The 144,179-nt window shown below is 33.9% G+C and overlaps 2 protein-coding genes and 2 long non-coding RNA genes across 6 annotated transcripts; 3 read left to right on the plus strand and 1 right to left on the minus strand.

The window, feature by feature from the left end:
• Window positions 1–51,744: 51,744 nt before the first annotated feature.
• Window positions 51,745–52,397, plus strand: LOC139904579 (uncharacterized). The gene is made up of 4 exons (XR_011778891.1): window positions 51,745–51,853; window positions 51,952–52,093; window positions 52,207–52,228; window positions 52,331–52,397. It is a non-coding gene; the product is annotated as an uncharacterized lncRNA (long non-coding RNA).
• A 212-nt stretch (window positions 52,398–52,609) lies between these two features.
• LOC139844486 (uncharacterized) lies at window positions 52,610–85,795 on the plus strand. Of its 3 annotated transcripts, none has more exons than XR_011757980.1 (6): window positions 52,610–52,716; window positions 53,140–53,384; window positions 53,462–53,569; window positions 84,118–84,269; window positions 84,960–85,453; window positions 85,549–85,795. It is a non-coding gene; the product is annotated as an uncharacterized lncRNA (long non-coding RNA). The 3 variants fall into 3 exon arrangements; XR_011757981.1 differs by having other exon boundaries at window positions 52,637–52,716; window positions 53,043–53,384; XR_011757979.1 differs by lacking the exon at window positions 52,610–52,716 and having other exon boundaries at window positions 52,730–53,384.
• A 3,403-nt stretch (window positions 85,796–89,198) lies between these two features.
• LOC139844487 (uncharacterized) lies at window positions 89,199–95,622 on the plus strand. Its single transcript, XM_071834710.1, has 17 exons — window positions 89,199–89,386; window positions 90,350–90,544; window positions 90,756–90,830; window positions 90,906–91,073; window positions 91,228–91,391; window positions 91,594–91,806; window positions 92,081–92,207; window positions 92,437–92,625; window positions 92,981–93,067; window positions 93,251–93,405; window positions 93,616–93,735; window positions 93,989–94,214; window positions 94,373–94,432; window positions 94,520–94,693; window positions 94,772–94,881; window positions 94,971–95,086; window positions 95,176–95,622. Exons 1-17 carry the CDS (start codon window positions 89,237–89,239, stop codon window positions 95,226–95,228), a joined length of 2,382 nt encoding a protein of 793 aa, XP_071690811.1. The 5' UTR covers window positions 89,199–89,236; the 3' UTR covers window positions 95,229–95,622.
• Window positions 95,623–103,021: 7,399 nt separating this feature from the next.
• On the minus strand, window positions 103,022–103,576 carry LOC139842261 (uncharacterized). The gene has a single exon (XM_071832426.1). The coding sequence runs from the start codon at window positions 103,574–103,576 to the stop codon at window positions 103,022–103,024; it is 555 nt and encodes a 184-aa protein (XP_071688527.1).
• Between the last annotated feature and the right edge of the window lie 40,603 nt (window positions 103,577–144,179).

A 144,179-nucleotide genomic window follows, 5' to 3' on the forward strand; every position in this document is an offset into this window, starting at 1 on the left:
CGGAAAGAATCCAAGAAGACATAAGTTCACACGAGCCCGCCTCCATACAACAGGCATGTAGAATGGCTCACAAACTAGTGAACCAGATTGAAGAAAGAATTAAAGAACAGACTGCTGAAGAGACCAATGTGAAGCAAGTCAAAAGAAAGTGGGAGGAAAACGGTGATAAGAATCACCAATACAACAACAACAGCAATTACAATAATAATCGCAACAATTATCCTAACAATCGCAACATCAATCGCAACTACAACAAACGACCCAACAACAACAACAACAATAACAACATCAACTACAACAATCATCCCAACAACAATAACAACCGCAACAACAACAACAATCAGAAGTAGCTATGCCAAAGGTGTGAAAAGTATCACTCGGGGTTCTGCACCAAATTTTGCAACAAGTGTAAAAGAAATGGTCATAGCGCGGTGAAGTGTGAGGTCTACGGACCAGGGGTTAATAGAACGAAAGGAACAAATGGTGTCGGAACGAGTAATGGCGGAGCAAGTAGTGTCGGAGCAAGTTATGCCAATGTAGTTTGTTATAAATGTGGAAAACCGGGCCACATTATTAGAAATTGCCCGAAAACCAGGAGAACACGAATCGACAAGGCCGCGGAAGAGTTTTCAATATTAATGGGGCAGAGGCACAGGAAGACCCGGAGCTTGTTACGGGTACGTTTCTTATTGACAATAAATCTGCTTACGTTTTATTTGATTCGGGTGCGGATAGAAGCTATATGAGTAGAGATTTTTGTGCTAAATTAAGTTGTCCATTGACGCCTTTGGATAGTAAATTTTTACTCGAATTAGCAAATGGTAAATTAATTTCAGCAGATAATATATGTCGGAATCGAGAAATTAAACTGGTTAGTGAAACATTTAAGATTGATTTGATACCCGTAGAGTTAGGGAGTTTTGATGTGATAATCGGTATGGACTGGTTGAAAGAAGTGAAAGCAGAGATCGTCTGTTACAAAAATGCAATTCGCATTATACGAGAAAAAGGAAAACCCTTAATGGTGTACGGAGAAAAGGGCAACACGAAGCTACATCTTATTAGTAATTTGAAGGCACAAAAACTAATAAGAAAAGGTTGCTATGCTGTTCTAGCACACGTCGAGAAAGTACAAACTGAAGAAAAGAGCATCAATGATGTTCCCATTGCAAAAGAATTTCCCGATGTATTTCCGAAAGAATTACCGGGATTACCCCCACATCGATCCGTTGAATTTCAAATAGATCTTGTACCAGGAGCTTCACCAATAGCTCGTGCTCCATACAGACTCGCACCCAGCGAGATGAAAGAACTGCAAAGCCAATTACAAGAACTTTTAGAGCGTGTTTTCATTCGACCAAGCACCTCACCGTGGGGAGCTCCTGTTTTGTTTGTCAAGAAGAAAGATGGTACATTCAGGTTGTGTATCGACTATCGAGAGTTGAACAAACTTACCATCAAGAACCGCTACCCACTACCGAGAATCGACGACTTATTTGATCAACTACAAGGCTCGTCTGTTTATTCAAAGATTGACTTACGTTCCGGGTATCATCAAATGCGGGTGAAAGAAGATGATATTCCAAAGACTGCTTTCAGAACACGTTACGGTCATTACGAGTTTATGGTCATGCCGTTTGGTTTAACTAATGCACCAGCTGTGTTCATGGACCTTATGAACCGAGTGTGTGGACCATACCTTGACAAGTTTGTCATTGTTTTCATTGATGACATACTTATTTACTCAAAGAATGACCAAGAACATGGTGAACATTTGAGAAAGGTGTTAGAAGTATTGAGGAAGGAAAAATTGTACGCTAAGTTTTCAAAGTGTGCATTTTGGTTGGAAGAAGTTCAATTCCTCGGTCACATAGTGAACAAAGAAGGTATTAAGGTGGATCCGGCAAAGATAGAAACTGTTGAAAAGTGGGAAACCCCGAAAACTCCGAAACACATACGCCAGTTTTTAGGACTAGCTGGTTACTACAGAAGGTTCATCCATGACTTTTCCAGAATAGCAAAACCCTTGACTGCATTAACGCATAAAGGGAAGAAATTTGAATGGAAGGATGAACAAGAGAAAGCGTTTCAGTTATTGAAGAAAAAGCTAACTATGGCACCTATATTGTCATTGCCTGAAGGGAATGATGAATTTGTGATTTATTGTGATGCATCAAAGCAAGGTCTCGGTTGTGTATTAATGCAACGAACGAAGGTGATTGCTTATGCCTCTAGACAATTGAAGATTCACGAGCAAAATTATACGACGCATGATTTGGAATTAGGCGCGGTTGTTTTTGCATTAAAGACTTGGAGGCACTACTTATATGGGGTCAAAAGTATTATATATACCGACCACAAAAGTCTTCAACACATATTTAATCAGAAACAACTGAATATGAGGCAGCGTAGGTGGATTGAATTGTTGAATGATTACGACTTTGAGATTCGTTACCACCCGGGGAAGGCAAATGTGGTAGCCAATGCCTTGAGCAGGAAGGACAGAGAACCCATTCGAGTAAAATCTATGAATATAATGATTCATAATAACCTTACTACTCAAATAAAGGAGGCGCAACAAGGAGTTCTAAAAGAGGGAAATTTAAAGGATGAAATACCCAAAGGATCGGAGAAGCATCTTAATATTCGGGAAGACGGAACCCGGTATAGGGCTGAAAGGATTTGGGTACCAAAATTTGGAGATATGAGAGAAATGGTACTTAGAGAAGCTCATAAAACCAGATACTCAATACATCCTGGAACGGGGAAGATGTACAAGGATCTCAAGAAACATTTTTGGTGGCAGGGTATGAAAGCCGATGTTGCTAAATACGTAGGAGAATGTTTGACGTGTTCTAAGGTCAAAGCTGAGCATCAGAAACCATCAGGTCTACTTCAACAACCTGAAATCCCAGAATGGAAATGGGAAAACATTACCATGGATTTCATCACTAAATTGCCAAGGACTGCAAGTGGTTTTGATACTATTTGGGTAATAGTTGATCGTCTCACCAAATCAGCACACTTCCTGCCAATAAGAGAAGATGACAAGATGGAGAAGTTAGCACGACTGTATTTGAAGGAAGTCGTTTCCAGACATGGAATACCAATCTCTATTATCTCTGATAGGGATGGCAGATTTATTTCAAGATTCTGGCAGACATTACAGCAAGCATTAGGAACTCGTCTAGACACGAGTACTGCCTATCATCCGCAAACTGATGGGCAGAGCGAAAGGACGATACAAACGCTTGAAGACATGCTACGAGCATGTGTTATTGATTTCGGAAACAGTTGGGATCGACATCTACCGTTAGCAGAATTTTCCTACAACAACAGCTACCATTCAAGCATTGAGATGGCGCCGTTTGAAGCACTTTATGGTAGAAAGTGCAGGTCTCCGATTTGTTGGAGTGAAGTGGGGGATAGACAGATTACGGGTCCGGAGATTATACAAGAAACTACCGAGAAGATCATCCAAATTCAACAACGGTTGAAAACCGCCCAAAGTCGACAAAAGAGCTACGCTGACATTAAAAGAAAAGATATAGAATTTGAAATTGGAGAGATGGTCATGCTTAAAGTTTCACCTTGGAAAGGCGTTGTTCGATTTGGTAAACGAGGGAAATTAAATCCAAGGTATATTGGACCATTCAAGATTATTGATCGTGTCGGACCAGTAGCTTACCGACTTGAGTTACCTCAACAACTCGCGGCTGTACATAACACTTTCCACGTCTCTAATTTGAAGAAATGTTTTGCTAAAGAAGATCTCACTATTCCGTTAGATGAAATCCAAATCAACGAAAAACTCCAATTCATCGAAGAACCCGTCGAAATAATGGATCGTGAGGTTAAAAGACTTAAGCAAAACAAGATACCAATTGTTAAGGTTCGATGGAATGCTCGTAGAGGACCCGAGTTCACCTGGGAGCGTGAAGATCAGATGAAGAAGAAATACCCGCATCTATTTCCAGAAGATTCGTCAACACCTTCAACAGCTTAAAATTTCGGGACGAAATTTATTTAACGGGTAGGTACTGTAGTGACCCGAACTTTTCCATGTTTATATATATTAATTGAGATTGATGTTTACATGATTAAATGTTTCCAACATGTTAAGCAATCAAACTTGTTAAGACTTGATTAATTGAAATAGGTTTCATATAGACAATTGACCACCCAAGTTGACCGGTGATTCACGAACGTTAAAACTTGTAAAAAAACTATATGATGACATATATATGGTTATATATATAGTTAACATGATATTATGATAAGTAAACATATCATTAATTATATTAACAATGAACTACATATGTAAAAACAAGACTACTAACTTAATGATTTTGAAACGAGACATATATGTAACGTTTATCGTTGTAACGACATTTAATGTATATATATCATATTAAGAGATATTCGTACATCATAATATCATGATAATATAATAATTTAAAATCTCTTTTGTTATTATAAACATTGGGTTAACAACATTTAACAAGATCGTTAACCTAAAGGTTTCAAAACAACACTTACATGTAACGACTAACGATGACTTAACGACTCAGTTAAAATGTATATACATGTAGTGTTTTAATATGTATTTATACACTTTTGAAAGACTTCAATACACTTATCAAAATACTTCTACTTAACAAAAATGCTTACAATTACATTCTCGTTCAGTTTCATCAACAATTCTACTCGTATGCACCCGTATTCGTACTCGTACAATACACAGCTTTTAGATGTATGTACTATTGGTATATACACTCCAATGATCAGCTCTTAGCAGCCCATGTGAGTCACCTAACACATGTGGGAACCATCATTTGGCAACTAGCATGAAATATCTCATAAGATTACAAAAATATGAGTAATCATTCATGACTTATTTACATGAAAACAAAATTACATATCCTTTATATCTAATCCATACACCAACGACCAAAAACACCTACAAACACTTTCATTCTTCAATTTTCTTCATCTAATTGAACTCTCTCAAGTTCTATCTTCAAGTTCTAAGTGTTCTTCATAAATTCCAAAAGTTCTAGTTTCATAAAATCAAGAATACTTTCAAGTTTGCTAGCTCACTTCCAATCTTGTAAGGTGATCATCCAACCTCAAGAAATCTTTGTTTCTTACAGTAGGTTATCATTCTAATACAAGGTAATAATCATATTCAAACTTTGGTTCAATTTCTATAACTATAACAATCTTATTTCAAGTGATGATCTTACTTGAACTTGTTTTCGTGTCATGATTTTGCTTCAAGAACTTTGAGCCATCCAAGGATCCATTGAAGCTAGATCCATTTTTCTCTTTTCCAGTAGGTTCATCCAAGGAACTTAAGGTAGTAATGATGTTCATAACATCATTCGATTCATACATATAAAGCTATCTTATTCGAAGGTTTAAACTTGTAATCACTAGAACATAGTTTAGTTAATTCTAAACTTGTTCGCAAACAAAAGTTAATCCTTCTAACTTGACTTTTAAAATCAACTAAACACATGTTCTATATCTATATGATATGCTAACTTAATGATTTAAAACCTGGAAACACGAAAAACACCGTAAAACCGGATTTACGCCGTCGTAGTAACACCGCGGGCTGTTTTGGGTTAGTTAATTAAAAACTATGATAAACTTTGATTTAAAAGTTGTTATTCTGAGAAAATGATTTTTATTATGAACATGAAACTATATCCAAAAATTATGGTTAAACTCAAAGTGGAAGTATGTTTTCTAAAATGGTCATCTAGACGTCGTTCTTTCGACTGAAATGACTACCTTTACAAAAACGACTTGTAACTTATTTTTCCGACTAGAAACCTATACTTTTTTGTTTGGATTCATAAAATAGAGTTCAATATGAAACCATAGCAATTTGATTCACTTAAAACGGATTTAAAATGAAGAAGTTATGGGTAAAACAAGATTGGATAATTTTTCTCATTTTAGCTACGTGAAAATTGGTAACAAATCTATTCCAACCATAACTTAATCAACTTGTAATATATATTATGTAATCTTGAGATACCATAGACACGTATACAATGTTTCGACCTATCATGTCGACACATCTATATATATTTCGGAACAACCATAGACACTCTATATGTGAATGTTGGAGTTAGCTATACAGGGTTGAGGTTGATTCCAAAATATATATAGTTTGAGTTGTGATCAATACTGAGATACGTATACACTGGGTCGTGGATTGATTCAAGATAATATTTATCGATTTATTTCTGTACATCTAACTGTGGACAACTAGTTGTAGGTTACTAACGAGGACAGCTGACTTAATAAACTTAAAACATCAAAATATATTAAAAGTGTTGTAAATATATTTTGAACATACTTTGATATATATGTATATATTGTTATAGGTTCGTGAATCAACCAGTGGCCAAGTCTTACTTCCCGACGAAGTAAAAATCTGTGAAAGTGAGTTATAGTCCCACTTTTAAAATCTAATATTTTTGGGATGAGAATACATGCAGGTTTTATAAATGATTTACAAAATAGACACAAGTACGTGAAACTACATTCTATGGTTGAATTATCAAAATCGAATATGCCCCTTTTTATTAAGTCTGGTAATCTAAGAATTAGGGAACAGACACCCTAATTGACGCGAATCCTAAAGATAGATCTATTGGGCCTAACAAACCCCATCCAAAGTACCGGATGCTTTAGTACTTCGAAATTTATATCATATCCGAAGGGTGTCCCGGAATGATGGGGATATTCTTATATATGCATCTTGTTAATGTCGGTTACCAGGTGTTCACCATATGAATGATTTTTATCTCTATGTATGGGATGTGTATTGAAATATGAAATCTTGTGGTCTATTATTATGATTTGATATATATAGGTTAAACCTATAACTCACCAACATTTTTGTTGACGTTTTAAGCATGTTTATTCTCAGGTGATTATTAAGAGCTTCCGCTGTAGCATACTTAAATAAGGACGAGATTTGGAGTCCATGCTTGTATGATATTGTGTAAAAACTGCATTCAAGAAACTTATTTTGTTGTAACATATTTGTATTGTAAACCATTATGTAATGGTCGTGTGTAAACAGGATATTTTAGATTATCATTATTTGATAATCTACGTAAAGCTTTTTAAAACCTTTATCTATGAAATAAAGGTTATGGTTTGTTTTAAAAATGAATGCAGTCTTTGAAAAACGTCTCATATAGAGGTCAAAACCTCGCAACGAAATCAATTAATATGGAACGTTTTTAATCAATAAGAACGGGACATTTCAATATGCCGTTTTGAAGGTAATGAAACATACATTACAACTAAACACTTACTAATAACATTTCATGGCATTCAAATCATCAAAAGTTCATTTTCAGACTATCAAACCCTAACCAAGAATCACAAAATCAATAATCATGTTAGTGATATTTTTCAAATCAACCTACACATCAAATTGAAGCTAATGATGCTAGTAACACTTTTAATACATGAACTTTAACATTTAAACAACATTAACTCATCCAAAATCAAAGATTAAGCATACCCATTTCATGTTCATGCTAGTTACTTCAAAAACAACAAATCGAGCAAACAAAACATATATTCATGTTATACTTGAGCCATAGACACTAATTAACACTATTTCAAGTATATAAAACGAATTTAGAGAAAACTAGTGTTTTTAGAAAGTTACCCAAACTTGATGAAATTGGTACCAAAATGTAGAGGATGAAGAGAGGATCACGAAAATGTAATTTGTTTTGATGTTTGCTTCTTGATTCGGATTTGGATGATGATTTAGTGAAATGGGTGTTTGAGTTCAAAAATGAAAGAGAGAAAAGAGAGAAGAGATGAGGAGGTTGAATGAGTGGTGGGGATGAATGGTTGACTAGTTGACCTAGTCAACTAGTTTGTCCCCTAGCTAATTTTGGTCCCTCAAGTTTCAAAGCGGGTGCGGTAATTAACCAAACGAATATTTTTAAAGAAAAAATGCTCGAGTAAACGAGTGATGTTATAATTAAATAATTGGAATATTATGAACGTTAGTCAACGGAAACTACGAATTTAAATAACGAAAGATATTATTTTTAAAAAAAGACAATGTTAAAAATAAATTTAACGGAAAAATGCGGGATGTTACATTACCCACTCCTTAAAAGAAATTTCGTCCCGAAATTTAGTTGGAAGTAGTAGTCGTTGTTTCTTCTTCGAAACCTCGCGTTGCAAATTCTACAAATAAGTGAAGGTACTTCCTTGGGCATTTCAATAAACTTCAAAAATCGGGGTTTTACTTTGTTTCAAAAATTTGGTTTCGCGATTCATAGTTTCAACCGGTTCTCCCAGAAAGTGAAGTTTGTCATCGATAGTAAGCTCATCGAAGGGAATAACAAGTTCTTGTTCAGAAAGACACTTCTTCAAGTTTGATAATCGGAATGTAGGATGAACGGAGCTCAATTGAGTCGGAAGATCAAAACGGTAAGCAACGGGTCCAATACGCCCCAAGATTTTCAAAGGATCAAAATATCACGGATTTAGCTTCCTACGTTTCCCGAAACGGATTACACCTCCTCAAGGTGTGACTTTTAACGTTACATGGTTTCCCACTTGGAATTCGAGAGGTTTACGTCTAACATTTGCAAGGCTCTTTTGGCGTCTACGGATCGTCTTGGGCCTCTCTTGGAATTGAACAATCTTAATGGTTATTTCATGAATGAGTGCTCCGGTGATTTTATTATCATTTACTTGGTTCTACAAAAGGAGAATGACGTCTCCGGTCATATAAGATTTCAAAAGGTGTGACGTTAAGACTTGAATGATAACCATCGTTGTAAGAGAATTTGGCTAAAGGCAAAGACTCTTCTCAAGAAATTTTGAAGTTGATAACACGAACTCGTATTATGGTTTCCAAGGTTTGAATCGTATGTTTGTTTGGTCCTTTGAGATGTGGTTGATGTGTCGTACTCGTGTTTAAACGTGGTCCGGAGGCTTTTTGTAAAACACCCCAAAATTTAGAAGTGAACGAGGATCTCGATCCGAAACGAGGTACAGTTCTTTTAAGATACATTTGAACAAGCTTGCTAGGATCTGAAAACGTTTGTTGGAACAAGTTTCTGTTTGTCAAGAATTTCGCGCCGCGGAAGATTTATCGGTTTTCGAAAACTTTTGTTAGGACTATTCTCCCTCGTGGTGAATACTAGTATAATGTGAAGAGTCTCTCTCTCCATTGAGAATTTAGATAAAAAATTTCCTTATACGGAAGTACGAGTGTAATGCGAGAGAAGTTTCCGCCTCGATGTGAGCATATCAAGCATGTTGTAGTTCGTCGATAAAACTGTGCGAAAACGAGATAGTATACACGTGTAACGTACGTCTGATGTTGAAAGAATTTTCCATTCATTTGGAAGCATAAATATGGTTCGACAATAATCGAAGATGTGTCCCGGGTATGGTTGTTATCAGTATTCTCGGAGTTTTCGGATGTTCAAACAAGAAGAATGAAGTCATGTACATGGCACATGGTGGTGATTAGGTTGATCGAGTCCAATCACCATCACGAGTCATTAGAACTTTGGTATAACTTACCGTAATATAACCACGTTGATCGAGTGTCGTTATATTACGCTAACTCATACCTTCATTCCCACATCACTCCATAGGTTCAAGTTCTTGAAATCGTGAAGTTTTAAAATGAACAAAGTGTAACGACGTCTCTAACGTGACTCGTATTGAATCGAAAGAATTAGTGCAACTCTAAAGAAGCGTTCCCCGAGGGAGGTGTATAAATGATTGTTCACGTCAAAGCGGTTCAAGTCAAACAATAGTGTATTTCGGTACGAGAAGTGTAACGAATCATGATAACGAATAGTACGCAACCGTAGTGATAAATAGTGATGACGATACTCACCTAGAGTAGTGATGGTAGTAAAAATAAGTGGTAGATAGTAAGGAACACCGGTGTGACACCGATAGTAAGTTGAAACGGTGGCGAATAACAGTATGGGAGACAAAGTTCCCGAACAAGTAGATAGTAAGGAACACCGGTGTGACACCGATATCACTTGTAAATAGAAAAATTGCAACTAAAAGCTTGTCTTTCTTGAGGGGATAATGCTATGAAATATATGTTCGTTTTTAGCATTATCAAATATTCCCACACTTGAGCGTTGCTTGTCCTCAAGCAATATAGTCTTGAAATAAAAATACTAGAATCACTTCTTTATTCTTCACACTTTGTACATCAGTGATTTCTATACGACGGTATGAACAATGATAGTAACGTTGTGGTTTACAGTCCCACATGACTATAAAAATTTAGATCCTTTAGAAAATTGGATCTTTATAAAAATATTTGATCTTTTGAAAATTTAATCTAGCTTTTACCCTAGATAAGTTTTCCGGAATAACCCTTCACCGGTGTTTGCAAATTGTTTTTGTGGGTTTGGTGGGTTTCAGATTTGAAAATTTTAGCTCAAAATTTTCGGTTTTGTGTCACCCACTTGCTAACCTTGTATTGGAAAAGCAACACGTCCAGTTTACTTCTCCGTATATTATCTTTCGGTAAACTACCTTCCGGTTGTAAAGGAAAGCGTTGAACAAGCAACTGTTAAGGTAATGTCCCGTGACATGCTTTTGATTATAGTCTATATCGTGTCAGATGCAATTACTATCCTTTGTAGGAGCAATAGTAAAGATCACCCTATAGTTTATTTTTCGGTCTGGCACAAGGTCCTGCCTTCGACCATGCTATGAAACCACCGTTCTTACGGTTGACACCCAATTTGGTTCAGGTGACCTAATGAATTCCAGGTGAATTCCTAGGATTTTACATTCAATGGTAATGAACGCATTGAAAATAGAGTTTTCAGAAAACAAATCGGTTTGTAATTTGATTAAAATATTTTCTCGTTCAAGCTCGAGTTTAGATATCATTGAATTCCATGAGTTTGAATTCTCAATCTTTAAGGTCAATCTCAAGGATTGAGTAATATCAGTCTTAAAAGCTGATTTTGATCTTTAAGGAGATTATCCTTTCTGGGGATCTGATTCATTAGTCTTATAAGCTAATTTGCATGGTGCCCCCCCCATTGTACGAGACAGATCCTCTCATGGTTAGGATAAGTCTGACCACTTGGTGACCCTGTTTGATGCTGAGGTCCGTGGATTTCCAGCTGATTTTTGAGAAAACTTTTCAAGGTTTTTCGTAGACTCTACAACTGGTCTGGACGATAACTTTCTGACCTAAATCAAGAAGCGCGTGTCTTTTTTGGAAGACTTTACTTCCTTTTAATGATGGAATTGATTCATCGTGTAGATCCATCTTTCTTTCAAATATATTACAATTTTTCGGGTAAAACAGTTAATTTTATCCAAAACAAAAGTATCTTCAATTATTTGTACAAAAATATGTGACATATGTTCTAAATCACTTGGTAAATTTTTCCCACACTTGGCTTTTATTTTCATTTCTTTGCCTTTTTATTTTCCTCTATTCCATTTTAAATGAATTCTAACATTTTAGGTTGTTTCTCAATTTATGTCCTTTCCGTGGTAACAATAATTTCGGTGTTAACACCTAGTTTTATCGTTCATAAATATGTATAAACATGATTTTGAGTTCATTTAGTTGAAAATTTTGAAAATTTTTACTAGAATTGGGTAGTCAGTATATAAGACTAGGGCTGTTCTTTATTATCAGAGAGCACTAGATTCTAATACAACTACTGCGTTACTAGTATTTTTAATGGTAACCAAGTGTATAAGTTAAAATTTTTAAAAATCCAAAAGAATTTAACCGAAAGAATTTAACCCCTTCCCACACTTAAGATCTTGCAATGCCCTCATTTGCAAGAAATCGGTAACAATTTAAATTATTGAGGGAGATTAGTGTAGAAAAATGATTAAATTTTACCAAAGTTTCCAAACATATTGGCGTTTGTTTGTTGAATGATAAATGGTGCACATCATTTGTTCATTCCTGCAGTTGTTATTTCACATATATTTTGTACCTTGTCGTCAAAATTAGTTGCTTTTGCTGAACTTAATGTCAGTCTTTAAAAATGCGCTGTTTTACCCTGTTTTGTACATGAGATAAACTACAAACATATATATACATATTTTTGAAGTTGGGTATATCACCACACATTCAAAAATTATTAAAAATCTAATAATAAAAGTTAGAAAATTATAAAAAAAATATTATAGTATTAAAAGAAATATTAAAAGTATAAAATTACAAGTTACCAAATAAATAAAAATAAGCATAAAAGAAAATTAGGGTTGATGAGGATGGTTCCAGTAGGGATCCCATGCATAGCCGTATGTACTGTAGAATGCTTGAGCTGGGTCATATGTAGCGTACGGTGGTCGGGTCTGTATAGTCCAGGGAGGAAATACGGGCAATGAAGTAGGAGTATAGTTTGTATTTATGTGTGCACAATAACTTATGATTTGGTTTTGATGATACTGCCAATCTTGAAATGCTCGTTGTCTAGCCATTTCATACTCATGTGTAGCCATAAAAATTTGCATTTCTGTCATCTGATTCCCCCCTCCCGCATTACCTTGCTGCTGATCTCTTTTTACCTGTGGATGAGGGCCATCATATGGTGCTGCAGCGTTATGTCGTTTCTTTAAAACCTTAGCATCATGATATACTTTCAAACCAATTGTATCACGGGGTTCTGGTGCTGCAATTATTAATCCCCCCGATTTCTATTGACACCGAGATACTCAGCAATTAAAGTAACAAAGATACCACCTCCTATTATACCATTAGGCCGTATACTCGTAACTATAGCTGATAAATAATAACCCACACAATAAGGTATACTCACAGCGCTCTGTGAGTCTCGAATACACATGAGATAAAATAAATCATTCTCATTTACTTTCTCTTTGTACTTACCTCACTGTGTAATCGAGTTTGCTAAGAACCTATAGATTACTCTTAGCTCAGCTCTATCAATATCGGTATAAGAGTTATTCCCACCACGAAATCAGTTATGCCTAGTCATTCTACTCCATATTCCATTCATATCAAAATTTTCATCAACCCTCCTACCATTAACTATCAACCTTTGACAATCAGTAGATGCTAGTTCCTCAGGCGTATATATACACAAAGCCTGAGCCATGTCTAGTAGAGACATATGGCGCATCACACCTCCTAATAAAAATCTAATAAAACTACGATCGATTAAGGTAGCTACCCGATCATTTATTTCAACACTACATGAAACGACCCGACCCAATCCATAGGGACGAATACAATAACATATGATTACATCGCGAGGCATTTGACCTCTATATGATACGTTTTATAAACATTGCATTCTTTTGAAAAGATATACAATAAATGAATATTTAAAATTCAATATTTTCGACATCTGATGATTTCTACATATAGACAATCACCGTAAATAACAGTTTACAAGAATACTTCCGTTGACAATGCAGTCAAAATAAATACACGGTGATGATTTTGTGAATGTAATGCTTCCTCGAATAAAACATGTATGACTCCATGCACATGGTTTCTCTAACATATATTCAAACAGCGGAAGACTTCTAGGAACCTGAGAATAAACATGCTTTAAACGTCAACATAAAGTTGGTGAGATATAGGTTTAATGCTAGCAGCGTTATAAATATAGACCACAAGATTTCATATACATAAACGTTTTAATAAAAATATTCTAAGTTGTTGAGCACTTGATAACCATACTTAACATTTAATCAACGTCGCATATTCCCTTTATTATGAAATCTTACTACACCGTACCAAGTGTAGTCACCGAAACGAAGTACTGTGCAACCGTTGAATACTGGTCGTCCAGTCCGGTTGGGGTTGTCAGGCCCGATAGATCTATCAACAGGATTCGCGTTTACAATACCTCATGTAAATAGTAGTTACCAAGTTACAGGGAAGTATGCCAGTGGTACAACTCAACGTAGAATATATATTTTTAATCACTTGTGTCCATAACGTAAATCATAAAATGCATGTATTCTCATCCCGAAATATTTAGAGTTTAAAAGTGGGACTATATACTCACCTAACCATATATATATATAATATATCAACATATTTTCTTTTCAAGTAATCGTTACATATATATATATATATATATATATATATATATATATATATATATATATATATATATATATATATATATATATATATATATATATACTTTTAATACTTTTAATATTTTCTTAGTCCGTAGTTAGCAGTCCGATGTTAGTGGTCCACAATTAGTTGCTCAATAAAATAAATAAAGACCCCATCGTATTCCAATTGATCAGAATTAATCTCGACCCATGGTACCATGTTGTCAAATGACGTGTTGCGTACATAAAGTACCGTGTTGTCAAATGACGTGTTGCGTACAATCATGAGGTCTTATGATTAATCTTCTCGTGTTGTTTACGGGTGGTCCTGAAATATATAAAATCAAATCATAAGTAATTATATATAAAATATCATATTAATTAGAAAAGATATGATTAATTTACTTTATCTCCAAATATTTTCGTAGCTAAACTAGCTTCGGATACCCAATCTTGTTTTAGTTGTAGTTTCTTCATTACAACTCCGTTTTTGTTGGTTCAACTTGCCACTTCCTTGGATCGAGTCAAATTTTAAGAATATGAACTGAAATTACCTTAGTTTGTATTCGAAATCACAGGTTATAGGTCAAACTTTGGTAAAACTTATGAAAGTGATCATTTTCCATCATAAAAACAATATTTAATGATCATTTTTCTAAAAATACTTACACTTTGAGTTAAACCATGAAATTTTTATGTGTTAACACATTTATAAGAAATATAATTTTTCCAGAACATGAACTTCCAATTCAAAGTTCAAGATGGTTTTTAATTATCCAACCCAAAACAGCCCCCGGTTGCACTTCGACGACGTAGATTCAGTTTTTAAGGTGTTCTTTGTAAAACCAAGTTATATCTTGTTAAGTTAGCATATCATTATGATATATTACAGGTCTTGAAGTGTTTTAAAAGTTAAGTTAGAAGGATCTATTTAGTTTGCAAACAAGTTTGAAATCATTCAAACTATGTTCTTGTTGTTAAAATTTTACAACATAAAATAAGGTAGCTATATAATTATGAATCGAACAAGATTATGAACAAGGTTACTACCTCAAGTTACTTGGACAAAGTTACTTTAAGAGATAATAAAAAATCTTGGAATCAAAGATTGGTGGAGTTAGATCAAAAGGTTGGAAGTATACTTCTTCAAATGGGTGGTTATTTTGATATGTTCTTGAAAGAGTTTTCTTATGGTGTTTAAGGCTTGTAATTGAAGCTAAATGATGAGGAAAATGCTTGGAGATGATCAAGTATGAAGTTAGGAGTATTTTGAGAGAGAAATGAGGGTGTAGGTATGAGAAAATGGAGTGAAGAAATGGTGTTCATTCATAAAAACGTTTTTAGTTTATAAAGAAAGAAAAGGATTCCTAATTTTGTTTTCTTACTAATAATTCATGCTACTTGACAAATCCTAGTTACCTCATATCTAGGGCAGTAATAATGTTGTTTAGGATGTTGATTTGATGTGTATATACCAATAGTAAATACATATAGAAGCTGGGTATGATACGGGTACATATACCCTAGATATACGTGTAGAAATCTTGAGGAAACGGAATGAGAATTCAAATATAGCTATCTTTTGTGAATATACTTATATTGTTTTATGTATTTAAGTCCTTAAAAAGTGATTAGATACATTATATATACGATACATGTATAAGCATTATAGGTTATAAGTATATATATCAAAGAATGTTACGTATAGTTATCGTTTTGAAATCTTAAGTAAGTAGTTTCAAAATATACTTATAACTCATTGTCATTAGTACACAATGAGATGTTAAACCATCCTTAGATCATGTTAAATATATATAAATACATATATATACACAAACGTATAATTATCGTATGTTATATAGTTCGTGATATCATCGGTCAAATTGGACGGTTAAACGTTGTGTAAAACTCTTTTCAAAAACACAAGTCTCAATAATTTGGATTGCTTATCATGTTGGTAAGGTTTAATTTATGTAAATATTAATCTCATAAGTATAAAACGATTGGAAAAATCCGGGTCGTTACAGTACCTACCCGTTAAATAAATTTCGTCCCGAAATTTGAATGGGATGGTCATGGCTGACAATAAGTATGTTTTCATGACGTATACGAGTTGGAAATTAGAGTTTTATTATCATCAAGTAATATTGATAAAGCAATTTGATTTTTGTGAAGAGTACGAGTGAGGCTATCACCAAAGGGTGAAATGAGTAGGTATAGATTCGTCATATCTTTTGACGTAGATAGGATTGATTTCCAAGTTCAAGAGATTTGGAGTAAAATCTTCATAATGAGATTTGATTCTTCGATAATCAAGGAAATTAGAATCCGCTTTAAATGCGATCATCTATTTTGATTACTCTATCGGATCTTTTACTATAAATCCACCTCCCTTCATTTCCTTACAACTCATACCTTCTATTCTTCCTCCCTCAATTCATACTTTAAAACATTTATCAGTATGCTTCATCCAGTACTGATCCTGGATATACTCTTAACTTTCATCTCTGTCATTCTTCTTTTTCATCTACCTCCGGAGGATTTTATTTATTTCTACTATTACCTTGGGGTTATAGTATTGTTAATTCTCCCGTGCCTTTACATTGCAATACGTATTGATATACACAGTTTGTAATTTATTTGTTGTTGTCGAGCTTTATATTTTCTTTTATATTCAACAGTTCCATACTTCTGTTTCCTCTTCCCGACTTCGAGTCAAGTGAATAATGGTCCGGAATTCGTAGGTATGGATTTTGAAATAAACATAGTTAATGTTATAAGAAGAAAATAGTAATTGCACGATCTTGATTTGGTAAGTTACCAGAATGTCCGAAAAGATAGAATTATCAAGGAGATATGTTCTTAATATGTTTGGAGATTGGGTAGAATGTAAGAGTTGTGTAACATGGCACATGATGACGTTATGATCTGTGAATCATTATGTTCCATTTAGAAACTCAGCATGAATTACTGTAATATAATCACGTTGATCAAGTGTCATTATATTATACTAATTTATGCTTCAGTTTCCAACACTACTTCAAAACATTCATATTTTAAACTCGAATTTTTCAGAATTTAGAAACTAACACAGTTTCTTTTATGTTGTAACGCAAATATTGTGAAGAGATAAATGATTTTTGATGAGGATAGTTGGGAATATATCTTCAAGAATATCGGAGATATTTATAATGAAAAATACGATGATATCTTAGAATATCTAAGATCAGGGAATGACGCAGAAAATCTGTCTGTGAAGGTTTAGAATAAGGAGTAAGGTTCTTACTAACGGTTTCAGCAGACACTGAATTATTTGAATCCTTTGAAGGTAGATTTCGTCATTATGATTTGTCCATGACCTCCTTTATACTTTGCTCAATCCGTTTTCCAGTACCAAATTTTTCGTTCGAACTTTTCCAATCTATTATTCTTTATTGTCAAACTTCTGACCGTAATTGTTGTCTACTGTCTTTACCACTTTATCAGTCTTTTCCAAAACTTCATAGCACTAATTCGTAGACTGAAGCATTTTTCAGAAACTTCACATTTGAAATATGTAATTCTTGGGGATAGACGTTGTATATATATATATATATATATATATATATATATATATATATATATATATATATATATATATATATATATATATATATAACTGCTGAAATAGAAACGCTGCGAGATTTCAAAATACCCATTGTTGATTCCGCCAAAGGGGTAACGACTTGCTGGTACATCTGCTGATAATGTCATGGAATATAAAAGGTTCCCTGGTAATAAAAGGGTAATCGTATGTATTACAGGTTATAATAAGGATACTTCGAATGGAAAGTCGAGGTTGACTTGCTGAAACTGTGACAAAATTGGCTATTTTAAAAAGGAATCGCAAAGTTATTTTTGCTAATAAATGCTAAAAGATTTAACGCGGATACGTGTTAAATTATGTCCTTGGTTTCGAGAGCTTTTCAGGTGCAAGACTGCGGGTAATGTGTGGTTGGATCATCATCTCGATTGTCCATTATTTGAAGTGTCTTCAGGAATTTCGAAGGGTTTGATCATAGATTGTAATTGTTAATATACATATGATGTTTTAGGACTTTGAATGATACAAATACTTTTCTGGGTTCCAAGAATCGAATGATGTTCTAGCATAGTTTTGAAGTCAAAGTATAGTTTTGAAAGATGTAAGAGTCCTAAGAGTGATGTCTTCTATTAAGTCTTGACTTGGATTTCGTTTTGTCGTAATCAAATTTGGATGAAAATGGTTGTTTTGATTTCTATGAAAGAATGTATATTATTGTGAAGGTAGTGAGTATAGTTGATGATTGTTGAATCAGAGTCGAAGAATATAATCATATTAATCGTGAATTTATATATCTCTCGGGTATTACCTACCCGTTAAATTTTTTTTCCCAAGTAATGTTTTGTACCAGAGAATTTTATTACAATCTTTATGAAAATATATGTACATATATATCTTCTTCAGATGTAATCATGAATTTAATAAGTCAATATAATATTAGACTCATTTGATTTTCGATTTGAGCTAGAATAAGTAATCTCTAAAACGATTAGGAACCACATATTCTTCACAGAATATTAATGAAGTTATGGATCAATACTTCATTATTTATTCTTATATATATTTCCTTAGTGAATCATGCTGATATTCATTGAACTCTTGCTAACTTCGCAAGATATGAATGTTGTTTCCCAGTAAGCTTCGAGTACATTGAAGATGAAAGTGTAAAATCAAACATATTATTGAATAATACACTTGGTTTATTATAAAACGAAATTCATTGAATTGAAACAGGGATTGTAGTTAACGGTGATTAAGTTGCTGAGTACATCATTGCATATTTGTAGTATGAATTTAAACGAGTAGTATCTACCCTTTTTCAATTCATACTTAATAGCTTAGTACGAAAAGATTTATTTTGATTTCCGAATTCATATATATAAAATATTTATATAAATTCTTCAGAAGAATGAGTTAATACTTCATAACTCGTTGATGCAATATACACGTTATTGATGATGTCCACGGTGATTCTTGAACTGGTGGAGCTTGTGATGTTAAAGTTGCTGACGATTCTAACGATGTTGACAACACTGACTGTGTTGGTGAGGCTAAGGGTACTGCTGATGCTGTTGGTAAAACAAGTCTAGCTTGTACCTTACGCATCATTCTTGTCAGGGTTTCTACTCTTTCTTTTATCATTTCTGTCCACTCATCTGATTTATGGTTAAGGCAGAAATAGGTAATCTCTATGTCTTTAGAGATTACATAATCACCATAGAATGTTTCTCCGATGAAGTTATGAATCAATACTTCATCGTTTATTGTTGTTGGTACTTCTTGGTATCTATGGTGCGTGTGACGTTGATATCTGAGGTACGGATGGTGATATTGAGGCGTGTGATGCGGATGTGATTGTTGGTGGTGGTAGTGATCCTGTTGATGTTGATGATGGTGATAACGTTGATGCTGGTGATGCTGCTGGTGCTTAGGGTATTGAGGCTTGCGATGTTGATGTTATTGACGGTACTGGTTATGCTGCTGATGCTGCTGATGGTGTTTGTAACCTTCGTACCGTATTCTCCAAAGCCACTACCCGAGTGCGAAGCTCGTTGACTTCTTCTATTACACCGGGGTGATTGTCGGTTCGGACGAGTGGATAAATAAAATCTAGAATTTGATGTAGTATATAATCGTGACGAGATACTCTGGAAATGAGAGAGAAAATGGTTTCTCGAACAGGTTCTCCGGTAAGTGCTTCAGGTTCATCGTCAAGAGGGCAATTTGGTGGATGGAAGGGATCACCTTCTTCTTGTCTCCAATGATTGAGGAGGCTACGAACCCATCCCCAATCCATCCAAAATAGATGATGACTGATTGGTTGATCCATTCCGGTCACACTGCTTTCGGAGCTTGAGTGGTATTCCATATCGGAATCCGAGGGACTTCAACTAGTGACGAGTTCCATTTCGTATGATTGAATAAAGGATTTTTCGATATGAAATGATTTTCCAGCTATCGGGTGGTATTCTAATTATATAGAATATCCACATATATAGAACAAAAGATCTCGTAGATTACGGAGGGATTTACGGAATATGTCAGACAAAGTTTACAGTAACAGATATGCGTAGATATGAATTAGCAAATAAGCTAAGATATGAATTTTGTCTATACACCATTCATTCAATGAATGCAGTAAGACGCGTTTAGACTTAAGATGATAAGCAGGTAATTTCCTACGGATGATAAGTAGATGATTTTCGACACAAAATGATAAGCAAAATTTTGACATGCAGACACGGTCGAAGTCCAGACTCACTAATGCAACCTAACAACTTATCAGTTAGACACACTAATGCAGACCTGGTTCGCTAAGACCATCGCTCTGATACCACATGAAACGACCCGACCCAATCCATAGGGACGAATACAATAACATATGATTACATCGCGAGGCATTTGACCTCTATATGATACGTTTTATAAACATTGCATTCTTTTGAAAAGATATACCATAAATGAATATTTAAAATTCAATGTTTTCGACATCTGATGATTTCTACATATAGACAATCACCGTAAATAACAGTTTATAAGAATACTTCCGTTGACAATGCAATCAAAATAAATACACGGTGATGATTTTGTGAATGCAATGCTTCCTCGAATAAAACATGTATGACTCCATGCACATGGTTTCTCTAACATATATTCAAACAGTGGAAGACTTCTAGGAACCTGAGAATAAACATGCTTTAAACGTCAACATAAAGTTGGTGAGATATAGGTTTAATGCTAGCAGCGTTATAAATATAGACCATAAGATTTCATATACATAAACGTTTTAATAAAAATATTCTAAGTTGTTGAGCACTTGATAACCATACTTAACATTTAATCAACGTCGCATATTCCCTTTATTATGAAATCTTACTACACCGTACCAAGTGTAGTCACCGAAACGAAGTACTATGCAACCGTTGAATACTGGTCGTCCAGTCCGGTTGGGGTTGTCAGGCCCGATAGATCTATCAACAGGATTCGCGTTTACAATACCTCATGTAAATAGTAGTTACCAAGTTACAAGGAAGTATGCCAGTGGTACAACTCAACGTAGAATATATATTTTTAATCACTTGTGTCCATAACGTAAATCATAAAATGCATGTATTCTCATCCCGAAATATTTAGAGTTTAAAAGTGGGACTATATACTCACCTAACCATATATATATATATAATATATCAACATATTTTCTTTTCAAGTAATCGTTACATATATATATATATATATATATATATATATATATATATATATATATATATATATATATATATATATATATATATATATATATATATATATATATATACTTATAATACTTTTAATATTTTCTTAGTCCGTAGTTAGCAGTCCGATGTTAGTGGTCCACAATTAGTTGCTCAATAAAATAAATAAAGACCCCATCGTATTCCAATTGATCAGAATTAATCTCGACCCATGGTACCATGTTGTCAAATGACGTGTTGCGTACATAAAGTACCATGTTGTCAAATGACGTGTTGCGTACAATCATGAGGTCTTATGATTAATCTTCTCGTGTTGTTTACGGGTGGTCCTGAAATATATAAAATCAAATCATAAGTAATTATATATAAAATATCATATTAATTAGAAAAGATATGATTAATTTACTTTATCTCCAAATATTTTCGTAGCTAAACTAGCTTCGGATACCCAATCTTGTTTTAGTCGTAGTTTCTTCATTACAACTCCGTTTTTGTTGGTTCAACTTGCCACTTCCTTGGATCGAGTCAAATTTTAAGAATATGAACTGAAATTACCTTAGTTTGTATTCAAAATCACAGGTTATAGGTCAAACTTTGGTAAAACTTATGAAAGTGATCATTTTCCATCATAAAAACAATATTTAATGATCATTTTTCTAAAAATACTTACACTTTGAGTTAAACCATGAAATTTTTATGTGTTAACATATTCATAAGAAATATAATTTTTCCAGAACATGAACTTCCAATTCAAAGTTCAAGATGGTTTTTAATTATCCAACCCAAAACAGCCCCCGGTTGCACTCCGACGACGTAGATTCAGTTTTTAAGGTGTTCTTTGTAAAACCAAGTTATATCTTGTTAAGTTGGCATATCATTATGATATATTACAGGTCTTGAAGTGTTTTAAAAGTTAAATTAGAAGGATCTATTTAGTTTGCAAACAAGTTTGAAATCATTCAAACTATGTTCTTGTTGTTAAAATTTTACAACATAAAATAAGATAGCTATATAATTATGAATCGAACAAGATTATGAACAAGGTTACTACCTCAAGTTACTTGGACAAAGCTACTGTAAGAGATAATAAAAAATCTTGGAATCAAAGAGTGGTGGAGTTAGATCAAAAGGTTGGAAGTATACTTCTTCAAATGGGTGGTTATTTTGATATGTTCTTGAAAGAGTTTTCTTATGGTGTTTAAGGCTTGTAATTGAAGCTAAATGATGGGGAAAATGCTTGGAGATGATCAAGTATGAAGTTAGGAGTATTTTGAGAGAGAAATGAGGGTGTAGGTATGAGAAAATGGAGTGAAGAAATGGTGTTCATTCATAAAAACGTTTTTAGTTTATAAAGAAAGAAAAGGATTCCTAATTTTGTTTTCTTACTAATAATTCATGCTACTTGACAAATCCTAGTTACCTCATATCTAGGGCAGTAATAATGTTGTTTAGGATGTTGATTTGATGTGTATATACCAATAGTAAATACATATAGAAGCTGGGTATGATACGGGTACATATACCCTAGATATACGTGTAGAAATCTTGAGGAAACGGAATGAGAATTCAAATATAGCTATCTTTTGTGAATATACTTATATTGTTTTATGTATTTAAGTCCTTAAAAAGTGATTAGATACATTATATATACGATACATGTATAAGCATTATAGGTTATAAGTATATATATCAAAGAATGTTACGTATAGTTATCGTTTTGAAAACTTAAGTTAGTAGTTTCAAAATATACTTATAACTCATTGTCATTAGTACACAATGAGATGTTAAACCATCCTTAGATCATGTTAAATATATATAAATACATATATATACACAAACGTATAATTATCGTATGTTATATAGTTCGTGATATCATCGGTCAAATTGGACGGTCAAACGTTGTGTAAAACTCTTTTCAAAAACACAAGTCTCAATAATTTGGATTGCTTATCATGTTGGTAAGGTTTAATTTATGTAAATATTAATCTCATAAGTATAAAACGATTGGAAAAATCCGGGTCGTTACACTACATAATAATTCCACACACCATTCTATATATACACGCCTAAGTATATTAAACAAACGTTCCTAATCATTAAAAGTAGAATTACCATACCTTTGTGTAAGTAATTCTCTGATTGGACCGGCCAATCCTACTGTTTCTAACGGTTCCCAATCTATTACTCTGGGTACTTCAACAACATTAGACTGAAGGGTATGCAAGTTCCTCTGGTATTTTGGATAATCTATCCAATGTCGGTCAAACCTTAAATTAGGATGTAAATCTACCAATTCTATATTTGAATATGAAATGAATTGATGCGGTAGATTTTGTCTATATTGGTCGTTAATCTCCTGTTCTTCTGCATTCTCAGGAGGAGCATTGTGAGCCTGAGATGCTGATGAAGATTCACCCCTTTCAGTCTGCAAAACACATTAAACACAATTTTGTGCATCCAAATATGCATTAGTGTTAGCAAAATCATAAATCAAAACAATTATAATGACATGTTTAATCCATTTTAAACTTTATATGCATTTTCACAATATTAACAATTCTACACTTTTACAAATAAACATATATGAAAATGTATACAATGTTCTTTAGCTTTTATCTCAAATAACATGTCAAAATAATCAGTACTAGCAATTAAACAAGTTCCAAATGGCATTCATATCAATTAAATTGAGTTCATGCATTTTTGACTCAAAAAGTCTACTTTAATACTTGAAAATCATGTTTAAGATCAAAGTTTTGATCATTTAGCAACCTAAACATGTTACACTACTCAATTTAGTATAAACTAACAACAAAATTCGGCCATAACCCATTTATATCAAAAGCCCCAATTTTGCTCAAGAACACAAACCCTAGATTACTCAAAATTTGAAGTTTAAGGCTTCTAATCATGTTAAATAGCATCAATCTAGGTTATACAAGCATAATACACAAACAATTTGAGCATAATTAAACTAGAAATTATCAAAATAAAATTAGGTATAAATTTATTCAAGAACACTAAAAATCCGAATTAAAGGGTGTTTAGATGTAGAAATTACTGATCTTCTTGAGAAACTTTTTGGTAGCATCCTTCTCAACATAATTTTAGCAAAAAAATTTGATGTTTATCGGTGAAAAATTTTGATTTTGAGAGCGTTTTTGTGGGTTTTTTCGCAGAAAAATAAGTGTGTGGTGTGTTGGGGACTGGTCTGTTCGACCAGTTAACCCATCTGTATTTTGATACCTCCGCGAGTGCAGATGTGGGCCCCTTTCAAGTACCGCGAGTGCGGGGTTTTTTATTTATTTATAAAAAACCTTTAACTAATAAAACATAAATTAATAAATTTTTAAAAATTTGTTTCTTTTAAGAATGAGGGCGTTTCGGATCAGTGTCCTAGTCCGTCTCTCAATAAAGTTTTAAAATTTGTTACTTTTTATGCGTCGTTTTAAAAGCAAAATTTTTTGGATTTTTTTAATGTTTTTGGCATACTTTAATTCAATAAGATTAAAAATAATGATAATAAAAGTTCTCGTCCCGCCCTCGGGTAAAGCAATTTCGGTTCAACGACCTAGTTTTCAACTCACGACGAATTTTTAGTTATCAAATTCTTAACTTAATGAAATAAAGTAAATTTTTGTTTTTAAATTCACACCAAACTTAAATTTAAAATGCATAAAACTAAAAATTCATATTATTAAAATTAAAAATTCACACCAAATTTATATTATATTTTTGTTTTTATACATACAAACTTATATTAAAAATATTAATTTTTGAAAATATTTAAAAACTTAAATATATTGATTTAAAAAGATTTACAATAATAATTTAATATTTATATATTTAATTTTAAAAACAAGGTAAAAATTAAAATAAAAAATCTTTTTGGTCTTTTATCCCACTTTAATCAATCAAATATTATCAAAAATATACGCCAATCTTTTCGGTAAAGTAATTTCAGTTCCATAACCTAGTTTTACTCCTGACGAATTTTTGAAATATTTTGGATTGATTGATTAAAGATATTTATACCTTAAGAATAAACGGTAAATTTCGCAGTGATGTAATAAATTTTTGTATGATATCAATAATTTCAGTTACGCATACCTAATTTTATTGAATACCAATTTAATACTTTATAGCGAACGATTCAGCGTTTATTATCAAAAAGTTAAAAGCAATAAATAAAAACAAAAATAAAAACTGTACATACTTACCTGTGAGATAGAATTCTCAGAGACCTGCTTTAGCCGACTCATAGGAGAGTCGTGTGATTTGGTTCTCCATAGCGACGTAAGCATAACCTCGATTCTTCAATATCTTTTCTTCTAAACATATGAACGGTCATTCTCTGCATAGAGTAACAAATTAGGTATTTGAATATGTTTGATTATTTAAAAATTTACCTTCGTGTGACCATTTTCGGCATTTATGACATCTTTCAAGTTGTCGTGCTCTTCTTTTTGTTGCGGATTTTGATTTTCCTTTACCAAAATGTGTCTTATGATGATCTTTCCTGAGTTCTTTTCTCAGTTTGTCCATTTTTTCTCTTATGAATGATACCAGTTCACTCGGGAAGATGTTATTATTACGCTTAGTAATCATAGCATGTAGTAGTAGACCATGGTTCAGATCAAAGGAATTCTTCATCTCGTAAAACCTAAAAAAAATAAAAATTCAGAATGGAGGGAGAAGACTAGTTCTTTAGGGACTGCTAGGGAAAGACCATTCGGATTCCATTCTCGAGAACTACACAAAAACAGAATATCTAACTCTAACAGAAATTCATATAACCCCAAAAAGATTCGAATCTTCCCACACTTAGTTAGCCGTGGTATCGAAATTGTGATTAACTTCATCTTCAACTTCCATTGGACTATCTATGTAATGTTTAACTCTGTGATCATTAACTTTAAATTCAATCCCATTTAAATTTATTAACTCTACTGTTCCGTATGGGAAAACTCTTTTCACTATGAATGGTCCAGACCATCTTGATTTCAATTTTTTAGGAAATAGCTTGAATCGTGAATTGAAAAGAAGAACTCTGTCTCCTTCTTTAAATTCTTTTGAACTTCTGATTCTTTTATCATGCCATTTCTTCGTTCTTTCCTTATAGATTAACGAATTTTCATATGCTCCATGTCTTAATTCTTCTAATTCGTTTAGTTGACTTAACCGTAGACGTCCGGCTTCATGTAAATCAAGATTACATGTCTTCAAAGCCCAAAATGCTTTGTGCTCAATTTCTAATGGAAGGTGACATGCTTTTCCATAAACAAGTTTAAAATGTGTGGTGCCAATTGGAGTTTTGTAGGCTATTCTAAAAGCTCAGAGTGCATCCTCCAATTTCATGGACCATTCCTTCGGATTTGATCCTACGGTTTTCTCTAGAATACGTTTTAATGCTCGGTTGGTATTTTCAACTTGTCTACTTATTTGTAGATGATAAGCGGTTGAGATTTTATGAGTTACTCCATATCTTTTGAGAACATTCTCAAGTTGATTATTACAAAAATGAGTATCCCGATCACTTATTAAAGCTTTCGGTGTTCCAAACCTAGCAAAAAGATGTTTTAAAAAATTGACTACAACTCGTGCATCGTTAGTCGGGAGAGTTTGTGCTTCCGCCCATTTAGATACATAATCAATAGCAACGAGAATATAGAGATTATTATGAGATTTTGGAAATGGACCCATAAAGTCAATACTCCAAACGTCAAATACTTCACATACTTGAATGACATTTTGTGGCATTTCATCACGTTGACTTATTTTTCCGACCCTTTGACAAGCATCACAGGATTTACAAAGAAGGTGCGCGTCTTTGAAAATTGTAGGCCAATAGAATCCAGCATCGTAGACTTTTCTTGCTGTGAGTTGAGGCCCATAATGCCCTCCTGTTGGTCCTGTGTGACAATGGTTTAAGATTTGACTAGCTTCATCTCCGAATACACATCGGCGGATTATTCCATCGGGGCAACTTTTAAACAAATGTGGATCTTCCCAGAAATAGTGTTTTATATCACTAAAGAATTTCTTTCGTTTTTGGTACGACAACCCTTTTTCAAGGAATCCACATACTAAGTAGTTTGCATAGTCTGCAAACTATGGAATTTCATTATAATCGATCTTCAATAGATATTCATCAGGAAAGTTATCTTGTATGGCTGATTCATTTAGAACTTCTAATTCAGGATTTTCAAGACGAGAAAGATGATCAACTGCGAGATTTTCTGCTCCCTTTTTATCTCGGATTTCAATATCGAACTCTTGTAAGAGTAAGATCCAACGGATTAATCTTGGTTTGGCATCTTGTTTTGAAAATAGGTATCTAAGAGCAGAATGGTCGGTATAGACTACCGTTTTAGCTAGAACGAGATATGAACGAAATTTGTCAAAAGCAAAGACAATAGCAAGGAGTTCTTTTTCAGTAGTTATGTAATTCGTTTGTGCTCCTTGTAATGTCTTACTAGCGTAATAAATAGGTTGAAATCGTTTTTCAATCCTTTGTCCTAAAACGGCTCCCATTGCAAAATCACTTGCATCGCACATAAGTTCAAACGGTAGATTCCAATTTGGAGTTATCATGATCGGCGCATTAGTGAGTTTTTCTTTAAGAATATTAAAAGATTTGATGCATTCATCCGAAAAGATGAATGGAGCATCCTTTTCTAGGAGTTTATTCATAGGAGTGGCAATTTTAGAAAAATCTTTTATGAAACGTCGGTAAAAACCGGCATGCCCTAGAAAACTCCTAACTCCTCTAACATTGGTGGGATGTGGAAGTTTAGAAATTACATCTACTTTAGCTCTATCCACTTCAATTCCTTCCTTTAAAATTTTATGACCAAGAACGATGCCTTCTTTAACCATGACATGGCATTTCTCCCAATTAAGAACTAGATTTGATTGTTCGCATCAAATAAGCATTCGTTCAAGATTAACTAGACATGATTCAAAAGTATCACTGAAGACTGAAAAGTCATCCATGAAAACTTCCATGCATTCTTCTATCATGTCGTGAAAAATCGCCATCATGCACCTTTGAAAGGTTGCAGGGGCGTTGCAAAGTCTAAATGGCATGCGTTTGTAAGCAAAAGTACCATAAGGGCACGTAAATGTGGTTTTCTCTTGGTCCTCGGGTGCTATTGGAATTTGAAAATATCCGGAAAAACCGTCAAGAAAACAATAGTAACTATTTTCAGCTAACCTTTCCAACATTTGATCAATGAAAGATAAGGGAAAGTGATCTTTTCTGGTGGCGTCATTTAATTTTCTATAATCAATACAAACACGCCATCCTATTACAGTTCTAGTACGAATAAGCTCATTTTTTTCATTTATGATGACAGTCATGCCACCCTTCTTAGGTACACATTGAACTGAGCTTACTCATGGACTATCAGAGATTGGATAAATTAAACCTGCATCTAGTAGTTTAATAATTTCTTTCTTAACAACATCTTGCATATTAGGATTTAGTCTTCGTTGGTGTTGCACATATGTTTTATGACCTTCTTCCATAAGGATTTTATGTGTGCAATATGAAGGACTTATTCCTTTAATGTCATGAATCTTCCATGCAATAGCTGGTTTATGAGCTTTTAGTACATAAATGAGTCGAGATTTTTCATTTTTCGTAAGAGAAGACGATATTATTACAGGTAATTCAGATTCACCATGTAAATAAGCATATTCCAAATGGTTTGGAAGTGGCTTTAACTCTAATTTCGGTGGTTCTTCTATCGATGATTTGTATCGATATCTGTCTTCTTCTTTTAGCATTTGAATTTCTTCTGTTGTTGGTTCATAATCATTAGCCATAAGTGCGGCTAACATTTCAGCTTCATCAATTGGTTCAGTTCCTTCTCCTAAAGAACATTCTCCTGTTCTTTGTAATTCTGGAAATTCTTCTAACAATTCTGCATGTGAATCTATAGTTTGAATATAATAACATGTATCATCTGCAAATTGCGGTTGTTGCATGGCTCTATCAACAGAAAAGGTAACACTCTCGTCCTCTATACTTAGGGTCAGTTTCTTACCGAACACGTCTATTATTGCTTTAGCCGTGTTTAAGAATGGTCTTACTAATATGAGAGGAACTCGAGAATCTTCTTCTATGTCCAGAATAACAAAATCTACTGGAAATACTAAAGTACCAACTTTAACTAGCATGTTCTCCATTATCCCTCTAGGATATTTTACTGATCGATCGGCTAGTTATATGCTTATTCGTGTTAGTTTCAATTCTCCAAGGTCTAGTTTAACGTATAATGAATATGGCATTAAATTTATACTAGCACCTAAGTCTGCCAATGCTTCTATTGAACTAAGACTACCCAGAAAATATGGAATTGTAAAACATCCTGGATCTGATAATTTTTCTGGTATCTTATTCAACAGCACTGCAGAACAATTTGCATTCATAGTAACAGCCGAAAGTTCTTCCATTTTTTTTCTATTTGTGATTAGATCTTTCAAGAATTTAGCATATCTTGGCATTCCTGAAATTACATCAATGAAAGGAAGATTAACATTTATTTGTTTAAACATATCCAAGAATTTAGATTGCTCGGCTTCAAGTCTTTCTTATCTCATTTTACTCGGGTAAGGAAGTGGTGGTTGGTATGGTTTAACATAAGGTTTAGCCTTAACTATGTTATCTTCATTAACCTTTTCAACTACCGGTTATGTTTCCTTTTCTTGCTCAGACTGTGGTTCTTGTGTAGTAGGAATAGAGTCATCAGAAATTACAGGTATTTCAGGTAGTTTAAGTGTGATACCACTTCTTGTGGTAATAGCTTTAGTTGTTTCATTCCGGGGGTTAGCATTTGTATCGCTAGGTAGACTTCCCGGTTTTCTTTCACCTATTAACCTTGCTAGGTTGCTCACTTCATGTTCCAAATTTTGAATCGAAGCTTGTTGATTTCTAAATGCTTGAGCATTTTGTTCATTGGTTTGTTTATGAGATGTGAAAAACTGCGTTTGAGATTCAACTAGCTTTGACATCATATCTTCTAAATTTGGCTTTTTATCATCGGTTTGTGGTGGTTTGTTTTGAAAATTAGGTCTTTGCTGATTGTAAGTATTATTAGATACTTGTTGATTACTAGGACCTTGTTGGTTGTTGTATTGAACATTTCAGTTATAATTTTGGTTTTGATTGTAGATTGGTCTTGGCAGTTGATAATTATTCTGATAATTATTTTCAGGTCTTTGGTTAATGTATGAAACATTCTCTCTTTGTTCCATTGTTTGTTCAATACTGAGACAATCTTTTGTCAAATGTGGTCCTCTACACTGCTCACAACTAATTCGTATTGAGTGAATATCTTTAGTCAACTTTTCCATTCATCTCTTGACAGCATCTATTTTTGCGGACATGGAATCAAAGTCATGGCTAGAATCGGCTCTAGCTGCTTTAGATGATCTAACGATATCTTTTTCTTGATGCCACTCATGTGAGTGGGAAGCAGTGTTATCAATAATTTTGTAAGCTTCAGTTGCGGTTTTCTTCATAATGGAACCAACAGCTGCTATGTCGATGTCTTTTCGTGTAGTGATGTCGCATCCTTGGTAGAATATTTGTACTATTTGATAAGTGTCTAAACCATGTTGCGGATATCCTCTTAATAACTTTCCAAATCTTGTCCACGCCTCATATAGAGTTTCATTTGGCTTCTGCGTGAACGTAACTATTTCTCCTTGAAGTCTCACGGCTTTAGATGCAGGAAAGAATTGTTTAAGAAATTTTTCAACTAAAACATCCCATGTTTCAATCGCCCCTTCAGGTAACGATTCTAACCAATCTTTGGCTTCTCCTTTTAAAGTCCAGGGAAATAACATGAGATATATCTGTTCATCCTCCACTTCTCGGATTTTAAATAGAGTACATATCCTATTAAAAGTTCGAAGATGTTTGTTTGGATCTTCCTTCAGCGCACCACTAAATTGGCATTGATTAGTCACCATATGTAGGATTTGTCCTTTGATTTCATAATCTGGCGCATTAATGTCTGGTTGGGTAATTGCATGACCTTGGCCAGTGCGTTTAGCTCTCATTCGGTCTTCCATACTTAGGGGTTCCAGATTTTTCATGATTGAATTTGTTGAATCTAAATCACTAAGGGATTCTGATTTAATGGTTTCTTCCTCGACAATTTCTGGATGAGTGATTTGTGGTTCAGGAGGAATGATTAGTGGTTCAGGATCTCTGAATTGTCCCTAAATATACTCCGGATTCTCAATTGTGAGGTCGGATTCAAAAAATGGATTATCAGAAATTTGAATTAGAGTACTTGGTCGACTAGATGACGATTCTAAAGAAAAATTAACGACGACAATATTGGCTAGATATCTTGATCGAGTTACAGGTGGTGAACGTATAAAAGGTGGTGAACGTTTTGCTCGGTGCATTCACTGAATATCCTATTAGTTATAAAAAATAAAAATTATATAAGTTATCAAATTAATAAACTTTTCTGATTTTGCCCACGTTTCGAATAGCCAATAGATGCAGCAGGAAGCCAGGACCCTTTAAATCGGAAGCCCACAACTCGCCACTAACAAATCCAACTATTACTACGAACCAGAAAATTTTGGATTTCTATCAATTTAACCACTTAAAATAATTTTTCGTCGAATTTTAAAGAAATTTTAGAGAAGAAATAGAAAATTCTATGTCCTAAAACTAGAGCGTCGAGAAATAAGAAAGAAAAAGAGCGCGTCGAAAAACGTCGAAAAATAAAAGGTTGAAAAATAATAAAAATAAATTAGCGCGTCGAAACTTAAAAGTCTAAAAACTAAGAATTAAAAGTTGCGTCTAAAGGTATTAAAGCTTAGAGAAATTCTATATCCAAAACGGCAATAAAAGTACTAAAATCTTAAAACGGCGTCGCAAAATTCTAAAGCACCTATATCTTAGTCTAAAGAAAAAGCACTTAAGGGATTTTACGGCAAAGCCTAAAAATCTAGAAATAAAAATAACTACGGCAAAACGATAACTTAAAACTAGTTACGAACGAAAAATATAAATATTACGAATAAACGATTAAAAAGGTACGAAATTTTAAAAATAAAACTTAAATTATAAAAATACAATTTTTACAAAAATATTATTTTTATATTAAGTATTTTATAAAAATATTAGTTTTATATATTAATAAAACTAATTAAAGCTTAAAATTAATTAAAACTAACTTATACTAATTATATTAAATTAAAACCCTAATTTTAATTAATAATAATTAATTTTAACCCTAATTTCGTAATTAATGTTGTCCAATGTTTGACCTGTCAGAGACCTCCGCGAGTGCGGATCCCAGCTGGCAAAAAGTACCGCGAGTGCAGATTATGCAGACTCAGCTTAGGTGCAGGTCGAATTTGTGCAGGTTCAGTGGTTTTTTTTTTTACTTTTTTAATTTTTCTGTTTTTAATATATATAAAATATAAATATAACTTATTACCTTTTTTATAACTTTTTCACAATAAATAAAAAAAATATAAACTTTTTAATTTAACTAAACTTAAAAATATATAGATATATTTTTCTTTTTCTTGTATTTTTAATAATTAAAACGTATATTTTTACATAAATAGATTATGACTTAATAAAAATCTTTTTTTTATATAGCGTTTCGCTTCGGCGTTGAACTTTCCCCGGCAGCGACGCCAAAAATACTTGATGTGCGTAGAGGTGTATACGAAATAGTTTTATTTTTATTGCGAAATACTATTAAATACGATACAATTTTACACAAGTTATTTATTTATTTATAGAGTGAATATACCTAAACCTTGCTACAACACTTATAGGCAGTGTACCTAATCGTACAGTAGTGTAGTTTTTAGTAAGTCTGGTTCATCCACAGGGAACTAGCCAAGTTTAACGCTATATTTTTTTAAAACTATATTTGTATAAATATAAATATATGTATATAAGTAATATTATTATTATAAAAGGGGGTTTTTACCGTTTAATGACCGGTTTGTCGATTTTAAAACTTTAGTCGCAGTTAAAACCTAATGTAAAATATTAAAAGTAAATATAACTTAATTTAAAGCTTAAAGTAAATAACGATAAATTAATGTGCGATAAATAAAATTACGATAAATAAATTGACAGTAAATAAAAGTTGCGATAATTAAAACGTACGATAATAAAAAGTGCGATAAATAAAATGATAGTAAATAAAAGTGCGATGAAATATGAAATAAAGGAATTATGCTTATTTAAACTTCCATAATCATGATGTTTGATGTGTTGATTTTAGTTTATTACCATGGGTTAATTGTCCTTTGTCCTGCATTATTCGATATGTCCATCTGGTTTTTGTCCATAACAGTCCATCAGTCATAAATATAAAGTGCGAGTGTCCTCGTCAAATTATTCTTATATCCGAAGTCAAATATTCCAACTAATTGGGGACTTAAACTATAATTACACCAATTTTCCTTGTACGTAATTCACCCCTGTTTTAATAAGTCCATTAACTATTAATCCATTCCTGTGTCCGGTTAAATAAACGATTATTAGTACTTATAAATATCCCGCCCATCGTGTCCGATCGAGTGTATGTGGTTATTTATAGGTACGTCTAATTGTAATTTTTATATTAAATTAACAAACTATCATTCAATTAAACAAATATAAAGATCATTAATAGCCCATAGTCTAATTTCCACAAGTGTCGTTCTTTTGTCCAAACCCCAATTATGGTACAAAGCCCAATTACCCCGTCTTTAATATTTAGCCCAACATCCCGATTACTTTGGCTTAAATAAGCATAATAATAACTTAGCTACGAGACATTAATTTAAAAAGGTTGAGCATAACTTACAATGATTAATAATAGCATAGCGTTACACGGACAGAATTTCGACTTACACACTTACAACATTCTCTAACATACCCTTATTATTATTAAATTAAAATTAAAACTAAAATTAAAATTATAAATTATATATATATATATATATATATATATATATATATATATATATATATATATTACGTGAGAGATAGAGAGGATAGAAAAAGATGTGTTAAAATCGATCAGAATGCGCGACTTTTATAGGCCCACGTTATACTGTAGATCTCCGCGAGTGCTGAACTTTTATACTTTAAACCTCCGCGAGTGCGGAGGTCTGGAATCCAGCTCACCAATTGAATTAAACGTGGGCTGCTTTGATTAAAATAATATATAATATATATATATATAATTAATTATATATAATATTATATTCTTGTGCATAGTTGACTTGTAATTTTTGGTCCATTGCGTCGCACGCTGAAAGTTGGTTCATGTCTCGGTTACGGATTTTTGAACGCCTTTTCGTACAATTTAATATCTTGTACTTTGTGTTTCACGGCTTGTATTCTTGTAATTTTTAGACGTTTCTCATCAATAATTTGAACCACTTTGATTGTACTTTGTACTTTTTAGCTTTTTGGTCATTTGCGTCTTCAATTCGTCGAATCTGTCTTTTGTCTTCACCTTTTATTATTTAAACAAATATCACTTGTAAATAGAACAATTGCAACTAAAAGCTTGTCTTTCTTGAGGGATAATGCTATGAAATATATGTTCGTTTTTAGCATTATCGATAATGAATAGTACGCAACCGTAGTGATAAATAGTGATGACGATTCTCACCTAGAGTAGTGATGGTAGTAACAAGAAGTGGTAGATAGTAAGGAACACCGGTGTAACACCAATAGTAAGTTGAAACGGTGGCGAATAACAGTCTGGGAGACAGAGTTCCCGAACAAGTATGACTAATGAAGTCGTCGTCGTCCTTACGCGTATGAATCTTAAGTTTACGTGTGTTACCAGAAAGCGGTAGATTATAGATTCGTATGATGAAAACTTGGCACCATTAAGAAGTTTGCCTAAGAATGATTCAAGTATAATGCACAAGTAGTCAAGTAAGTGCTATCTATAGCAAATGTATGTCAGAATGCAATGGCTAAATATCCGGTTGTAGTCTAGATTCACTAATGCGTCCTAACGACTCTGTCAGACACACTAATGCACATCCTAGATCCCTACAACCAACGCTCTGATACCATCTGTAGCAACCCGACAAAATCGTCATTGACGGCGCCGCTAACTTAGGTCCCGTTACGTGGTCATAGTCCCTATATGAGACTCGTTTGACCAAAATTATGTCGCATTCATTTGAAAAGTACAAGACTTACAAAGTTTAGTTTACCAAACGGATCGACAACAAGTTTAAGTTTACAAAAGTATAATGTATAAATGAAATAAACCTGCGACATAATATAAGTTGAAAGTCACGGTTGCTATAAATAGCGTAAGCATGTAAACAATATGTTTGAATCCAAAGGTGCTATCACTAGCGTATGCATGTATGTATGCTTGACTCCAAACAAGAAATCGGAGTGTATGCATGTATGCTTGACCCCAAGCAAGTATGAGTGTACGCGGAAGCATGTATCAAATAGCCATGTATGAACCTGAGAAACATATAGAAAACTGTCAACGAAAAACGTTAGTGAAATCATAGGTGTTTGTAATAAACGTTGTTTTTGAACCACAAGATTTAGTATTCCCATAACGTTGATTATCAAAATCGTTTGCATTCCAAAAGTATTGTTCGCGAGCACCCAATTATCAAGATTTAACGTATCCTTCCATAGAACCCCATCACAATAGTGTTAGAACATACACTATTTCTCAAAAATATATTTCATCCGTAGACGGTAGCGAACTGTCCGAAATGAGGGTTTGTCAAACCCGTACGGCCACACAATATAAGTTCTCGCATACACCCTGCAAGTGTAACTAATGATAATCGAATTAAGGATTTTTGTTCTAACTCGCTGTGGAATGTTTGTTTCATCGTACTTGTGTTCAAAGTATAAAAGTAAGTAGTACAAAATGTAACAAAGTATATGTTTCTCAGCCCACAATTTAAAAGTATAAAAAGTTGTTGAAAAGGGTGGGACTATGATCTCACCTCGAGTGCACGAGTATAAAGGTACTTCACAAAGTAAACGTGTGCATGAAAGTTGTTTAGTCTTGACCTAAACAAGTAAGTTATATCAATTAACAAGTTACGACACAAGGTTGGGCGAAATGTGTTCAATTAGTCCTATGGCTCGTTACGACTCGATTAAGTATAGCATGCGAATCACGTTGTCAAGTTTCATGCAAGAATCAAGTATAAAAGAATATTAGAACAATTGCATAAGTGTTTGGTTAAGTTTTACTAAAAGTCAAACTCGGTCAAGTCGAAGTCAACGAAAAAGTCAACACATTCGAGTCGGGTTCCGAACTATTTTTCTGAGGTTTTTAATCATATATAAGCATGTTAGAACAAGTTACATGTAAATCGGAGGTGCGTAGCATAGTAAACATTTTTCGTTAAATTGAAAAGTTGATCAGTCCCCGGACAGGGTAAATGCCGCGCCGCGGTAATAGGGGTCGCGCCGTGCCAATTGGCGTGGCCTAGTGCCTGGTCTGTCTCAAATGTTTGAGTCTCAACCAAACTTCAATTTAACACAACTAACGAACCGTATACATCCAAATCAAGTATCTTATATCGTTGGAAAGGTATTTTGACAAGGAATACAACTAACCACATTTCATCAAACAAAAACATCATTTTCAATAACTGAGTTCCCGTCGAATGATCATTTAAAGCTCGTTATCAAAGTTTCAAGTTCATGAAACGCATTTTAAGATTCGGGAATCCAACTCACAAATAAGATATGCCGTTTTGAAGGTAATGAAACATACATTACAACTAAACACTTACTAATAATATTTCATGGCATTCAAAGCATCAAAAGTTCATTTTAAAGGCTATCAAACCCTAACCAAGAATCACAAAATCAATAATCATGTTAGTGATGTTTTCCAAATCAACCTACACATCAAATTGAAGCTAATGATGCTAGTAACACTTTTAATACATGAACTTTAACATTTAAACAACATTAACTCATCCAAAATCAAAGATTAAGCACACCCATTTCATGTTCATGCTAGTTACTCCAAAAACAACAAATCGAGCAAACAAAACATATATTCATGTTATACTTGAGCCATAGACACTAATTGACATCATTTCAAGTATATAAAACTAATTTAGAGAAAACTAGTGTTTTTAGAAAGTTACCCAAACTTGATGAAATTGGTACCAAAATGTAGAGGATGAAGAGAGGATCACGAAAATGTAATTTGTTTTGCTGTTTGCTTCTTGATTCGGATTTGGATGATGATTTAGTGAAATGGGTGTTTGAGTTCAAAAATGGAAGAGAGAAAAGAGAGAAGAGATGAGGAGGTTGAATGAGTGGTGGGGATGAATGGTTGACTAGTTGACCTAGTCAACTAGTTTGTCCCCTAGCCAATTTTGGTCCCTCAAGTTTTAAAGCTGGTGCGGGAATTAACCAAACGAATATTTTTAAAGAAAAAATGCTCGAGTAAACGAGTGATGTTATAATTAAATAACGGGAATATTATGAACGTTAGTCAACGGAAACTACGAATTTAAATAACGAAAGATATTATTTAAAAAAAACACAGTGTTAAAAATAAATTTAACGGAAAAATGCGGAATGTTACATATTCCTCATATAGAAATACCATAAATGCTACCCTAAATCCGTTCTTACCAAGGATAAGTAACGTAAAATATATTATATTCTAAGTAAAATATGAGTTACCAAATAGAAATCGTTACCCGATACGAAGAACTATCAATAAAATTCATATTAACCCAAACAGTATGTATCATTTCGTGAGTGATACTGATAAGTAAGTCCATGAGTACGATTATTACAATTCATATTCTTGTATTGTACTTTGACATATCATCTAGTGTTATTACTGACCAAAACGTTGTTGAAATAAGACTAAACAAACTTATGATTTGAGCTAAAAAGCGTAATCAACAATCTTATACATAATGAGATTACCCTTATCACTTGTTAGCAAGAGTTCCAAATGGCAATAGAAGCACGATGCAAACTATGAACACGAGAACAAATAATGGTATTATTAGTCGAGTGAGGAGTTGCTCAAAAGCAGTGGGTATTCGAGTAAAGCTACAAAATAATTTGATAAGTACGATGTGAACACTTGCTTAAATTTGTTGTGACTGTCACTATAGAAGGGTGAAAGGGGTCCTTACAAGTTACCACCCACCCCCTTCGAGGCTAAAGGAGGCATCCCTTAGGGGGGCCAGGCTGTTGAATTCCCTAATTGAAATCATAATCATTATTGAATTTATCATTAGACGATAGGGATGGCAAAAAATCCCGAACCCGACGGGAAAAACCAAAACCCGACATAATTGGGCCGGGTCTGGTCCGGGTCTACGGGTCTCGGGCCGGGTATGGGATTGATTTTCAAAAAATATCCGGGTTCGGGTTCGGGTCTGGGTTTAAATAAAGACCCGTCTACCCGGCCCGTTTACCCGGACCGTATACCCGCATAATATAAAAGAAAATACATGAACTATTCTAGTAATATATAATCAATACACTTACAACATAGAACCAAAAAAATGCAACATAATAATAATTTTGATGTGCAGCCATAAAGGTAATAATCAAAGTAGGCACTTTCAATTTTTTGAATGAAGAATAAACTAACGTTGTCTGTTAGTTATTTGAGAATTAGTATGGGACAGGGTGTTCATGACTACATTTTTGTTTTGAATAATTAATGCACTATCCATCACTTCACCTTCATATATTCATATATCAAACTTAAACACACAGCAAGACATATCTTCATGTATACTATTGACGGTAACAAAATGAAGTTCCATTTTGTCACCTGATTACACCACAAGTGTGTCTCATTAAGTACGGGATAAAACATGACTTCCATTGATGAGCTTTCATTAGTCTCTAGTATCAATACAGTGACTTTTTCTTTCATTTTATTATAGTAAACGGGTACCCGTTTACCCGCGGGTAAACCCGTTTACCCGCTAGTTAGTAAACCCGTTTACCCGTCGGGTATTTGGTCCGGGTTTGGGACTAGTTTTTCTTATCGGGTCCGGGTCTGGGATTACTCTAACCCGGCCCAAACCCGGCCCGATGCCATCCCTATTAGACGATAACCACAAAACTAAGACCCTTCACAAAACACTAGCCTACAACTACCTGTGCTACAATCAGATCTCCAACAAGAAGATATTCGTTTGGTTCAGCCCGGAAGATGAGACCGGAAAATAAGGATTCCGGTGAAAAAGCACAAGGCGATGAGCAAAAAGAAAACCTGCGGCCTAAGTTACCACCAAGAGCCACCACCACCCAATACAGAATATACGGAGGACTACCACCACAGGGAATAACCACCAAAAGCCGCTGCTAAAGTGAAAATCAGGTGGGAACAGGAAGCCATAAAACACCCAATCCTGCGAGAAACTGAGAAAGCGAACCACAATAACAACCTCACACACGAAACGACGGTGGAAAGAAGCATTTACAGTCGGAGAACCTCACAAATGCCAAAAAATTCGAAAGTAAAAGAACCCAGCGAGAAGCTTAGTAACCAAACCACTTTCACTAAAGCCACACACGAGCATGATGGTGGAGAAAGGAAACGTCAAAAAACGAAGAGAAAGTTGGACCACCAGCGAGATTCCGGTGGTTAGAGGAAGAGTACTCTCATTGGAGAACTACCAAACAAAAGAGAAAGTTAGTTGTTTGTTTTATGAATAGTCTCTTACGGTTGCTATGTTATTGCAATAGACCAGTTAAATGGAGCTTTAGGATGGAGAGTTGTAAAAGTGAGAAAGATACACGAAAATTAAGGGAGCATATGAGAGAGTGTAAGATTAATGTGCAAGGTACAACATATAACTATATGGCTAAATTCATTTGAGCCTTTGGGGTCACACATATACACACCTAGACGTCAAATAAAATATATATATGATGTATATATATTATCCGAGTAACAAAATAAATTTAAATACTTAAATTATAAATTAATTACTTCTTGCAATTAATTAGATAATTAATTAATATTAATTAATAATTAAATATAATAAAAGAAAAATGAATTTTGAATGGTGGTTGGAGAATGACTTTGAATGGTGGTTGGAGAATGTTAGATAGAATAAAAACTTCAAAAATAATTACTCCGTATTTTATAGCTAGACTTAGAGATATATAAAAGACAAAAAAAAAAGAGGAATAAAAAAGTCTATATATGTTAGTCACCAAAAACACAAGTCGATTGCTATTGTTATATGCTTTTCTCTGTTACACGAAAATCAAAACCATCATCATCTTCTTAAAACCTTTTTCGATAAAGAGTATTATTATTTATTTAGTGTTTATTTATATAATATATGATTATATTAATAATACGTTACTCAGATTTGGACTAGCATCCATTGGCATTGTCTGAAAGTGTAGTGGACTATCCAAAGAGAAGGTCATACCCTTTGATCGTAGGTTTCTCTCCGTTCATCATTTTCTTCAAGAAAGGTATACCGTTAACTCTTCTTGTGAATTTATATTTTGACAATTATTAGTGGTGTAACTGGATCTCATTGGAATAAATTAATCGTGTGCATGTTTCATTAAATATATGAATATTTAATTTTGTAAATGTTTTTATGAAATAATAAAAGATTATTATTTTAACTATCCGCTGCGTTAATCTGAATTGTTAAAAGTACACACGATTTTTCAATCGTGGTATCAGAGCCGCTTTTACACCATCTTAATTGTCGCATAATTTTCTTTAGATTTAGCTTTGTGGTGAATTAGTAAGAGTCAAAACCTTTATGGTTTTGAGAGTCAACTTTGTTGATTACCTCATGATGCACGAATAAGATCTGAAAAAAATCACTCTTATAAATTTTGAATTTAATTTTTATGGCTTGAATAATTGTTGTTTATTTCATTCCATGATTGTACACATGCATTGTAACCATGGACAAGCCATATGTAGGTTTTAATAATGTAGTTTTTAAAATTGTGATTGCACACATAGCTCATAATGCCCCGACCTATGTATGATTATTGTGATTGTTGATTACGGTAATATTAAGTCATATTATTTATTAGAAAGGCCATTTTGAAGCCAAAGTTGTATTATATTTATTTTTTAATTTTCATAGTATTGTATTTAAGTATATTCTAAATTGTAAAAGTACTAGATTAGTTGTATTTTTCAATTTTAAATATATGTAATAGGATGAAGATTAATGATAAAGATGCAACGTGGATTTTGACTTAGAAGATGGCGAACAGGTCAAGTTTACAACAATGGCGTTTGTCAAGTTTTCACTTGATTCCTGAATTAAGTGGGAGCTATGATATTACCCTTAGTTTGACCTCTTGATCCCATGTCGGCTCATGGGATCAAGCATAGGATTTTTGGGCTAGGCTATGTGTGTGTGATGCATGGTATGGTTGTGTTTTATTTTTACGCATTTATATTTAATTGTTAATTATAATGTATGCTAAATGTTTTTGATGAAAACATCAAATAAAACTTGTAACGAGTTTCAAAGGTTAAAATTGATGATTTTAAAAAGTTAAACTCTAACGAGTTTAAAGTTAAATATTTTTTTTTGAAACTCAAATAATATATATAGGCGACATCTTTTAAAAATATTTTAAAATGATACACAATGTGTATTTGTTATTTTTTTATATAAAATAAAATTACAAACTAGATGCATAAGCACGATCGACATATATATAATTGGTTAAAATGGTTTTTAACAAATAGTGCAGCGAATCTTGTGTGCATGCATTATTCGTTAACACAAACAATTTTAAAATACCCGTCAAATTTAAGTCATGCCATCCAATGAGATTGCAAACACTCCTCGTTATTTTTTGGTTACGGTGAGACCTAATTGAATTATAGCCACGAGGTGGTTTTTTAGTTACGAGTGAGACTAGGCTGAATTTCCACTGTTTTCAAATTGGACGACTTAATCGTATTCACGGTGAGATCTGAGTTCGAGGCAAGGATGGGACAAACATGCCAATAGATAATAGTGGTTTGTTAGACTACACATATCTCAAGGTCCCATAAAGATCTAAGAGTTGCACATGTGATGCAATTGGTACTCGCTACCTACCAATAGACTCCATAACTGCAAGCTGATCAACAGATGTGGCTATGGAACCTCTATGTGGATCTTAGGCTTTCGTAAATTAATTGTTTTTAAAAAATATTATAAAAACTTGGGTAGTTAATTTATTAAAGCTCAATATCGAAAATACTAAATTGAATCTTATATCTGTTGTAGATGTCAAATAATCAAAATGTAAACCAAAACACACTTCCTTCTTTGTTGAAGAAGGATAAACTCAATGTTCAAACTTCCTAGACTGGCACTGCAACATGAGAATTGTTCTCAAGCATAATTAGAAGTTGAATAAAGTTTAGAACCCATATCCTTTCTTCCTGTTGTGGTAGTTGCTGCTGCTCAGCAAAATGATTATCGATTGTTGTTCGATGATCAGGAAGAAATAGGATTGAAGGGTGAAAAAGAATAAGCCGAATACTTTGTGGAAGGAAAATGACAAATCATTTGCTAGGAAAAATATTCCACCTTCCAAGAAGGAAAGCCCAACAAAAGATGCCGAATATTTCCATTGTGGAAAGGTTGGCAATTGGAGAAGGAAGTTGTCCTATCTTCCAATCTGAGCTGAGAAAAGGCAACGCTGGTGAGACTATCAAATCAGGTATATTTCATATATAGTTATGTACTTCTTCTAGTGATTCCTAGATCTTTGTTAACTGGTTGTGGCCTTCACACCTGTAACAATATGAAGGGAATGAGAAGAAGTAATAGACTGAAGAAAGACACACTGGATTGCAAGTAGGAAAGGGGGATCAAGCTTTTGTTAAAGCTATTAGTACGTCTGAACTTACTTCTCTAAGTGGTCTTATTGTTTTGTTGAAACAATAGCATTATGCTCTCAATACTGCGAGCGACATAGTTTGAAAGATGTTAGTTTTGAACTTGCATTTACACACTTAGGTATTTCAGTTTCTAAGGATAATATATTTATCTTAATACCTATCCACGTGATGGTATTTTTGAAATTGATATGCATAGTGTAATTTCAAATGAGAATTCTGTGTATACCTACATCGCCAAAGTCTTCAAGCGAGAATTGAATAAGACCTATCTATGACATTGTCATATTGGTCATATAAACAAACAAAGCATTTCAAAACTCCAATCTAATAGACTTTTGGAATCAATTGACTCTGAGTCATTTGATGTATGCGAGTCATGTTTATGTAAAAAGATGACAAATGCTTCTTTCTCCGATTTAGGTAAAAGAGCTAAAGATCTTTTAGGACTAATACATACTGTTGTATGTAGCCCTTTAAGAACAATGTATAGATTTAGTTAATTTTACTTCATTACATTTACTGATGAGTACAGTAGCTATGATTATGTTCACTTGCTGAAACATAAACATAAAGCTATTTTAACATTCAAAAGTATTCCAAAATGAAGTAGATAATCAGCTTGGAAGGACTATTAAAGCACTTCGCTCTGATGGAGTAAGTAAGTTTACGAGTCAAGAGTTTTTTGGACCACCTAAAGAATTGTGGGATTGTCTCATAGTTCACTCTACCTTACACACCACAACACGATAGTGTGTCTGAGTAAGAGGAATCGAACTTTACTTGATATAGTTTGATTTATGATGAGTCTGATTTCTCTACTACCGTCTTTTAAGGATATGCATGAGAGTCTGCTGCAAGCATACTCACTGTGATTCCAACTATGAAGGTAGAAAAGACACCATATGAGTTATGGCATGGGAAGAATCCCAAGTTGTCTTATCTGAAAGTCTGGGGTTGTAAAGCATACGTGAAGCATGACACTTCAAACAAATTAGAACCCAGAACTATCTAATGTTACTTTATACGATACATAAAGGAAACAATGGGTTACTAATTTTACTACCAAGCTGAAGACAACGTGTTTTCTGCTCGGTCTGCTGAATTCCTGAAAAGAGATCTTCTCTTACAAGAAGTCAGTGGGAGTAAAGTAGATCTTGAGGAAATTTAAGAATCACAAAGTAACATACCTTCTGAAGGGACTAGCCAACTGCACATTGAAGCTGAACACACTGTTGGTAAGTCAGAACGTGTTGCACCTATACTTCGTAGATCTAGTAGAATTTCTCACCAACCTGAGAGGTTAAATCTTCTGATTAATTCAGATGAACCTCATCTAGGGGATTATGATGAACCCTCTAGCTACGGTGAAGCCATGTCAGATCAAGAATCTTATAAATGGTAGGATGCTATGAAGGCAGAGATGCAGTCCATGAAAGATAATCAAGTATGGGACTTGATTGATCTTCCACCCAATTGCAAGACAGTGGGGAGTAAATAGGTCTTCAAAAAGAAGGCTGACATGGACGGTAATGTAAATACTTTTAAGGCTCGGTTGGTGGCAAAAGGTTATGCTCAAACTCAAGGAATTGATTATGATGAAACTTTTTCACCAGTCGCTAGCATTAAATCAATTAGGATACTTATTCCCATAGCTCATTTCATGATTATGAAATATGGCAAATGGATGTCAAGACCGCTTTCCTAAATGGCAACCTAAGCGAGGACGTATATATGGTTCAGCCGAAAGGGTTTGTGAATCCTAAGCATCATACTAAAGTATGCAAGCTTCTAAAATCCATTTATGGATTAAAGCAAGCATCCAGGAGCTGGAATCTAAAGTTTGATCAGAAAATCAAAGAGTTTAGTTTTTCTCAAAACCAAGATGAGCCCTGTGTTTACATTAGAGCTAGTGGGAGCAAAGTTGTCTTCTTGATCTTATATGTTTATGACATACTACTTATTGGAAATGATATTCCAACTTTGCAAGATGTCAAATCTTGGCTTGTAAAATGTTTTGCCATGAAAGATCTTGGAGAAGCTATAAAATGACCCGTCCTAATCCACCTAGTTGCGATGATCGACTCCAATTAATGTCCTTAAAATGAGCAAAATGCACAGCGGAAGACTTAATTCGTACCTGAGAATAAACATGCTTAAAAGTGTCAACCAAAAGGTTGGTGAGTTCATAGGTTTATCATAACAATCATTTCAATATATTAATAGACCATAAGATTTCCGTTTATAAATATATATACACTCGCAAGTGTACAGAAGTATTCTATAAGTTGTAGGCACCCGGTAACAAGCCTTAACGTTCATGTTTTACCCTCTGAAGTACACCAGATCAGGTGTGTTTAAAATAACCTCGAAGTACTAAAGCATCCCATAGTCAGGATGGGGTTTGTCAGGCCCAATAGATCTATCTTTAGGATTCGCGCCTACCGTACATAGACAAGTAGTTTAATGTTACCAAGCTAAGGGTATATTTCTGGTTTAAACCCACGTAGAATTAGTTTTAGTACCTGTGCCTATTTCGTAAAACCTTTATAAAAACAGCGCATGTATTCTCATTCCCAAAAATATATATAAAAAGGAGCAAATGAAACTCACCATACTGTATTTCGTAGTAAAAAAATACATTTAACGTCATTGAACAAGTGCAAAGTTGGCCTCGGATTCCCGAACGTATCAATATTGAGATTCAATATTGCAGGAAAGGTGCGTAGATGCAACGGAGATAATAAACACTAAATTGACCTCATGAGCATACCCATGAACCATACCCATCACCTCCATAGCTATAACCCATAATTTCCTTAGCCCTACCCTACTCGAATAACATATTTGAAATAATTTGCCCATAACCTCGTCGTAGTATTTTATGTATAATACTAATAATAATTACTCCTAATATTACTAATAATAATTATATGATTAATAATAATAATAATAATAATAATAAGAGAGGGAGTAATACATCAGTGTTATGTGTGTGTGTATGAGTAAAGAACCCGTTCTATTTATAAATGTGTGCAGCATTTTGACATGGAGTCTCTTTGTTTAATTCATGCAATCGCATAAAAAATGGGGATCCAGCTCACAATTGACCAACCAAAGCTGCCGACACACTATTATTTACATATAGTACGTATTAGATTTATTTATATATTATTTAATATATAATATATTTAATCTTTAGAATTAATTAAATATTATATTATATTTACGTTAATGATAAAAATATAATTTTTACAAAAATGACTCGTACGTTGTCACTCGACTCATGTACCACTTTCGGTTTTTCGAGCGCACTTTCGTATGATTAGAAAACTAGCCTTTTACATTACGCGACGTGTACCCTTATAAATAAATTAACTTACTCATCAATAAATTACCTTATAAAAATGTAACTTTATAAAATTGAACGTTGTGGTCATTTGCTTCTATAAACCAGTGGCTCGTTGTTTGTCAAAATATTTTATTTTAAATCAGGACGTTTATGACTAAGTTATATATATATATATATATATATTTGGAAATATAGGTTTGTATTCAAAATCTTTATTTAATAATCTAACATCTGGTTTTTCAAAACTATTTATATTTCAAATTTTATTTTTATTTCGCTTAAGAAAGTAATTTAACGCGTAACGTTTTCAAGTTATAATATATACACATATTCATATATAATCATTTACGTTCATTTAATGGTTCGCGAATCACTGGAATTTGGTCGAGGTTAAATGAATGTATGAACATAGTTTAAAATGTTTGAAATTTAACTTAACAAACTTTGCTTATCGTGTCGGAATAATATGAAGATTAAAGTTTAAATTTGGTCGGAAATTCCCGGGTCGTCACAAGCTAAGTATATTCTAGGAATCGGGATCTATAGAAATAGATCCAAAAGGCTTATTGGTTTGAGTCAAAGTACATACATTGACAAAATCTTACGAAGATGTAACATGCAAAACTCCAAGCACGGAGCATTGCCCATGCAAAGGGGCATAACCTTGAGCAAGTCTCAAAGTCCTATCACACCCGATGAGATAAGATGAATGAAATGTGTTCCGTATGCTTCGGCTATAGGATCCATTATGTATGTCATGTTATGTACTAGACCTGATGTCTCGTTAGCCTTAAGTTTGACGAGTCATTATCAACAGAATCCAGGTGATGAACATTGGATTACTGTTAAGAGCATTCTTAAATATTTGCGAAGAACTAAAGATATGTTCTTGGTTTACGGTGGTTTGGAAGAAGAGTTAAGTATTAAGTTTTATACTGATTCTAGTTTCCAAACTGATCAAGATGATTCTCGATCCAGTCACGTTGTTTCTTTGTCATGATGGGCAAGACAGTTGATTGGAAGAGCTCTAGGCAGATCACTATTGAACAATCTACAACAAAAGCAGAATACATTGTTGACTGAGAAGCTGCTCAGAAAGCTGTCTGAATAAGGAAGTTTGTTGTTATACTCAGAGTAGTACACAACATTTAATCTTCTATAATATGTACTGTGATAGTTCAAGTGTTAATATACTTTTGAAAGAATCACATGTACGTAAAAGTATCTGGCACATTCTTCAAAAGTTTGACTACATTCATTAAGTCATTAAGAGGAATGATATTAGCATTCTTAAAGGTTCATACAGATGATAATGTGGCTGATCCGTTCACGAAGCCCATGACACACAACAAGCATGATGATCATGCTAGTAGTATTGGACTTCGTTATGCTGCTGATCTTTTTAATTTGTAATTTAGTATTTGAATATTTTTGGAACATTAAGTAGTTTTATCTTAATGAATTGATATATAGTTGGTATGATCGTTTTCATTTATATCACTGTGTTCTATATTAGCATGTTTAATCCATGAATAATTGTTGATTATTCAAAATCTCCATAATCGGTCATGTTATGGGAATAACATGAATTAAGATTAATGTGAAATTTTGGTTATATTCATTGATGATGAATAGTTAACTTGTTGAGACCAAAATTCATATGTATTCATTGATGATGAATATTGGAATGACCCAACCATGAGATGTCACTACATGGATCGTAGTCAGTAGTGAATCTTTTAGTGATTATGTCTTTATGTCCTTAAACTTGAGATGCACGCCCGTCTTGATGAGTGTAGCCTTGTACTTTGATATGGTTAAACGCTGTCCTGAATAAGGCTGTTATAAAGGCCATGATTGAGTATAATGTAAAGCTCGTGATAGACATTTGTATGCAATATAGGATTTGTTCCTCTAAAATGTTTGGAGTTAGATACTTTTTGAGCTCCTCAATGAATGAATAAGACATCTATGTGGCCGCACCCAGATGTAATTAAGATGATACTTAATTAATTTGGTGATCTAATTCAGTTCTAAGATCGAGAAACAAAATTGTTAAACAAATGAGAATGACCGATGATCCATATCTCAAGTTTAACTAAAGTATCTGAAACAAAGGGACAAATGACATTTAACACTTACTATATGCAGTTTTGAGAAACTACCCTCACGTGAATTTAGGGACAATGGCCTGTTGCTAGACGGTATCCATTGTTTGTATAGTTATTTGTTGTTGTACCATGCACAAGTGGGAGTCTGTAAGATTAATGTGCAAGGTACACCATATAACTATATGAGTAAATTCATTTGAGCCTTTGGGGTCACACATATACATACCTAGACGTCAAATAAAATATATATATGATGTATATATATTATCCGAGTAACGAAATAAATTTGAATACTTAAATTATAAATTAATTGCTTCTTGCAATTAATTAGATGATTAATTAATATTAATTAATAATTAAATATAATAAAAGAAAAATGGATTTTGAATGGTGGTTGGAGAATGACTTTGAATGGTGGTTGGAGAATGTTAGATAGAATAAAAACTTCAAAAATAATTACTCCGTATTTTATAGCTAGACTTAGAGATATATAAAAGACAAAAAAAAAAAAAAAAAGGAATCAAAAAGTCTATATATGTTAGTCACCAAAAACACAAGTCGATTGCTATTGTTATCTGCTTTTCTGTGTCACACGAAAATCAAAACCATCATCATCTTCTTAAAACCTTTTTCGATAAAGAGTATTATTATTTATTTAGTGTTTATTAATATAATATATGATTATATTAATAATACGTTACTCGAATTTGGACTAGCATCCATTGGCATTGTCTGAAAGTTTAGTAGACTATCCAAAGACACGGTCATACCCTTTGATCGTAGGTTTCTCTCTGTTCATCAGTTTCTTCAAGAAAGGTATACCGTTAACTCTTCTTGTGAATTTATATTTTGACAATTATTAGTGGTGTAACTGGATCTCATTGGGATAAATTAATCGTGTGCATGTTTCATTAAATATATGAATATTTAATCTTGTAATGTTTTTATGAAATAATAAAAGATTATTATTTTAACTATCCGCTGCGTTAATCTGAATTGTTAAAAGTACACACGATTTTTCAACAGAGAGAACATGTACGAGTTAGACTACTTCTTAGAGTAGTGTATATGGGCATTGAAGCCTACATGGAAATGGACACTACTCCCTATGGGGCGTGTTATTGAAGAAAAAAAAACTGAGAATAGGTTTTTTCAACGAATATTATAAAGGACTATAGTTATGCATTGGTTGAGTTTTGTTTATTTAATTGTATTTATATTTTTACGCAACTACTAATCATATTACCACATCTTTTTCATGACATATGCATTTTTTTAGTCATACAGATCTTTTCACAACACTTCGCATATCACTACTATAGAAACATCGTTCTCACATATATGTTACATCAGTACAATTCTCCTTACAAACTATACAACACTCACATGAATCCCTTCAACACAGGAAATGGTCTTATTGGCTTAGAGGATTTGTAAATTATTTTGGGTCTTTTGGAGGGGAATTGTGTCTGTGTCTACGAGCTTGACAAATTATCAATATGACGGGGTATCCAAGTAATGAATAAAATATGAAAAAAAATCTAATAACAACCTTAGGGTTATTTTTAGGAAATAAATTGTGTAAAAAATGGCTATACTTTTTATTGGTTAATTCTAGATGATGATTATTTATTTCAATTGTAAAAGAAAATATTGTTTGTTTCTTTAACAAAAAATAATAAACTATATATAGAACGTCGGTGTTTCACAAAAAGTGAAACAACCTTTCAAAAACAAGATACACAAATCGATTTGGACACCGCCTCACCCAAAAGAAACAAACGAACTAGACAAAGCACCAAACAAACAAAGGCTATCTTGAGGCGAGCCGACACCAACCGAAACAATCAAACAAACACCAACTAAACTTAATGACTTAACTACTTAAAACAAGACAAATAAAACAACCAACACAAGGAAGCAACTACTAAAACAACACCAAGCAAACACACTAGCCTAACGAGCCACAACCCATACACTAAACCAACCAACAACATAGTAACTTGATGTCAAGTTAATATTTTTGCATCGAAAATAATGTATGTACTAATTTTTTAATGATAATTTTTAGAGTTGTTATCTTAAAAATTTATAATTAAATACTAATTTTAATTGTTAATTAATTTAATTAATTAATTAATTTATTATATTATCACTATATACATTAAAAGAGAGTCTCGATTAGCTAATAAATGTTTTCAAAACCCCCTTAATTACCATTAGATTAGAAAATTACATTATAATACCCTTTGATCCAACGGTCCTTAATCATCCCCTAAAAAAATTAGCTAATAAATCACATTAGCTAAGTTATTTATCCATAATACCCTTCAAATTAAAATAAACACCGGAGCTTCTTTGAAAATTAGGGGTTTTAAACATTGTCAGTTTATTTGACACCCTTCAACCCTAGCTCTCCATACGTAATTCGTTAAGTAATTCGTTGATACCGTCATCAGTACAGTCGTGGGATTTGGTGGTGAATTAAGGTATAGTTACATCAGCGATAGATTCATACAGCAAAAAGTAATTCCATGTTCATCTACTTCTCTTGCTCGCGCCGAAATTCAACCACAGGTGATAGGTAATTATTTGTTCCAATTCGTCTACTTCATCTCTTGGTTTTGCTGTTTTGCACCATACTTTAGTAACATATTAATCTTTCAATGGACAAAATCACAGGTACCATGTTTATGTTTATATAGTATAGGTATGATTATATCCATTTTTTAGTTCCGGTTTATTTTTTATGAATTCGTTATACTCCGTAATAATTTGTAATCGTATGTTTGGATTTTCATTTTTCTGTTTGTAATTAGTGATTACTTTTATGTTTTGAACTAAGGGTGTTGGTGTTTATATTCTGTTATATTTGTTCATCAATTGGTGTTTTTTGGTTTAATTTTGAATTTTTATAATAACATGTTTTATTATCTGATTTTTATCTTTTTTTTTTAGTTTGGCAGTTGATCCAACAACTTCTGTCTATTTGCAAGTGTTGTTTCCGTCTATTAGCAACTTTGATGTATGGTAGATCATGGTTTTACACGAATCCAGGTTACAAGGTATAATTTCATTAGAATTTAGGGTTTTCCGTTTGTAACGATTAATAATAATCTGCTACCGCTAAAAATTGAATTGTTTATTCATTATGATTTTATAGCTCTCGAACAAGTAAAGAAGAAGGTTATGCGTGTGAAATGGCTAAACGTCAGTTAGCTACCAATGGTCCAAAAGTGCAGCTGTTGACCAATCACTTCAAAGTCAACGTCTCAAATGTTGATGGCCACTTCTTTCATTACAGTGTATGTATCATTCTAATCCATTCAATGTTTATTCAAAATTAATGTGACTCAGAATGCTTCTTTTTTAAACTTTACCTAATTGATATTGAGCTGCTATCCCTGATGATAAACAGGTCGAATTTGAACATCTTTTAGGTATCAATCAATTCTTATACCAAGTCAAGTTAATGTATAGGGTGATTCAATTTTATATATCAAAATCGCTAAATTATTAACGGCTTGTGTGTATACAAATAGGTTGTATTACCTCCAGCTGATGGTGTATACAAATTACCTTTGCTGCTACTTCTTAAGATTACTAGGTTTGTTTTATGTTTAGAAGAAACCAAGTTATTGGGTTTGTGTATAATTGTTTAGCACGTTCACATTTCACACCTGGTTAAATGCACATTTATAAATTATTGTATCTGAAATTTCTATGGTTTATCGATCAATCGATGACAGGGTTTATCAATGACTATGATTTTATAAGAGTAGTTGGTTGTGCAACAAAATTATTTGTTCTTTTTTATTTTTGATAAGAGTAACTATTATAATGATTGTAGGTGATATGTTGGGATGTAATGAAAAATGGGTTCTATGTTATCACAGTTGCGAAGACATCGATGGATCATTATCAGACGGTAACACCAACTTCTTTTCTAAATTAATTTTGACCCGTATACTCGATCAGGTGGGTTGATTTAGGATTTGTTTGATCTCTTAGCCTTTTGTGGGTGGAAAATAAATTGAATTTTTGTTTACCTTTTATGCATGCTATCTACGAATTCATGTTTTATAATCATGCTCAACACATTCGTTGTGTATGAAACTGGTATTGAAAATGTAACATGGGTTAGATTTGTTGTTCATATTTCATGTAATGAAATATGAAATACAACATATAGATAAACCATGTACAAAGGGAGACTATCAACCATGTACAACATATGAAAGTTGTTTCAAGCAGGAAGAATCCAGCGATGGTGCACATGGGTCTCGGCTCGCGAGCACTAATTGAAAGATCACTCTGAGCTTCTGCATCATAACACCTAGGTTTTTCTCAGGTCATCGTCTTCTCATTTGTATCATTTACCTTCTACCATTGTGGTGAAGATTATCGGGCCACATACACAAATATGAGATGCTTCAGTTAGCATATACAAGTATGAGAATCAACCCCATTCGTCGATTTAATTACTTGTGTAACTCGGTGGATATGGAGAGATATGTGAACGGGACCAGATGCTGATTTAGAAGTCGAGCAATGGAATTGTGTGCATACGTTCATATTTTTAATAACAATATACAGGTAACAATATACCTATATTTCTATTAATATTCGATCTACATGTGTTATTTACCTATTCATTTATTTGTATGCAATAGGACATATGTTGATCCATCCATTCGGGGCTCGGATTGCAATTTTAGTCCTTGTAGCGGCTTCAAGTGTTAAAGCTGTTGTTCATAGGCTTGGAGGATCTTGTGGAAAAGGTCCGTATCCAAACAAAAGAATCTTTATAAACAAAAATAATATAATTTTAAATATCTTCTATATGTCGTTTGCCTGATATCTTCACCAGATTCGTTTTTAATTGTAACAACCCTCACTTTTCGACTTCTAAATTTACTGAATTAACCCTAGGGTTATATGTCTAACTATATGTATTAAGGGTTGTTATATACAATTAAATATTGACCGAATAGTAATTTTTAGTCAACAATGTACGCTTAAATAAATAATATATTATTAATTTATATAATTTGACATAATTTGACATAATTTAACTAAGTATATAAACTTTGTATCACTTTTATTATTTAGCTAATGTATTATATATTTAACTATATAATAAATCTAATTATATATAAATGTAATAATATTTACAAACTTACTAAAACTATAGTTTAATAATTAAAATCATAATTATTATTAAAAATACAAAATACCGAATTATTTATTATTTTTATGCAAAATTTGTATTTATTAATTAAATAAAAAAAATATAAAAAAAAATAAAATAAAATATTATTGACAAATATTCTTGGAAAAACATTAAATTAATTTGTTTATTTATATAAAAAAATCCTTAAAATAAATGAAAAAATAAATAAATAAATAAATAAATAAATAAATTACTTTTTAATTAAAAATTGTAATAGAAAAACTACTTTTATTATTTTATTTTGTGCATTATCCCATGACCTAACATTTAATACTTTTTAATTTTAAAATCCCATTAAGAATTAAAATATTTCTTTTTTTTTAATTATTTTATTCTTTTTACCTAATTTTTTCAAGTATAAATACCCCTCATTTCTCATTCAAACTCACACCAAAATTTCTCTCATTCTCTCTTTGAAGAATTACTACTAGTAAGTATTCTTTTCTTACTTTTTATTTTTTTTACTTTTTACTTTTTACTTTTTACTTTTTACTTCGGTTATTATTTTTACCGAAACATGTAAATAATATTATAAATTATATGCAATTAAAAATAAAATAAATAACATGTATACACTATTACTATTACTAGCACCTATAACCTACTACTTATATTGTAACATAAAAACATTTTGGGATATGTATTAGAGATGTATAGATCTTCGAACTTTCTTGACGAATAGTTTCTATGAGATTCTAGGCAGAGGGTTTGGATTTCCGATTTAAAGGGTCCTATGGCTCAAGCCCCTAGATCTAAATTAGCCATTCGAAGGGAAATGGGTGATTGGAAGCTTATCTAATACGGCAAGTATCCTAAAATGGAAAACACTGATAAAAGTAGAAACTCTCTAGTCATATAAACTTAGTAAAATAAGAAACTTTATAAAAATGGAAACTTTATAAAAATAGTAACTTACTAGGAATAAAAACTTAGTAAAACAAACTATACTTAAACACATACTTAAACTTAAACATGGGCAAAACACTTAACTACTCTTAAATGTCAATAGGTTGACTTTCCTGCTCACTCGTTCAACTCTTTATTCCGAGGAATAACTCTCTCTCTACTTACTAAGGTGAATTAATAGCCCCTCTTTATTGCTAGCAAACTTACTTACTTTACTTGGGGTGAGACACATGCTGTTTTTACTTTTTTACACTTTAGACACAAGTACCAAACTGTTAAACTATGCTATACCCGGCTATGTCCGACTAAGTCCCTACAGTGATATTTTTAATTGCTGCGGCATGCTTAATTATTAGGGGTAGGCCTATCGGGAGTAACGTCCCCCATACATTTGACCAAGTCATTGTATTACTTAATAATGAAATTAAACCGACAAGGACATACACAACTTGTCATGGGGCAAACTTGAACGTTTAGTCTAAATATCACGCATTGGCATAACTTTTTGATCCTGCAGGAGATCAGCTTTACAAACTAAATCTTGTGGTCTAAAACAACGACAAACTTTTTGTTAAACCTATGAACTTCACTCAACCTTTTTGGTTGACACTTTAGCATGTTTTGTCTCAGGTGCTGTTTGATTCAAGCTCTTATACTTACTGCTTATGTGATACTACTTGGACATAGGATCAAGAGATATCGCATTTATTACTTCTGCATGTGAACATTTACGATATTGTTATTCCTGTCATTCTAACGACATTTCATTTTCCGCTGCGTACTCATTAAAGTTAAATTCATCATTTAGTATTGTTCTCGTTTATTATAATATGTTGGTATGTTTTGATATTAGTGACGTTCCTTCCAGACCCTATTGGGAGGACGTTACAGATTGGTATCAGAGCATAACCAGGCTGTTATAGAGAACCAGAATTGCATTTTTGTGTGTGCCTTATGGGTTAGCTAGGGTGCCTTAGCAATCTAGGAAACTATTACCTTTCCTGCCATAGACTTTAATACACTTAACAAGGCAAGCCCAAGTGTTAACAAGCCTAACAAGGCAACTCACAACCCTACTACCGAATTAGGTGTTGGACACTCTGAAACATTAAGACCTGTTCAAAGTCCTTCTTACAGTCCTGCTTCACCAAACTATAGTCCAGATACACTACCTGCTTATCCTGAACTTCACCCAACTCAAGGATCTGAAAGCGAAGGAGAAAGCTGAAATGTCCCGTTCTTATTGATTAAAAACGTTCCATATTAATTGATTTCGTTGCGAGGTTTTGACCTCTATATGAGACGTTTTTCAAAGACTGCATTCATTTTTAAAACAAACCATAACCTTTATTTCATAAATAAAGGTTTAAAAAGCTTTACGTAGATTATCAAATAATGATAATCTAAAATATCCTGTTTACACACGACCATTACATAATGGTTTACAATACAAATATGTTACATCGAAATCAGTTTCTTGAATGCAGTTTTTACACAATATCATACAAACATGGACTCCAAATCTTGTCCTTATTTTAGTATGCAACAGCGGAAGCTCTTAGTATTCACCTGAGAATAAACATGCTTTAAACGTCAACAAAAATGTTGGTGAGTTATAGGTTTAACCTATATATATCAAATCGTAACAATAGACCACAAGATTTCATATTTCAATACACATCCCATACATAGAGATAAAAATCATTCATATGGTGAACACCTGGTAACCGACATTAACAAGATGCATATATAAGAATATCCCCATCATTCCGGGACACCCTTCGGATATGATATAAATTTCGAAGTACTAAAGCATCCGGTACTTTGGATGGGGTTTGTTAGGCCCAATAGATCTATCTTTAGGATTCGCGTCAATTAGGGTGTCTGTTCCCTAATTCTTAGATTACCAGACTTAATAAAAAGGGGCATATTCGATTTCGATAATTCAACCATAGAATGTAGTTTCACGTACTTGTGTCTATTTTGTAAATCATTTATAAAACCTGCATGTATTCTCATCCCAAAAATATTAGATTTTAAAAGTGGGACTATAACTCACTTTCACAGATTTTTACTTCGTCGGGAAGTAAGACTTGGCCACTGGTAAATTCACGAACCTATAACAATATATACATATATATCAAAGTATGTTCAAAATATATTTACAACACTTTTAATATATTTTGATGTTTTAAGTTTATTAAGTCAGCTGTCCTCGTTAGTAACCTACAACTAGTTGTCCACAGTTAGATGTACAGAAATAAATCGATAAATATTATCTTGAATCAATCCACGACCCAGTGTATACGTATCTCAGTATTGATCACAACTCAAACTATATATATTTTGGAATCAACCTCAACCCTATATAGCTAACTCCAACATTCACATATAGAGTGTCTATGGTTGTTCCGAAATATATATAGATGTGTCGACATGATAGGTCGAAACATTGTATACGTGTCTATGGTATCTCAAGATTACATAATATACAATACAAGTTGATTAAGTTATGGTTGGAATAGATTTGTTACCAATTTTCACGTAGCTAAAATGAGAAAAATTATCCAATCTTGTTTTACCCATAACTTCTTCATTTTAAATCCGTTTTGAGTGAATCAAATTGCTATGGTTTCATATTGAACTCTATTTTATGAATCTAAACAGAAAAAGTATAGGTTTATAGTCGGAAAAATAAGTTACAAGTCATTTTTGTAAAGGTAGTCATTTCAGTCGAAAGAACGACGTCTAGATGACCATTTTAGAAAACATACTTCCACTTTGAGTTTAACCATAATTTTTGGATATAGTTTCATGTTCATAATAAAAATCATTTTCTCAGAATAACAACTTTTAAATCAAAGTTTATCATAGTTTTTAATTAACTAACCCAAAACAGCCCGCGGTGTTACTACGACGGCGTAAATCCGGTTTTACGGTGTTTTTCGTGTTTCCAGGTTTTAAATCATTAAGTTAGCATATCGTATAGATATAGAACATGTGTTTAGTTGATTTTAAAAGTCAAGTTAGAAGGATTAACTTTTGTTTGCGAACAAGTTTAGAATTAACTAAACTATGTTCTAGTGATTACAAGTTTAAACCTTCGAATAAGATAGCTTTATATGTATGAATCGAATGATGTTATGAACATCATTACTACCTTAATTTCCTTGGATAAACCTACTGGAAAAGAGAAAAATGGATCTAGCTTCAATGGATCCTTGGATGGCTCGAAGTTCTTGAAGCAGAATCATGACACGAAAACAAGTTCAAGTAAGATCATCACTTGAAATAAGATTGTTATAGTTATAGAAATTGAACCAAAGTTTGAATATGATTATTACCTTGTATTAGAATGATAACCTACTGTAATAAACAAAGATTTCTTGAGGTTGGATGATCACCTTACAAGATTGGAAGTGAGCTAGCAAACTTGAAAGTATTCTTGATTTTATGAAACTAGAACTTTTGGAATTTATGAAGAACACTTAGAACTTGAAGATAGAACTTGAGAGAGATCAATTAGATGAAGAAAATTGAAGAATGAAAGTGTTTGTAGGTATTTTTGGTCGTTGGTGTATGGATTAGATATAAAGGATATGTAATTTTGTTTTCATGTAAATAAGTCATGAATGATTACTCATATTTTTGTAATTTTATGAGATATTTCATGCTAGTTGCCAAATGATGGTTCCCACATGTGTTAGGTGACTCAAATGGGCTGCTAAGAGCTGATCATTGGAGTGTATATACCAATAGTACATACATCTAAAAGCTGTGTATTGTACGAGTACGAATACGGGTGCATACGAGTAGAATTGTTGATGAAACTGAACGAGGATGTAATTGTAAGCATTTTTGTTAAGTAGAAGTATTTTGATAAGTGTATTGAAGTCTTTCAAAAGTGTATAAATACATATTACAACACTACATGTATATACATTTTAACTGAGTCGTTAAGTCATCGTTAGTCGTTACATGTAAGTGTTGTTTTGAAACCTTTAGGTTAACGATCTTGTTAAATGTTGTTAACCCAATGTTTATAATATCAAATGAGATTTTAAATTATTATATTATCATGATATTATCATGTATGAATATCTCTTAATATGATATATATACATTAAATGTCTTTACAACGATAATCGTTACATATATGTCTCGTTTAAAAATCATTAAGTTAGTAGTCTTGTTTTTACATATGTAGTTCATTGTTAATATACTTAATGATATGTTTACTTATCATAGTATCATGTTAACTATATATATATCCATATATATGTCATCATATAGTTTTTACAAGTTTTAACGTTCGTGAATCACCGGTCAACTTGGGTGGTCAATTGTCTATATGAAACATATTTCAATTAATCAAGTATTAACAAGTTTGATTGCTTAACATGTTGGAAACATTTAATCATGTAAATATCAATCTCAATTAATATATATAAACATGGAAAAGTTCGGGTCACTACAGTACCTACCCGTTAAATAAATTTCGTCCCGAAATTTTAAGCTGTTGAAGGTGTTGACGAATCTTCTGGAAATAGATGCGGGTATTTCTTCTTCATCTGATCTTCACGCTCCCAGGTGAACTTGGGTCCTCTACGAGCATTCCATCGAACCTTAACAATTGGTATCTTGTTTTGCTTAAGTCTTTTAACCTCACGATCCATTATTTCGACGGGTTCTTCGATGAATTGAAGTTTTTCGTTGATTTGGATTTCATCTAACGGAATAGTGAGATCTTCTTTAGCAAAACATTTCTTTAAATTCGAGACGTGGAAAGTGTTATGTACAGCCGCGAGTTGTTGAGGTTACTCTAGTCGGTAAGCTACTGGTCCGATACGATCAATAATCTTGAATGGTCCAATATACCTTGGATTTAATTTCCCTCGTTTACCAAATCGAACAACGCCTTTCCAAGGTGCAACTTTAAGCATGACCATCTCTCCAATTTCAAATTCTATATATTTTCTTTTAATGTCAGCGTAGCTCTTTTGTCGACTTTGGGCGGTTTTCAACCGTTGTTGAATTTGGATGATCTTCTCGGTAGTTTCTTGTATAATCTCCGGACCCGTAATCTGTCTATCCCCCACTTCACTCCAACAAATTGGAGACCTGCACTTTCTACCATAAAGTGCTTCAAACGGCGCCATCTCAATGCTTGAATGGTAGCTGTTGTTGTAGGAAAATTCTGCTAACGGTAGATGTCGATCCCAACTGTTTCCGAAATCAATAACACATGCTCGTGGCATGTCTTCAAGCGTTTGTATCGTCCTTTCGCTCTGCCCATCAATTTGTGGATGATAGGCAGTACTCATGTCTAGACGAGTTCCTAATGCTTGCTGTAATGTCTGCCAGAATCTTGAAATAAATCTGCCATCCCTATCAGAGATAATAGAGATTGGTATTCCATGTCTGGAGATGACTTCCTTCAAATACAGTCGTGCTAACTTCTCCATCTTGTCATCTCCTCTTATTGGCAAGAAGTGTGCTGATTTGGTGAGACGGTCAACTATTACCCAAATAGTATCAAAACCACTTGCAGTCCTTGGCAATTTAGTGATGAAATCCATGGTAATGTTTTCCCATTTCCATTCCGGGATTTTGGGTTGTTGAAGTAGACCTGATGGTTTCTGATGCTCAGCTTTGACCTTAGAACACGTCAAACATTCTCCTACGTATTTAGCAACATCGGCTTTCATACCCGGCCACCAAAAATGTTTCTTGAGATCCTTGTACATCTTCCCCGTTCCAGGATGTATTGAGTATCTGGTTTTATGAGCTTCTCTAAGTACCATTTCTCTCATATCTCCAAATTTTGGTACCCAAATCCTTTCAGCCCTATACCGGGTTCTGTCTTCCCGAATATTAAGATGCTTCTCCGATCTTTTGGGTATTTCATCCTTTAAATTTCCCTCTTTTAAAACTCCTTGTTGCGCCTCCTTTATTTGAGTAGTAAGGTTATTATGAATCATTATATTCATAGATTTTACTCGAATGGGTTCTCTGTCCTTCCTGCTCAAGGCATTAGCTACCACATTTGCCTTCCCCGGGTGGTAACGAATCTCAAAGTCGTAATCATTCAACAATTCAATCCACCTACGCTGCCTCATATTCAATTGTTTCTGATTAAATATGTGTTGAAGACTTTTGTGGTCGGTATATATAATACTTTTGACCCCATATAAGTAGTGCCTCCAAGTCTTTAATGCAAAAACAACTGCGCCTAATTCCAAATCATGCGTCGTATAATTTTGTTCGTGAATCTTCAATTGTCTAGACGCATAAGAAATCACCTTCGTTCGTTGCATTAATACACAACCGAGACCTTGCTTTGATGCGTCACAATAAATCACAAAATCATCATTCCCTTCAGGCAATGACAATATCGGTGCCGTAGTTAGCTTTTTCTTCAATAACTGAAACGCTTTCTCTTGTTCATCATTCCATTCAAATTTCTTCCCTTTATGCGTTAATGCAGTCAAGGGTTTTGCTATTCTGGAAAAGTCTTGGATGAACCTTCTGTAGTAACCAGCTAGTCCTAAAAACTGGCGTATGTGTTTCGGAGTTTTCGGGGTTTCCCACTTTTCAACAGTTTCTATCTTTGCCGGATCCACCTTAATACCTTCTTTGTTCACTATGTGACCGAGGAATTGAACTTCTTCCAACCAAAATGCACACTTTGAAAACTTAGCGTACAATTCTTCCTTCCTCAATACTTCTAACACCTTTCTCACATGTTCACCGTGTTCTTGGTCATTCTTTGAGTAAATAAGTATGTCATCAATGAAAACAATGACAAACTTGTCAAGGTATGGTCCACACACTCGGTTCATAAGGTCCATGAACACAGCTGGTGCATTAGTTAAACCAAACGGCATGACCATAAACTCGTAATGACCGTAACGTGTTCTGAAAGCAGTCTTTGGAATATCATCTTCTTTCACCCGCATTTGATGATACCCGGAACATAAGTCAATCTTTGAATAAACAGACGAGCCTTGTAGTTGATCAAATAAGTCATCGATTCTCAGTAGTGGGTAGCGGTTCTTGATAGTAAGTTTGTTCAACTCTCGGTAGTCGATACACAACCTGAATGTACCATCTTTCTTCTTGACAAACAAAACAGGAGCTCCCCACGGTGATGTGCTTGGTCGAATGAAACCACGCTCTAAAAGTTCTTGTAATTGGCTTTGTAGTTCTTTCATCTCGCTGGGTGCGAGTCTATAAGGAGCACGAGCTATTGGTGCAGCTCCTGGTACAAGATCTATTTGAAATTCAACGGATCGATGTGGGGGTAATCCTGGTAATTCTTTTGGAAATACATCGGGAAATTCTTTTGCAATGGGAACATCATTGATGCTCTTTTCTTCAGTTTGTACTTTCTCGATGTGTGCTAGAACAGCATAGCAACCTTTTCTTATTAGTTTTTGTGCCTTCAAATTACTAATAAGATGTAGCTTCGTGTTGCCCTTTTCTCCGTACACCATTAAGGGTTTTCCTTTTTCTCGTATAATGCGAATTGCATTTTTGTAACAAACGATCTCCGCTTTCACTTCTTTCAACCAGTCCATACCGATTATCACATCAAAACTCCCTAACTCTACTGGTATCAAATCAATCTTAAATGTTTCGCTAACCAGTTTAATTTCTCGATTCCGACATATATTATCTGCTGAAATTAATTTACCATTTGCTAATTCGAGTAAAAATTTACTATCCAAAGGCGTCAATGGACAACTTAATTTAGCACAAAAATCTCTACTCATATAGCTTCTATCCGCACCCGAATCAAATAAAACGTAAGCAGATTTATTGTCAATAAGAAACGTACCCGTAACAAGCTCCGGGTCTTCCTGTGCCTCTACCGCATTAATATTGAAAACTCTTCCACGGCCTTGTCCATTCGTGTTCTCCTGGTTCGGGCAATTTCTAATAATGTGGCCCGGTTTTCCACATTTATAACAAACTACATTGGCATAACTTGCTCCGACACTACTTGCTCCGCCATTACTCGTTCCGACACCATTTGTTCCTTTCGTTCTATTAACCCCTGGTCCGTAGACCTCACACTTCACCGCGCTATGACCATTTCTTTTACACTTGTTGCAAAATTTGGTGCAGAACCCCGAGTGATTCTTTTCACACCTTTGGCATAGCTGCTTCTGATTGTTGTTGTTGTTGCGGTTATTATTATTGTTGGGATGATTGTTGTAGTTGCTGTTGTTGTTGTTGTTGGGCCGTTTGTTGTAGTTGCGATTGATGTTGCGATTGTTGGGATAATTGTTGCGATTATTGTTGTAATTGCTGTTGTTGTTGTATTGGTGATTCTTATCACCGTTTTCCTCCCACTTTCTTTTGACTTGCTTCACATTGGCCTCTTCAGCAGTCTGTTCTTTAATTCTTTCTTCAATCTGGTTCACTAGTTTGTGAGCCATTCTACATGCCTGTTGTATGGAGGCGGGCTCGTGTGAACTTATATCTTCTTGGATTCTTTCCGGTAATCCTTTCACAAACGCGTCGATCTTCTCTTCCTCATCTTCGAATGCTCCCGGACACAATAGGCACAATTCTGTGAATCGTCTTTCGTACGTGGTAATATCAAATCCTTGGGTTCGTAACCCTCTAAGTTCTGTCTTGAGCTTATTGACCTCGGTTCTGGGACGGTACTTCTCGTTCATCAAGTGCTTGAATGCTGACCACGGTAGTGCGTACGCATCGTCTTGTCCCACTTGCTCTAGATAGGTATTCCACCATGTTAACGCAGAACCTGTGAAGGTATGCGTAGCGTACTTTACTTTGTCCTCTTCAGTACACTTACTTATGGCAAACACCGATTCGACCTTCTCGGTCCACCGTTTCAATCCGATCGGTCCTTCGGTTCCATCAAATTCCAAAGGTTTACAGGCAGTGAATTCTTTGTAGGTGCATCCTACATGATTTCCTGTACTGCTAGATCCAAGGTTATTGTTGGTATGTAGCGCAGCCTGTACTGCGGCTATGTTTGAAGCTAGAAAAGTACGGAATTCCTCTTCATTCATATTCACGGTGTGTCGAGTAGTCGGTGCCATTTCCTTCAAAATAGTTAAATGGAACAAGTTAATCATACAGAATATTAAGAGTAGTTAATAGTATTTCGTAGCATAATATGAACTCATTTATAAAAGCTTTTTCTTCATATTAGCATTTTATAAGTTTAAATTCGGGTAGTACCTACCCGTTAAGTTCATACTTAGTAGCTAATATACAATTCAACTACTACAATTCTATATGAAAAACTGATTATAATAATATTTCGCGTTCAAACTTTTATACAATATTTTACAAACTTACAATACCGCTTATTTTACATAAAGCATGAAATATAGCACACAATAACTTTGATACAAGATAGTTGTGAAGATAATTCTAGCTAGTACACAAGTCGTTCAGCAAAGGCAATAAAGACACGTAATTCATACGTCCAGAAACAAGTCATGCATTCTGGTTTTACTAGGACTACTTCCCATCCTTGGTCTTGTGCAACATAACCGTTATGGCCGTTGATAAGACAGCGTGTTGTAACGTCGTCAAAGGGACGAGGGTTACGTAATGTCCAACAGTCCCGTAATAATCTAAAAACCTCATTTCTTACCCCAATTACCGACTCCGTCACTTGTGGAAACGTTTTGTTTAATAGTTGTAGCCAGATGTTCTTGTTCTCACTTTGGTGAGAAGTGAACATTACTAATCCGTAAGCATAACATGCTTCTTTATGTTGCATGTTAGCCGCTTTTTCTAAATCACGAAGTCCAATATTCTGATATATTGAGTCAAAATAATTTCTTAACCCGTTGCGTAAAATAGCATTTGGGTTCCCCGCAATATATGCGTCAAAGTAAACACATCGTAACTTATGGGTTTCCCAATGTGATATCCCCCATCTTTCAAACGAAAGTCTCTTATAAACCAAAACATTCTTGGAACGTTTTTCGAATGTCTTACAAACTGATCTCGCCTTAAATAGTTGTGTCGAGGAATTCTGGCCGACTCTAGACAAGATTTCATCAATCATGTCTCCGGGTAGGTCTCTTAAAATATTGGGTTGTCTATCCATTTTGTGTTTTTAAACTGTAAAATAGACAAGAGTTAGATTCATAAAAAAAATACTTATTAATACAAGCAATTTTTACATATATCATAAAGCATAAGAACACTATATTACATATATTACACCACACGAATACAACTATCTTATTCCGACTCGCTCGTTTCTTCTTCTTCGGTTTTGGTTCGTTTTGCCAAGTTTCTAGGGATATATGATGTTCCCCTAATATGAGCCGTCGTTGTCCACATTGGTTTAGAAAAACCTGGTGGTTTAGAGGTTCCCGGGTCATTGTTACAACTTAAGGACTTCGGGGGTTGACGATACATATAAAGTTCATTGGGGTTGGAATTAGATTTCTCTATTTTTATGCCCTTTCCCTTATTATTTTCTTTTGCCTTTTTAAATTCAGTTGGGGTAATTTCTATAACATCATTGGAATTCTCGTCGGAATCCGATTCATCGGAGAATTGGTAATCCTCCCAATATTTTGCTTCCTTGGCGGAAACACGATTGACCATAATTAACCTTGGTCGGTTGGTTGAGGATTTTCTTTTACTTAACCGTTTTATTATTTCCCCCACCGGTTCTATTTCTTCATCCGGTTCCGATTCTTCTTCCGGTTCCGATTCTTCTTCCGGTTCCGACTCTTCTTCCGGTTCCTCTTCGGGAACTTGTGAATCAGTCCACGAATCATTCCAATTTACATTTGACTCTTCATTATTATTAGGTGAGTCAATGGGACTTATTCTAGAGGTAGACATCTATCACATAATATCAAACGCGTTAAGAGATTAATATATCACATAATATTCACATGTTAAAAATATATAGTTTCCAACAAAATTTGTTAAGCAATCATTTTTCAAGTAAACACGGTCGAAGTCCAGACTCACTAATGCATCCTAACAAACTCGATAAGACACACTAATGAAAAATTCTGGTTCTCTAAGACCAACGCTCGGATACCAACTGAAATGTCCCGTTCTTATTGATTAAAAACGTTCCATATTAATTGATTTCGTTGCGAGGTTTTGACCTCTATATGAGACGTTTTTCAAAGTCTGCATTCATTTTTAAAACAAACCATAACCTTTATTTCATAAATAAAGGTTTAAAAAGCTTTACGTAGATTATCAAATAATGATAATCTAAAATATCCTGTTTACACACGACCATTACATAATGGTTTACAATACAAATATGTTACATCGAAATCAGTTTCTTGAATGCAGTTTTTACACAATATCATACAAACATGGACTCCAAATCTTGTCCTTATTTTAGTATGCAACAGCGGAAGCTCTTAGTATTCACCTGAGAATAAACATGCTTTAAACGTCAACAAAAATGTTGGTGAGTTATAGGTTTAACCTATATATATCAAATCGTAACAATAGACCACAAGATTTCATATTTCAATACACATCCCATACATAGAGATAAAAATCATTCATATGGTGAACACCTGGTAACCGACATTAACAAGATGCATATATAAGAATATCCCCATCATTCCGGGACACCCTTCGGATATGATATAAATTTCGAAGTACTAAAGCATCCGGTACTTTGGATGGGGTTTGTTAGGCCCAATAGATCTATCTTTAGGATTCGCGTCAATTAGGGTGTCTGTTCCCTAATTCTTAGATTACCAGACTTAATAAAAAGGGGCATATTCGATTTCGATAATTCAACCATAGAATGTAGTTTCACGTACTTGTGTCTATTTTGTAAATCATTTATAAAACCTGCATGTATTCTCATCCCAAAAATATTAGATTTTAAAAGTGGGACTATAACTCACTTTCACAGATTTTTACTTCGTCGGGAAGTAAGACTTGGCCACTGGTTGATTCACGAACCTATAACAATATATACATATATATCAAAGTATGTTCAAAATATATTTACAACACTTTTAATATATTTTGATGTTTTAAGTTTATTAAGTCAGCTGTCCTCGTTAGTAACCTACAACTAGTTGTCCACAGTTAGATGTACAGAAATAAATCGATAAATATTATCTTGAATCAATCCACGACCCAGTGTATACGTATCTCAGTATTGATCACAACTCAAACTATATATATTTTGGAATCAACCTCAACCCTGTATAGCTAACTCCAACATTCACATATAGAGTGTCTATGGTTGTTCTGAAATATATATAGATGTGTCGACATGATAGGTCGAAACATTGTATACGTGTCTATGGTATCTCAAGATTACATAATATACAATACAAGTTGATTAAGTTATGGTTGGAATAGATTTGTTACCAATTTTCACGTAGCTAAAATGAGAAAAATTATCTAATCTTGTTTTACCCATAACTTCTTCATTTTAAATCCGTTTTGAGTGAATCAAATTGCTATGGTTTCATATTGAACTCTATTTTATGAATCTAAATAGAAAAAGTATAGGTTTATAGTCGGAAAAATAAGTTACAAGTCATTTTTGTAAAGGTAGTCATTTCAGTCGAAAGAACGACGTCTAGATGACCATTTTAGAAAACATACTTCCACTTTGAGTTTAACCATAATTTTTGGATATAGTTTCATGTTCATAATAAAAATCATTTTCTCAGAATAACAACTTTTAAATCAAAGTTTATCATAGTTTTTAATTAACTAACCCAAAACAGCCCGCGGTGTTACTACGACGGCGTAAATCCGGTTTTACGGTGTTTTTCGTGTTTCCAGGTTTTAAATCATTAAGTTAGCATATCGTATAGATATAGAACATGTGTTTAGTTGATTTTAAAAGTCAAGTTAGAAGGATTAACTTTTGTTTGCGAACAAGTTTAGAATTAACTAAACTATGTTCTAGTGATTACAAGTTTAAACCTTCGAATAACATAGCTTTATATGTATGAATCGAATGATGTTATGAACATCATTACTACCTTAATTTCCTTGGATAAACCTACTGGAAAAGAGAAAAATGGATCTAGCTTCAATGGATCCTTGGATGGCTCGAAGTTCTTGAAGCAGAATCATGACACGAAAACAAGTTCAAGTAAGATCATCACTTGAAATAAGATTGTTATAGTTATAGAAATTGAACCAAAGTTTGAATATGATTATTACCTTGTATTAGAATGATAACCTACTGTAAGAAACAAAGATTTCTTGAGGTTGGATGATCACCTTACAAGATTGGAAGTGAGCTAGCAAACTTGAAAGTATTCTTGATTTTATGAAACTAGAACTTTTGGAATTTATGAAGAACACTTAGAACTTGAAGATAGAACTTGAGATAGATCAATTAGATGAAGAAAATTGAAGAATGAAAGTGTTTGTAGGTGTTTTTGGTCGTTGGTGTATGGATTAGATATAAAGGATATGTAATTTTGTTTTCATGTAAATAAGTCATGAATGATTACTCATATTTTTGTAATTTTATGAGATATTTCATGCTAGTTGCCAAATGATGGTTCCTACATGTGTTAGGTGACTCACATGGGCTGCTAAGAGCTGATCATTGGAGTGTATATACCAATAGTACATACATCTAAAAGCTGTGTATTGTACGAGTACGAATACGGGTGCATACGAGTAGAATTGTTGATGAAACTGAACGAGGATGTAATTGTAAGTATTTTTGTTAAGTAGAAGTATTTTGATAAGTGTATTGAAGTCTTTCAAAAGTGTATAAATACATATTAAAACACTACATGTATATACATTTTAACTGAGTCGTTAAGTCATCGTTAGTCGTTACATGTAAGTGTTGTTTTGAAACCTTTAGGTTAACGATCTTGTTAAATGTTGTTAACCCAATGTTTATAATATCAAATGAGATTTTAAATTATTATATTATCATGATATTATCATGTATGAATATCTCTTAATATGATATATATACATTAAATGTCTTTACAACGATAATCGTTACATATATGTCTCGTTTAAAAATCATTAAGTTAGTAGTCTTGTTTTTACATATGTAGTTCATTGTTAATATACTTAATGATATGTTTACTTATCATAGTATCATGTTAACTATATATATATCCATATATATGTCATCATATAGTTTTTACAAGTTTTAACGTTCGTGAATCACCGGTCAACTTGGGTGGTCAATTGTCTATATGAAACATATTTCAATTAATCAAGTCTTAACAAGTTTGATTGCTTAACATGTTGGAAACATTTAATCATGTAAATATCAATCTCAATTAATATATATAAACATGGAAAAGTTTGGGTCACTACAAAAGCCCTGCTGATTCTGCTAACTTTAACGACCCGTCAAAATTGCTATTGACGCGGCACGTTAATGATTGATTCCACAGTGAGGTTTTGACCTCTATATGATACGTTTTGATAAAATGTTGCATTCATTAAAATAAGTGACTTTCTAAACATAGAAAGTTATAAACATGTGGGCGAGTACTTAGGTATAAGCAAAACCCCAAAATACATAAGTCTTTAATTTACAGGTTGACATCATAGTCCAATTATTTATTACACAACGCAGTTTTATTTTGAATGCAATAAACTTTGTACAAAGCATGAGAGACTCCATGCAGGCAACAAGCACATCACAGCGGAAGCATTCTAAGGACCTGAGAATAAAACATGCTAAAAAGTCAACACTGATGTTGGTGAGTTATAGGTTTAATTGCTCGAGTCATAAACATATATAAAGATAGACCACAAGATTTCATCAAAAGTTTATCAATAGATTCTACGTAACAGAGCACCCTGGTAACTAAACTTAACGCTATAGTGATAATTACCCCATTCGTTTTAATACGCGCAAACCAACGTGTCTTAAACTCAAATAACATACGTCCGTTAAAAGGCTAGCGCTCTAGCTCGGACGGGGATGTCAAGCCCTATGGATCCATATACAATTATTCGCGCCCACCAGTCCATATCCTATGTACTGGCAGCTACTAGTTACCAAAGCTAAGGGATTTTCGGTTTAACTCAGTGTAGAATTTTGTATGTACTTGTGTCTTATTGCATTTAAAATAAATTGCATGTATTCTCAGCCCAAAAATATTTAAAGTATTTAAAAAGGGAGACTATAACTCACAGTTCAATATTGCGATTCAATATTGTAGGCAAATTGCGTAGACGTAATGATGGTAGACGACTGTATGGTTGGTCTTGGATTCAAGAACAATACCCCGAACAATACCCAATATTTTCTTATTTTAAAACGGTTTGAAACCCGAATTAAAAATACCCTCGAATATACTTTATTATTATTAAACTTAAAATTAAAATTATAATTATAATTATAAATATAAAATTTACGTACATAAATAATTATGAAATATTTCGTCGAGCAAAACTGACCTTTTATAGTACTTTTCGATTTACTGTAGCTCATGCGATCGCATGAGTTTTCAGTGTTTTTGCCATGCGATCGCATGGCCGCCTTTTCTGTTTTTGTTTGCTAGTTCGTCGACATCAAATAGTGTACTGTAGCAAATAGTGTGTACTGTAGCAAATAGTGTTTTACTGTAGCAAATAGTGTTTTACTGTAGCAAATAGTGTTTTACTGTAGCAAATTGTGTTTTACTGTAGCAAAGTAATTTTTACTGTAGCAAATAGGGTTTTACTGTAGGAAAGTCGTTTTTACTTGTACATATATATATATACATACATATAATTGTTCATGAATCGTCGAGAGTAGTCAAAGGTAATTGTATATATGTAACAGTTCTAAAATTTTGAGACTCAATCTAACAGACTTTGTTTAACGTGTTAAAATAATAAATCGTATAGAGAATTGGTTTAAATAAGTCAAAAATTTTCGGGTCATCACAGTACCTCCCCGTTAAAGAAAATTTCGTCCCGAAATTTTGAGTAGTACCTGTTTCATGAGCGATATCAGTGAACAAATGTGGATACTTTTGCTTCATCTGATCTTCACGTTCCCAAGTAAACTCGAGTCCTCGTCTTGCGTTCCAACGAACCCTAACTATCGGTATTTTGCTTTGTTTTAATTGTTTGACCTCACGGTCCATGATTTCAACAGGTTCTTCGATAAAATGGAGTTTATCATTGATTCGTATTTCGTCAAGAGGAATTACGACATCCTCTTCAGCTAAACATTTCTTCAAATTTGACACGTGAAATGTGTTGTGAACACTACTAAGTTCTCGCGGTAGCTTTAATCGATAAGCAACTGTTCCAATTCTTTCAGTGATTTCAAAGGGTCCTACGTACCTAGGACTTAGCTTTCCTCGTTTACCGAATCGTACAACGCCTTTCCAGGGTGACACTTTCAACATGACTTTGTCGCCCACTTGAAATTCTAGCGGTTTTCTTCTTACATCAGCATAACTCTTTTGGCGACTCATGGCCGTTTTCAATCGCTGTTGTATTTGAATGATCTTTTCGGTGGTTTCATGAATAATTTCTGGTCCAGTAAGTTGTCTTTCTCCTACTTCACTCCAACAGATAGGAGATCTGCACTTTCTACCGTAAAGTGCTTCAAATGGCGCTGCGTTGATGCTCGTATGATAGCTGTTATTGTATGAAAATTCTGCCAACGATAAGTGTCGATCCCAACTGGTTCCAAAGTCAATCACGCATGCCCGTAACATGTCTTCCAATGTTTGTATTGTTCTTTCACTTTAACCATCTGTCTGTGGGTGATAAGCGGTGCTCATATCTAATCGAGTTCCCAATGCTTTTTGTAATGACTGCCAGAAACGTGATGTGAATCGGGTGTCGCGATCAGATATGATAGAGATGGGTACACCATGCCTGGAAACTACTTCCTTCAAATATAGGCGTGCTAATTTCTCCATACTATCTGTCTCCTTTATTGGTAGAAAGTGAGCTGATTTAGTTAGACGATTAACTATCACCCAAATAGTATCATGACTACTTGCAGTCCTTGGCAATTTCGTAATGAAATCCATGGTTATTCTTTCCCATTTCCACTGTGGAATTTCTGGTTGTTGCAGTAATCCTGACGGCTTTTGATGCTCAGCTTTGACCTTTGCACACGTTAAACATTTGCTTACATAAGTAGCAATTTCTGTTTTCATATTAGGCCACCAATAAAACTTCTTGAGATCGTGGTACATTTTTCTGTTTCCTGGGTGAATTGAGTACCTCGTTTTGTGTGCTTCATCCAGTACTAGTTGCCTTAGGTTACCATGTTTTGGTACCCATATCCTACCAGCAAAATACAGGGTTCCATCGGCTTTTTCTTCAAGTTGTTTTTCTAACCCTTTGCTTATTTCGCCTTTTTCGTTTTCTTCTTTTAAAGCCTCTAACTGTGCTGCTTGAATTTGCTTTGTGAGATCAGTACGAATTGTAATATTCAAAGCTCGGACCCTAAGAGGTTTTACTCTTTCTTTTCGACTTAGGGCATCAGCTACAACATTAGCCTTTTCGGGGTGGTAACGGATTTCAGAATCGTAATCGTTTAACAACTCTACCCAGCGACGTTGCCTCATATTGAGTTGTTTTTGATCAAAAATATGCTGAAGACTCTTATGGTCGGTGTACACTGTACACTTGGTGCCATATAGATAGTGTCTCCATATTTTGAGTGCAAAAACTACTGCTCCAAGTTCTAAATCGTGCGTCGTATAGTTCTTTTCATGAATTTTTAGTTGTCGTGAGGCATATGTGATGACTTTTGTGCGTTGCATTAATACACATCCTAAACCTTGGCGTGAAGCATCACAATAGATCACGAAATCATCATTTCCTTCCGGTAATGACAAAATGGGTGCAGACGTTAACTTCTTCTTTAATAACTGGAATGAGGATTCCTGTTCTGTGGACCAATCATACTTCTTTCCCTTTTGAGTCAATGCAGTTAAGGGTTTGGCGATTCTAGAGAAATCTTGAATGAATCTTCGGTAGTAACCAGCAAGACCTAAGAATTGGCGAATTTGTGTTGGAGACTTCGGGGTTTCCCATTTACTAATGGCTTCGATCTTGGCAGGGTCAACTTTAATTCCATGTTTACTGACAACATGGCCCAAAAATTGTACTTCTTGTAACTAGAAATCACACTTCGAAAATTTTGCGTACAATTCTTCTTTCTTGAGTATCTCCAGTACCAGTCTTAAGTGTTGCTCATGTTCTTCCTTGTTCTTCGAGTAAATCAATATGTCGTCGATAAAAACAATGACAAATTTGTCTAAATACGGTCTACAGATGCGATTCATTAAATCCATGAATACTGCTGGAGCATTAGTTAATCCAAAAGGCATGACTAGAAACTCATTGTGACCGTAACGGGTTCTGAACGCGGTTTTAGGAACATCTTCTTCCTTCACTCTCAGTTGATGATATCCGGAGCGTAGATCAATCTTAGAATAAACACTTGATCCTTGCAATTGATCAAACAAATCATCAATCCTCGGTAATGGGTACCGATTCTTGATCGTTAATTTGTTTAATTCTCGGTAATCTATGCACATTCTCATAGATCCATCCTTCTTCTTGACGAACAGAATAGGAGCACCCCAAGGTGAAAAACTAGGACGAATAAATCCACGGTCCGATAATTCTTGCAACTGGTCTTGTAATTCTTGCATTTTTGAAGGTGCAAGTCTATATGGAGATCGGGCTACAGGTGCAGCTCCTGGTATGAGATCAATCTGGAATTCTACACATCTGTGTGGAGGTAGCCCCGGTAATTCTTCTGGAAATACTCCGGGATATTCTCTTACAACCGGCATGTCATTAATGCTTCTTTCTTCAGTATCGATCTTCTTTACATGTGCCAGAATAGCATAACAACCTTTTCTTATAAGTTTCTGGGCCTTCATACAGCTGATAAAGTTCAGCTTTGAGTTGCTCTTCTCCCCATAAATCATTAATGACGTTTCATCCTTACGAGGGATGCGGATTGCTTTCTCAGCGCAAACAACTTCCGCTCTTGTTTTGGACATCCAGTCCATGCCAACGATTACGTCAAAACTTCCTAATTCTACGGGTATCAAATCGATTTTGAAGGTTTCACCAGCGAGATTCATTTCGCAACCATGGTAAATTTTATCGGCTTTTATCAGTTTACCATTAGCTAATTCAATAGTATATTTATCGTCTAGAGGTAATGATGCACATTTTAGTTTAAAACTAAAGTCTTTACACATATAACTTCTATCAGCACCCGTATCAAACATAATAGAAGCTAGTTGATTATTAACGGTAAACATACCCGTGACAAGATTAGGATCCTCACGTGCTTTACTGGCACTAACATTAAATGCCCTCCCACGTGCGGGTTCTTTGTTCTTCTCCTTATCAGGGCATTGATTTATAAAGTGACCAGACTTCCCGCATCCAAAACATTTCTTGACATCGGTCAGTTTTGTCTTTACTTCAGAAACGGTGGCATAACAATCTTTCGCCACATGTCCTTTCTTGTTGCACTTATCACAGACCACTTGACAATAACCTGCATGATGTGTGTAACATCTTTTGCAGAACGGATGGGGTCCCTTATAGTTTGGACTTGCAGTTGCCCCATCTTGTTTACCTTTAAAAGTTTCTTGTTTCTTCAGGTGAGTACTTTTGCCCTTATAGTCTTCCCATTTCCTCTTTCCTTCAGTTGTCTTGACTTCGGTAATTGGTGCCTTAATCGAACTCTCTGTGATCTGGTCCATGAGTTGGTGTGCCATTGTCATGGCTTCCTGCATCGTATTCGGTTTGGACGATGTAACATTTCCTTTGATATTGATCGATAAACCGTCAATATACATTTCTATCTTTCGTTTCTCATTTGGCACCAATTCGGGACACAACAAGGCTAGTTCCATGAAATGATTTTCATAGTTATTGAGATTCGCGCCGATAACCTTCAGATTACGTAACTCAGATTCCATTTTTCTGATCTCGTTTCGAGGACAGTACTCCTCGATTAGCATCTTTTTTAGTTCTTCCCAAGAGATATCATATGCCGTATCTATTCCTTCTGCTTTAGCATAATTGTTCCACCAAGTAAGTGCACCATCTTGCAACGTGCACGAAGCATACTTTGACTTGTCTCCGTTCGCACAATTACTGATTTTGAAAACGGACTCCATCTTTTCAAACCATCGGGTTAGACCGACTGGTCCCTCAGTTCCACTAAACGTCTGTGGTTTGCATCCTTGAAAAGTTTTGTATGAGCATCTGTTTCGTGAATTTGTGTTTACGGCTGCTGCTTTGGCTGCTGCTTCGGCTGTTGCTTTTGCTACTTCGGTTGCAGCAATTCTTTCATTCACACGTTTCTCGACTAGTTGCTCAAACTCAGCATCCGACATTTGAGACATGTTTCTTCAATAAACACAACAGATATAATTTAATCATATAGAATATTATAGGTAAAATGAGTTGTCAATAGTTAATCGTAGCATATTAATAATATGAACCGATTATTATAAAAGCCTTTTCTTCTTATTAGCATTTTATAATTATTTCTAGGGTATTACCTACCCGTTAAGTTCATACATAATAGCTAGTACAAGGAATTAACTACTAAAATCCTAATAATATTCCACTATGAAAAATTATAGCGAGTTACTACATTATTATGTAATAATAATAATAATAAGTAGTAATAATACAAATAATCATTCCATGTATTTATTATTAATAAACCAAAATAATACAATACCATACAATACTGATATTTTACATATGCTTATTTTACATAACAAGATAGAGTAGCACACATAAGCAATAAAATAGCGCATGGAAGATTTATGGTTGCGAGGTCGTTCATTCAGAACTATCAGAAACTTCTTCCCATTTGGTTCTCTCTGCCAATTGTTTGTGTGCACATGGTCCGACAGACATTCTGGCAGTGTATTTTATTTTTAGTTGGGGTTTTGAGGTACCCGTTGCCTCAGTGGGTTTAATACAATAAGGGTGGTTACGGATCAATGGTTCTATTCTTTTTTAATAATTAAGGACATTTTATTATTGTGGTTGTTTTTATTATCTATAGCAAGTTGGAATTTCTCCTTAGTGATCTCTTTTATTTTATTAGCGAAATCCTCCTCCTTACTGATCTCGTCTGATGACGAACTGTCTGAGTCATGTGTAGGAGAATATGATGACGAACTGCAAGAATATGTACCGGTGGTCATGAACCGAAATCTGCCAGGCGTAATCGGCACAACCCGCCCGTCGGCGGTATATCTGGACCAATGTCCATATTTGTTTAGAAATGGACGATCCTCGTTTACTCCAGGGATCATGGGTCCATGCCAACGATACTGTGGCTCCGAAAAACTAAAGCTGGGTGGAGCTGGAACCTCCTCTGGGTTTACCGGGAGTTGAGATTCCCCGGCTAACACAATTTCTTCTTTAATAGGTATTGGAACGCCCTTTTCAGTTGTGGATAGAATAGATTCAGTGTCCGATTCCGAGTCGTACAAAATGATAGGATTAGAGGAAGTCATCTATCACATAATTGAAACAACAATTACGTTAGCATATAAATATATCACATATAATGTTTTTAACCAAATAATAAGCAAAAATCAGTAAAAACAGATATGGTCATAGTCCAGACTCACTAATGCATCCTAACAATTACCAGTTAAACACACTAATGTAATTTCTGGTTCCCTATGACCTCAAGCTCTGATACCAACTGTAACGACCCGTCAAAATCGCTATTGACGCGGCACGTTAATCATTGATTACACAGTGAGGTTTTGACCTCTATATGATACGTTTTGATAAAATATTGCATTCATTAAAATAAGTGACTTTCTAAACATAGAAAGTTATAAACATGTGGGCGAGTACTTAGGTATAAGCAAAACCCCAAAATACATAAGTCTTTAATTTAAAGGTTGACATCACAGTCCAATTATTTATTACACAACGCAGTTTTATTTTGAATGCAATAAACTTTGTACAAAGCATGAGAGACTCCATGCAGGCAACAAGCACATCACAGCGGAAGCATTCTAAGGACCTGAGAATAAAACATGCTAAAAAGTCAACACGGATGTTTAGAGTTATAGGTTTAATTGCTCGAGTCATAAACATATATAAAGATAGACCACAAGATTTCATCAAAAGTTTATCAATAGATTCTACGTAACAGAGCACCCTGGTAACTAAACTTAACGCTATAGTGATAATTACCCCATTCGTTTTAATACGCGCAAACCAACGTGTTTTAAACTCAAATAACATACGTCCGTTAAAAGGCTAGCGCTCTAGCTCGGACGGGGATGTCAAGCCCTATGGATCCATATACAATTATTCGCGCCCACCAGTCCATATCCTATGTACTGGCAGCTACTAGTTACCAAAGCTAAGGGATTTTCGGTTTAACTCAGTGTAGAATTTTGTATGTACTTGTGTCTTATTGCATTTAAAATAAATTGCATGTATTCTCAGCCCAAAAATATTTAAAGTATTTAAAAAGGGAGACTATAACTCACAGTTCAATATTGCGATTCAATATTGTAGGCAAATTGCGTAGACGTAATGATGGTAGACGACTGTATGGTTGGTCTTGGATTCAAGAACAATACCCCGAACAATACCCAATATTTCCTTATTTTAAAACGGTTTGAAACCCGAATTAAAAATACCCTCGAATATACTTTATTATTATTAAACTTAAAATTAAAATTATAATTATAATTATAAATATAAAATTTACGTACATAAATAATTATGAAATATTTCGTCGAGCAAAACTGACCTTTTATAGTACTTTTCGATTTACTGTAGCTCATGCGATCGCATGGCCGCCTTTTCTGTTTTTGTTTGCTAGTTCGTCGACATCAAATAGTGTTTACTGTAGCAAATAGTGTTACTGCAGCAAATAGTGTTTACTGTAGCAAATAGTGTTTTACTGTAGCAAATTGTGTTTTACTGTAGCAAAGTAATTTTTACTGTAGCAAATAGGGTTTTACTGTAGGAAAGTCGTTTTTACTTGCACATATATATATATATACATATATATAATTGTTCATGAATCGTCGAGAGTAGTCAAAGGTAATTGTATATATGTAACAGTTCTAAAATTTTGAGACTCAATCTAACAGACTTTGTTTAACGTGTTAAAATAATAAATCGTATAGATAATTGGTTTAAATAAGTCAAAAATTTTCGGATCATCACACTAACTCTGGCTCTTTTCACTCATTGGTACATAAACCGATGAGTACTCCTGAATGAGATGCTCTTCAAAACCTCCCTAACTACAATAGCGACTTCTCCAATTATGAACCCGAAGAAGAGCGTATGGAAGAATCGTCTGAAAACCCAATTCTAAAGAGAAAGCAACCCGAACCAACTGCCAGTCCATTCTGTAATAACGATAAGCATGTAAGGGTGAAGACTGATATCATCAACCTTCAGAGTAGCTGTGAGAAGAATAGGGAGTTTAGTAGACGTCATGTTGCTCGAATAGAAGTGCGTCTAAACAACCTAGAAAAAGAAAATAAAATCTTGAAGGAAATTATCCAAGAGTCCCTCGACTCTCAAACCGAAAGGCTAGAGAAACTTGTGAAGGATAACATGGAAAAAGTGATGAAGTAGTTTGAGGATGAGAAGAAGAAATATGAAGATTATTTCAATCTTAATATTCTTTAGTTATCTTTCCTATTTTTCCATCTATGTAAAGGCTATGCCTTAAAACTATTTCTATTTTCGAATCGTGCACTAAAAGGCTTATTTAATGCCTCGTTCCTTAATAATATAAAGTGTTTTATATATATCATGTGTTACAATAAAACTATTAATGTTCCATTGGGAAATGGAGAGACTCTCATCATCCAAGATGAAAAGAGTGGTTCCAATCTCAACATCATCTCCTGTATTAAAACTCGCAAATACCTTAAGAAAGGTTATCCAGCTATTCTAGCTCACGTTAAGATGATTGAATCGAAAGAGAAACGTATTGAAGATGTACCAGTGGTTAAAGACTTTCCCGATGTGTTTCCCGAAGATATTCCTGGTCTTCCACCTCCTCGACAAGTTGAATTTCAAATTGATTTAACTCCCGGTGCTGCTCCTATTGCTAAAGCGTCGTATCATTTAGCACCCTCCGAGATGAAGGAATTATCCAACCAGCTCCAAGAACTATTGGATAAAGTTTTCATTCATCCTATCTCGTCCCCATGGAGAGCTCCTATTCTATTTGTTAAAAAGAAGGATGGTACGTTAAGGATGTGCATTGATTACCGCAAACTTAACAAGCTTACTATCAAGAACCGTTATCCGTTGCCACGTATTGATGATCTATTCGACCAACTTCAAGGGTCAAGTGTTTATTCAAAGATTGATTTGAGGTCTGGATATCACCAACTTAGAGTCAAGGAATCCGATATTCCTAAGACTGCTTTTTGCACTAGTTATGGGCACTATGAATTCTGTGTCATGCCTTTTGGTTTGTCCAATGCTCCTGCTATGTTCATGGATCTTATGAACCGTGTTTGCAAACCCTATGTCGATAAATTCGTCATTGTATTCATTGATGACATCTTGATCTATTCCAAGAGTGAGAAAGAACATGAGCAACATTTGCGTATGATTCTTGAACTCTTACGAAAGGAATAACTTTATGCTAAATTCTCTAAGTGCGAGTTTTGGCTCAAAACCGTACAATTCCTTGGACATGTTATTGATAGAAGAGGAATACATGTTGATCCTGCTAAAATCACTGCTATTCAGAACTGGGAGATACCAAAGACTGTGAAGCATATTCGCTAATTTTTGGGACTTGCCGGTTACTATCGGAGATTTATAAAGGATTTTTCACTTCTTGCTAAACCTCTTACGAAGCTAACACAAAAAAGGGAAGAAATTTGAGTGGTCCGAAGAACAGGAATCTGCTTTCAAGATTCTGAAGGAGAAGTTGACCACAGCCCTGATTCTATCTTTACCTGAAGGTACTGACGATTTTGTTGTTTACTGCGATGCCTCAAAGCAAGGCTTTGGTTGTGTTTTAATGTAACGTGAAAAAGTTATTGCCTACGCATCTAGACAGTTGAAGAAACACGAGGAGAACTATACCACACACGACCTTGAGTTAGGTGCCGTGGTATTTGCATTAAAGATATGGAGACATTATCTATATGGTACCCAGTTTACGGTGTACACTGACCATAAAAGTCTTCAACACATCTTTGATCAAAAATAGCTGAATATGAGGCAAAGCCGATGGCTCGAGTTACTGAACGATTATGACTGTAAGATGGAATATCATCCTGGAAAGGCAAATGTAGTTGTCGATGCCCTTAGTCGAAAAGACGATATTAAACGTGTTCGTGCCTTAAACCTGAAAATCAAATCAAATCTTATATCACGAATTTGCGAAGCTCAAATGGAAGCTATTAAACCAACACATATCGAAGGTGAAGGACCTATCGGTTTCGAGAACCATCTCCAAGTGAAAGCTAATGGTACACGGTACTTTGGCAACAAAATTTGGGTTCCTCGCTTCGGTAATCTCCGTGAATTAGTCTTGGATGAAGCGCATAAGACTAGGTATCCTATTCATCCGAGTTCCAGTAAGATGTACCACGATGTGAAGGAATTCTACTGGTGGCCTAATATGAAAACCGACATTGCTACTTATGTTAGTAAGTGTCTCACTTGTTTGTAAGTCAAGGCTGAACATCAAAAGCCTTCTGGTCTGTTGACACAACTCGATATTCCGTAGTGGAAGTGGGAATGTATCGCTATGGACTTTATTACTAAATTGCCCAAGACTTCTAGTGGCAATGATACTATATGGGTCATAGTAGATCGTCTTACTAAATCTGCTCATTTCTTACCGATCAAGGAGACCGACAAGATGGAGAGATTGTCACAACTGTATATCAAAGAAATTGTCTCTCGTCATGGTGTTCCTATATCAATCATATCCGATCGCGACAGTAGATTCACTTCCAGATTCTGGAAATCCTTACAAACTGCTCTTGGAACTCAACTCGACATGAGTACTGCTTATCATCCGCAAACCGATGGTTAAAGTGAACGGACCATTCAAACATTGGAAGATATGCTTCGCGCTTGTGTTATCGACTTGGGCAAAGGCTGGGATAGACATTTGCCTTTGGTTGAATTCTCTTACAATAATAGTTACCACTCAAGTATTAAGGTTGCACCTTTTGAGGCCTTATACGGACGAAAATGTAGATCCCCACTATGCTGGGATGAATTAGAGGACAGACAGTTAACTGTTCCTGAAATCATACACGAGATAACCGAAAAGATAGTTCAGATTAAGAAACGAATAGAAACTGCCCGTAGCCGATAGAAGAGCTATGCTAATAAAGGTCGGAAAGATTTGGAATTCCAAGTTGGTGACAAAGTCATGTTGAAAGTATCCCCTTGGAAAGACGTCATTCATTTTGGTAAACGAAGCAAACTAAGTCCGCGTTTTGTTGGACCCTTCAAGATTACTGAAAGGATCGGACCCGTGGCTTATCGATTAGAATTACCTGCTGAACTTAGCAGCTTACACAACGTATTTCATGTCTCAAATCTTAAAAAGTGTCTCGCTGATGACACTCTCGTTATTCCTTTGGATGACATTCGCATTGATGATAAAATGCACTTCATAGAGGAACCCGTAGAAGTCATGGACAGATCTGCTAAACGCTTAAAACAAAGCACCATACCTATTGTTAAGATCCGTTGGAATTCACGACGTGGCCCCGAGTATACCTGGGAACGTGAAGACCAAATGAAACAAAAATATCCCCATCTCTTCTCAACCGCTGATGCATCCGAGAAGTCTACCTAAAACTTCAAGACAAAGTTTTTATTAACGGGGAGGTACTGTAACAACCCCCACTTTTCGACTTCTAAATTTACTGAATTAACCCTAGGGTTATATGTCTGACTATATGTATTAAGGGTTGTTATATACAATTAAATATTGACCGAATAGTAATTTTTAGTCAACAATGTACGCTTAAATAAATAATATATTATTAATTTATATAATTTGACATAATTTAACTAAGTATATAAACTTTGTATCACTTTTATTATTTAGTTAATGTATTATATATTTAACTATATAATAAATCCAATTATATATAAATGTAATAATATTTACAAACTTACTAAAACTATAGTTTAATAATTAAAATCATAATTATTATTAAAAATACAAAATACCGAATTATTTATTATTTTTATGCAAAATTTGTATTTATTAATTAAATAAAAAAAATATAAAAAAATAAAATAAAATATTATTGACAAATATTCTTAGAAAAGCATTAAATTCATTTGTTTATTTATATAAAAAAAATCCTTAAAATAAATGAAAAAATAAATAAATAAATAAATAAATAAATAAATTACTTTTTAATTAAAAATTGTAATGGAAAAACTACTTTTATTATTTTATTTTGTGCATTATCCCATGACCTAACATTTAATACTTTTTAATTTTAAAATCCCATTAAGAATTAAAATATTTCTTTTTCTTTTAATTATTTTATTCTTTTTACCTAATTTTTTCAAGTATAAATACCCCTCATTTCTCATTCAAACTCACACCAAAATTTCTCTCATTATCTCTTTGAAGAATTACTACTAGTAAGTATTCTTTTCTTACTTTTTATTTTTTTTACTTTTTACTTTTTACTTTTTACTTTTTACTTCGGTTATTATTTTTACCGAAACATGTAAATAATGTTATAAATTATATGCAATTAAAAATAAAATAAATAACATGTATACACTATTACTATTACTAGCACCTATAACCTACTACTTATATTGTAACATAAAAACATTTTGGGATATGTATTAGAGATGTATAGATCTTCGAACTTTCTTGACGAATAGTTTCTATGAGATTCTAGGCAGAGGGTTTGGATTTCCGATTTAAAGGGTCCTATGGCTCAAGCCCCTAGATCTAAATTAGCCATTCGAAGGGAAATGGGTGATTGGAAGCTTATCTAATACGGCAAGTATCCTAAAATGGAAAACACTGATAAAAGTAGAAACTCTCTAGTCATAGAAACTTAGTAAAATAAGAAACTTTATAAAAATGGAAACTTTATAAAAATAGTAACTTACTAGGAATAAAAACTTAGTAAAACAAACTATACTTAAACACATACTTAAACTTAAACATGGGCAAAACACTTAACTACTCTTAAATGTCAATAGGTTGACTTTCCTGCTCACTCGTTCAACTCTTTATTCCGAGGAATAACTCTCTCTCTACTTACTAAGGTGAATTCATAGCCCCTCTTTATTGCCAGCAAACTTACTTACTTTACTTGGGGTGAGACACATGCTGTTTTTACTTTTTTACACTTTAGACACAAGTACCAAACTATTAAACTATGCTATACCCGGCTATGTCCGACTAAGTCCCTACAGTGATATTTTTAATTGCTGCGGCATGCTTAATTATTGGGGGTAGGCCTATCGGGAGTAACGTCCCCGATACATTTGACCAAGTCATTGTATTACTTAATAATGAAATTAAACCGACAAGGACAGACACAACTTGTCATGGGGCAAACTTGAACGTTTAGTCTAAATATCACGCATTGGCATAACTTTTTGATCCTGCGGGAGATCAACTTTACAAACTAAATCTTGTGGTCTAAAACAACGACAAACTTTTTGTTAAACCTATGAACTTCACTCAACCTTTTTGGTTGACACTTTAGCATGTTTTGTCTCAGGTGCTGTTTGATTCAAGCTCTTATACTTACTGCTTATGTGATACTACTTGGACATAGGATCAAGAGATATCGCATTTATTACTTCTGCATGTGAACATTTATGATATTGTTATTCCTGTCATTCTAACGACATTTCATTTTTCGCTGCGTACTCATTAAAGTTAAATTCATCATTTAGTATTGTTCTCGTTTATTATAATATGTTGGTATGTTTTGATATTAGTGACGTTCCTTCCAGACCCTATTGGGAGGACGTTACATTAATCGTTGTCACATAAATACAAACACACTTCTCTAAAAACGGACACATCAAAAACTTCAATCCTTTTGTCCCACCACCTTCTAGAAGTTGTGCATGCTGGTTTCGAGATCTAGATAAGATGTTGGAATCGAGGATAGACGGTGAAATCGTTCATAAATGATATTATATCAGAATTTAAGTTGTGCATATGGGATTTTGAGCATGAACTTGTAGCAGGTGCAGGTGATCAGAAACTAATATTACTGGATTTGGACAGTGGGACGACTAACACGATATAAATTTGCATGCCCATCACACCTTCCACCGCCGTTCTCCTCCTGTCTATGCTCGAGCTGTTGTCGTTTGCTCAAATCAATATAGTGTTGGCGGTAACTGCTTAATCATCTCTATATTGATTACTACTATTGTATATATGTGCATTAAACTGTCACTTCTTCTAAGGCCAATATTTGTGTCACTGAAGTTGGTAAAATGGGCGGGTTACTCTTCAAAAGAAGTTTCAACCAAAATATAGATATAAATATATGTTTTTAAGTTTTGTTATTCATCATCTATACTATATATATAAATATATGTTTTTATTTTTAAATTCAGGGTTTGATCATATTGGTATATGACCATAAAGATAAAAATTTTATGATTATGCTTTAAGCCTTGAATATAGAACCAACTCTGCTCTATAAAATTTAGGCAAATGGGTCAAACGAGTATTAGTTTGAAATTTAGGTAGGTGGGTTGGTATTTATATAATAAATTAAGTTTTAATTTGTTTCGGGTTAACGGATTAATTGACACATTACATCAAAGAAATACACATAACTTTCCTTCACTGACCACACGTATAAATTGATAATTAGAAAACAAAACCTAGGTGGGGCAGCCACCCCTCCTGCATTAGAGATGTTCCGCCCCTATACACAAAACTTATGCTTTTTCAAGAATATTATAAACTTATACATCATATGCATTTTTATTTTTTTTATACATCATATGCATTAGACATCAAAAGTTGTATATCTTTTGAAAAAAAGTTTTAATTGATTTTTTTCAGAATTCAGAATTCAGAATTCTCATTTCTCGCATCCTCTATACCCTACATTCGTGGGATCGGGTATTGTTGTTTTATTCTCATTTATCGCATATCATTGTTGCAAGGCCAGTAAGGTGGCGGTTTACTTCATGAATGCCATATAATCTATAATCGTCTAGCAATAAAGCATTGTACGTAAGAAGGTGAAAATTTGTTGGTGTTAATAACTGTTTTTGGGTCTGATGGATGGTTCGGTGTGTAGACTGTGGTTTGTAACTATTAAGTATATATGTAGTGTATAAGCATGGTGTTATGTTGAAAAACCTATAATGAGTGTTATTCATAATCCCTATATACTAACTACAATATTTCTAAATTTCTGCCTTATTATTAGCAACTGTTTAACTATTTATCTGACTAAATATTTAATGTAGCTATAATATTGCCATTCTCATGAATGATAAACTATGACTTTGTGTCAGTGGTTTTAAAGGATAGAGCTCGAGAATTGAGATGTATAAGGTTGGTTCTTGCCAATTCATTTTACTAATTAGTAATCTAGAATATTAATAGTACCGGACTGAAGGTAAGTCATCACACATAATATTTGCTTGCAGGTATATACAGATGGAAGACGGAACCAATGTTGGCACGGAAGGTAGACAACCATAAGCAATTGTTAGGGTTTTTGATTATATATCTTACACTCTTTTAGCATTTTGACCCATTAAATTTTGTATTTTACTTTCATGAAGTTAATCATCTAAAGTTATATGGTTTTATTAAATCTTTTGTTGTGTATTAATCATTTAAAATGAATTGCCAATATAGTGGTTTGGAATATTATTGATGGAAAAAGACAATTTTGGTATTCTTTTTTTCTTTGGTTTTGATCAAGAAAGATAAATGTAATGTATATGTGATTCTATAATCTTTGCGAAGTCTACACTATGACTTGGTGGGGCATCAAGTACCTTAATAGGGTTATTTTGATTGAAATTAGCTTAATTTTTGTTTTTTTACTAAAATAACGAATACTATTAAAAACAGAATACCTTCATCTTCTATAAATTGATACACCAATCCAACGATCGTTAATGTTCGAAAAGAGTAAACAACCTATAACTTAGCTAACTCAAAGCGAGCCAAAACGAGAACGGTCATACAATGAGCAACCACAACCAAACTAAGTAAATTAAACAAAATGACGAGTATACCCTAAAATACAACCCAATAAGTGAATCCCAACAAACTAATAACACCAACAAACTAATAACACAAGAGATCAAAAAACCGAAAACAACTACGAGGGGACTTTACCATTCCTTTTGTCTGGACGTGACGTTATTGTAATACGTTGTACCATTAGTTATTTAGAAATTAAATAAAACATGCATATAATTTATTAATTTATTAAAATGTAAAACTCTGTTATAGATATTCATTTATTTACATAGTATATCTAATAGTATTAAAATGTATTTTAGTTGATTTCTTATTATTATTGTTAACAACATCAGTTTAGGTTTGTATGTATGTGGGTATTGATTGTCTGATGTGTTGGATTTACAACACCAGTTTGATTATGGGGCAAACATAGTCATGTAGTTTGAGACCTCTCCTTCATCAAATGATACATTGAGGTATTAGAGTTTTCTGTAACATGTTTTTTAAAAAATTTATATATCAACAAGTTGTGTTTGACCTCCTATCCCTGATGTACGAAGGTAACATCAATGCACACTAAATATGAAACTATTGATAATTGTACAATACATACACTCAAACGGGTGTATATATTCTTCTTATTCATTTTGGTAACAACATAACAACAGGTAAGTGATTTTGAAGGGTTAATATGAGCTTAGCTGATCCTTGATCCTCCAAAGGAGGATCAAAGGTGGGAATACAAATGTTATACTAGCTGATAGCAGTCATATAGTCATCATGTGATTTTGTTTCTATCCATTCTCTGCATTTAGTATTAGAACTAATAAACATTTTAGGTAATAAATCAAGTTAAAATACACACCTTCTCTAAAATACCCTTCTTAAATAATAAACCCCCTTTCATATTCTTCTCGATTAATACTCCGTATTTGTTATTAGGGTTCTTCAGCTTAACAATTCTACCCTACTCACGAGAATCCTTTTTCTCCCTAAATCTCAATTCGCAACTCGAATCTGATCAACAATCGAAGATTTGGGTCTTAGAGTTTCAATGAAATTTGTGTATCTTCAAAGGATACCCTATGATCTAGCTGCTTCCTGCTATAATCAATTTAAAAATAGCTGTTTGTCTGTGTAACCTTTACTTTCATAACATAATATTGTAAAATATAAATAGACATGCTTTTACATGTAGGTATTAATTTGTTTAGGGTTTTGGGTTTAGATTTAGGGTTTAGGTTAGGGTTTAAGGTTTAGATTATAGGGTGTAGGGTTTTGGGTTTAGGTTTAGGGTTTAGGTTTAGGTTTAGGGTTTAGATTCTAGGGTTTAGGGTTTATATTTTAGGGTTTAGGTTTAGGGTTTAGGGTTTAGGTTTAGGGTTTAGATTTAGCGTTTAAGGTTTAGGTTAGGGTTTAGGGGTTAGATTTAGGGTTCAGGGTTTACATTTTAGGGTTTAGAGTTTAGGTTTACGGTTTTGGGTTTAGGTTTAGGGTTTAGGTTAGGGTTTAGGGTTTAGATTATAGGGTGTAGGGTTTTGGGTTTAGGTTTAGGGTTTAGGTTTAGGTTTAAGGTTTAGATTCTAGGGTTTAGGGTTTATATTTTAGGGTTTAGATTCTAGGGTCTAGGGTTTATATTTTAGGGCTTAGGGTTTAGGGTTAGGGTTTAGAGTTTTTAGGAGTTAGGTTAGGGTTTAGATTTAGGGTGTAGAGTTTAGGGTTTAGATTTAGGGTTTAAGTTAGGGTTTAGGGTTTGGATTTAGGGTTTAGGGTGTAGGGTTTAGAGTTTAGGTTTAGGGTTTTGGGTTTAGATTTAGGGTTTAGGTTAGGGTTTAGTGTTTAAATTTAGGGTTTAGGGTTTAGTTTAGGTTTAGGGTTTTAAGTTTACATTTAGAGTTTAGGTTAGGGTTTCGGGTTTAGATTCCAGGGTTTAGATTTTAGAATTTAGGATTTAGGGTTTAGGGTTTAGGGTTAGAGTTTAGATTTAGTTTTTAAATCAAAGGATTTAAAAGAGTTTAGGGTTTAAGGTGTAGAGTTTAGATTTTAGAGTGTAAGGTTTAGATTTTATGATTTAGATTATAGTGTTTAGGGTTTAGGTTAGGATTACCTAATATTATCATATGTGTTCTGTTTACTTTATGGCAACAATTTAGTGTTCTGTTTACTTTATGGCAACAATTTATTTTAACCAATCCCGCGAATTCGCGGGTCTTTTCTTAGAGAAATGGATGTTAGCCTTTTTTACAGTGTTAGACTTTCAATTTTATTTTATATGTATTGTTTTTGGATTCAAAAAACCTACATTGATTATAAGTCAGGTAACACTAATATTGCAACTGAATCAATTTATTATTATAAACCTAACAAATATTATGCAAGATATAGTGATTCATACAAATCAATGGCGATTCATCCATCAAAAATCTCCGCGAATTCGTGGGTCTATATAATGGGTCAATTCTTGTGACGCTCATTCTAATGAAATAGTTATATATGTATCTATTTAGTATTTCCATCCATGATAAAGTAAATCATTTAATTTCAACTTCGTATGTATTTTTACTCATATTCATTTCTTATTAGAATCATTTGATAGTTACATATGTGCAACGTATTATGGGTCTATTTATGTTATTGAATATATCACAACCTTTTGTGGTTTATCTAATATTGTTTGCTTTTTAATCAACTTAACAAATACTCTATCAAATTCGATCATTTCATAAACCCCGCGAAATCGAGGGTCTTTAACTAGTATTAATATAATTACTCCGTAATATAAAAAATGGGGGATGATTCTCACACACTGTTTTTTATCCTCACACACCAATTTACTTGAACTCCTCCCTAATAATAGGGTAAAAGGATGTGTGAGGATCAAAAAACAGTGTGTGAGAATCATCCCCATAAAAAATACGAGCAATTAATAAATTATTCTATTCTGTTGGAAAATGGAAGCATTCAACAAAAACAACACTCCCCGTTGTTATGCTCCGAATTTACTTAATAATTTCTAATCGGACCGCAAATTCTTAAATCCTCAACCCTTTGGAATTAAGTATAGTTAGGGTTATTGATTGATATTAAAAAATGTGGTTGATTTTAGGAAGCAAATGTGTGATAATCATAATCCTAACGATGATGATGATGATGATACTAAAACTATCAAAATCAACACCTTACACAACAAATCCGACTCATCATTCTCAGTGGCATCACAGTGCGTTTCAAGACGTTAGTGATACCGTACGATCAGATGTTCATCGCATGCTCCATTCTCGCGCCCAGGTACCATATTACTCCATTCAATTCATTTTCCTTCAATTCAATTCCATGCAATTCATTTCACCAATTGTACTTATTATTAATTAATCGTTTCAATTTGGTTAGTTATCTTCTCTTTTTGAAGGATTGATAATTTTTGCGATAACTTCAATGGATCAACGACGTTTATTGATAATTAGACTATGCGTTTGATTACACCGGATGGTTCAGTGCTAAATGTTGAATCATTTCGCATTCAACGTGTTTGTGACATGTTCATGACATGTTCATGACATATGGTGCTGAATGGTTTAGAGTTGAAATACTCTCTTAACCATTAGCACATAAATTTATAAATTTTATGTAATATCCTCTTTAAAAATTGTATCAAGAATACTTATTGAAGAATTATAATGTTTTTTATTAATGGCGTTAAGAAAAATGTTTTTTAATGCAAAAGGTTAATAAGTTAATTATACATCACTTACATTCTTCATCTATCATTTACGTTGTCCATTCAAAATCATTATCCGTCGGAAGTAATTTCTCTATCCGTCGAATAGAGAGAGATGACTTTCCCTACTTCTGAGAGTGTTTTTACTTTGGGTAGAGAAAGGACTTGTCTTTATTCTCGGATAGGGGAAGGATTGTCTACATCTCACCTTCCCCATACACCACTCATTGTGGTATTGGGTTTTGTTGTTGTTGTTGTTGTTGTATTCAAAATCATTATCAAACATGTTATTATCATTCAGAACCAATCTCATTTAGAACCTCCAAATCATTCATATTATGAATCATTGAGCGTTTAATCATTCAGTTTTATCAAACACACACTAAATCTATCTATAATTCTATACAATAAGTATTGTCATTTTGCGTTCTAATTGCGTTTTAAAAGTTGGTAGTAATTAGCACCCTCTATCATGATCAGTCTCCCTTATTCTGTATTTTTGCTTTAATTACTGATTTGAATTTCAATTTTAGGTTCCCTTCCAAGTCCCACTTGAAGTCAATGTCGTCCTTGTCGGTTTCAGTGGAGACGGTGGTTATAGATACACTCTAGATCCTCATAAATTGCAAGAGTTTCTTCAAGTTGGCTTCCCTTCTCACAGGCCTTCATGTTTGGAGACGGGCGAGCCCTTGGATATTGAACATCACATGGTATTTAATGTAATTAAGGTAAACTCCTTTTACATATCTGTTTATACGGAGTCTAATCCACAGAGCCCACATTCGTTTACTTTCATAATATTTGCACTTACGCATTCCGTTCAGATCGTTTTTAGAAATTTTAGTAGGATCATCACCCTTTGAAGTACATATTTCAAGGACAATAGGTGAAAAGCTCTGTTCTCATCATCGCATGTTTGTTTTTACTACTTACTAACAGGCTGCTCAGCCAGAATTGATAGCATTAGAAAAGGCTCTGAAAGCAGCCGTGGTTCCTGCTGGTACTGCTAAAGAGGTAAGGTTGATTGTTTATTATGTTTTGATCGATGTTTATGCTTAATCAAATTTTACTTTAAACGTTTTCTTGTAGTCTGATTTTGGAAGGGAAGTGCCGGCGTTCGAGATAGACGCAGCTGCTGTAGAGTCTGAATTTCAGAAGCTATACTCCTATCTGTTTTTATTTGAGAATATAGGATATTCTGCTGAAGAGATTGATAGACCCGTACCAACTGCTATATTTATTGTGAATTTTGATAAAGTATGATCTAACGCATCTCTGACTTTTTTAAGCTTTGAGCCCTGATTTGACTCAAATGTATCTGCTGGGAAATTATTACCCGATATGTTGTTTGTCACACTGGTTCTTTATATTAAGATGACCTGTTTCGCCATGCTTGCCTCTTGTGTTACAGGTCAGAATGGATCCTAGGAATAAGGATATTGATCTTGATACTTTTATGTACAAAAGACTTGAACAGTTAAGTGATGAAGATATTAAGAAACAAGAGGGAGGTTACATTTATCGTTATCGTTATAGTAGAGGAGGATCATCTCAAATTTGGCTTGGTTCCGGCAGGTACATATGCTCAAGTCTAATGTAATTTGGGCCGATCGTTGATTTCGAGTTAGCATCTTTGTATCCTCTTCAATGTCCCAACTGTAACCTAAGTCACAAATATCATGTTTATCTTACACAAAGGCTAATGATGTTATTTTGGCCTAGTGGTCTAAAATGAGTTGAATTTTTACTATTGTCTTGGCGTTCCTCATATGTTCAGATTTGTCATAGTTGACATCTCAGCGGGCCCATGCACATATGGGAAACTTGAAACTGAAGAAGGAAGTGTTAGTTCAACGACCATACCTCGCTTGCGAAGTGTGATATTTCCTCGAATCAATGCTGATGTAATTAGCACGCGTGACAACTTTGTCGGTCAGCTTGCTGCTTTGATTGTGGTCATAGTTAAGCATCTTGTTGCTCCGGATGTCAGGTCTGAATTTAATACACTGTGTGACATATTGTACTTGTTCAATTCTTGATACTCTGATGTAGTACTAAATAGGCTATTCTATGTTTTCAAAATTCTTGCTCGAATGAAAGGACTGTAATTATATGTCTCACCTATGTATGTCTTGAAGATGAAAACCGAAAAGGAAAAAATTGAAAAGCATAGAAGTATTCACTATGTACCTTCATAATATTTGATAGTGGACTTGTGCATGCCGATGAAAATGTTTTGTTGAATTACTATTTGGTGGATTCAGGTTTGAAACTGTAGATGTAGCAATGAGGTTGCTGATACCGATAATCGTCCTACAAAATCATAATCGTTATAATATCATGGAAAAAGGCAAAAACTACAGTATAGATATTCAAGCGATTGAGGAGGAGGTGGGCTTTTCTTCTGGAGAGTACTTTGATTAATTTAACTGTTGATTTGAAAGAAAATCTATTCTTGCTGTTTTTTTACTGATTTAAAAAGTCGACTAAAACATGGATTAAGGTTTTAAAAGTAGCCAAATCATGGTGGAATTTAAGTCCTCACTCCTTATAACTAAGTTTGCTGATTGCTTAGCTGGATTGGAAATTTTTCTCATGCTTGCTCTCATTCCTTTTTCAGGTTAAGAAGATGGTGCACAAGGGAGAGGAAGTAGTGATTGTCGGAGGTTCGCATTCGTTACATCTTCATGAGAAATTGGCAATTGCTGTTTCGAAATCCATGCGTGGACATTCTCTTCAGGAAACAAAGAAGGATGGGCGTTTCCATGTGCACACGAAGATGTATTTGGATGGTGCCATCCTTAAAGAGGTGCTACTCCACATCTATATATTGCTATTTTATTACTTATTTTGTTGGTTTTTTATTTTTGTATTTTTTGAACAGCAAGTTAGTTTGTTGGAATAATTCTGCATTTTCACAAGTAGGGTCACCAAAGCTTCTCCTATCCTCATTTTTGTCATCAATCCCTCATTGGCTCATTAATTGGCGGCGATCCACTCTAGATTGGCACTTTTGTAAATGTTGTTTTTTTTTGTGAATGTGTGATTAATGACATCATAACCTGAAGGATTAGTTTTATAAAATGATGGTAAGAAAACCATGCTATGATTTTAGAACATTTAAAAAATTTGAATTCCTTGTTTGATCTAAATTATTATTGTAGGAAATGGACAGAACTGCAGATGTACTAGCTGCTGGATTACTTGAGGTTTCTGACCCATCACTTTCTGATAAATTTTTTCTCCGCCAGGTTAGTTTAAATTAAGTCAAGTAGTCAACACTTAAAGACCTTCTGGAGTTAAAAAAAAAAAAAAAAACTAACCGACGTGTGCCCGCTTTTTTTTCTTCCTGTTTGCCTGTCTATCAGCCCGTGTGTCGCTATATAGTGTTTGTTTGTCTTTTCACTTTTACACCTAGTTTTTGTTGTCTACAGAAATGGACGGATGAGATGGATGGTCTGACTGATTCATTATTGAAGCATAAACCGCCACAGGCTTATAACCTTAAAACTAAGGGGCAGAAAAACAAAAAAGTGCAGAAAAAACAAGGAGACGTACACCGGACTTATGGAACGAGAGTGGTCCCTGTGTGAGTGAAACCTTCTTGTCTTTTGATACATACTGAATAAATTAGGTAACCATATCATCTAATGTGCATCTCATTATGACTGCCATTTGGTAAATACAAAAGAAACAAGCAACGGGTTTCTCGTTTTGGAAATTAACATTAGTATGCAATGTATTACTTGTACACTTTCTTCATTTAGAACCATTCATATGGCACTTTATTGTTTTCCAGCTTTGTTTTGTCATTAGCTGATGTGGATCCGCACCTTACGATGGAAGATGAAAGCCTGTTGTGGACTAGTAACGATGTTGTGATTGTACTTCAACATGGAAGTGAGAAGATACCTTTAAGGTAACCATATCAGCAATTATCATTACCATGTCATCATATTATCCTTTTCCTCATGACTCATCATGATACATCATACCTACTCATCTTTCAAGCTTCTTGTACCTTCTTACAAGTTAGTTTTACGAGTACAAGTAAATTTCATACATAATGTCTTGCATGATCCAACCAAGAGATATGGATCCGGGATGTTAGTATATTAATCAAGAAACATGTAATTATGGATATATTATGTTCTGATTGTGGAATTGCACAGTTACGTCTCCGAAACAGAGAGGGTACGTGTTGTTCCATCCCAAGTGCAGCGTCATATAGTGGCCGGATTAGCATCTGTTGTGGGTGGATTGAGTGCACCATACGAGACGGTTTCTCATATTCATGAAAGACCTGTTGTCAATTGGCTCCTTGCAGTCGGTTGCCATCCATTTGGACCATTCTCTAATGTTTCTAAGCTTAGTCAACTGCTTCACGATGTTACATTGGTAAATAAACATCAATTTCTCATATATGTTTTTGATATTAAATGGTTTTTATTAACTGTTTAAAGGTAAACTAATAGAATCATGATTTAACTATTGTGCTACCAAACAAGACATCATAATGTTTAAAAGTGATTGCTGATCCTTGTATTTGGTGACAGAGAAATACAATATATGCACGTGTCGATTCTGCTCTCCGAAGGATTCGAGAGATGTCAGAGGTAAATATTGTCTTGGTTGACTTATTCTTCTTGCTGCTTTTCTCCAAAATGTTAATTTAATCCGATTGGTTATGATTATGGTTATAGTCTGTTGAAGCTTTTGTTGGTGAGTATCTAAAAACACCTTTAGGTGAACCAGTGAAGGGTAAGAAGAACAAGACAGCCACTGAGCTATGGCTCGAGAAGTTCTACAAAAAAGAAACAAATTTGCCCGAACCTTTTCCTCATGAATTAGTCGAGCGGATTGAAACGTATTTGGATGTGAGTTTTACCTTACTATGAATATATGTAACACGAAGTTTGTATGATGTAACGTGGTGCATATTGATTGGACGGTAGAGCCTTGAGGAACAGCTCGTAGATTTATCTTCACTCCTGTATGATCATCGTTTACAAGATGCATACATGAACAGTACTGATACTCTTGAAAGCTCCATTATCACACAGCTGTAATTTTCTTCATCTATGAATGTTTATGTTCTTTAGTGCACATGAGTTTGAGCTTCAATGGTGATTATGGTCATGTTCTTTTTTGCAGGTATGTTGATCGTGTACTAGAGAAAGAAAGGGAACGAATGAAGTGTTGTACTATTGAGTATATGGAAGCAGCACAGGCTTCTCAAAGTCTCTTTTATGTCGTCATCTTCCTTGCAGGTTTGTTTGTATTTTTTAAGTTGCAGGTGAATTTAAGAAAATAAGAACTTCTGATTGTTTATACTGGTTTGTATATGTTTTGTGCGTAGTGCCTACATTTTTCTCGTGTCTATCTCTTTACGTGTGGAAGCTCAGATCCTAGAAGACCACACGTACAAATCAAATTTGAGCTCAAACTAGGAACTGTTGATGAACTAAACTTGGGGATTTAAGAAGTGGTTGGAGGGAGCATTTAAATACGAATCCGGTGAGTGATACGGTTTTACATATATGTTTTGGTCTTAGTATGTGGTTCTATGTAGATTTAAATTTGTTGTAACTGGTTAGTGAGGTACAACAAGGAAGCATGACAGAAATAGCACTAGTGATCCCTATATACTTGCCAATGTTAATGTCAAGTGTTTATTGTTAGTGCGTGAGTCCTAAAGAGGCTTGGAGTACGAAATATATGATGGGATTGTGCTTTCTGAAAGATCAGTGCGCTGCAAAAGGTTATTTGTTTCCACATTATTGTTACATAGTAGTATCTTTTATCTCTAGCCATTTACATATTTTTCTTTTGTCTGTCATTCTATGTATCTCATGTTGACAGTGATGAAGATCATATATGTCTTTTCCATCCTAGCATTACTGGATTAGTAGTTCCACAATCCAACATAAATAAATTATTTAATGAATGCTAGTTTTATTCATATTGCTGTTAACCAAAATCGTTAATGCCAAACTACTGTTGAACTTTTGAGACAGGTTATCATTTAACAATAACCAATAACAGGCGGTGACCGGAGGGGGCGTCAATGTGCGCAATTCACCCGGTTACGGGTATCGTCGCTCGGGGACTCGTCTAGGGCCGGTCATGAGAATTTAAGTACCTGGAACAAAGTGAAAAAAGGCCCTTAGACTTTAACGAATAATATAAGTTATTTAAAAAAGACCCTTATGTCATAACGAATAATATAAGGTATTTAAAAAATTGCCCTAAGGATTGTTAGTGGACTTTGATTTCTCTTTGATCTCTTCCTTTCTCTTGGTTTGCTTGAAGAGGCAGAAACATATGTGGTTAGGGTTTGAGAAGCAAGTCATATATGGAATTTTGGCTATCATTTCACGATATGCCTTTTGAAACTCTTTGTTACCAGACATTGATTGGACAAATGAGTCTTGCTACCACAATTGTGGTACTTTCTCACTTTTAGTTTTGGTTGCTGGTTGGAGGTAGACGAGTGGGAGTCTGGTTCTGGTGCTGGTTGTTATGAGTAACAACCAGTAGCAGCTAAGCTGGTCTAGCTTTACATCCAATAACTGAGTCATGGATGACTCAGCAGATGACTCACCCTTGGTCATTTTAGCTTTTTTTCTTAAGGGCAGTAATGCAAGATCGTGGCTAAACAAATTAAATTCACGCACAAGAAAGGAACAAACAAGTCAACCGTGACTTGATTGTTTTTATTCACGACTAAATCGTTCAATTCAAAATAACAAAAAAAAGCTGCTAAACAAGATAGACTCATAACCCTTTTATACTACGACCTTAAAAAAATAAGACAAAATTACTTCGGTCGTCCTTGAACTTGTACCTAAATCACATAGGTCGTCCTTAATCTTTTTTTTTTACTTAGGTCGTCACTATCCTTTTAAAACGTACCACCCGTCATCCTTCTGTCTACTAGCCGTCCACTTGATCCGTTAACCCATCTCATGTGCGTCCCACGTGAGGGTATTTATGTACTTTTCACCTTGTTGTCCTATTAATACCCTCACCTACTCATGTTTTCCCCCAATTCAACTCAGATGCTCTATAAACCCTAATTCCATATTAAAAAAAACCTTCGATACAATTTTCAATCAACAATGGTGTTCTGCAATTGTGGCAAGAGAGCGGTTATTCGTAAGGCGAAAACTATTAAAAATCCTGGTCGTCGATATTATTCATGTCCTACACTGGTAATATTTTTATTTATTTTTTGTATAATTTAAAGGGTTAAAACTTTGTGTAATGTTATACACCTAATTGAATCGAATTCGTGGTTAGTTTTCTGACTGCAGGTCGTTCATTTGGGTGGATCCACCGATTAACAGTACAGAGGTAATAAGACCCAATGAATTATTGGAAGAACTATTGGAAGATGAACAAGTAAATTCAAGAAAGTGGAAGATTATGTTTTTTGTGATCCTCTTTATCCTCATTATCGTTTGGGTTAATTGATTTCAATGAATGAATGAAAGAATGAAATCTCTGTTGTAATAGTTTTGGTTAATAAGAACCAATGTTTTTTGTATGAACTAATGAATGAATGAAAGATCTGTTGTACATTACTCATTTCTTAGTTGATTCATTTATATGTACATTACTCCATGTTACACACAGAGTATTACAAACTGGAATGTGAAATGTTACAAACTGGAAACACACAAAATAACAAACACATTATGTTGAAACAAGAGTACATGATACCACAGTCACAAAATACCTAAATATAGTTCCAAATACAGACATAAATTACATACCATCAGGATTAAAGTACCAGTTCAAAAGACAACAACACAATAACATCACAATTAAAGTACCAGTACACCCAATAACATTACAAAGTTTAAAAGACAACACAATAACTTGCTTTAACTTCAATTCTTTGACTTCTTCTTGCTTGTTCCACTGGTTGAAGCATTTCTGGTCCTCTTCTTGCTTGTTCCACTAGTTCCCCCATTTGAACACCCTCTTTTGTTGTGGCCATACTCTTTGCAATTTGAACATTGCATGATAATCCCTTTTTTAGACAACCTTCCATCTGTGCTAATGTTGTCTTTCTCTTCTAACCCTTTCCTTCTATTTTTCTTTGGCCTACCTACTCTTGCTATTTTCTTTGGTGGCATTAGGGTATAAGGAACATTAGACTTGGGCCACATAGATCTACCATTAACAGGGTTTATGGTAAATGTATATGTATTTTTCCAAGTGTCCATCCTATAAACTGGGTGAACCCAATGCTCTGGTGCACCTACTTCATCTGGTGGACCAACTTGATCATCATTTGCATTTAAGTTGTAAAGTGCAGCAACAACATGTTTGCAAGGAATACCAGTAATCTCCCACTTCCTACAAGCACACTCTTTGTTCCCAAAATCAACAGCAACTTGTTCACCATGAGGACCATTCACTTGGTATTGCTGACTACCACTCCAAAGCACAGTTAACTTACTTGCTTCCTTCTTAATGACTTCAAATTGTTTGGTTGCATAAGGAGTTAACAGTTGATCATTGTTTTTGCACTTACCCAACACATTAACTATCCTCTTCATCAAATACTCTCTCACATACTCTAATGCAGTTATAATTGGTTTATCCCTAGCATCAACCAACCATCTATTCAACACCTCACACATGTTGTTCAACAAAATATCTGTGACTGCTCTACCTACATATATCAATTAACATATTTATTGTACAGATAAACTTGAAATTGCTATTATAAACACACAGAATAACAAACTGGAAACACACAGAATTAATTGTAAACCTGTGAAATGGCTTCTAGCCCATTGCCTTGGTGGAATATCTGCTAAAAATTTATAGCAGTCCTTGTTGAACTCTTTCAGGGCTGACATTGCTCTTTCAAACTCTGGCACAGTTGTTGCTGTAGCACATGACCACAAGTGATTTTTGTATGCTTTTCCATTCCATTTTTTCTTCATGTTCTCTTGAATGTGTCTTAGGCAAAAACGATGCTCAGCAACTGGAAACACTTTTTCAACTGCATTTATCAGACCCTATCACACAAAACATAAGTAACAAACATAACATAAGCAAACAAATAAAATCTAAGTAACTACATAGTTGCAGGCATGTTATTTGTGTAAAAAAGACTTACTTTTTGCCTATCACTCATGAAGGTGAAGTTAGATAGTTCATTTAACTCTAAATCTGCAGCTAACAGCTCAAGAAACCATGTCCATGAGTTGGTAGTTTCTTGCTCAACAATTGCATAGGCAACAGGATAAATCCCATTGTTGGAGTCAAGTCCAACAGCTGTCAACATCTGACCTGTAGCAGGTTCCTTCATGAATGCCCCATCAACACCAATAAAATCTCTACCAATTGATTTAAATCCCCTTTTCAGTACACTCAAACATATGTAGATTCTTTTAAAGACCCTTGTCTTTGACCTTAAGTTACCAGGTTCAACATCAAGCTTAATAGTAGATCCAGGATAGCATCTTAACAGTTCTTCAACATAATCTCTTAAAACAGTATACTGCTCAGCATAATCTCCTTGTATCTTTTTTTGTGCTTCTTTTAATGCCCTAAAAGCCTTCATTCTATGCACCCTCACTTCTAACTCAGATTCAAATCTAGCTTTAACAGCTTTGATTGGGATCTTTGGATTGGTTGCTAAATCATTAACCAATGTTGTAGAAAGGTATTTGTATGTACACTGTTTGATGTACCTTGAGGTCAAGCATTTATGTTTATCTTTAAGTGATCTTACAACCCATGTTTCAGATTTAGAGTTTTTAGAAACATACATTTTCCATTTGCACAGTAGATCTTTTGCATTCACTCTTTTTCTATCTTTCTTTTTGTCCTTATCTGATAAAGCATTTATTCCTTCTTTTGTGGTCCCCTTTTTCCCAGATTTCACATGCTTAGCACTTTTACCAAACTCACACTTTTGTCCCCCAACTAATTGACCATCTTTGAAAACTCCAATTGAACCTTCACAGCCAACTTGGATTCTAGTTTTGTCATTTTTTATCAATACTAAATTTCTTCTAGTTTCTATTGCATGCAACTCAATATATCTCTTTACCTCTTCTGCAGTTCCAAACTCTTGCCCAAGATAGAACACAGTTGTCTTAAAATCTTTACCATGTATCTCTTGTTCTTTCAATTCTTTAAGTTTCTTCTTCCTAATATCATCCTCAGACCCAGAATCAAGGTCATCATTGTTCAACATAACTGGTTCATCACCTTCAAAGTTGTTACCCTCACTATCATTTTGTAAACCAGAACCCACAAACTCCACATCTTTATCAATGCAAAAATTACAGGTTTCCATATCAACCTCAACATCCTCAATATTATGTTTATCAACTACAAAATCATCATCTTCACTATCACTTTCAGATTCATCATTGGCATCTTCATCATTGGCATCTTCAATATTATCATGTGGTTCAGATTCATCCTGTTGGATATCTTGACCATCATTGGCAGCTTCACTATGTGTTTCAAATTCATTTTGTTGGAATTCATCAACAACAACACTAGGTGTTTTTCCTTGACTATCATTTAATACTTGACTCTCATCTAATACTTGACTCTCATTGTACTCTAATAGCAGCTTCTTTGGATTCAATGCAGGCTTTTTGGTTGGTTTTTCAATCTTAGTTGGTCTAGTTTCTTCATCTACAATCTCTTCTAATACAAAATAACAAACTAATTGAGATAAGCACAACCGCATCCTTATCCCAAACTCATTCTTCATGCTTACAGCTGGACTTTGACTTTACCCTTGTCCAGCACGAAGTCCCTTCTGCAACCCAATAAAATAATCGTGCAGCCCAATTGGTGAGGGCCCAACCTGCATAGTACCTGTATCATTCCCTTCGTCGTAGGAAAGACTCGACCGCGAGTCAAGATCGTCCCCATGATACGGTGATAGATCAGCAATATTAAAGGTAGCTGACACATTGTAGTGACCCGGAAGTGCAATTTTGTAGGCATTGTCATTAATCTTCTTGAGGACTCGAAAAGGACCGTCGGCGCGTGGTTTAAGCTTACCAAAACGACCACCCGAAAATCGTTCTTTTCGCAAATGGATCCTAACATGATCACCTTCTTTAAAAACCACCTGTTTTTGATGCGATGCGTATCTGCTCGCCTCTTGTACTCAATATTGTACTTGTTGATCCTTTCATGTACCTGTTTTTGCAGGTCTTTAAACTGGTCGGCCTTAACTTGTCCATCATTAGAAACATTAGTGAGCATCGGTCTAGGCACAAGATCGAGTGTCGAGTGGAGTCAACGGATTTCAACCATACACAACCTCAAAAGGAGTCTTGCCAGTAGTCCTATTAATAGACCGATTAAAAGCAAATTCGGCCTGAGGTAACGTGTGATCCCATTGCTTCGGATGGTCCCCTACAAGACTTCTTAGAAAATTTTCGAAACTACGGTTGACAACTTCAGTTTTCCCGTCAGTTTGAGGATGGTGGGAGCTACTAAACTGAAGTTTCGAGCCCACACGCGCCCACAACGTTCTCCAAAAGTGACTAACAAATTTAACATCCCGATCCGATGTTAACGTCTTTGGAATCCCATGTAACCGCACAATTTCTGTGATATAAAGTCGGGCCATCATATGTTTTGTTGCAAGGTATAAAATGTGCCATTTTCGAGAATCGTCAACGACCACCATAACTGAATCTTTAAGACGTTGGGTCCGCGGTAAGCCTACTGCAAAATCAAGACTCACATCCTCCCATGGCCCATTAGGAACAGGCAAGGGAGTGTAGAGTCCCGCATTGCTTCCATGCATCTTTGCTACGTGACAAACCCGACAACGTGTGACAATACGATCAACATGTTTTTCCATAGAAGGCCAATAGAAACGATCTTTCAGTAATGCCAAAGTTTTATTTGTACCAAAATGTAAACCCAAACCTCCTGCATGACATTCAATAACAATCGCATCGCGTAAGGAACCCAAAGGAATACATAATTTCGTACCTCTAAACAAATATCCATCACGAATAAAGAATGAGCGAAACACCCCTTCACGACATTTTGCCCAGATTTCCTTGAAGTCTCTGTCCTCGTGATAGCAGTCCTTAATAATCTCAAACCCACATACACCCGCTTGCGTAGTACCAAGTAAAACAGGTCGACGACTTAGCGCATCTGCGACCTGGTTGAGAGCACCAGCTTTATGCTTGATCACGAAGGTGTACGCTTGTAAGGCTTTCACCCATTTAGCATGTCGGGGATTAAGTTTTGGTGTCCTTGAATATACTTCAAGGATTCGTGATCAGAATATAATATAAATTCGCGAGGTAGAAGGTAATGGCGCCAGGTTTCAAGTGTCCTTACGATCGCGTAAAACTCACGATCATACGTCGAGTACTTTTGTCTAACTTCATTAAGCTTCTCTCTAAAGTAAGCCACAAGGCGTTTGTTTTGACTTAAAACACCCCCGATGCCTACGCCAGATGCGTCACACTCCACCTGAAAAACATCATCAAAGTTAGGTAAGGCGAGTATAGGAGCATTAGTTACCTTCATCTTAAGCTCGTTAAAAGCATGAGTGGCGTCCTCCGTCCATGAAAATCGACCCCCTTTCATACATTCGGTGACCGGGGCGATGATCGTGCTAAAGTTACGAATAAACCGACGATAAAATGAAGCAAATCCGTGGAAGCTACGTATTTCGTGGATTGTGGAAGGTAAATGCCAGGTAGTTATCGCATCCACCTTTGATTCGTCCATCCGAATACCATTTCCTGAAAAGATGTAGCCTAGGAAGGTCACTTCATCAGTAAGAAAGTGGCATTTCTTGGCACTGGCATATAACTTTTGCTCCCTCAATACGTTAAACACCTCCCTGAGATGACCAAGGTGATGTTCAACATCACAACTATATATAAGAATGTCGTCAAAATAGACCACTACAAACTGCCCGATAAATGGTTTAAAAACTTGGTTCATCAACCGCATGAAAGTGCTAGGTGCATTCGAGAGCCCAAATGGCATGACCATCCACTCATATAATCCGTCTCATGTCTTGAAAGCGGTTTTCCACTCATCTCCTGGACGCATTCGGATTTGATGATAGCCGCTCCTCAAATCAATCTTGCTAAAAACTGTGGCCCCGTGAAGTTGATCAAGAAGGTCATCGAACCGTGGAATAGGGAACCGATATTTAATCGTAATTTTGTTCACCGCCCTACTGTCAATGCACATTTGAAAAGATCCTCCCTGTTTCTGTATGAGTAGTGCGGGTACCGCATCGCGCTCATGCTCTCCCGGATTAAACCCTTGGCCAACAACTCTGAAACCTGCCTTTGTAGTTCTTCGAATTCGTTTGGGTTCAACCTATAAGTGGGTTTGTTAGGTATTGATAAACTGGGTACAAAATCAATACAATGCTGGATGTCACGCATTAATGGTAGTCCCGTTAGGAACTCATCAGGTAATACGCCTGAAAAATCAGACAGAATCGGTTGAACCGCTATTGGAATATCATTACCCTCCTCATTACATTCAGCTACCACAATTGCAAACAGAAGAGGGGTGTTTTTGATTTCTTTAGTGAATAAAGAGCGACTGAGAAACAGATTCGGTTCACCATCATTTTTGCGGCGTGTGTCCAACAAGGCAAGGGTGATATTAAGACTATCTTTGCAAAAACTATATGTGTTTGTAAACCCATCGTGTTTTATCTTCCTATCAAACTGCCATGGGTGGCCTAACAAGATATGACATGCATTCATAGGGATAACCTCGCAACAAACCTCATTGTTATATTTTTTACCAATTGAAAATGCAACAAGGCACCGTTTGTTCACCTTGACGTGGTTGCTACGTTTAATCCATGTCAATTGATATGGCTACGGGTGATCCTCCACTTGTAACCCCAACTTTTCAACCATTTCAATCGATACTACGTTCTCACAACTCCCCCGGTCAATAATCATAGTGCAAAGTTTGCTTTTGGCCGTGACCTTAGTGCGAAAATATTGTTTCGGAGCCAACTGTGATCATCATCAGTAGGTGTTAAAGCTTCTTCGGACAACTAGAGCTTCTCCTTTGTCCGGGTATATAACTTCTGAGTGTTCATCTGAATGGGGTGGGTTAGCCGAGTCATCATCACTGTCATTCAATGGCTCATTTTGTGTATCCGGAATAGTTACAGTTCTTTGATTAGGGCAATCTTCCATGTAATGACCCATGCCTTGATATTTGAAACATTTAGGGGTTCTAGAGTTGCTTCCTGGTGTAGGATTGACAACTTTTGCATCAAGTTTTTCTTTATCATGTAGCACTGGACTAGGCTTAGGGGTGCCAGTAACATTATTTCGAAAATAACTCAACTTACCTTTGTTCTTTGCCTACTGTTTTCTGAACCTCAGTGCGAGTCTACAAACGTCCGCATACGTCCAAAATTGTTGGAAGCTAACTACATCAGAGATCTCAGGTTTGAGAACTCCGAGAAACTGAGCAATGAGTTGCTCTTCCTCCTCCTTAACATCACACCTCATTCGTAACTGATCAAGTTCCCTTATTACTTCCTCAACGCTTTGAGAGCGTTGTTGTAAACTGTGGTACTCAACAAACGCCTCTTGGTGGTGATTTTCGGGCCAAAACTTACCCTTCATTAACTTCTTCATCTTGTCCCATGTCCCCACTTTTGATTTTCGAGCCATAGCCCTATATTTCTTCACATGGTCCCACCATAACAAGGCGTGTTTTAGAAGTTTAATAGCGACTAGTTTGACCTTCATGGCTTCTCGATTGTCTTTGAGGTCGAAAACACGCTCGACATTACTCAACCAATCTTGAAAATTGTCCGGGTGTATGGAACCCGAGAATTCTGGGATTTCAACTTTCATCCCAATATTACGGAGTGGGTCCTCTCGGTAATTACCACAGTCCTCTTGGTAGCGATAAGCGAACGGATTATAATCATCATATTGATCATATGTTCTTTCGGAATCATCATCTCGCTCAAGCTCTAATTCAGCCAATCGCCGCTTTAATTGTTTGATTTCCAATTCTCGAGGATTGTTGTCGTTGCCTCTTTAAGCACTTCGATGACTACCTTCCCCATGATAACCCCTGTAACATGTATGCTCAGCCATAACCTGTCTCTGGATACCAAATAATGCAAGATCGTGGCTAAACAAATTAAATTCACGCACAAGAAAGGAACAAACAAGTCAACCGTGACTTGAATGTTTTTATTCACGACTAATCGTTCAATTCAAAATAACAAAAAAAATAAAACTGCTAAAGAAGATAGACTATACGACCTAAAAAAAATAACAAACTAATTGAGATAAGCACAACCGCATCCTTATCCCAGACTCATTCTTCATGCTTACAACTGGGCTTTGACTTTACCCTTGTCCAACATGAAGTCCCTTCTGCAGCCCAATAAAATAATCATGCAGCCCAATTGGTGAGGGCCTAACCTGCATAGTACCTGTGAAGGTATTTCGTATGCTCGAGAGACATATTAAATTAATGTGGCTAATATGTTATGATCCAAGTCGGGTCATACCCAATAACAAGCTTACCGACACCTTGTGCGTATTTAATCTTAATGATTGGATCATTTAAATAAATACGCGACACTTGAACTTTAGAAAATCGGTTTTCTAAAATATCATCACTTAGAGATAGATTATTTGGATAATTTATATTTAATTATTTATAGGTTTAAATAATTATGTTGAGTTATATTTTATAAATTGGTTTATAAAATGCAAGTAACTTAGTAAGAGCATGGAATTATATATCAAAGTTTTATATATTGCAAAGTTTATAAAAAATACACCCACCCTTGGTGGTGGACGTTTTTTTGGGGTCTCCCACAAGACAACACCCATGCTTTGTTACTTTTAAGGTCACTCTTCCTTAGGTGCATGTGTCTCTCTTTAACCAAGGGATTCCTTGACTCAACACCAAGACTTCACCAAAACTTAACTAGCAATATACTCATAAAAAAACTGCAATTTTCTGCTGCTGTGTGTGCTGCTGGCCGAATTGTTTTAGGGAGAAAAAGAGAGTATTTTGCTTGCTAAATCAAGTGATTAAGTGTTCTAAAATCCTAACTAAACAAAGGAAGGTGTTGGTGATTGAAAGCTTGGGGTATTACACACTTGAGGCTTCAAGTTAGAAGCTTATTCATTCCATCATCTTCATCATCATCTTGCTGTCCAAATTCAGCCCTCAATTAATATTGAGGAGGTACATTCTTACTTCCTTCTTTTATATGTAAGCATATGTTCATGACTTGATACATATATGGGATTCAATTTAAATGGTTAAACATATAAACTTGTTTTCTTAATAATTATGCTTCCGTTGCTTTAACTTAAATACAATTCGGTTTTGTAATTATGTGAACATTAAGAACTTGTTGTTATGTTGAATTCCATCAACCTGCATCAGGCAGCTTTCTGTTTAGAACCAACATCATCATTGTGGTTGATTACTGCCTTGCCTTTATCTTTTGGTTTACGAGTATGGGAAGACTCCGTTAACCCAACAGATGAAATTACATCAGCTTGATCTAGAGATACTGGTTGACCAGTTTGGATTTTAGCAGTAGGCTCAACAGTTGTAGATATAACAACCCGCCAAAATCGCTAATGAAGCAGTCATTAACAAATGGTCCGACAACAACGATTATGCCCTCTATATGAGACGTTTTGACCAAAACATGCATTCATTTCAATAAATTTTCCCAAAATAGAAATACGACATAAGTAATATGTTTCTAAGAATAGAAAACGACATAAACAGTACGCGACTCAAATATCAAGGCATAAAAAGTACATAAGTGCGGTTTTAATTTATTGAATGCAAGTAGATGGTTTAAAATCCGCGACTCCAAATATGCAGACCTCTAGCACAGCGGAAGCAAACAGCTAAGTACCTGAGAATGAAACATGCTTAAAAGTCAACACGAATGTTGGTGAGATAAGATTTTATTGCGAACTATAAAGTACGATAGACCACGAGATTTCAGTGTTCAAAACAGTATAAAAGTATATGCATTGTGGGCACCTGGTAACCAAACTTAACAACTTAAATAAACCCCCCCTGTATTTGCACCTTGTCAGGGTGTGATTAGTTGCGAAGTATTAAACACCCGTAGACTGCTAGCGCGACTAGCCCGAGTGGGGTTATCAAACCCTATGGATCCATATATAAGATTCGCGCTTATCGGTTACTAATCCAATAATTAACTGTTACCAAGCTAAAGGGATTTATGACATTATAACCCACACATACAAAGCTCAAGTACTCGTGTCAAGTATGTAAAACATAAAACAACGCATGTATTCTCAGTCCCAAAATAGTTTAGAAGTTTAAAAAGGGAACAATATCTCACTTTGAGTGCACAACCACGATAACAAGTAACATCAAGTAAGTAAGGTGTCCGGTCCAACGTATCCTCAACCTAAGTTATAGTCACTTAGTCAATAACCTTATCTAATGAATTTCTAATTTGTTCAAGTTATACATACATACATCATCATCATCATACTCTAAGAAAACTAAGTTTTATATATCAAAAAGAGATCGGTTTTAATACTCGACTTCGGACAGCTGTTTTGTCCTCTATACATAACTAAGTGACACATGATCAATGGCCAAGTCTCTGCTTGTGAGTCCTCTTGCCGCTCTCCAAAAATCAGACCCCAACTCAATATCGTTTGATCGTGGTGTCGGTCAAACCGTAAGCGGGTCAGAATTTTCAGTAATGATACGCGTACCTACGCTAATGGCGCTCATGCGTATCACATGCAGCACGCACATCCTGAATATTTCCGGAACATCTGATTAAGAGGTGCGCACGCGGGTATTGCTTAGCGCACATGAAAGCAATCGGATATGATTTTATCCATAATTAAACATGATCCTTTTCCAACTATAAACCCGTTATTTATGGTTTTTATTCGGTAGGATCTATAACCTAATTATGAGGTTATCTAGGGTTAGGGTTTTATTATAAATACGACCCTAACCTCCTTCACTAAAAAATAACGTTTTCTGTATTACTCGAACTTGCGATTGCATCAGAAAACACTCTTACGGTAACATGTTTGTTCCATGAACATAAACCATATGCAACCACCTTTAGTGGCCATTGTTGCGGCAACTACCATCAATGGTGGACGTAGCTTTGATCACCCTTTTGTAGATCATCATCTCAATAAGAGTTACTCACGGTAAACCGGACCGGAGATCAAAACAATAAACGTTCTTAAACACTCCCTCATGCACTCAACATTAACTTTGCTATTTGAGCAGATTTATGTTCGATCAAATGGCGCCATCCGTGGGACCATAACTAGGATTGCATAAAGGTTTTATACGTTACGAACGATTAACTGTAAAACTTCTAATCTCTTTGTGGTTATTCTTGTGTAACAGGTGACAATGGGAAAGTCTGGTAGCAATCAATCATCTCGTACTCAGGGTCCTGATGTTGCGGGATCGAAACAAGCAAACCTAGACAAGACTCCCTTCACAAGCAAAAATCTAAACTCCGGAGCGATCAAGCTCCCGGAAAAGTCCAAAACATCATCAACTGCTACCCCCTCGGTATCTCAGCCATTAACGTCAAAAATAACGGTTGAGTATTGGGCACCGGGTGATAATGAAGAGGATGATTATGAGGAAGAGGTCCCTATTACTACAATGGGATCCGTTCCCATATATTCTATGCCAAAGTCAACGGTTCATACCAGGTGAATAATGACACCTGCTAGTGCATACGAGTATTTAGTAGGGCAGAACATCGATATTGGTTGTCCAACTAACGATCGCACTCCCTTGGATAAGATACAAAGGATGCGCATGCCTTCACATATTCTCAGTGAAATGTCCCGTTCTTATTGATTAAAAACGTTCCATATTAATTGATTTCGTTGCGAGGTTTTGACCTCTATATGAGACGTTTTTCAAAGACTGCATTCATTTTTAAAACAAACCATAACCTTTATTTCATAAATAAAGGTTTAAAAAGCTTTACGTAGATTATCAAATAATGATAATCTAAAATATCCTGTTTACACACGACCATTACATAATGGTTTACAATACAAATATGTTACATCGAAATCAGTTTCTTGAATGCAGTTTTTACACAATATCATACAAACATGGACTCCAAATCTTGTCCTTATTTTAGTATGCAACAGCGGAAGCTCTTAGTATTCACCTGAGAATAAACATGCTTTAAACGTCAACAAAAATGTTGGTGAGTTATAGGTTTAACCTATATATATCAAATCGTAACAATAGACCACAAGATTTCATATTTCAATACACATCCCATACATAGAGATTAAAATCATTCATATGGTGTACACCTGGTAACTGACATTAACAAGATGCATATATAAGAATATCCCCATCATTCCGGGAAACCCTTCGGATATGATATAAATTTCGAAGTACTAAAGCATCCGGTACTTTGGATGGGGTTTGTTAGGCCCAATAGATCTATCTTTAGGATTCACGTCAATTAGGGTGTCTGTTCCCTAATTCTTAGATTACCAGACTTAATAAAAAGGGGCATATTCGATTTCGATAATTCAACCATAGAATGTAGTTTCACGTACTTGTGTCTATTTTGTAAATCATTTATGAAACCTGCATGTATTCTCATCCCAAAAATATTAGATTTTAAAAGTGGGACTATAACTCACTTTCACAGATTTTTACTTCGTCGGGAAGTAAGACTTGACCACTGGTTGATTCACGAACCTATAACAATATATACATATATATCAAAGTATGTTCAAAATATATTTACAATACTTTTAATACATTTTGATGTTTTAAGTTTATTAAGTCAGCTGTCCTCGTTAGTAACCTACAACTAGTTGTCCACAGTTAGATGTACAGAAATAAATCGATAAATATTATCTTAAATCAATCCACGACCCAGTGTATACGTATCTCAGTATTGATCACAACTCAAACTATATATATTTTGGAATCAACCTCAACCATGTATAGCTAACTCCAACATTCACATATAGAGTGTCTATGGTTGTTCCGAAATATATATAGATGTGTCGACATGATAGGTCGAAACATTGTATATGTGTCTATGGTATCTCAAGATTACATAATATACAATACAAGTTGATTAAGTTATGGTTGGAATAGATTTGTTACCAATTTTCACGTAGCTAAAATGAGAAAATTATCCAATCTTGTTTTACCCATAACTTCTTCATTTTAAATCCGTTTTGAGTAAATCAAATTGCTATGGTTTCATATTGAACTCTATTTTATGAATATAAATAGAAAAAGTATAGGTTTATAGTCAGAAATATAAGTTACAAGTCATTTTTGTAAAGGTAGTCATTTCAGTCGAAAGAACGACGTCTAGATGACCATTTTAGAAAACATACTTCCACTTTGAGTTTAACCATGATTTTTGGATATAGTTTCATGTTCATAAGAAAAATCATTTTCCTAGAAGAACAACTTTTAAATCAAAGTTTATAATAGTTTTTAATTAACTAACCCAAAACAGCCCGCGGTGTTACTACGACGGCGTAAATCCGATTTTACGGTGTTTTTCGTGTTTCCAGGTTTTAAATCATTAAGTTAGCATATCATATAGATATAGAACATGTGTTTAGTTGATTTTAAAAGTCAAGTTAGAAGGATTAACTTTTATTTGCGAACAAGTTTAGAATTAACTAAACTATGTTCTAGTGATTACAAGTTTAAACCTTCGAATAAGATAGCTTTATATGTATGAATCGAATAATGTTATGAACATCATTACTACCTCAAGTTTCTTGGATAAACCTACTGGAAATGAGAAAAATAGATCTAGCTTCAAAGGATCCTTGGATGGCTTGAAAGTTCTTGAAGTAGAATCATGACACGAAAACAATTTCAAGTAAGATTTCCACTCGAAATAAGATTGTTATAGTTATAGAAATTGAATTAAAGTTTGAATATGATTATTACCTTGTATTAGAAATATAACCTACTGTAAGTAACAAAGGTTTCTTGATCTTGGATGATTACTTGGAATGGATTTAGAAAACTTGGAAGTAAACTTGCAATCTTGGAAGTATTCTTGATTTTATGAAACTAGAACTTTTGGAATTTATGAAGAACACTTAGAACTTGAAGATAGAACTTGAGAGAGATCAATTAGATGAAGAAAATTGAAGAATGAAAGTGTTTGTAGGTGTTTTTGGTCGTTGGTGTATAGATTAGATATAAAGGATATGTAATTTTGTTTTCATGTAAATAAGTCATGAATGATTACTCATATTTTTGTAATTTTATGAGATATTTCATGCTAGTTGCCAAATGATGGTTCTCACATGTGTTAGGTGACTCACATGGGCTGCTAAGAGCTGATCATTAGAGTGTATATGCCAATAGTACATACATCTAAAAGTTGTGTATTGTACGAGTACGAATACGGGTGCATACGAGTAGAATTGTTGATGAAACTGAACGAGGATGTAATTGTAAGCATTTTTGTTAAGTAGAAGTATTTTGATAAGTGTCTTGAAGTCTTTCAAAAGTGTATGAATACATATTAAAACACTACATGTATATACATTTTAACTGAGTCGTTAAGTCATCGTTAGTCGTTACATGTAAGTGTTGTTTTGAAACCTTTAGGTTAACGATCTTGTTAAATGTTGTTAGCCCAATGTTTATAATATCAAATGAGATTTTAAATTATTATATTATCATGATAATATGATGTATGAATATCTCTTAATATGATATATATACATTAAATATCGTTACAACGATAATCGTTACATATATGTCTCGTTTCAAAATCATTAAGTTAGTAGTCATGCTTTTACATATGTAGTTCATTGTTAATATACTTAATGATATGTTTACTTATTATAATATCATGTTAACTATATATATATATATATATCCATATATATGTCATCATATAGTTTTTACAAGTTTTAAAGTTCGTGAATGACCGGTCAACTTGGGTGGTCAATTGTCTATATGAAACCTATTTCAATTAATCAAGTCTTAACAAGTTTGATTGCTTAACATGTTGGAAACACTTAATCATGTAAATAACAATTTCATTTAATATATATAAACATGAAAAAGTTCGGGTCACTACACTCAGGTTGTCATATTTGCTTTCACCAAGTGCGCCCGTGTCTTTGTGAAAAATGTTAGATCTATCGTATCTTTGACTCGTAGCTCCGATTTAGTCACTGTTTTTTTAAGTCGTATATTTTTTCGGGATCTATCCGTTGGCAAACTGCCGTAGGCGGTTTTTCGCAAATATTTTTCGAAACGAGACCTCGAAAGCCTTCAATTTTGCCTTTTTTTTTATTTTGACCGTTTTGAATTTCATTCATATTATTCCTTTTGTGTATGCATGACTTAGCATGGTACATATTGTTTTAAGATCTATTATTTCACTCGCAATGTAATTATGTATAAAACATATAAATTTGAATCTAATGTCACTTAATTAAGCACGCATTTTTAAATCATTAATATACAAGCCAGATGGAGTAGCATTTGGCGGCGCATAACCTTCGGTTTCAGATTGTGCTGAAATTCTCGAGATTACCCTAAAACGACCCTAACATCAAGACACCTGGATAGTGTCTTGATATTCGAGGTCGTCAGGATGCCGAAAAAAATACATTTTACTCATTTTTAATGTTCTCTTTGAACGTTTTCAATTTATATCCTATTATAAGTTTTGTGTATGCATGACTTAGCATGGTATATATCGTTTTAAGGCCTATTATTTCACTCGCAATGTAATTATGTATTGATAGTGCTCCAAATGAACATATATTTAGTCGCAATATCATCCCAATATGTAAAGTTTTTAGTTGTAATTATTCTATTTTTAAGTTGTAATCGTTTAAATAAATAAATGTGAAGACAAAGCACGAAGATTAAAGAATTGAAGAAAAAGTGCCACTAAAGCCTGAAAATTGCCACTAAAGCCATAGTGCACTCAAAAGTGCCACTAAAAGTGATTTAAAGACTTGCACGGATTTTGGGAGTTAAGAAAAATAATTTTTGTGCAAATTATAAATTGCAAAACGCAAAGTACAAGATATCTACACGTACCAAAAGGCGTTCGAAAATCCGGAACCGGGACATAAATCGAGAAGAAACGTACGACTCAACGGACCTAAAATTACAAGACAACTATGCACATGAATATAATATATATATATATATATATATATATAATTATATAAAAAATTATATTATATATATATATATATATATATATATATATATATATATATTAAAAGTGTCGGCAAGCTAGTGTACAAAGAAGTGTGAGCTGGAGTAGCCCTCCATGCGATCGCATGGAAATTAGGTATCACAACCATGCGATCGCATGGTCCCAAAAGTCTGGCCAGGTCCTATAAATACCACGATTTCAGACGAGTTCTTTACACCTTTTCTTCTTTCTTTCTCTCTGTAAACATAATATATATTTATATATATTTATAATTATAATATTAATTTTAATATTAAGTTAATAATAATTGGGTTATTATAAGGAATGTTTTAAAGTCGGAACTCTGTCCGTGTAACGCTACGCGATTAATCACCACTGTAAGCTATGTTCTTCCTTTTTAAATTAATGTCTCGTAACTAAGTTATTATTATGCTTATTTGAGCCTAAGTAATCGTGATGTTAGACTAAATATTAAGACGGGGTTATTGGATATTGTACCATAATTTGGGTTTGGACAAAAGACCGACACTTGTGGATATTGGACTATGACTATTAATAGATGAGGGGTATTGTCCAATTGAGCGACAAATCATTGGAACCTGATGTTATGCGAGGTGTATATAAAATAGCTTTATATTTTAGCAGGAAATACTATTAAATACGATATAATTTTACACAAGATATTTATTTATTTAGAGAATGGATATACTTAAACCTTGCTACAACACTTATAGGCAGTGTACCTAATCGTACAGTAGTGTAGTTTTTAGTAAGTCCGGTTCGTTCCACAGGGAAAATCTTTAAACAAAGCTTAACGCTATATTAGTTTACTTTTATAAAAATACAAATATATATATATAAGTAATATTATTATTATAAAGGGGGGTTTTTACCGTTTAATGACCGGTTTGTCAATTTTAAAACTTTAGTCGCAGTTAAAACCAAATGTAAAATAATAAATAAATACAAGACTTAATTTGAAGTGTAAAGTAAATAACGATAATGAAATTGCGATAAATGAAAGTGCGATAAAATAAACTTGCGATAATTAAAAAGTACGATAATTAAAAGTGCAATTAAATACAATAATAAATAAAAATGCGATAATTAGAAGTGCAATTAAATATAAAATAAAGGAAATTAAATATGAAATAAAAGAATTATGCTTATTTAAACTTCCGTAATCATGATGTTTGACGTGTTGATTTTCGTTTTATGCCCATGGGTTAATTGTCTTTTGTCCTGGATTATTTAATATGTCCATACGGATTTGTCCATAATAGTCCATCAGTCATAAATATAAAGAGCGAAAGCCTTCGTCAAATTATTCTTATTCCCGAAGTCAAATATTCCAACTAATTGGAGATTCGAATTGTAACAAGGTTTTAATACTTTGTTTAATGAATACACCAGGTTATCGACTGCGTGTAAACCAAGGTTTTACTACTTTATTAACAATTACACCAATTACCCTTGAATGTAATTCACCCCTGTTTCAACAAGTCTATTAACTATTAATCCAGTTCCGTGTCCGGTAAAATGAATAATTATTGGTATTTATAGATATCCCGCCCACCGTACCCAGTCAAGCGTATGTGGTTATATATAAATACGTCGAATTATAAGTTTGTATATTAAATTAACAAGGTATTGTTTAGTTAATATAAAACCCATTAATAGCCCATAGTCTAATTTCCACAAGTGTCGTTCTTTTATCCAAACCCCAATTATGGTACAAGGCCCAATTACCCAATTTTAGTAATTAGCCCAACATCATGATTACTTCGGATTAAATAAGCATAATAATAACTTAGCTACGAGACATTAAATTAAAAAGGTTGAACATAACTTACAATGATTAAAAATAGCGTAGCGTTACACGGACAGAATTTCGACTTATACCCTTACAACATTCGCTAACATACCCTTATTATTAGGATTAAAATTAAAATTAAAATTAAAATATAAATTATAAATATAAATATTATGTATATAGATAGAGAGATTGATGGATATTGGATGAAAAATTGATCAGAATTCGTTGGGCTTTATAGGGAGTTTCAGTTTTTGGGGCTCCGCGACTCGCGGCCCATTCCTTCTTCAAACTCCGCGAGTCGCGGAGTTTGTAATTACAGCTCACTCCATTTTGGCTCTTTGTTTACCGACGGTTTATTATATAAATATAATATATATATAATTAATATAATTAATTATATATTATATTTATATTTATATACATAGTTAACTTGTAATTTTTAGTCCGTTGCGTTGAGCGTTGAGAGTTGACTCTGGTCCCGGTTCCGGATATTTGAACGTCCTTGCGTATAATTTAATATCTTGTACTTTGCGTTTTGAATCTTGTACTCTTGTAATTTCGAGACGTTTCTTATCAATAATTGGAACCTCTTTAATTGTATTTTGTACTTTTGAGCTTTTTGGACCTTTGCGTCTTCAATTCATCGAATCTGTCTTTTGTCTTCACCTTTTATTATTTAAACGAATATCACTTGTAAATAGAGCAATTGCAACTAAAGCTTGTCTTTCTTGAGGAATAATGCTATGAAATATATGTTCGTTTTTAGCATTATCAAATATTCCCACACTTGAGCGTTGCTTGTCCTCAAGCAATATAGTCTTGAAATACTAGAATCACTTCTTTATTCTTCACACTTTGTACATCAGTGATTTCTATACGGCGGTATAAACAATGGTAGTAACGATATGGTTTACAGTCCCACATGACTATAAAAATTTAGATCCATTAAGGAAATTGGATCTTTATGAAAACATTTGATCTTTTGAAAATTAAATCTAGTTTTTACCCTAGATAAGTTTTCCGGAATAACCCTTCACCGGTGTTTGCAAAATATTTTTGTGGGTTTGGTGGGTTTCAGATTTGAAAATTTTAGCTCAAAACTTGCGGTTTTGTGTCACCCACTTGCTAACCTTGTATTAGGAAAGTAACATGTCCAGTTTACTTGTTCCGTATATTACCTTTCGGTAAACTACCGTCCGGTTGTAAAGGAAAGCGATGAACAAGCAATTGTTAAGGCAATGTCCCATGACTTGCTTTTGATTATGGTCTATAACATGTCGGACGCAATTACTATCCTTTGTAGGAGCAATAGTAAAGCTCACCCTTATAATTTTTCGGTCTGGAACAAGGTCCTGTCTCCGACCATGCTATGTAACCACCGTTCTTACGGTTGACACCCGATTTGGTTCAGGTGACCTAATGAATTCCAGGTGAATTCCTAGGATTTTACGTTCAATGGTAATGAACGCATTGAAAATGGTTTTTCAGAAAACAAATCGGTTTGTAATTTTGATCAAAATATTTTCTCGTTCAAGCTCGAGTTTAGATATCATTGAATTCCATGAGTTTGAATTCTCAATCTTTAAGGTCAATCTCAAGGATTGAGTAATATCAGTCTTAAAAGCTGATTTTTAATCTTTAAGGAGATTATCCTTTCTGGGGATCTGATTCATTAGTCTTATCAAGCTAATTTGCAAGGTGTCTCCCCCATTGTACGAGATAAATCCTTCTCATAGTTAGGATAAATCTGACCACTTGGCGACCCTGTTTAATGCTGAGGTCCGTGGATTTCCTGCTGATTTTAGTGATGACTTTTCTAGATTTTTCGTCAACCTACAGCTGGTCTGGACGACAACTTCTTGACCTAAATCAAGAAGCGCGTGTCTTTTTCGGAAGACTTTACTTCCTTTTAATGATGGAATTGATTCATCGTGTAGATCCATCTCTTCTTTTCTTTCATCGGGTAAAACAGTTTAGTTTAGTCCAAAGCAAAAGTATTTTCAGTTATTTGTTACAGAAATATGTGACATATGTTTAAAATATCTTGGTAAATTTTCCCACACTTGGCTTTTATTTTCCTTTTTATTGTCCTCTATTCCATTTTAAATGAATTTTAACATTTTGGTTTGTTTCTCAATTTATGTCCTTTCCGAGGTAACAATAATTTCGGTGTTAAAACCTAGTTTTATCGTTCATAAATATGTATAAACATGATTTTGAGTTCATTTAATTGAAAATTTTGAAAAATTTTACTAGAACTGGGTAGTCAGTATATAAGACTAGGGCTGTTCTTTATTATCAGAGAGCACTAGATTCTAATACAACTACTGCTTTACTAGTATTTTTAATGGTAACCAAGTGTTTAAGATAAATTTTTTTTAAAAATCTGAAAGAATTTAACCCCTTCCCACACTTAAGATCTTGCAATGCCCTCATTTGCAAGAAATCAGTAACAATTTAAATTATTGAGGGTGAATTGGGTGAAAATGATTAAATTTTACCAAAGTTTCCAAACATATTTGTGTTTGTGTTGAATGATAAATGGTGCACATCATTTGTTCATTCCTTCTCGTTGTTATTTCACATATATTTTGCATCTTGTCGTCAAAATTAGTTGCTTTTGCTGAACTTAATGCCAGTATTTGAAAATGCGTTGTTTTACCCTGTTGTGTACATAAGATAAACTGCAAACATATATACATATTTTTGAAGTTTGGTATATTACCCCACATTAAAAAATTATTAAAATCTAAGAATAAAAGTTAGAAAATTATAAAAACTATTACAATATTAACATAAGTATTAAACGTATCAACATTACAAATTACAAAATAAATAAAACTAAGTAGACTAGGGATGATACTGATACCAGTAGGGGTTCCATGCATAACCATAGGTGCTATAAAATGCTTCGGCTGGGTTATACGTAGGATACGGTGGTTGAATCTCTATAGACCAGGGAGGGAATATGGGCGATGGAGTAGGAATATAATTTCTACCTATATGTTGGCAATAAGCTATGATTTGGTTTTGATGAACTTTCCAATCTTCAAATGCTCTATGTCTAGCATTTTCATACTCTTGTGAAGCTATAAACTGTAATGACCCGGAATTTTTCGACCAAATTATACTTATGAGATTAATATTTACATAAATTAAACCATACCAACATGATAAGCAATCCAAATTGTTGAGACTTGTATTTTTGAAAAGAGTTTTACACAACGTTTGACCGTCCAATATGACCGATGATATCACGAACTATATAACATACGATAATTATACGTTTGTGTATATATATGTATTTATATATATTTAACATGATCTAAGGATGGTTTAACATCTCATTGTGTACTAATGACAATGAGTTATAAGTATATTTTGAAACTACTAACTTAAGTTTTCAAAACGATAACTATACGTAACATTCTTTGATATATATACTTATAATCTATAATGCTTATACATGTATCGTATATATAATGTATGTAATCACTATTTAAGGACTTAAATACATAAAACAATATAAGTATATTCACAAAAGATAGCTATATTTGAATTCTCGTTCCGTTTCCTCAAGATTTCTATACGTATATCTAGGGTATATGTACCCGTATCATACCCAGCTTCTATACGTATTTACTATTGGTATATCCACATCAAATCAACATCCTAATCAACATTATTACTGCCCTAGATATGAGGTAACTAGGATTTTTCAAGTAGTATGAATTATTAGTAAGAAAACAAAATTAGGAATCCTTTTCTTTCTTTATAAACTAAAAACGTTTTTATAAATGAACACCATTTCTTCACTCCATTTTCTCATACCTACACCCTCATTTCTCTCTCAAAATACTCCTAACTTCATACTTGATCATCTTCAAGCATTTTTCCCATCATTTAGCTTCAATTACAAGCTTTAAATACCATAAGAAAACTCTTTCAAGAACATATCAAAATAACCACCCATTTGAAGAAGTTTACTTTCAACCTTTTGATCTAACTCCACCACTCTTTGATTCCAAGATTATTTCTTATCTTTTGCAGTAACTTTGTCCAAGTAACTTGAGGTAGTAACCTTGTTCATAATCTTATTCAATTCATATTCATATAGCTATCTTATTTTGTGGTATAAAATTTTAACAACAAGAACATAGTTTGAATGATTTCAAACTTATTCGCAAACTAAATAGATCCTTCTAACTTGACTTTTAAAACACTTCAAGACCTGTAATATATCATAATGATATGCTAACCCAACAAGATATAACTTGGTTTTACAAAGAACATCTTAAAAACTGAATCTACGTCGTCGGAGGGCAACCGGGGGCTGTTTTGGGTTGGATAATTAAAAACATCTTGAACTTTGAATTGGAAGTTCATGTTCTGGGAAAATAAAATTTCTTATGAATATGTTAACACATAAAAATTTCATGGTTTAACTCAAAGTGTAACTATTTTTAGAAAAATGATCATTAAATGTTGTTTTTATGATGGAAAATGATCACTTTCATAAGTTTCACCAAAGTTTGACCTATAACCTATGATTTTGAATATAAACTAAGGTATTTTCAGTTCATATTCTTAAAATTTGACTCGATCCAAGGAAGTGGCAAGTTGAACCAACAAAAACGGAGTTGTAATGAAGAAACTACGACTAAAACAAGATTGGGTATCCGAAGCTAGTTTAGCTACGAAAATATTTGGAGAAAAAGTAAATTAATCATATCTTTTCTAATTAATATGATATTTTATATATAATTACTTATGATTTGATTTTATATATTTCAAGACCACCCGTAAACAACACGAGAAGATTAATCATAAGACCTCATGATTGTACGCAACACGTCATTTGACAACACGGTACTTTATGTACGTAACACGTCATTTGACAACATGGTACCATGGGTCGAGATTAATTCTGATCAATACGAATACGATGGGGTCTTTATTTATTTTATTTAAGCAACTAATTGTGGACACTAACATCGGACTGCTAACTACGGACTAAGAAAATATTAAAAGTATTAAAAGTATATATATATATATATATATATATATATATATATATATATATATATATATATATATATATATATATAACGATTACTTAAAAAGAAAATATGTTGATATATTATATATATGGTTAGGTTCGTGATATCTATCGGAGAACAAGTCGAATTAAATACCTTCAAGGCAAAAGTGAGTTTCATTTGCTCCCTTTTTAATTGCTTTTGCAATATATATTTTTGGGCTGAGAATACATGCGCTGCTTTTATAAATGTTTACGAAATAGACACAAGTACTTAAAAATATATTCTACGTTGAGTTGTACCACTGGCATACTTCCCTGTAGCTTGGTAACTACTATTTACATGGGTATTGTAAACGCGAATCCTGTTGATAGATCTATCGGGCCTGACAACCCCAACCGGACTGGACGACCAGTATTCAACGGTTGCACAGTACTTCGTTTTGTAGGCTACACTTGGTACGGTGTAGTGAGATTATATAATAAAGGAAATATGCGACGTTGATTAATAGTTAAGTATGGTTACCAAGTGCTCAACCACTTAGAAAGCTTTACATACACTTGCGAGTGTATTATGTTTATGATTATGAAATCTTGTGGTCTATTAACATATTGAAATGATTGTTATGATAAACCTATGAACTCACCAACCTTTTGGTTGACACTTTAAAACATGTTTATTCTCAGGTACGAATTAAGTCTTCCGCTGTGCATTTGCTCAATATAAGGACATTACTTGGAGCCGATCATCGCAATGGGACCAAATGTTGATGACTTCGTCCAGGTGGATTAGGACGGGTCCTTTCAGTTGGTATCAGAGCGGTGGTCGTAGCGAACCAGGTCTTGCATTAGTGTGTCGAACTAGTAGTTGTTAGGATGCATTAATGAGTCTGGACTTCGACCGTGTCTACATGTCAAAAGAGTTGCTTATCATTTCTAGTCGGAAATCATCTGCTTATCATTCTTAGGAAATTACCTGCTTATCATTCATAAGTCTAGACAAGTTTTACTGCATTTACTGCATTGATAGTGTATAGACGAATTCTTATCTTAGCATATCTGTTATTGCGAACTTTGACTGATATCTTTTCAAAGATTCTCCGTAATTTACGGGATTTTGGTATTATATATACATATGTAAATTATGTATTGAAGAGTACCAAATCTAACTCCTATAATCTATTCCATATCAAAAATTCATTTTCCCCATTATACAAGATGGATTCCGCATCTAGTTCGAATTCTTCAGATTCCGACAGTTATGCCGATATGGATTTCCATTCGGGCTCCGAAAGCAGCGTCACCGGAATGGATCAACCAATTTCCCATCATCTATACTGGATGAATTGGGGATGGGTTCGTAATATACTAAATCACTGGAGACAAGAAGAAGGTGATCCATTCCATCCACCAAATTGCCCTCTTGGCGATGAACCTGAAGCACTTACCGACGAACCTATTCGAAACACCATTTTCTCTTTCATTTCTAGAGTATCTCGTCACGATTATATACTATCCCATATTACAAATCTTGTTCATTCGCTCGCTCCAACCGCCAATCATCCCGGTGTACTAGCAGAAGTTAACGAACTTCGCGCTCGCGTGACTGCTTTGGAGAACATGGTGCGAAGGTTGCAAACACCAGCAGCAGCACCAGCAGCATAATCAGCACCACCATCAATAACATCAACAATACCATCATCACCACTAACAAACAACATCCGCATCACACGTCTCGACATCATAATCTGTCCCACAAACATCAACATCATACGCACCATAGATACCAAGGAGTACCAACAATAATGAACGATGAAGTATTGATCCATAACTTCATTGATATTCTGCGAAGAATATGTGGTTTCAAAAAGTTTTAGAGATTTCTTATTCTAGCTCAAACCGAAAAGCAAATGAGATTAATATCATATTAACTTATTAAATTCATGATTTCATCTGAAGAAAATATATATGTATATATGTTTTCATAAAGATTGTAATTAAAAGTTCTTTTGTACAAAATATTAATGGTGAAATTTTTTTTAACGGGTAGGTAATACCCGAGGAATAATTAGATTTCATCTTAATAAGTTACATTGTACATTCGTCGAAGCTGATTCAACAGTCATTTACTATCCTACTTACAACCACCGATATACGTATCCATTCATCGCAGAATAACCATTTTCATTCAATTTCATATTTGGATTTTGACTTCCCAGAATCCAACAAGTGGCATATGAAGAAAACATATGACAAAATAAAATCTGTTAGAAACAAACAAATTAACTATGAAAAATTTTGTTAAGAATCCACGCTAACTGTTCCAGCTAACTGTTCCTAGCTAACTGATTACATTTTATTTATCGCAGTTTATTTATCGCAATTTAATTATCGCACTTTTATTTATCGTCATTTAATTTCTGTAATTATTTTACGCACTTTAAATATCGGGACACGTATACAATTTTTTGACATATCATATCGACGCATCTATATATATTATTTGGAATCACCATAGACACTCTATATGCAGTAATGATCGAGTTCTCTATACAGGGTTGAGGTTGATTCTACAATAATATATATAGTTTAAGTTGTGATCGAGTCTGAGACGTATACGAGTCACGACACGTATTAATTAATTCGTATATTATATATTAAACTATATATGAATTATTGGACTGTTACTGTGGACTATCGACTGTGGACTAATGACATTGGACAATTAAAATGAATTAAAATATTGATTATAACATATGAAACTAAACATTTCTTCAAGATTTCCACTTGATTTCATCTTAAACCTCATTGTATCTTGACGATTACAATTAGCGTTCAAATCTATCATGATTCTTAAAAACACCTCAATCGAGAGGATAAATCAACCGCACTTCATCTACGGAAGAAAAGATTGATGCATATAGTTATGCACCTGAAAAACCCTCAGAAACTGAGTAAACGTTTGACACGTATCTGTTCTAGTTCCTTTGACATTGTTATTACCGAAGATCGTTTTGCAATCCCTTTCCAAAGTAGCTAATTTTGTCACAGCTCCAGCAAGTCAACTCCGACTTTTCATCCGAAACAACTTTATTATAACCGCGATATATATGCGTACTCTTTATTGTTACTGGGGAACCTTTTATATTCCACAATATTACCATCAGCGATTAATCATTCTAAAAACACAATTATCCTGAAACTACCTCGGTTTGATAATCGATGACCCAGATCAGTTAACTTTGAAAATGCTGACGAAGTAGCATGTTGTAGATGATCTTAATGGCCAAAAGTTTGATGATAAATAAAGGAGTGTTAGGAACGCTCGATAGAAAATTTAGTACCGAAAAGCGGATTATGTGAAACTATGAAGAAATCCGTGGACGAATCACAAAGAATAAGTTTGCCTTCAAAGAATCCAAATGATTCTGTGCCTGCTGAAATCGTTAGCAAACATCTTATTTCTCATTCTAAACCTTCACAGACAAATCTTCTTCATCATCCATTGATATTAGAAATTCTAAGATATTCTCGTATGTTCTATTATAAATATCCTCCATATTTCTGGCGATATTTTCACAACTATTCTTATCTGAGATCATTTATCTCTCCGTAATATCTGCAACATAAAAGAAACTGTGTTAGTTTCTAAATTTTGAAACCTTCGAGTTTAAAATATGAATGTTTTGAAGTAGTGTTGGGAACTGAAGCATGGATTAGTATAATATAATGACACTTGATCAACGTCATTATATTACAGTAAGTCATGCTAAGTTTCTAATGAAGCATGATGATTCACAGTACCATCATCATGTGCCATTTACACGACTCTTACATTCTATCTAATCTCTAAACATATCAAGAGAATATTTTTCTGGATGACTCGGTCTTCTCCAGGGTATTCTGGTAATTTAACAAATCAAAATCATTCTATTACCATTTTCTTCTTAGAGCATTAGCTATGTTCATTCTGAATTTCATATCTACGAATTCCGGACCATTAGTCGCTTGACTCGAAGTCGGGAAGAGAAAACGAACGCATGAAGCTCCGAAAAATAATGAAGAATATAAACTCCGATAATAACCCCGAAATTACAAACCGTGTATATCGATGCAGATAGCAATATAGAGACACGGGAGAATTAGAAACACTATAAACACAAGAGTATAGTAGAAGTAAATAGATTCTTCTGGTGGTAGATGAAAAAGAAGAATGACAGATATAAAAGTTAGGAGTATATCAAGAATCAGGACTGGATGAAGCATATTGATGAATGCTTTAAAGTAAGAATCAAGGGAGAAAGAATAGAAGGTGTGAGTCGTGGAAAATAAGGAAACGAATGGGTGAATTTATAGTGAAATATCCGACAGAGCAATCGAAACAGATTATTGCATATAATCAAAGAAGATCCTGATTTCCTTAATCACCAAAGAACCAAATTTTATTACGTAAGATTCTCTTTAAATCCCTTAAATCCCGGAAATCAATCATAACTACGTCATCGGTTAAGACGAATATATTTTACTCATCTCACTCTTTTACGATAGTCTCATTTATATTCTTTGCATAATCGAATCGTTTTATCTACATTACTCAATGATGATAAAACTCCATTATCACCTTATATTTGTCATGAAAACCTTCTTATTGTTATCCATAACAACCTCTATCAAATTTCGGGGACGAAATTTCTTTAACGGGTAGGTACTGTAATGACCCGGAATTTTTCGACCAAATTATACTTATGAGATTAATATTTACATAAATTAAACCATACCAACATGATAAGCAATCCAAATTGTTGAGACTTGTATTTTTGAAAAGAGTTTTACACAAAGTTTGACCGTCCAATATGACCGATGATATCACGAACTATATAACATACGATAATTATATGTTTTTGTATATATATGTATTTATATATATTTAACATGATCTAAGGATGGTTTAACATCTCATTGTGTACTAATGACAATGAGTTATAAGTATATTTTGAAACTACTAACTTAAGTTTTCAAAACGATAACTATACGTAACATTCTTTGATATATATACTTATAATCTATAATGCTTATACATGTATCGTATATATAATGTATGTAATCACTATTTAAGGACTTAAATACATAAAACAATATAAGTATATTCACAAAAGATAGCTATATTTGAATTCTCGTTCCGTTTCCTCAAGATTTCTATACATATATCTAGGGTATATGTACCCGTATCATACCCAGCTTCTATACGTATTTACTATTGGTATATCCACATCAAATCAACATCCTAATCAACATTATTACTGCCCTAGATATGAGGTAACTAGGATTTTTCAAGTAGTATGAATTATTAGTAAGAAAACAAAATTAGGAATCCTTTTCTTTCTTTATAAACTAAAAACGTTTTTATAAATGAACACCATTTCTTCACTCCATTTTCTCATACCTACACCCTCATTTCTCTCTCAAAATACTCCTAACTTCATACTTGATCATCTTCATGCATTTTTCCCATCATTTAGCTTCAATTACAAGCTTTAAACACCATAAGAAAACTCTTTCAAGAACATATCAAAATAACCACCCATTTGAAGAAGTTTACTTTCAACCTTTTGATCTAACTCCACCACTCTTTGATTCCAAGATTATTTCTTATCTTTTGCAGTAACTTTGTCCAAGTAACTTGAGGTAGTAACCTTGTTCATAATCTTATTCAATTCATATTCATATAGCTATCTTATTTTGTGGTATAAAATTTTAACAACAAGAACATAGTTTGAATGATTTCAAACTTATTCGCAAACTAAATAGATCCTTCTAACTTGACTTTTAAAACACTTCAAGACCTGTAATATATCATAATGATATGCTAACCTAACAAGATATAACTTGGTTTTACAAAGAACATCTTAAAAACTGAATCTACGTCGTCGGAGGGCAACCGGGGGCTGTTTTGGGTTGGATAATTAAAAACATCTTGAACTTTGAATTGGAAGTTCATGTTTTGGGAAAATAAAATTTCTTATGAATATGTTAACACATAAAAATTTCATGGTTTAACTCAAAGTGTAAGTATTTTTCGAAAAATGATCACTAAATGTTGTTTTTATGATGGAAAATGATCACTTTCAAACTATGTTCTTGTTTTTATATAAGTTATCAAATTAATAGACTTTTCTGATTTTGCCCACGTTTCGAATAGCCAATAGATGCAGCAGGAAGCCAGGACCCTTTAAATCGGAAGCCCACAACTCGCCACTAACAAATCCAACTATTACTACGAACCAGAAAATTTTGGATTTCTATCAATTTAACCACTTAAAATAATTTTTCGTCGAATTTTAAAGAAATTTTAGAGAAGAAATAGAAAATTCTATGTCCTAAAACTAGAGCGTCGAGAAATAAGAAAGAAAAAGAGCGCGTCGAAAAATGTCGAAAAATAAAAGGTTGAAAAATAATAAAAATAAATTAGCGCGTCGAAACTTAAAAGTCTAAAAACTAAGAATTAAAAGTTGCGTCTAAAGGTATTAAAGCTTAGAGAAATTCTATATCCAAAACGGCAATAAAAGTACTAAAATCTTAAAACGGCAAGCACCTATATCTTAGTCTAAAGAAAAAGCACTTAAGGGATTTTACGGCAAAGCCTAAAAATCTAGAAATAAAAATAACTACGGCAAAACAATAACTTAAAACTAGTTACGAACGAAAAATATAAATATTACGAATAAACGATTAAAAAGGTACGAAATTTTAAAAATAAAACTTAAATTATAAAAATACAATTTTTACAAAAATATTATTTTTATATTAAGTATTTTATAAAAATATTAGTTTTATATATTAATAAAACTAATTAAAGCTTAAAATTAATTAAAACTAACTTATACTAATTATATTAAATTAAAACCCTAATTTTAATTAATAATAATTAATTTTAACCCTAATTTCGTAATTAATGTTGTCCAATGTTTGACCTGTCAGAGACCTCCGCGAGTGCGGATCCCAGCTGGCAAAAAGTACCGCGAGTGCAGATTATGCAGACTCAGCTTAGGTGCGGGTCGAATTTGTGCAGGTTCAGTGGTTTTTTTTTTACTTTTTTAATTTTTCTATTTTTAATATATATAAAATATAAATATAACTTATTACCTTTTTTATAACTTTTTCACAATAAATAAAAAAAATATAAACTTTTTAATTTAACTAAACTTAAAAATATATAGATATATTTTTATTTTTCTTGTATTTTTAATAATTAAAACGTATATTTTTACATAAATAGATTATGACTTAATAAAAATCTTTTTTTTTATATAGCGTTTCGCTTCGGCGTTGAACTTTCCCCGGCAGCGACGCCAAAAATACTTGATGTGCGTAGAGGTGTATACGAAATAGTTTTATTTTTATTGCGAAATACTATTAAATACGATACAATTTTACACAAGTTATTTATTTATTTATAGAGTGGATATACCTAAACCTTGCTACAACACTTATAGGCAGTGTACCTAATCGTACAGTAGTGTAGTTTTTAGTAAGTCTGGTTCATCCACAGGGAACTAGACAAGTTTAACGCTATATTTTTTTAAAACTATATTTGTATAAATATAAATATATGTATATAAGTAATATTATTATTATAAAAGGGGGTTTTTACCGTTTAATGACCGGTTTGTCGATTTTAAAACTTTAGTCGCAGTTAAAGCCTAATGTAAAATATTAAAAGTAAATATAACTTAATTTAAAGCTTAAAGTAAATAACGATAAATTAATGTGCGATAAATAAAATTACGATAAATAAATTGACAGTAAATAAAAGTTGCGATAATTAAAACGTACGATAATAAAAAGTGCGATAAATAAAATGATAGTAAATAAAAGTGCGATGAAATATGAAATAAAGGAATTATGCTTATTTAAACTTCCATAATCATGATGTTTGATGTGTTGATTTTAGTTTATTACCATGGGTTAATTGTCCTTTGTCCTGCATTATTCGATATGTCCATCTGGTTTTTGTCCATAACAGTCCATCAGTCATAAATATAAAGTGCGAGTGTCCTCGTCAAATTATTCTTATATCCGAAGTCAAATATTCCAACTAATTGGGGACTTAAACTATAATTACACCAATTTTCCTTGTACGTAATTCACCCCTGTTTTAATAAGTCCATTAACTATTAATCCATTCCCGTGTCCGGTTAAATAAACGATTATTAGTACTTATAAATATCCCGCCCATCGTGTCCGATCGAGTGTATGTGGTTATTTATAGGTACGTCTAATTGTAATTTTTATATTAAATTAACAAACTATCATTCAATTAAACAAATATAAAGATCATTAATAGCCCATAGTCTAATTTCCACAAGTGTCGTTCTTTTGTCCAAACCCCAATTATGGTACAAAGCCCAATTACCCCGTCTTTAATATTTAGCCCAACATCCCGATTACTTTGGCTTAAATAAGCATAATAATAACTTAGCTACGAGACATTAATTTAAAAAGGTTGAGCATAACTTACAATGATTAATAATAGCATAGCGTTACACGGACAGAATTTCGACTTACACACTTACAACATTCTCTAACATACCCTTATTATTATTAAATTAAAATTAAAATTAAAATTATAAATTATATATATATATATATATATATATATATATATATATATATATATATATATATATATATTACGTGAGAGATAGAGAGGATAGAAAAAGATGTGTTAAAATCGATCAGAATGCGCGACTTTTATAGGCCCACGTTATACTGTAGATCTCCGCGAGTGCTGAACTTTTATACTTTAAACCTCCGCGAGTGCGGAGGTCTGGAATCCAGCTCACCAATTGAATTAAACTTGGGCTGCTTTGATTAAAATAATATATAATATATATATAATTAATTATATATAATATTATATTCTTGTGCATAGTTGACTTGTAATTTTTGGTCCATTGCGTCTCACGCTGAAAGTTGGTTCATGTCTCGGTTACGGATTTTTGAACGCCTTTTCGTACAATTTAATATCTTGTACTTTGTGTTTCACGGCTTGTATTCTTGTAATTTTTAGACGTTTCTCATCAATAATTTGAACCACTTTGATTGTACTTTGTACTTTTTAGCTTTTTGGTCATTTGCGTCTTCAATTCGTCGAATCTGTCTTTTGTCTTCACCTTTTATTATTTAAACAAATATCACTTGTAAATAGAACAATTGCAACTAAAAGCTTGTCTTTCTTGAGGGATAATGCTATGAAATATATGTTCGTTTTTAGCATTATCGATAACGAATAGTACGCAACCGTAGTGATAAATAGTGATGACGATTCTCACCTAGAGTAGTGATGGTAGTAACAAGAAGTGGTAGATAGTAAGGAACACCGGTGTAACACCGATAGTAAGTTGAAACGGTGGCGAATAACAGTCTGGGAGACAGAGTTCCCGAACAAGTATGACTAATGAAGTCATCGTCGTCCTTACGCATATGAATCTTAAGTTTACGTGTGTTACCAGAAAGCGGTAGATTATAGATTCGTATGATGAAAACTTGGTACCATTAAGAAGTTTGCCTAAGAATGATTCAAGTATAATGCACAAGTAGTCAAGTAAGTGCTATCTATAGCAAATGTATGTCAGAATGCAATGGCTAAATATCCGGTTGTAGTCTAGATTCACTAATGCGTCCTAACGACTCTGTCAGACACACTAATGCACATCCTAGATCCCTACAACCAACGCTCTGATACCATTTGTAGCAACCCGACAAAATCGTCATTGACGGCGCCGCTAACTTAGGTCCCGTTACGTGGTCATAGTCCCTATATGAGACTCGTTTGACCAAAATTATGTCGCATTCATTTGAAAAGTACAAGACTTACAAAGTTTAGTTTACCAAACGGATCGACAACAAGTTTAAGTTTACAAAAGTATAATGTATAAATGAAATAAACCTGCGACATAATATAAGTTGAAAGTCACGGTTGCTATAAATAGCGTAAGCATGTAAACAATATGTTTGAATCCAAAGGTGCTATCACTAGCGTATGCATGTATGTATGCTTGACTCCAAACAAGAAATCAGAGTGTATGCATGTATGCTTGACCCCAAGCAAGTATGAGTGTACGCGGAAGCATGTATCAAATAGCCATGTATGAACCTGAGAAACATATAGAAAACTGTCAACGAAAAACGTTGGTGAAATCATAGGTGTTTGTAATAAACGTTGTTTTTGAACCACAAGATTTAGTATTCCCATAACGTTGATTATCAAAATTGTTTGCATTCCAAAAGTATTGTTCGCGAGCACCCAATTATCAAGACTTAACGTATCCTTCCATAGAACCCCATCACAATAGTGTTAGAACATACACTATTTCTCAAAAATATATTTCATCCGTAGACGGTAGCGAACTGTCCGAAATGAGGGTTTGTCAAACCCATACGGCCACACAATATAAGTTCTCGCATACACCCTGCAAGTGTAACTAATGATAATCGAATTAAGGATTTTTGTTCTAACTCGCTGTGGAATGTTTGTTTCATCGTACTTGTGTTCAAAGTATAAAAGTAAGTAGTACAAAATGTAACAAAGTATATGTTTCTCAGCCCACAATTTAAAAGTATAAAAAGTTGTTGAAAAGGGTGGGACTATGATCTCACCTCGAGTGCACGAGTATAAAGGTACTTCACAAAGTAAACGTGTGCATGAAAGTTGTTTAGTCTTGACCTAAACAAGTAAGTTATATCAATTAACAAGTTACGACACAAGGTTGGGCGAAATGTGTTCAATTAGTCCTATGGCTCGTTACGACTCGATTAAGTATAGCATGCGAATCACGTTGTCAAGTTTCATGCAAGAATCAAGTATAAAAGAATATTAGAACAATTGCATAAGTGTTTGGTTAAGTTTGACTAAAAGTCAAACTCGGTCAAGTCGAAGTCAACGAAAAAGTCAACACGTTCGAGTCGGGTTCCGAACTATTTTTCTGAGGTTTTTAATCATATATAAGCATGTTAGAACAAGTTACATGTAAATCGGAGGTGCGTAGCATAGTAAACATTTTTCGTTAAATTGAAAAGTTGATCAGTCCCCGGACAGGGTAAATGCCGCGCCGCGGTAATAGGGGTCGCGTCGCGCCAATTGGCGTGGCCTAGTGCCTGGTCTGTCTCAAATGTTTGAGTCTCAACCAAACTTCAATTTAACACAACTAACGAACCGTATACATCCAAATCAAGTATCTTATATCGTTGGAAAGGTATTTTGACAAGGAATACAACTAACCACATTTCATCAAACAAAAACATCATTTTCAATAACCGAGTTCCCGTCGAATGATCATTTAAAGCTCGTTATCAAAGTTTCAAGTTCATGAAACGCATTTTAAGATTCGGGAATCCAACTCACAAATAAGATATGCTGTTTTGAAGGTAATGAAACATACATTACAACTAAACACTTACTAATAACATTTCATGGCATTCAAAGCATCAAAAGTTCATTTTAAAGGCTATTAAACCCTAACCAAGAATCACAAAATCAATAATCATGTTAGTGATGTTTTCCAAATTAACCTACACATCAAATTGAAGCTAATGATGCTAGTAACACTTTTAATACATGAACTTTAACATTTAAACAATATTAACTCATTCAAAATCAAAGATTAAGCACACCCATTTCATGTTCATGCTAGTTACTCCAAAAACAACAAATCGAGCAAACAAAACATATATTCATGTTATACTTGAGCCATAGACACCAATTGACATCATTTCAAGTATATAAAACTAATTTAGAGAAAACTAGTGTTTTTAGAAAGTTACCCAAACTTGATGAAATTGGTACCAAAATGTAGAGGATGAAGAGAGGATCACGAAAATGTAATTTGTTTTGATGTTTGCTTCTTGATTCGGATTTGGATGATGATTTAGTGAAATGGGTGTTTGAGTTCAAAAATGGAAGAGAGAAAAGAGAGAAGAGATGAGGAGGTTGAATGAGTGGTGGGGATGAATGGTTGACTAGTTGACCTAGTCAACTAGTTTGTCCCCTAGCCAATTTTGGTCCCTCAAGTTTCAAAGCGGGTGCGGGAATTAACCAAACGAATATTTTTAAAGAAAAAACGCTCGAGTAAACGAGTGATGTTATAATTAAATAACGGGAATATTATGAACGTTAGTCAACGGAAACTACGAATTTAAATAACGAAAGATATTATTTAAAAAAAAACACAGTGTTAAAAATAAATTTAACGGAAAAATGCGGAATGTTACATATTCCTCATATAGAAATACCATAAATGCTACCCTAAATCCGTTCTTACCAAGGATAAGTAACGTAAAATATATTATATTCTAAGTAAAATATGAGTTACCAAATAGAAATCGTTACCCGATACGAAGAACTATCAATAAAATTCATATTAACCCAAACAGTATGTATCATTTCGTGAGTGATACTGATAGGTAAGTCCATGAGTACGATTATTACAATTCATATTCTTGTATTGTACTTTGACATATCATCTAGTGTTATTACTGACCAAAACGTTGTTGAAATAAGACTAAACAAACTTATGATTTGAGCTAAAAAGCGTAATCAACAATCTTATACATAATGAGATTACCCTTATCACTTGTTAGCAAGAGTTCCAAATGGCAATAGAAGCACGATGCAAACTATGAACACGAGAACAAATAATGGTATTATTAGTCGAGTGAGGAGTTGCTCGAAAGCAGTGGGTATTCGAGTAAAGCTACAAAATAATTTGATAAGTACGATGTGAACACTTGCTTAAATTTGGTGTGACTGTCACTATAGAAGGGTGAAAGGGGTCCTTACAAGTTACCACCCACCCCCTTCGAGGCTAAAGGAGGCATCCCTTAGGGGGGCCAGGCTGTTGAATTCCCTAATTGAAATCATAATCATTATTGAATTTATCATTAGACGATAGGGATGGCAAAAAATCCCGAACCCGACGGGAAAAACCGAAATCCGACATAATTGGGCCGGGTCTGGTCCGGGTCTACGGGTCTCGGGCCGGGTATGGGATTGATTTTCAAAAAATATCCGGGTTCGGGTTCGGGTCTGGGTTTAAATAAAGACCCGTCTACCCGGCCCGTTTACCCGGACCGTATACCCGCATAATATAAAAGAAAATACATGAACTATTCTAGTAATATATAATCAATACACTTACAACATAGAACCAAAAAAATGCAACATAATAATAATTTTGATGTGCAGCCATAAAGGTAATAATCAAAGTAGGCACTTTCAATTTTTTGAATGAAGAATAAACTAACGTTGTCTGTTAGTTATTTGAGAATTAGTATGGGACAGGGTGTTCATGACTACATTTTTGTTTTGAATAATTAATGCACTATCCATCACTTCACCTTCATATATTCATATATCAAACTTAAACACACAGCAAGACATATCTTCATGTATACTATTGACGGTAACAAAATGAAGTTCCATTTTGTCACCTGATTCCACCACAAGTGTGTCTCATTAAGTACGGGATAAAACATGACTTCCATTGATGAGCTTTAATTAGTCTCTAGTATCAATACAGTGACTTTTTCTTTCATTTTATTATAGTAAACGGGTACCCGTTTACCCGCGGGTAAACCCGTTTACCCGCTAGTTAGTAAACCCGTTTACCCGTCGGGTATTTGGTCCGGATTTGGGACTAATTTTTCTTATCGGGTCCGGGTCTGGGATTACTCTAACCCGGCCCAAACCCGGCCCGATGCCATCCCTATTAGACGATAACCACAAAACTAAGACCCTTCACAAAACACTAGCCTACAACTACCTGTGCTACAATCAGATCTCCAACAAGAAGATATTCGTTTGGTTCAGCCCGGAAGATGAGACCGGAAAATAAGGATTCCGGTGAAAAAGCACAAGGCGATGAGCAAAAAGAAAACCTGCGGCCTAAGTTACCACCAAGAGCCGCCACCACCCAATACAGAATATACGGAGGACTACCACCACAGGGAATAACCACCAAAAGCCGCTGCTAAAGTGAAAATCTGGTGGGAACAGGAAGCCATAAAACACCCAATCCTGCGAGAAACTGAGAAAGCGAACCACAATAACAACCTCACACACGAAACGACGGTGGAAAGAAGCATTTACAGTCGGAGAACCTCACAAATGCCAAAAAATTCGAAAGTAAAAGAACCCAGCGAGAAGCTTAGTAACCAAACCACTTTCACTAAAGCCACACACGAGCATGATGGTGGAGAAAGGAAACGTCAAAAAACGAAGAGAAAACTGGACCACCAGCGAGATTCCGGTGGTTAGAGGAAGAGTACTCTCATTGGAGAACTACCAAACAAAAGAGAAAGTTAGTTGTTTGTTTTATGAATAGTCTCTTACGGTTGCTATGTTATTGCAATAGACCAGTTAAATGGAGCTTTAGGATGGAGAGTTGTAAAAGTGAGAAAGATACACGAAAATTAAGGGAGCATATGAGAGAGTGTAAGATTAATGTGCAAGGTACAACATATAACTATATGGCTAAATTCATTTGAGCCTTTGGGGTCACACATATACACACCTAGACGTCAAATAAAATATATATATGATGTATATATATTATCCGAGTAACAAAATAAATTTAAATACTTAAATTATAAATTAATTGCTTCTTGCAATTAATTAGATAATTAATTAATATTAATTAATAATTAAATATAATAAAAGAAAAATGAATTTTGAATGGTGGTTGGAGAATGACTTTGAATGGTGGTTGGAGAATGTTAGATAGAATAAAAACTTCAAAAATAATTACTCCGTATTTTATAGCTAGACTTAGAGATATATAAAAGACAAAAAAAAAAAAAAAGAGGAATAAAAAAGTCTATATATGTTAGTCACCAAAAACACAAGTCGATTGCTATTGTTATCTGCTTTTCTCTGTTACACGAAAATCAAAACCATCATCATCGTCTTAAAACCTTTTTCGATAAAGAGTATTATTATTTATTTAGTGTTTATTTATATAATATATGATTATATTAATAATACGTTACTCAGATTTGGACTAGCATCCATTGGCATTGTCTGAAAGTGTAGTGGACTATCCAAAGAGAAGGTCATACCCTTTGATCGTAGGTTTCTCTCCGTTCATCATTTTCTTCAAGAAAGGTATACCGTTAACTCTTCTTGTGAATTTATATTTTGACAATTATTAGTGGTGTAACTGGATCTCATTGGAATAAATTAATCGTGTGCATGTTTCATTAAATATATGAATATTTAATTTTGTAAATGTTTTTATGAAATAATAAAAGATTATTATTTTAACTATCCGCTGCGTTAATCTGAATTGTTAAAATTACACACAATTTTTCAATCGTGGTATAGAGCCGCTTTTACACCATCTTAATTGTCGCGTAATTTTCTTTAGATTTAGCTTTGTGGTGAATTAGTAAGAGTCAAAACCTTTATGGTTTTGAGAGTCAACTTTGTTGATTACCTCATGATGCACGAATAAGATCTGAAAAAAATCACTCTTATAAATTTTGAATTTAATTTTTATGGCTTGAATAATTGTTGTTTATTTCATTCCATGATTGTACACATGCATTGTAACCATGGACAAGCTATATGTAGGTTTTAATAATGTAGTTTTTAAAATTGTGATTGCACACATAGCTCATAATGCCCCGACCTATGTATGATTGTTGTGATTGTTGATTACGGCAATATTAAGTCATATTATTTATTAGAAAGGCCATTTTGAAGCCAAAGTTGTATTATATTTATTTTTTAATTTTCATAGTATTGTATTTAAGTATATTCTAAATTGTAAAAGTACTAGATTAGTTGTATTTTTCAATTTTAAATATATGTAATAGGATGAAGATTAATGATAAAGATGCAACGTGGATTTTGACTTAGAAGATGGCGAACAGGTCAAGTTTACAACAATGGCGTTTGTCAAGTTTTCACTTGATTCCTGAATTAAGTGGGAGCTATGATATTACCCTTAGTTTGACCTCTTGATCCCATGTCGGCTCATGGGATCAAGCATAGGATTTTGGGCTAGGCTATGTGTGTGTGATGCATGGTATGGTTGTGTTTTATTTTTACGCATTTATATTTAATTGTTAATTATAATGTATGCTAAATGTTTTTGATGAAAACATCAAATAAAACTTGTAACGAGTTTCAAAGGTTAAAATTGATGATTTTAAAAAGTTAAACTCTAACGAGTTTAAAGTTAAATATTTTTTTTTTAAACTCAAATAATATATATAGGCGACATCTTTTAAAAATATTTTAAAATGATACACAATGTGTATTTGTTATTTTTTTATATAAAATAAAATTACAAACTAGATGCATAAGCACGATCGACATATATATAATTGGTTAAAATGGTTTTTAACAAATAGTGCAGCGAATCTTGTGTGCATGCATTATTCGTTAACACAAACAATTTTAAAATACCCGTCAAATTTAAGTCATGCCATCCAATGAGATTGCAAACACTCCTCGTTATTTTTTGGTTACGGTGAGACCTAATTGAATTATAGCCACGAGGTGGTTTTTCAGTTACGAGTGAGACTAGGCTGAATTTCCACTGTTTTCAAATTGGACGACTTAATCGTATTCACGGTGAGATCTGAGTTCGAGGCAAGGATGGGACAAACATGCCAATAGATAATAGTGGTTTGTTAGACTACACATATCTCAAGGTCCCATAAAGATCTAAGAGTTGCACATGTGATGCAATTGGTACTCGCTACCTACCAATAGACTCCATAACTGCAAGCTGATCAACAGATGTGGCTATGGAACCTCTATGTGGATCTTAGGCTTTCGTAAATTAATTATTTTTAAAAAATATTATAAAAACTTGGGTAGTTAATTTATTAAAGCTCAATATCGAAAATACTAAATTGAATCTTATATCTGTTGTAGATGTCAAATAATCAAAATATAAACCAAAACACACTTCCTTCTTTGTTGGAGAAGGATAAACTCAATGTTCAAACTTCCTAGACTGGCACTGCAACATGAGAATTGTTCTCAAGCATAATTAGAAGTTGAATAAAGTTTAGAACCCATATCCTTTCTTCCTGTTGTGGTAGTTGCTGCTGCTCAGCAAAATGATTATCGATTGTTGTTCGATGATCAGGAAGAAATAGGATTGAAGGGTGAAAAAGAATAAGCCGAATACTTTGTGGAAGGAAAATAACAAATCATTTGCTAGAAAAAATATTCCACCTTCCAAGAAGGAAAGCCCAACAAAAGATGCCGAATATTTCCATTGTGGAAAGGTTGGCAATTGGAGAAGGAAGTTGTCCTATCTTCCAATCTGAGCTGAGAAAAGGCAACGCTGGTGAGACTATCAAATCAGGTATATTTCATATATAGTTATGTTCTTCTTCTAGTGATTCCTAGATCTTTGTTAACTGGTTGTAGCCTTCACACCTGTAACAATATGAAGGGAATGAGAAGAAGTAATAGACTGAAGAAAGACACACTGGATTGCAAGTAGGAAAGGGGGATCAAGCTTTTGTTAAAGCTATTGGTACCTCTGAACTTACTTCTCTAAGTGGTCTTATTATTTTGTTGAAACAATAGCATTATGCTCTCAATACTGCGAGCGACATAGTTTGAAAGATGTTAGTTTTGAACTTGCATTTACACACTTAGGTATTTCAGTTTCTAAGGATAATATATTTATCTTAATACCTATCCACGTGATGGTATTTTTGAAATTGATATGCATAGTGTAATTTCAAATGAGAATTCTGTGTATACCTACATCGCCAAAGTCTTCAAGCAAGAATTGAATAAGACCTATCTATGACATTGTCATATTGGTCATATAAACAAACAATGCATTTCAAAACTCCAATCTAATAGACTTTTGGAATCAATTGACTTTGAGTCATTTGATGTATGCGAGTCATGTTTATGTAAAAAGATGACAAATGCTTCTTTCTTCGATTTAGGTAAAAGAGCTAAAGATCTTTTAGGACTAATACATACTGTTGTATGTAGCCCTTTAAGAACAATGTATAGATTTAGTTAATTTTACTTCATTACATTTACTGATGAGTACAGTAGCTATGATTATGTTCACTTGCTGAAACATAAACATAAAGCTATTTTAACATTCAAAAGTATTCCAAAATGAAGTAGATAATCAGCTTGGAAGGACTATTAAAGCACTTCGCTCTGATGGAGTAAGTAAGTTTACGAGTCAAGAGTTTTTTGGACCACCTAAAGAATTGTGGGATTGTCTCATAGTTCACTCTACCTTACACACCACAACACGATGGTGTGTCTGAGTAAGAGGAATCGAACTTTACTTGATATAGTTTGATTTATGATGAGTCTGATTTCTCTACTACCGTCTTTTAAGGATATGCATGAGAGTCTGCTGCAAGCATACTCACTGTGATTCCAACTATGAAGGTAGAAAAGACACCATATGAGTTATGGCATGGGAAGAATCCCAAGTTGTCTTATCTGAAAGTCTGGGGTTGTAAAGCATACGTGAAGCATGACACTTCAAACAAATTAGAACCCAGAACTATCTAATGTTACTTTATACGATACATAAAGGAAACAATGGGTTACTAATTTTACTACCAAGCTGAAGACAACATGTTTTCTGCTCGGTCTGCTGAATTCCTGAAAAGAGATCTTCTCTTACAAGAAGTCAGTGGGAGTAAAGTAGATCTTGAGGAAATTTAAGAATCACAAAGTAACATACCTTCTGAAGGCACTAGCCAACTGCACATTGAAGCTGAACACACTGTTGGTGAGTCAGAACGTTTTGCACCTATACTTCGTAGATCTAGTAGAATTTCTCACCAACCTGAGAGGTTAAATCTTCTGATTAATTCAGATGAACCTCATCTAGGGGATTATGATGAACCCTCTAGCTACGGTGAAGCCATGTCAGATCAAGAATCTTATAAATGGTAGGATGCTATGAAGGCAGAGATGCAGTCCATGAAAGATAATCAAGTATGGGACTTGATTGATCTTCCACCCAATTGCAAGACAGTGGGGAGTAAATGGGTCTTCAAAAAGAAGGCTGACATGGACGGTAATGTAAACACTTTTAAGGCTCGGTTGGTGGCAAAAGGTTATGCTCAAACTCAAGGAATTGATTATGATGAAACTTTTTCACCAGTCGCTAGCATTAAATCAATTAGGATACTTATTGCCATAGCTGCTTTTCATGATTATGAAATATGGCAAATGGATGTCAAAACCGCTTTCCTAAATGGCAACCTAAGCGAGGACGTATATATGGTTCAGCCGGAAGGGTTTGTGAATCCTAAGCATCATACTAAAGTATGCAAGCTTCTAAAATCCATTTATGGATTAAAGCAAGCATCCAGGAGCTGGAATCTAAAGTTTGATCAGAAAATCAAAGAGTTTAGTTTTTCTCAAAACCAAGATGAGCCCTGTGTTTACATTAGAGCTAGTGGGAGCAAAGTTGTCTTCTTGATTTTATATGTTTATGACATACTACTTATTGGAAATGATATTCCAACTTTGCAAGATGTCAAATCTTGGCTTGTAAAATGTTTTGCCATGAAAGATCTTGGAGAAGCTATGAAATGACCCGTCCTAATCCACCTAGTTGCGATGATCGACTCCAATTAATGTCCTTAAAACGAGCAAAATGTACAGCAGAAGACTTAATTCGTACCTAAGAATAAAAATGCTTAAAAGTGTCAACCAAAAGGTTGGTGAGTTCATAGGTTTATCATAACAATCATTTCAATATATTAATAGACCATAAGATTTCCGTTTATAAATATATATACACTCGCAAGTGTACAGAAGTATTCTATAAGTTGTAGGCACCCGGTAACAAGCCTTAACGTTCATGTTTTACCCTCTGAAGTACACCAGATCAGGTGTGTTTAAAATAACCTCGAAGTACTAAAGCATCCCATAGTCAGGATGGGGTTTGTCAGGCCCAATAGATCTATCTTTAGGATTCGCGCCTACCGTACATAGACAAGTAGTTTAATGTTACCAAGCTAAGGGTATATTTCTGGTTTAAACCCACGTAGAATTAGTTTTAGTACCTGTGCCTATTTCATAAAACCTTTATAAAAACAGCGCATGTATTCTCAGTCCCAAAAATATATATAAAAGGGAGCAAATTGTAACGACCCGGAAATTTCCGACCAAATTTAAACCCTAATCTCTAAATGTTTCCGACACGATAAGCAAAAACCCTAATGTTGAGTCTAGAAAATTTGAAATCTATATTTGGATAATCAATTATCCTTTGATTATGTCTGACGATTCACGAACAAGTGTGTATAAGTAAATTTGTAAATAAATAGATATATGCTATTATAAATTTATTATGTCTGTTAAATATATAATATATATTAGTTAATCATTAAATGATAACATATAATATATTACCACATAAATAATAAATGATATTACATTAAACTACAAGATTGAATACAATTGATATATATATATATATATATATATATATATATATATATATATATATATATATATATATATATATATATATATATATATCATTAACATTTATATTAATATCAAATTATTTTTATTTTTATCATTATCATAATTAACAAAAGTGTTATTTCTACTAAAATTATATTAAGTATTGTTATTTTTATTAAAAGTATCACTCATTATTATTATCATTAATATTGATATTATTAATATCAAAATTAGTGTTATTATTAATAATTATTATTATCAAAAACATTATTATTTTCATTATTAATTATAACATTGAGAGTATTAATATTATAGTTATATTTATAAATTATAAGATTAATTATACCAAATATATACATATAGATATATTTATTGGATGCCATTTAATCACTATCTGATATAGATATTTTTTTTTTGTCTGCTTCCAATTATTTTTATCTCCTGATTTAACCCCTTTTGTCAATACTAGTATAGAAATCCAATCCGTGAGTAACCAGTATACTTCTTCAATTATTTAAAGGCCTTCTTTATATCACATACTGAATTGAAAGAGAGGGAAAAACAGAAACTAAGTTTAAGCAGCTCGACATCTCTATTTTCTTGTTTTTGTATCAACCGTTGCCAATCATCACCTCAAATCACCGTAATCTGTTTCTATTTCACTTATTTCTGCTTCTGTGTGATTCACAACCATTACTCATCAATCACCATTATCAAACAATCACCATTGACACGAACCCATATCATTGAATGATCACCATTAACCAACACTAAAACTCTCTTGTTTTCTTGTATTCTGTTCGAAGCAAATACCGAAACCAACACCCAAAGATCACCACGACACCACCACTTTGAGCCATCATCAATCTCCACCATAATAACCGTAAATCACCACCAAAGCTCACCATCATATGCCATCAACTGCAGCTGCTAGCTTCCCTCTATTTATGTTGTGTTGTCAACGCAGAACCGAAAACCACCATGTCCATCATCAACCCAACACCACTTATACTCACTGTCTCGAACCACTACTATCTGCAACCTGCTACATCATGCTGCTACTTCTGTTTTCTAATACAAACCGTCGCTTATCACCACAAACCCGTCACCATTAAACAACCATGTAACCACCGAAACAACCACCATCGTAATTGCAATTATTCTTGCTGTTACTGTTTTATTTTTGTAATCAATTAGCAACCAAAACCGTCATCAAACCCTCATATTTATTGCTGTGTTCGTGGTCTTCTGTTCAGGTCAATATCGACACCATTGAAACCCTTTTATTGCTGTTGCATATCCTGTTACCAGCCCTATCACGAACTTCTACTGCAACACTTCTTATTTCCTACTTCTGATTCAGTTAGACACCCATTAAATTAAACACCCATCGAACAATTATCATTAGACGATACTGCTGTTGATTCTTCCTGTTTACAGTTCGAACACCATACACACCATTAAACTGAAGTGGCAGTTGTGGTTTTGTGTTTCTCATTCTGATAAATACCGATTAACGATGATGGGATATATAATGAGAAACGATGACAGGCACGATAATAATTGGGAGGATTCCACGTTTTTTTTTATTTATCTTGGTGGCCGACAAACCTAATATCCAAAAGAAAAAGGGATCGTAAATGGTTACAGCATTTAATTGTTGGGCCATATTTTTTTTTTGGATCGTGACATGTATTAGCTTTGTGGTGGGCCGACTTGTGTTAATTTAATTAATGAGACTCCTTTTTCTCGTTAGTAAATTATAGATAAGATATAGTATGCACACATGTGCTCGAGTGGAAATTGTTTCGATCGTTAGTAATAATGGTGATCGAGATGAAAATTAAGATGATGATGGTTAGTACGATGAATATGATGATAAAAATTAAATAAATGATCCGTATGATGATAAAGATAACGTTTAATATGACGATTAGTTTAAGTGAGGTTGCAATGATCAATAATGATGACAAGATTAGAGAAAGATGATGATAAGAGGGAGTAATTAAGATGAAGAGTGGGGAAGATAAGAATAGAGATCGAGTAGTTTGGAAAGAAAAGGGAAACCGACATATTCAGGTTAAATATAAGTAGGTTGTGTTAAAAATCAGAAATGAATGGATAGTGTAATGGTTTGGAGTGTTTGTGGGTTTCAAGAGGTCGTGAGTTCGAGTCCCTTCTGGGACATTTCTTTTTAGAACAAGCTTTTGAGGTAGTTTCTTAATTTCATTATTATTATTATTATTATTATTATTATTATTATTATTATTATTATTATTATATTAACATGATTAATATTATTAGTACTAACCTTATCATTAGTTTTTATCATTATTATTAAAAACTTCAATTTTAGTAAAAATTAACACTATTATTAAAGTTATTAACTTTATTAAAAGTATCATTTTAAAAATTAACATTTTTGATATTATTATCACTATTATTACTACCATTATTATTATTATCCTTAACCTAGTATTATTACAATTATTGATTTAACAAATAATTAATCTTTATATAAAAATATAATTAAATTACATAACTATATTAATAATTTCACATTATATAAAATGAAAATATATAAATAATTAATAATACTTATAACTTATTAAATTACGTCACTAATAATAATATATAAATTGGTTTGATTACGAATATATGTTTTAATATATATACAAATAATATAGGTTCGTGAATCCGAGGCCAACCTTATAATTGATCAATGGTGTTATATGTATTTTTACTACAAAATACATTAGGTGAGTATATAGTCCCACTTTTAAACTCTAAATATTTCGGGATGAGAATACATGTATTTTATGTTTTACGATATGGACACAAGTAACTGAAAAATATATTCTACGTTGAGTTGTACCACTGGCATACTTCCCTGTAGCTTGGTAACTAATATTTACAGCGGTATTGTAAATGCGAATCCTGTTGATAGATCTATCGGGCCTGACAACCCCAACCGGACTGGACGACCAGTATTCAACGGTTGCACAGTACTTCATTTCGTGACTATACTTGGTACAGTGTAGTAAGATTTCATAATAAAGGGAATATGCGACGTGATTAAATGTTAAGTATGGTTACCAAGTGCTCAACCACTTAGAATATTTTTATTAAAATGTTTACATATGAAATCTTGTGGTCCATAGTTATTACGCTGCTAGCATCAAACCTATATATCTCACCAACTTTATGTTGACATTTTAAAGCATATTATTCTCAGGTACGAATTAAGTCTTCCGCTGTGCATTAGCTCAAATTAAGAATATCACTTGGAGTCGATCATCGCAATGGAACCAACTGTTGAAGACTTCGTCCGGGAGGATTAGTCGCGGACGTTTCAGTTGGTATCAGAGCGGTGGTCTTAGTGAACCAGGCCTTGCATTAGTGTGTCTAACTGGTAATTGTTAGGATACATTAATAAGTCTGGACTTTGACCGTGTCTGCATAATAAAAAGTTTTGCTTATCATTCCTAGTCGGAAATTATCTGCTTATCATCTTTAGGAATTGCCTGCTTAAGTCTAGACACGTCTTATTGCATTTACTGCATTGATAGTGTATAGACAAATTCATATCCTAGCGTATCTATTACGGTAAACTTTGCCTAATATTTTCCGTAAATTTCTCCGTAATATAAGGGATCCTGGTACTATATATATTTATGCATATTATGCATTAAGTATACCATCCAACTCTCATTGCTCTCACTAAGCTTTTCATACCACCAAAAATCTTTCTGTGATCGCGTACGATG

Source organism: Rutidosis leptorrhynchoides, chromosome 4 (genome assembly GCF_046630445.1).
Source record: "Rutidosis leptorrhynchoides isolate AG116_Rl617_1_P2 chromosome 4, CSIRO_AGI_Rlap_v1, whole genome shotgun sequence".
Lineage (NCBI taxonomy): Eukaryota > Viridiplantae > Streptophyta > Magnoliopsida > Asterales > Asteraceae > Rutidosis > Rutidosis leptorrhynchoides.

What these genes read in the sequence shown, in the direction of transcription:
- LOC139844487 (XM_071834710.1), top strand. Translation starts at nt 89,237, where the DNA reads ATGATGATGATGATGATACTAAAACTATCAAAATCAACACCTTACACA. An exon ending in TTCAAGCGATTGAGGAGGAG is followed by an intron (nt 92,208 to 92,436) that starts GTGGGCTTTTCT and finishes TTCCTTTTTCAG; the next exon opens with GTTAAGAAGATGGTGCACAA. An exon ending in TGTCGTCATCTTCCTTGCAG is followed by an intron (nt 95,087 to 95,175) that starts GTTTGTTTGTAT and finishes TTTTGTGCGTAG; the next exon opens with TGCCTACATTTTTCTCGTGT.
- LOC139842261 (XM_071832426.1), bottom strand. Translation starts at nt 103,576, where the DNA reads ATGAATGCATGTCATATCTTGTTAGGCCACCCATGGCAGTTTGATAGG.